The sequence below is a fragment of the Pantherophis guttatus genome, chromosome 2 (assembly GCF_059756535.1).
Source record: "Pantherophis guttatus breed Tessera chromosome 2, ASM5975653v1, whole genome shotgun sequence".
Lineage (NCBI taxonomy): Eukaryota > Metazoa > Chordata > Lepidosauria > Squamata > Colubridae > Pantherophis > Pantherophis guttatus.
In genome coordinates, this window is record NC_142064.1 from 25,080,519 (window position 1) to 25,224,697 (window position 144,179).

At 38.9% G+C, this 144,179-nt stretch overlaps 1 protein-coding gene across 1 annotated transcript; it reads right to left on the reverse strand.

Moving 5' to 3' along the window:
• Positions 1–7,786: 7,786 nt before the first annotated feature.
• Positions 7,787–92,851, reverse strand: FGF10 (fibroblast growth factor 10). Its single transcript, XM_087885653.1, has 3 exons — positions 91,849–92,851; positions 10,043–10,146; positions 7,787–8,503 (listed from the first exon to the last, which is right to left on the reverse strand). Exons 1-3 carry the CDS (start codon positions 92,264–92,266, stop codon positions 8,285–8,287), a joined length of 741 nt encoding a protein of 246 aa, XP_087741779.1. The 5' UTR covers positions 92,267–92,851; the 3' UTR covers positions 7,787–8,284.
• Positions 92,852–144,179: the final 51,328 nt, after the last annotated feature.

Consider the following 144,179-nt stretch of genomic DNA (forward strand, 5'->3'; position numbering starts at 1 on the left):
TTTATCTTTACTGTATACATTTAATTGTATAAATTCATAATGGAAATGCTTCCCCAAAGTACTGCATCGAGAAGAAAAATGCTATTGATCATTTCAAATCCTTTTAAAACTAGCAAATATATCTGCAGAACTTTATAGAACTTTATAGAAGTATTTTGATATCAAGTTGTATTACTCTTCTCATCCTTCCTATTACCTATCTCCTTTCTACTTATGACTATAACCTTGTTGCTTGTATCTTTGCAATTCATATTGTTTTATTTAGTTTCCTAGTATGATTTTGATTGCTTATTTAGTATCTTATGACTATCACTAAGTGTTGTATCTTATGATTTATGATGAATACGTATTTATAATGACTACAATCATGATTATCACTTATATCTTTTATGTACACTGAGAGCTTATGCACTGAAGACAATTTCCTTGTGTGTCCAATCACACTTGGCCAATAATTCTCTTCTCTTCTCCTCTCCTCTCCTCTCCTCTCCTCTCCTCTCCTCTCCTCTCTTTATACAATAATGCAGTGGTGTAAATGCATATGAAAAATGTAGATTACTCCAAAGGGCTGAAAAATTACCCAGTCTTTTTAAAGAAGAGGGACTGGAGAAAAAGGCAGAACAGATTCATATTTTCTGCCTCCTTCATGTCATCCTATGTTCAGGTCAAAATTGAAATGGAAAGAACTACTTTAAAACTGATTCTACAATGGTAGGTATAGGACACACAGAGCTCAATCATGCAGGGACTGATTATTCTAGTTTCTAATGAAGAAATGAAGTATTGAAACTTTTGTTTTTCTTCCAAACAGAATGCTTTGGGGAGAGAAGGCTGCCTGGGTGATTTTAGCTCAGAGGTTTTCAAATGGCTTTTCAGGCCATTTTGTTTTTTTTTAAAAGGGGGTGGGTGGAAATCTGCAACCTCTGATCAAAAGGCAAAGTTCTAGTGATAGAATAGATTTGAACTTTTTCCCTTGTGGTTTCTCATAAAACCCTATCAAATCCTCATTCTTGAAAACACTGCTTTAAACTGAAAGTGTGTCTGTCTTGTGATCATGATACAAAACTCTTCAGAAGAGAGCCTACGTGCCCAGAATCCTAGCTGATTCACATGTGAGAGCTGAACTGTATCATATGTGACCCAATTTGACTTCTTCTAGAACAGGGTGTCAAACTGGCGGCCCGCGGGCCAGATGTGTCCCACGCAGGCCACGGCCACTCCAGCTCCGCAAATGGGAAAAATGTCACGAAATGTCACGTGACGGCAACGCGATGTTGTGAGTTTGATGCTGTGTTCTAGAGATTCTTAACCTTGGCAACTTTGAGATGTGTGGGCTTGAAAAAGTGACTTACGACCATTTTTCACACCTATGACCATTGCAACATCACATGATTTACATTTGGATGCTTGATCATTGGTTCATCTTTGTGACCGTTGCAGTGTCCCAGGGTCATATGATGACCTTTTGAGAAGCAAGGTAAAATGGAAAAGCCAGATTCACTTAATAACGATGTTGCTAATTTAACAATTGCAGTGATTCACTTAACAAATGTGACAAGAAAAATGGGGCAAAACTCACTCAACAAAATCTCACACTTAGCAACATAAATTTTGGGCTCAGTTGTGATTGTAAGTCGAGGGCTACCTGTATGGTGAAAAAAAGCAGCCTTATTTATGTCCATCTGCCTGGTGAAGTGTAGAAAGTAGCTATAGACGGATACCATTTGTTGGTGGTAATAACAGAGCTAGGTTTTGTGATGATTTGATTTTTTTTTTAAGTTACATGGAAGCAGGGGTGCTATTCAGCAGGTCCTGACAGATTCTGGAGAACCGGTAGCAGAAATTTTCAGTAGTTCGGAGAACTGGCAACTACCACCTCTGGCTGGCCCCAGAGTGGGGTGGGAATGGGGATTTTGCAGTATCCTTCCCCTGGAGTGGGGTGGGAATGGAGATTTTGCAGTATTCTTCTCCTGCCATGCCCACCAAGCCATGCTCACAGAACTGGTAGTAAAAAAATTTGAATTCCACCACTGCATGGAAGCTATCGAATTTTTCTACACAATTTCAGTTTAATTTTTAAAGAATCATTTATCACTTCATATTTTGAGGATAATTGAACAAGGAAGAAATCAGTCTTTATTCTCAGAAGTGTAGTTATTTTTTAACTTTTATTATTTAAATATACTGTACATGTTCAACCTATTTTTTTTTTAAAAAAACAACAATAACCACAAAACACACATACCGTGCACATCCTTTTTTTTTTTAGAAATTATGATCAGATTGTCTCAGATTTATGATGAGTATAGAAAGACATTTTACATCTACCCATAAACTCTCTAGCACAAGTCCCTTTAAAATGAGTTATATCAGTGCTTGGATTTGTTTCAAACAATATTTCACATTGAGAAATTCCTTGTACATGCGCTCAATATTGGGACAATATTACTCTGGAAAACTGCAGCAAAGAACTGCTATAGTGGGCACATTAACTTTGCAGGATTTTTGAAATTATTTTAAAAACGCTCAAGCATCAGTGAAATAGCTACGAACGTCTGCTGAGAGGTCTTCAAAAACCCAAGGCAGACTCTGAATACATTTAGTCATTCCTTGTCAGTTTTTTTCCCTCCAAATTACCTTATTTTCAACCTTTTCAATTATTTTACCTGTTCGAAAGAAGGATGACCCCTAAGCTCTAAAAATCTGCTTTCATTAATGTACTGCATTTTCAGCACATGTAATTCTCATTTTAGAGGCAAATGATTTAAGAGAGAGAGAGACAGGGAAAAAAATTCTTTTCCTTTCAGGAAAATACATCAATAGCTCAATTTATTAGGGACTTTGTTACATTCTGCACAGTAAAAGCAAATTTAAACCAGAAAAAAAAATTGATTCTTTTTCCTTCTCTAATAAACATCAAAGACATTTGGAAAGAAAAGTATAGACATTTTTATAAGGAGAGCAACATTGTTAACCTCCCACTTTGTATATCTTTACATCTGTTCACCTTAATTTTTATGTTTTATTAATAAATATTTTTATACCCAATCTTTTTTTTCCCCACAAGAAGCTTTTCTACAAATTTTTGAAGTCCTGTAATTATGAATGTTTACACATCTTCCCTTCCCCCAAACCAATGCTTGTTTGTACCACATCGACTCTTCTGGAGAGTGGTCATCCAATCCTTCCTTTGTCAACCAAACATTTATTTTTTGTTGTGGGTGGTCCACCATGCCTTGTCAGTTGCAATTATCACTTTGAAAACAAAACAAAACAACAAAGGTAACACAAGGAAAGCTTTTCCCCCTAATAGGACAAGCCTTTCATTATGCAGCCATGATAGGGACCGTCATGATCTCCAAATCGAACTCTTGGTAGTTTTACAGAGAGTAAAGCATTTTTGTTCAACTGCAAGAAAAAATATTTTAGCCCAGCCTTTCCCAGTCTGGTGCAACTCTTGTTTTCTGGGAGCTGTATTTCACTGTATCAGGCAGGGAAAGGTGACTTCTGCCAAATACTGTTTTGCCCATGTGACTCGAAGCAGAAGTCAGTCGGCAACGTCTAGTGAAAGCGGGGGGGGGGGGTGGCGAGCTGCGCAAGACAATTATTCCACCATCTCATGTTTCTTGGGGCCGCTTGCATAAGGGAACACCCAGGCAAAGCATTTTGTATTTAAGGCTAAGCAACTGCAGTCTGAACATTTTGCAAGGCCAGATCCATCCTAGGATAGGTGTCAGGCAGTGGTGGTATTCAGCCGGTTCTATCCGGTTCGGGCTAATCGGTAGTGGCGGCTGCAGGAGGCTCCGCCCATCCACCTGGATGTCATCAAGCCCCGTTTTTGATGCACTGCGCAGGCACAGAAAGCCCTACACATGCGCGGAGGTGATATTTGTGAACTGGTAATGAAGGTAAGTGAATACTACCCCTGGTGTCAGGTCTAAATAAGGATGATTGGCATAAGGTAATCTCCCCCTCCCCTCCCCCCACACAATAATCTCTAGGTAGATTGATTTCAATTTTGAGACTTCCCAGCCACAAACAGGCTGGTGGAGAATCCTGGGATTTGAAATCCACCTTTCCAGAATGCACGTAGATTGAGGAAAGCTGGCAAATGGGCTGCACAGAACAATTTAAATATAATCCTTCGAATAATATTGAATCATAGATAAAAGATGAGGTTGAGATGAGAATATGATATAGTACAGACACTGCCATGCACATATGCAAGGAAGTTTAGTTGGACTGTGTTTTATCTTTATTACATTATATTTTATATTTATTACTCATCAAATTTCCTTGTTCTACAGGGAGTAGACTATTTGTAGACTTAGTGACTATTTGAAATTCTGACGCATCTAACTGGGAGTACTTATTGGATATGAAGTTCTGACAGTTGTCCCTTCACCCCGCCTGCCCCTGTCATGTGACCTCACTATGGGCATTTGCCAACCAGGCTGCATCTATGCACATCACTGCATTTTACAATGTTTTTGCAGAAATTAGCATTTACGTCCATTTTTTGGCAAAACCACGCCCATAGCAACTGCAGCGTTCACTTAACAACCACAGATTTGCTTATGCCATCCATAAGAAAGGTAATAAAATCAGGTCGGTCACATTTTACGGCCGTCACGAGTTACATTCATGATGGGCAAGCTCCATTATGGTCCTAAGTTAAGGACTACCTGTACAAACTTTATACCAATCTATATTACACTCTGGAATAATTTCCCCACTGGTCAGTTTTAGTTGATTTTTCAGGGAATTGGAGAATGGAAAAGAGTACAATAAAAATCACCAATATGATCAACACTGTACAATTATGCATTATTTCAAAAAGAACCCAATTTGTAAAGCATCTGTACCAAACTACTATTTCCAAACATTTTAAACCCATTCTTTTTGTGAGATAAAAAAAAAAAAACTAAAGAAAAATAACCTGCAGTATCAATATACTTAGCCCCTTAAAGTATTTTGAATATTAATATTCATTAAACAACAAACTACATTTGCTCTTCACTATAGACACTGCAAAGAAGACATAAGCATTTCTTCATTTATTTAGTGGGATACACTGTGAAGAGAGTGCTACGTGCTGGTTGGATGTACAGTTTCTACTTAACTTGCTCTAACAAAATGAATCTTGTTATGGTTATATTGATCCATAGTTCTCTAATGTTAAAGAGAAAAATAAAATAAAACAAACAAATAAAACTCATATAATTTTTTTTTCAGACTGAAAGAAGTTGATATGATGTTTAAGTGAAGACTGCATTATTCAGTGTAAGCTATGAAAAAAGAACCCTCCATTAAAATTATGCCCAATATTACACTTTAGGGCAGGGGTGTCAAACTCGATTTCATTGAGGGCTAACTCAGAGTTGTGTTTGACTTCAGGGGGCTGGCATGGATATGGCAGGGTGGGTGTGGCCAGCTCAATGTCACTCGTGTAGGGGGTGCCGATGGTGGCCAAAGTGCTTTGCCAGCGAAAACAGGCTCCCGAGCTCTGTTTTCGGCTGCGACGGCCTCCTGCAACCCTCTGCCCTCTGGCAGAGGCACTACAGGCTGGTCCTTCGCTGTTTCCAGGGCAGCCCTGTGGGCCAGAACTAAGCACCCTGTGGGCCGGATCCAGTCCCAGGCCTTGAGTTTGACACCCCTGCTTTAGAGCCATAGCTTATATTTGATAGACGAAGAAAGATGTTGCTTGTAGATCGGCTCTTAAGAGTTATATACACATAAGAAAAATAGTGGCTGCAATCCTCAAATAATTTATACCAGATCCATTCTCATCAATATAGTTATAGTAGACTATGCTAAAATGGCCAGGAATGGCTGTATGATCATCACAGTCCATTTCGGACCTTAAATATTCACCCCAAGATGACAAGGCATTTCTTTGGGACTCACACTGACAAGAGATCACATTGTGGAGCCTTTTCTAGATCATGCACCCTTAATCCACAGAAATCAAATAAGTAATCCTAGTTGGAGCTAGGATTACTTATTTGAATATATAATACACAAAAGCCTAGCCTCTAAACATTAAAGTAGGAATGATCGATTTCTCAGCCTAGGAAGCAATGTCTAATTTTTTTCCCTAGTGGCCAAGGGATGTAGTGGGTGGGCCAAGATTGAAATGATGTCACAGAAGAATTGGAGCAAGAGTTGGACTTCTCTTTTGTTTTTGAAATCTCTTCTCCCACTTTTATTGGTGGACCATGGCTGAGAGTTAATGTAGCAGGATTGTAATGGTAGCAAGTACATGCTGTTTGGTATTTTCTCCCTAAGAAGCTCCAGAAATTGTACAAAAGGAACATGGAGCATAGGAATATGTGATTCGTGGATTATCCACTCCTGTATTAAAAATTAACAGCAAGTAATGACCAAAATAAAAAGGGAACAGCCACTTGTTTTGAACAATACAATCCCAATATTCTTCTTTCAGGTTTTTTTTTTTTTTTTACATTTTGCATGGAAAGTTTTTCAGCACCATCAATTGAGAGGCTACTTCTCAAACTTTTTAATTCAAAGCTCCCGGGAATACAGCTGACAATCAGCACACCTAAGTAAAAGTGAATGCTCACATCTGATGTTCAGCCAATTCTTTATCTTCAATTAAAGTGTTATTCTCATTTGGTAAGATTTTAGTAGACCCAAGTACAGACATCTTAAACTGATATGCTCAAGAACATTGGACAGCCTTCAACACTACATAGGAGCAGCATGGATAGCACATGATTTCAGTCATAACAGGAAAATGTACATTTTCCTGCAAAGAGATAAAAGGGGTTTAGTCTTAATCTTCGGGGGTTTATGGAATAGGCTTTTGCATTGGGTTTGATAGCGTAACTAAAATGCAATTTCCGTTCCCTTCTGCAACTCCTATGCATTATTTGAAACTATCCTGAATTGAACTGTATTTACAGTAGATTAAGAATGCAATTTTCAACACCATGTATTTCAGGGCTGTTTTCTGAAACAGACTGCAGTTAAAGGAATGGCTTTTTCTATGTATTTTTTTGGGTGTGGTGATGTAAACAAATAGCTGCTCAGATGTTATCAGCTCAATATACTTAATTCAATGTCTTTCTGAAAAGAAATTGCATTAGTATAAACAGCTTTTCTCATCCTCAGCAATGTTAAGATTTGAATTCTGGGAATTAAAGTCCACACATTTTAAAGCAGCTGAAATAAAAAAAAAAACACTGGTATAACATGTGGCCATATATAGTTATGACTCATTTTTTTTTTTTAAAAAAAGAATAATTATGATTCAATTTCAATACCTTTGAGGTCAGGCATTAAATGATATTTGAATAGCCAAATAAATTCTGCCCACTTCAAAACAGCAGCAAAATTCTGTAGATGATGCTTTATAGGAAGTTTTGGATCTGTGAGGGAAGCAGTAATCAAAGATGTTGATAAAATGCACACAGATCCTGTTGATGAATTTCCATTCATTTCTGATCCTATCGATTTTAAGTGCAAATCTTAAAAGACAAGGTTTAAGGGGGGGGGACACAACTGAACACAATCTACAATCCTATATTTTTCCTTTGTGTTGTTCTTCCTGTATTTATGGAAATTTGGGCAAGGTTTCAAGGTTTGACTTTGTCAATCTTGCAAAGAATATAGATAGCAGGAAAAGAACCATTATGCAAGAGGAAGCAACTAAGAAAATCCTTCAAACAATCAAAAAAAAAAAAGAGAAGAAAGATATTTAACATCCTATTAAATAAATAACTTAGGGAGAAATACGAAGGCATGGCGTTAGCATACAAAGAGATGGGGAATCATACTATTTATTTTGTTAGAACAACTTTAATATGCTTATATTTCTTAATCCTATTCATCTCTTCCATATGAGACCGTTCCAAAAAATCTTTTCTTCTTTCTGCATATGACCCATGTGCTTACAGTAAATGCTTAACTGTTCATTGGATCATTAGGCTTGAATGAAGTTCTTTTGATTTGAGTTAGTATTCCATAAATAACTTTCCCCAACATCGCCCCATACATTGTCTCATATCCTTTCAGTTCTACCGGCAAGATAAAAAAATAATAATCATAATTTGCTTGCCCTGGAAAAAGCTCTGATTCCATTTGATCCAGCTTGTGTCTTGATTATAGGATATGACATGTAACTAATTAGAGGTACTTCATAATTCAACAGAGAGTAGAAAACCTTCCCCTTTTCCGTCAAACAGACGTCTGCTCTGTTTTTGCCTTTGCCTTCTGAGAGGAGTACAAGGTATTCCTGACAAAATCTTTGGTTCAGCTGCTATCAGTAGAAGAAGTCCTTCATCTGTGGGTCAACTAACATGGGAAGAAAATGAGCAGTAGTGTTTTTCCGCCTGGTTCTCTGTCCTTTCCTTGTCCCACCTTTTCCATTCAAAGCCACAAACATTTGCTTTCCATTATTTTTCCAGGAGAACGAGGCATACGTATTGTATCCATTTTCTTCTATCCTTTCCTTTAGTTTGCAATCGTTGTTAAACTCTTTCTGTATGAAAAGAAAAAAAAAACACAGAGAGAGATACAAACACAGACAATATCAGAAGGTGAGGAGGTGAAGACTGCTAAGTACAATAAAAAGAAAGAGATAATTCTGAGGTATGTTTAGAACTGATTTTTATACATATGCTGCAGTGGTGGGATTCAAAAATTTTTTACTACTGGTTCTGTGGGCATGGCTTGGTGGGCGTGGCAGGGGAAGGATACTGTAAAATCTCCATTCCCTCCCCACTCCTGGAGAACCGGTAGTGGAAATTTTGAGCAGTTTGGAGAACTGGTAGCGGAAAGTTTGAGTAGTTTGGAGAACTGGCAAATGCCATCTCTGGCTAGCCCCAGGAGTGGGGAGGGAATGGGGATTGTGCAGTAGCCTTCCCCTGCCATACCCACCAAGCCATGCCCACCAAGCCACAGCCACAGAACCGGTAGTAAAAAAAATTGGATTTCACCACTGCTTCAGACCCAATTGTCAAAGCTCACAATAAACCTTTCTTGGACATTTCCTCTTTTCCCTTGTTTGTATCATTCTTGCTTGATAAACAGATATGACAAATAAGCAGGGCACATGTTCAAATAAGGCAATTTGCCTAGCCACTGAGTTTCAAACATTAGTGGTTCAGCATACAGTCTCATTGTGCTGTGAAGCAGCAGCAACAGCAGTAACAGCAGCAACGTGTCGAAGAAGTTCGAAGTAAAATGTGTGCAAACTCATGGCACATCTGCCTGGAATGTACAGGCAGCATTTCATAGATCTAGCTTTTCTAAGTGACATTTAGCTTGCATGTTTTGCTTGATTTAAAGCAAGATCAGGCAACCCTAGATATCTGTTAATCACAATTAACATACAGTAGATAGGTGGACTAAGACCTGAGAAAGAGGAAGGGAGGGGTAGGGGTGGGGTAGGGGGAGAGAGAGAGGGAGAGGAAGGGAGGAGTAGGGGTGGGGTAGGGGGAGAGAGAGAGGGAGAGGAAGGGAGGGAGAGGGAGGGAGGGAGAGACATGCAAGGTGAATCCCAAGCTGTGGTCCTTGAATAACAAATATATGCTTTTATTTCTATAATGAAGAAACACCACTAATCTCTTTCTCTCTCTTCACATATTTTATGCTCACTTTTTAGCATGCACAATAAACATACTAAGCCCTGGAGTTTCTTAAGCCACCTTTAAAAGTAGACAAGTTAAAACTCTTCAAAAACAATGAAAAAAGCACAGGTATGATTGCTCTTCTCTAATCGTTACTCAACCTGAAGCTCACTTTTATCATAGGGTTTTATATCCATTTAGACTCTACAATCATTATAGTTATGCTTTATACTTTTTCAAATAATTGGGAACCTGAAGAGGATTGCCTGACAACGGAACTATAGTAACATAATCAGTGAGGTTTGCTCCCTGTTTATATATAATAACTTGCCTTGCAAGTCCTTTAGGTACAGAAACGAATGTATATGTATATATATAGTATGTATATGTATATACAATATATAGCACAAACAGAAGATGCTAGATACGAGAAAGTGAAATGTACTTACAGATCCATAGACTTTGCCATTCTTATTCATGGCAAGATAATAATTGCTGTTAATGGATTTAACAGCCACCACTCCAATTTCCACTGATGTTATTTCCAATATGCCTACAATACAAGAGCAGATAAAAAAAAAAATCAGACATACACAGATCAAGATCTAAGACTTTGGAGCTAACAAAGAAAAGATTGAGGGAAACCAAGATAAACTTTTTTTTTGTACAATAGGATCAAGAACTACTCAAATCCTTTTAATTTCCAAAACAAGCAGGCAATGAGCCCCAGAAACTATTATGGCATGGATTTACATGAACATTGTTTTAATTATCAACTTTCCTTTCCTTCTCTCTGCCTTTCAAACTCCTTAACTAGTGAAACAGCTCAACTCTTCTTAGTACAGATTTTCACTGAGATTTATCAAAAGAGACATCTAAACCACAATATTGAATTAAATTTATAGCATATGTCAATAGAATAACAGATTCATCGTGATAGGCAGAAACAGTGGTAAGCACTTTATTCCTTATAGGATATTTAGATAAAATTAAATGTCTTGGCTGCACCTTATGTTTTTTGCAAGTATATTTTAGAATATGGCTGAGCTAAATCTGATACTTCAATTGTCTTGTCCTCTTAAATACCATAAAACACCTGTTTCGTTTTCAGTAAAATATGTTCACCTCTTTTCTCTATAGAGTTTCTCCTCTGTGGACCATGGATGTCTTTGGCTCTTTCTCTATCCCCCCACGTCTCGCAAACTAGGTAAGCAATCTTATTTTTATTTTATGATAATATTAACAACAACTTAACTTCAAATCTTGGCCAGGTGACATATTTCAAATTGTTTATATACCCCCTACTTCTTCTAGTACAGTGATGGTTAACCTTTTTGGTGCCGAGTGTCCAAAGTGTACATGTGCCCGGACCCCCAAAATGCAATGTGAGCAGCCCCCCCCGTACATGCGCCCTTGGCCCCCCCGGACCCCAATCCAGGTTGGCGCATGAGGCCTTCCAGGCCCAAAACAGGGTATGTGGGGGCATGTGAACCTTCAAAATGCAATGCAAGCACCCCCCTGTGCTTGCGCCCCGCCCCCCACGCATGCGCAACAGAGACCCGAAGATCAGCTGGCTGGTGGGAGGCATGCATGCATGCGCGGTGGAGTTGGGCTGGGGCGACGGCTGGCGTGCCAGGCGACACGGCACCACATGCCACTTCGGGCACTTGTGCCATAGGTTTGCCATCATGGTTCTAGCATGACAGCATATTTTAATTTGTCATATAGTTTGTGTAATTTTGTTTTGTTATATTAGCCGGTCGTCGACTGCAATAAATGTTAAACTGAAAAGGCAGACTGAGTCTGCTTCCCTATCTACTGAATGCATCATTATAAGCAGATATCCTGGAAAATGATTGTCCCAGGAGTACATAATATATTTGGTAGTTGAGGCTTATACTCACCATTTCACTGGCATCTGCCAGTCATATTTTAAAAAGTAGGTGGAGAGAGCTCAGAGAAATGGACTTTTGAATAATTTTAATGGAACGTAAACCATATTAATTATATTCAATTAAATGAATTACTGGTACTCTCTATTCATGCTGAAAACTACAATTCAGTGCCAACTTTTGGAGAGATTCTTCAGGCCCCTCCCAAATTTACTGGGGGCCAAGTGTAGCAGAGTAACCTGTCCAAACTAAGCATCTATTTACAAGTACATCATTTATTTGGCTCATAAAGACTGTATCTATCAAGTGTGAGGGAAATCAGGAGATTCAGGCAGTTCAAATGAATATAATGATTTATTGCAAGCTTAAGGTCTCTACAAGAATCCGAACTATTAACAGTCAAGGGAAATTAGCGGGAGTTAAGAAGGAATTCAAGGTGGGATGGACTTAGATCTCTTGTGGGCGCACAGGAACTCATGACTGATAATGTGTTTAACTCCCTTCCTCAGGCTCAGCCTGGTCATCTCCTACAGGCTGTTTGAACTGTTGTGCATAATAGCTTAATATCCCAAACTAGGGTTTTAGCAATGTAGGGTTAATCTACATTGGTGATACAAGTAAAAAAAAAAAAAGCATATTGTGAGGACAGCTGAATGAATTGCTGTACAGTTGTATAAATGGAGCTGAAGCAAATAGCTGTTTAGGTGGTACAAGTAGGGCCATGGAAAATATATTAAACAAACAAACAAACACACACACAAATAAGTCATTATTGCTCTGGCCCCCACAACATGCTTAACTGGATCACTGGAAGGTTTACTGACACTGTTAAATTTAGCTCTAAACAGATCCAGTCTTGGGTAGGCAGAAATAATTTTCCTCTTACTTTTTCTTGAAAATTGTTCCTTCAGGGGTAACTATCATTGAACTCTATTGAGATTGAAATGAAGTGATGAGCAATGTTGGTTTGGTTTTTCACCCTTTCCCTGGCCGTACAGGGGGATGAAAAACGAGTACAACATACAACCACAACTGAGTCCAACATTTCCATTACTAAGCAAGACAGTTGTTGAGTGAATTTTGCTCCATTTTATGACCTTTCTTCATACAGTTGTTAAGAGAATCACTGCAGTTGTTAAGTTAGTAACACCCAGTTGTTAAGCGAATCTGACTTCCCAATTGATTTTATGTATCACTAAAGAGGATCATGTGACATGACCCTGAGAGACTGCAACTGTCATAAATACCTGTCAGTTGCCAAGCATCTGAATTTTGATCATGTGACCAAGAGGGATGCTGCAACGGTCGTAAATGTGAAAAAAAGCCTTAAGTCACTTTTTTCAGTGCAGTTGTAACTTCAAATTATCACTCAAAAAATGACTGTAAGTTATGGACTACTTGTAGAAATGAAAGGTAGGTGAGACCACACACAAATCTTTTAGCTGTGCTACAGATTAAAATTGCTCTACCTTGGATTTTGTTTTCTTAAATATTTTTAGTTCTGGTGCAGGAACAGAAAGGAAATGGAAAAGAAAGAGGAAGATATCAGAAAGACAAGCGGTTGGAGAAAAAAATGCCAAAAATGACCATTGCCACTCACACTCTTCTCTCTCTAACTGTGCATGCATGATAGGAAATGTAGTGATGGAAGAGAATATAGAGTATGTGATGGGAACATGTCTCTTTCACTTAGTAGCATTTGAGTAAAGTCATAATACAACAGTTATAATTGATAATTTTTAGAAAAATCCCGAGGTTCAGGATCGTCTATGTCTAATTTCAGAATATGTAAGTCAAAAGCAGTGCTTTGTCTGTTGTATAAATCTGGAAATATATTGGAGATATTATTATTGTGCAGCAGAGGTGTCAAACTCAAGGCCCATGGGCCAGATCTGGCCCTTGGGGTGCTTAGATCTGGCCCGTGGGGCCGTCCTGGAAACAGCAAAGGAGCAGACCGTGGTGCCTCTGCCAGTGAAAACGGAGCTGGAGAGGGCTGCATACGGCCCTCCCGATCTCCATTTTCATTGGCAGAAGGTTGCAGGAGGCCATCCCAGACGAAAACGGAGATTGGGAACCCGTTTTCGCTGGCAGAGCGCTTGGGCCACCACAGGCACCCCTGACACGAGTGATGTCAAGCTGGCCACACCCACCCTGGCCATGTCCACCCCAGCCCCCCAAGGTCAAACACAACCCTGTTGTGGCCCTCAATGAAATCGAGTTTGATACCCCTGTTGTACAGTATTAATTGTGTGCAATTCAGTCGTAGCAATTCATATAGGAATTAATTCTCATTTCACTTACTTCTTCAGTTGCATCCATTCAGGGCCCAATAATATATTACCCCAATATTGTAATACAATGAGAAGCAAAGGAAGTAAACAAAAATCAAACTGATTTTCAGTTTGATTTTTGTTTTCAGTAACATTTTGTGTAGCTTTCATAATGACAACAGATGTGGGACGCAGTTCTCTTCTTCAATAATAAATCATCCATTTTGTCAGACATAAGCAATTAATGCAATCCACATGAATAGGGTCAGGCAAAACAATTTTCTTTTCCCTTCTGCCACAAGATTTGTGAATTCTTTACCATGCCTAGCATCTGATTAGTCTACCATATTTAATAGGCTACAATATAAGCAATAAAATGCTCATAAATAACAATCCCTTTTGCTCCAAAACTTTACTGGTCATCTAATGTGACATTGCCATTCCCAGTCAACATTATGTTCCTTGTTCTCTGCACTGTTGGAACACTGTTGGAGTTTGGGACAATTCCCCCCACCCTTTTAAAAATATAATCAGTAATGATATAGTAGTACAAGCTTCTCCTATAACAGTTTCTATACCATCTTCCAACTTGATAACGGCAACAGATGTATCTGGCTCCTTTTTTTTCTAATCCCATAGTTGCCTTTCAGATGGAAAGAACTGAAAGCTGCTCATGCACATGTGATCTTTGACTGTTCTGTAGTAACTGATACTCAATGACAGATTGTCCCTGAATGTGACAGTCCCATAATCCACTTAAAGATGCATTGTGCATGAAATTTTCTTCTTTTAAGTCTATTTAAGCTAATGATCATTTCCACATCTGGTGATAGTGAACTCCAGGAAGTAATCATGTGCAATATTTTCTTTTGTCCAATAATTGTTGACCATTAAATTCTTGGAGAAAGGGCAAGATACGGAAGTGAGAACTAAATAAATACAATCTGCTCTGAGTTTTCTAGTTGGAATCAGTTGGAACTGTTTTTTCCAGGAAGGATCTCACGCAAAATCAACTGTAAAGCTAATGCTTTCTTCTCCTGGAAATGTCACATTTATGCCAGGGGTGGGCTTCAAAAATTTTAGCAAGGGGTTCTCTGCTCGGTTGCTGGATGGGTGTGGCCATGGTTGGGCATGGCCTAGTCAGCCTCCTGCACCATGGCCGGGGGGGTGGGGTTGCCTCCCTGGGCTCTGGAAGCTTTCCTTGACTTTCTGGGAGGGCAAAAACGGCCTCCCCAGGCTCTGGACGCCATCTGGAAGCCAGAAATGGGCCCATTTCTGGCCTTCTCAAACTTCTGGTAGGCCCATTTTTCACCCTCCCCAAGCCTCCGTGTGCACCCTGCACTTACCTGCATCCAAAACAGGCCGTGTGGGGACTTCTGGGAGGGGTGGGGTGGGGTGGTCAGCCGGGGTGGGATTTGGGGGGGGGGTTCTCTGAACTGCACAGAATCTTAGCTAGAGGTTCTCCCGAACCCCTGCAAACCCCCAGCAGCCCACCCCTGATTTATGCTGATACTTCAAGGTTCATGGATTGTAGAGTCCATCATATGTTAAAGTCTTACAGACAGTCTGGTGCTGTTTGATTTCTGACTCATAATGATTGTAGTAACTGTCATTCCAGCTTTAAAACAAGGAGGGAAAAATAATCCTGTCCACCTTAATCTATCTTTGTTTTTAGCAAGAGGGATAAAATGGCCAGTTTGATGATTTCCACAGAGAACCTCTTGTAATCCAAGCAATACAGTTTTCTTTTCATCAAAGAGTATTTATGTCTCACTGCAGCTTGAACTGGCTCATTTTCCTTTTTGTGATCAATATTCTACAGCTTGTCAGACAGCAATAGAGAACATAGGCAATTATTTCATAAGGATATTGTTTGTTTGCTGAGGCCTCTGTAGTGATGCCAGACTGAATTAATTCCTTGTTGCATTAACATTTTCATGGAATTGTATTAGTTTATGCGCCAATAGTCTAATTTTTTTTATCTTATTTTGCTTGTAAGGATTGCAACACTTTACAATAAACTGCAATTCTATTGACTAATAAGTATCAGTTTGCAGCCCTAGACATCTGTTCAACTTTTGAGCTGGATAACATGTTCAAGTATGAAGCTGGCAAGTGTAGCAGTTCAAATGGATCTAGCAACTTATTTTGTTTTGACCCAATATTTAACCAATGTAGAGCTCCTAATAGGGTGTATCAGAATAAAATAACGTCTAGTTGGATCAATTCATATATTCCTATTTAAGAAGTTCTGATCAAAATTTATGCTATGACCCTTTTGCTACATAGTGATAGAATGAAATTTGGATTTTTCTCCCTTGTATTTGTCTAAATCAAGCTAGATTTAATAATGAGAATTTTGATTTTAACTTGGCTGAATTCTGGATTTTGTTATGTAAAAGATGAATTGGAATTGATTTTCATATCCTCAGGTGATCTCAACCCCTAAAATCCAATTCTTGGAATCTGGTTTCCATTTGTTAATCTGTAATCCTGTAAATCTGTTATTCTGCAAAGGCAGCAAAGTGAGGGAGGAAAAAAAGCAACCCCCCCGGCCCCAAAACCTGGAAAAACTGGTGTTGGGTTATAATTCAGAGTTGCAAATTATGCAAATTCCATTGCTAGACTACATCTGATTTCTAGATGAACTGGTAAGAAAGGAATAAATCAGGAAAATTTATTGACACCATGTTTTTTGAAACCATCTGCTGACAATTTTTAACAGACACAAAGCTGGTTGTCACATTAAACATGTATGTTTGTCAGTAGTGGGTTGCAAATCTCATTGCTACTGGTTCACTCTCTCGCGCGCACGATGGTTCTGGGCATGCGCAGAAGCGCCCGGCCAGGTGGGCGAAGCCTCCTGCCGCCGCCACTACCAGTTCAACCTGCCACTGATATTGGTGCATAAACACACACACACACAGAGATACATACATACATACATACATACATACATACATACATATGTATACCCATTTAATGGCATGGTATTATTTTGTAAATAAGCAGAGTGGGTAGATTGGTGAAAATCTGATGTGTTTCTTCCTATCTTGAAATATTTCTCAAAACCTAGAAAATAAATCATATAAATCAAACCAATAAATAAATAAATAAATAAATAAATAAATAAATAAATAAATAAATAAATAAATAAATAAAAACACAGGGAATATTTAAAATATGTTCCCTCTCTTCAAGGGTAATAGCATAATCTAATATTCTACTATCATAAACTATCATCTCGTTTAGTGCAATTATCCTTATGAATATTTCCAGATGTACAATGGAACAAACAGAGAAATTTGAAAGAATCTTGAACTTGCTTAATTCAAATGATGAGATGTCTGAAATATTTTATGCTGTTTCTAGAAGGCTCTCAATCAGAATGACATGTGGGAAGACTATGAGATTAGCCACTCCTGGTTTCAAATCTCTTCACAGTTTTGAAGCAGACAAGAGCACTTCCTGCTAATCTAAAACCTTGACAGTTTTTTGTGCATAAAATGGATTTCCTCATTGTACCCTGTCATGAACTTCTTGGGATTTATCATAGTTGTGATAAACAAGCAAAATATTCTGATGAACAGCTAAAAAGTGGAAATGGGAGCATATATTTCCCTAATCCATTATGTGTCAATTTTACAAATGTGGACCAAACATAATCTTTACTGCTTACTCATGGATTAGCTGTTTTGAGTACTTGATAGTTTGGTGTCTTCTTGTTTGACTAAGTATGTAAATCAGCAAGGAAGAAAAACTTAGTGTAAGTTTTGACAGGAACAAGCATGGTTGCATTAAGATGGTGTTTTCCCTTTATTTTGTGAAGGAATGTTTCTATGGCTCAAGACTTATAAGATTGAATTAATTACAAAAAAACCCACCTTTAATGCTTCAAAGTATTTGTTTCTGAAAGATGTTACCAGATGACTTTACTGTTAACATCAAATCCAAAAGTGCTTTTTCAAAGGGCATCTGGACTTTGTTTTTTTTCCTTGAAAATGTTTCGCTTCTCATTGAGGAAGCTTCCTCAGCTCTGACCAAAAAGTGGAAGATGAAAAGATATACTGGTATATTCCTTGCAGTCATCTGCCCGTTAGCATTTTTTTGAAAAAGCAACCATGGTTGTTTTGGAACAACCATGACCTGAATGACTGAGAATCTTCATAAGACCAGGGGTCTCCAAACTTGGTAATTTTAAGACTTGTGGACTTCAACTCCCAGAATTCCTCAGCCAGCTTTGCTTAAAGTTGCCAAGGTTGGAGACCCCTGTCATAGACTGCTAACAGAAAGAAAGAAAAAAAAAAGCAAGAAAACAGCCTTGGTATTTCTCAGTAATAGTACATGCACAATTTAAGCTTGTACTATCTTGAAATACACATTTGCAGTCCACATATTAATTGTTTTAAGGCAAATACACTATTTTTTCTAAACTTTTTTTAACATTAAAAATGGCAACAATTATGGCTAATCCTACTTGCTCACATCCTCTATAAAAGCAGGTTTCTCAGTACTGGAACCATTTCCAACTTATGATAGTTAGAAATGTTTTAAATATCAATATGAGGTATGTCCTGTAGACAACGCAGGTGCTTACTTTATAGATCTATCACTCTGAACCATACTTTCCAGAACAACCAAATATGCTAGATAAAATCAACTGTTCCTTTGTAGTTAAAGCAAATTCTTTTTATGCAAAATGGCAAGACAACTGAAGAATAGTTGCCGCATATATTCTCTGATTTTATACATTATTTCCACACTTCTTTATATTCTTATTAAACAAAGTGAGAGAAACCAAACATACTTACAGAAAATCACAAGCTATGGTGAAGTCTGGTTAGCTCTTATTAAGACAAAATAGTCTTAATAAGTTAGATAGTACTTACGACTACCGTGTTTTCCTGAAAATAAGACCCTGTCTTATATTTTTTTGAACCCTGAAATAAGCGCTTAGCCTTATTGCCATGCACTCAAAAGCCCAGGGTTGGGCTTATTATCAGGGGATGTTTTATTTTGTGGGAAACAGGGTAGTAATAGTTAATTAGTACTAGTTCTTAAGATCAGTCACTTAGCACACTTAATTGTAACACTATTCATTATCGTCTAGTCTCTAAATTTATCTTTAAAAAGAAAATTAAACACTTGGAATGGACACAAGATTATTGAGTTTTGTGCATTTCACTAAATGTGCCAGGAATCTCATTGACTGACAGATAAGGTAAAGGTAAAGATTCCCCTTGGACATATGTGCTAGTCGTTCCCGACTCTAGGGGGTGGTGCTCATCTCCATTTCAAAGCCGAAGAGCCAGCACTGTCCGAAGACATCTCTGTGGTCATGTGGCTGGCATGACTAAATGCCAAAGGTGCACAGAATGCAGTTACCTTCCCACCAAAGGTGGTCCCTATTTTTCTACTTGCATCTTTGATGTTCTTTCGAACTGCTAGGTTGGTAGAAGCTGGGGCAAGTAACGGGAGCTCACCCCATTATGCGGCACTAGGGATTTGAACTGCTGAACTGCCGACCTTTTGATCAACAAGCTCAGCGTCTTAGCCACTGAACCACCACGTCCCACCTGACAGATACAAATGCTCAAATATCATATTAAATGAATATGAATAAACTTGGGGAAGGGGAAAGAATGCTTTGCTTTGATGACAGAATTGTTTGCTTAGAAAATATTCACAGGTTGTTGACTTCTGATGAGGATCTGTATGAGAGCTAGCTGTAGGCTTCAGATTTCCAAAAGTGCCCATGGAAAGCCATAACTAGAATACTCTATATGCATGTTCTCAGCCTCTGTGACCCAACAAATGTTCAACTTCATATAATATTGGCTGTCTCTACATGATATGCACTAACTAAATCTGTATAATATTCCTAACTGACCATTAATTTAAGCATAAGTATCAAATAATCTACCTTTGAAGTGGAATAAATATATTTCAACATGTCTAAAGTCTACAGTGTAGCAGATTGTGCTTTTGTGCACTGAAATTTGAAACTGCTGCTTGCTTATGGAACCTAGCCATAACACGTATGGATTTCCAAACAATTTTTCCCAATCTGATACTCAGGGGATGGGCTCAGTATCTGTAGTTTTTGTTTGTTGAAATCTCTTGATCGTCTTCCTTGGCTTCCCCTATTTGGAATGTGTGAATCTGTGTAAATCTGATTTTTTTTTACTTTTTGGCTTGAAGGACAAATTTTTTGCTTCAGAAGGAATATGTCCAGATTTTGACATATGTTTTCTGGTTTGTTTAGGGACAAAGAATTAAAAAAAACACACAAAAAACTCTTACCTTTGAAAATAAATGAGATGGCCAGCCCCTTGAGATTTTTTGTAATAAAAATAACAATATAGTGTTTTCTAAGCACGTATACTAACTGAGTTACATTCTACAATCTGTACTTTTTAAACTTTTGTTATAGAGTTCACATTTCACAATATTGTACAAAAGTTGTATTAAAATGAAGACAAATTTCCATGTATAGAAGAGATAGAATTTATGTGAGTTGCACCTGAGCTCCCTTGGCTGGGCTGCTAGGCTGGGGGAACAAGCTTTGGTAGATCAATCTGCTTTACCCTACAGCAGGGCTGTCAAATTCGTGGTCCGCGGGCCAGATGCGTCACATGCTGGCTACACCTGCGCCCGGTGAAGGGGAAAAAAAGTCATGATGCATCATGTGATGATGCTGTGATGATGCGAGTTTGATACCCCTGCCCTACAGTCATGTGTACTTGGATTAAAAAAGGAGTGAAAGCAGCATGGAGGAGGGGAGAATTTTTTGTTATGAATGGGAACTCAATGAAGGCCTTTAAGAAAACAGAATATGGCCTCATCTGGAGCATAGTGGGGCAAGGTAAGAGTTTCTATCAACGGGAACACAACAGAGCCACAAGCTCTGCAGAGCTTCATATTTTTCTTAACTTCAAACACGGATGACAGGGTGGCAATTCTCAGTTCTGGAATTGATTCTAGAGGGATATCTGGAAATGGTGCCATTCTAACCTGTTTACCCATTTGAGATTGCAAGGATGCTTCTCATTCTCTTGGAGAGTTAAATTGAAGCTTGCAGGGGACACTCTTCTGAAAACATTGTAATTTCTCATCTATCTCATTTATTGACTAAGGTGGAAATTCAGATCTGTTAGGTGTTAACCCTTTTAATTGTCAATAGGGGTCAAGGGACCTGGTGGTGCAACTGGCTAATAGCCTGTTATTAACATTCAGCTGCCTGCAATTACTGCAAGTTCGAATCTCACCAGGCTCAAGGTTGACTCAGCCTTCCATCCTTTCTAAGGTAGGTAAATTGAGGACCCAGTTTGTGGCGGCAATAAGCTGACTTTGTATAAATATACAAAAGTATGAAGGCTATTGCTTAATGCATTGTAAGCCGCCCTGAGTCTCTGGAGAAGGGCGGCATATAAATCAATTTTTTAAAAAAAAAATAGCTTTGCATCTTTTAAAATAAACGGTTAAGTTTTCAGAATGAGGCATGAGAAACAGAAGGCATAATCAAACTTAACTGGAGAATATATTTTCTTTTTTGTAGTAAAATAACCAAGCAGGGTCTATTAAGGCTTAAAACGAAATGAGCGTTGTGCAAGTTCTTCACAGTTGCTCTCATGGGTGGGCTTCTTTGAATATATGAGTGAATATTTTGTAAGGGATTTGGTCCAGTAACATTACTGGACCAAACATTCATCCCAACTGGAATGATTGTTGTAGAAAGATATCTGAATGTTATCTTCAGTTGGAACAGTGTTACAGGTTGAGAAGAACGTATTTTTGAACCAATTTTTCATTCTTTTTTGGGGTTTTTTTGGGGGGGGGTCTGGTTTGCTTTGTTTTCCTTTAGTTGGTAAGGAAAATATTATTGTGGTATATAACCAATGAAATCTGCTTTTGTTAAAAATAACAGTGTATGCCAGTGTCATCACATGAATAATTATATTCAACTCATGAATATTAGGACACGTCTGTACTGCAAACACAAATCACTTTGAAGCCTGTTTCAAACTGATTGATGTTTCCTTATAAAATATCTGGAAATTACAGTTTGCTTATGATGCTGTGAATTGTCTCTTAAAGTCCTCTAACTCCCACACAGAACTAGTTTCTCTGGTTTAGTCACCGTTTTTTAGTTTGTTTGTTTTTTTGCCACCAGTCCAGTCAAGAATATGAGAAAGTGCCACCTAGTGTACAATGCTGTATATGCTCAAACCAGTAATGTCTTAATGTGCTTTTCTTTCAATGCTTCTGAGTCAAGGGGCAACTTCAATTGGATTAGAAAGCAAGATACAGCAATGTGTCTTCTGTGCCCTATTAAGTTGTCCAATGTCTACTATCTTTTGTTTAGTATTTGTAAAACAATGTAGCACTGCCCTTGGAAAGAGGGAAGAGAGCAAGGAACCATTAAGGAAAGACGAAATAGCCATTCAAGTCCTGAAGAAGTAGAACGCATGAGAAAGAAACTCAAAATAATCCTGTCTTGATTTTGATTGGTATAAAATATGGCAGATTGAAACTTGGACAATTTTCAAGATTCCATTATTTCATGAGAAAGAAACTCAAAATAATCCTATCTTGATTTTGCTTGGTATAAAATATGGCAGATTGAAACTTGGACAATTTTCAAGATTCCATTATTCCACCCTACAACAATAAAGAACATTCCTGGAATTCTATTTCTTGATATTACCTAATGCAAAGGGCCCATAGGAGTAAAACACAGACCAGAAGAGAAAAACTTCTGTCTAAAATGTTAGTCAGCTACTTCCAGTCAGAAACAATAATAGAGTGTTAGACAAACTAATAACTTGATTGGGGCTACTTGTGTTTCAGCTGCAACTTCTATCCCTTGTTCCTTGGCTAGGCATAAAGGTAAAGGTAAAGGTTCTCCTTGCATATATGTGCTAGACATTCCCGACTCTAGGGGGTGGTGCTCATCTCTGTTTCAAAGCTGAAGAGCCAGTGCTGACCGAAGACGTCTCCGTGGTCATGTGGCCAGCATGAGTAAACGCCAAAGGCACACGGAATACTGTTATCTTCCCACCAAAGGTGGTCCCTATTTTTCTAATTGTATTTTTTACGTACTTTCGAACTGCTAGGTTGGCTGGGACAAGTAACGGGGGCTCACCCCATTACACGGCACTAGGGATTTGAACCGCTGAACTGCCGAGCTTTCGATCAACAAGCTCAGTGTCTTAGCCACTGAACCACCACATTCCTTTGGCTAAATATAATTTAGCTAATTTGACATAGGTTTATATATGTAGTAAAGGGATCTCCCATCTGTATCCATCCATGGCTACCACTAATGTTTCTAACTCTGAATTGTTTTCCTCCCTTCTCATCTTAATCCTGAAAGAATTGTAAACATAAGCAAGTTTAGCCCACCATTTATATTTTGGTCATTATACTGCTCATAAATTCCTGAAATCCTCCTTATAAGTCATTCATTTGGTGGTTAATGTAGCTAAATAGTAATTTGGTTAGAGTCGGACCAGAAACTTTCTTTTCCTCCTTTCTTTCAAAGCAACTGGGTGACAAGCACCATTGATAAAGCAGCTGTTGCATTAAGTCAAAAGACAGGCATAGATTTGAGAAGATACAGGTTTCCCTGTAGCGCAGCTACTTCAGGGAGGCCTTGTTATCAGCTCTCTTAGATCACTACATACAGTGCTTTGTCAAAACTCCTATTATCTCTCCAGATGGTCACCTACCATTAAATATCTTAGGAACTATGAAACATTGAGAATGGAGGCTCAATTTGCATTAACAATGCTTTGACTGTTTCTCACCAAAATGTTGGATGCTGCAAAAATCATTCTACACCTCTATCATTCTACAGGATGGAAATATCTTTGTCATTTCTGGATTGCTATAGCTAGAATGTATACTCTTTCCCCAATTTTAATGCCTTACAAAGACTAACAAAGACACTTTTGCTACCTTAAAAAAAAAATCAGTTCAGATGCCTAAAAGACTCTGTTACCAAAAGAATTATCAAAAATTGCTACCAGTCACCAAAATGATGAATATCAGATTCTGGAAATCTTTAATCAGTTCTGGCTACTGTTATCATATGCTGCTTGTCTAACTGAGCATGTGAGACACAGTAGGGAACTTTGAAATTTTCTATAAACTCAGCTAGCATATTCAATTATAAGGTATAGGAATGATTGGAGCAGGGGTGGGTTCTACTTACCTTTACTACCGGTTCGCACAGGGCCACGCTCGCTCGCTTCGCTTTCACGTGTGTATGCTCTTCTGTGCATGCGCAGAAGCGTTTTGGTGATGTTGGGGTCGGTGGGTGGGGCCTCCCGCCAGTTTTACTACCGGTTCTATAGAACCGGTGTGAACCAGGGGCAACCCACCAGTGGATTGGAGTGAAATACTCCAATATAGCCGTGGAAACATATTTTTCATTATTAGTTTACCGTATAATATTTGCATACAATGCTGGGAAATGCTTTAAATCTAAATAGGGATATGCAAGCATTAAGAATATCCTTCATAAATTTAACAGATCAGTAAATAAGAAACTTTCTCTAACTCCACAGCATTATAGTGTGAGAGAAGGTACAAGGACAAAATTGCACCTTGCTAAAAATGTCATTTGATTTTCAGCTCTGATATGTTATCTGTATCTTGATACCCTTATAGCAACTTTGAATGGTACTTTTTTGACCTACCTATGTAACAGCATTCAAAGCAACTCAAGGCTAGCTCTCCTGTCTACCTGTGTTAACAGTCGACCATAATTCAAGCATGCCTCATTTTATGCACTTTTTTACAAGACCCTCCACCAGCAAAAAGATTACAACTCACTGAAGGCTAAGATCATGACTAGCATTTGGTGCAATGAAGTATTTTTTTAATTAAGGTACGTATGTTGTTCATTTAGACAAAATGCTACTCCATACTTAATAGATCATGTATAGTGTAAATAATATAACTTTTATATGCACCGTGAAACTAAAAATAATTGTGTAATAAAATTTGCTTTATTGCAATATTTACTTTATTGCCGTGGTCTGAGACCATGCCTGCAATATCTCCCAGATCATAGGTGCATAGATCTGGCACATGTCTTTTACAGTGTTTTTATCTTTGAATACTCAATATTCTCTTTGTCTGGATTATGCTGCCTGTCTCTCTGGAGAAAGCACTTTAACATTTTCTCCATTGTAATAACAATAAGCACCATTTCCCTAAACATTCTTTCAACACTTCATTAAAAAAAAAATGAAAACCAGAAAGCAAGTCTTAGCTTTTCTGAGAACTCTGGAAGGCGAGCATGGGACGCCCAATAGTTTTATAGGTCTTCAGCTCACAATACACAAAAATTGGTCCTGAAAGTCTGATTCCACTGCCATTCCTTTCTGTAGAATTGGATGCAAGGATTTATGAATGTATTTTCAGATTTGGCCTGGGGGTTCGGGTGATCCTCTAGGCAAGGATCTCCGGGGTTCAGCAAACGCCGAATTGCCACCCCTGGCTGGCCACGCCCACCCCTCCCAGGAATCTCCACGCAGCCTGTTCATCATTCTGAGTAAGTGCAGGGGCCGCACAGTGGATCTGGGAAGGCAAAAACTGGGCCTACCGGAGGTTCCAGAAGTCCGGAAATGGGCCTCTTTCTGGCTTCTGGACGGCCTCCAGACCCCAGGGCAAGCTGTATTCGCCCTCCTGGAGGCTCAAGGAAAGCCTCCGGAACCTGGGGGGGGGGCAAAAAAACCCCCACACCGTGGTGCAGGTGGCCGACTAGGCCACACCCACCATGGCCATGTCCACCCAGCAACGGGGCAGCGAACCGATGCTAAAGGATTTAAAGCCAATAGTTCAAAGCCCTCTTGTGGATGACAGAACTTAAAATGTAAAGAAAAACTTCTCCATAAAATAATAAGAGGCAATTAACTCATAGATAATATAGAAACAACTACACCAGATAAAGCTCGTTATTTTAGCGAACAGCAGGAACTTAAAATGAAATTGAGGATAAAGATAGAGAAACCCTGGGAGAAGACAAATCCCCGATGCCCACCAGGGATGTCAAAGACCCTGCCCTTTTTCGCCATCTAGCTCCCTTTGCTTGATGGAGACATCTGAAACTGGCGCTCTAAAGATGACTAATGAGTTCAGACAGACACAACACAGAAGAGGCATTCTCATGTTTTGATAAAGCCTGTTATTTCTGTTCTCTCTGTTAAATGTACACTTTTCCCATACAGTCATAGGTTTTTTGGCACAGATCCCAAGAATTTAACACAGCCTAATTATCGCCTATTAAAGTTTGTTACTTTTCTGACCTCTAGGCTGAAATGAAAATGCATCTATAATAATGAAAAACCATGAAAACAATTATTATCGGTAATATAAATTTAACAAGTTTGAGCTAATCAGCCATTTTCTTTCATCGCTTTGTATTAGGCCATGGCAAATTCATTTTGTAGATTTCAATCAGCTCTGCAAGGTAGACCAGCCAAGGAAACTAAAATAATGTAGGCCGATAGTACTTTTATTGTAAAGAGATAGTAACAGAATCTTGCAAGTCTAGGTGCTTTTCTCTTTTCCCTTGCTTTGTCTTCATGAGAACAAGGGAATGTCTTTCTAAGATGTTTTCTCCGGTTACATTTCTGCCTCAGATTCAGGTTTCTTTTATCTAAGCATTGTCTTGGTAGTGGCTCTTCCCACTGTACCGCTCCTCCTTTCTTCCTTTTCCAATTTCTAATATGAAGTGGTGCATTGGATAATCCTAAAGCATCATTACACCTTGATGGGATGTTACAGGATTCTATTCAATTAAAATTCTGCTTCAAACCAAGAAAAAGGGAATGGATCAGCCCAGCTCAGATTCCTTACATCTCACAAAAACACAGTTGCTCTTTCAAAACAGAAAAGGCCCATGAAATGGATATTTTTAATAATCTAGTTCAAAATATAACTTATCCCAGCACTAAACAATAAGGTAGTCACTTTTCTTTGACATCCACCAGACTTTCTCCATAACTATTGCCTAAACATTATTTAAATTAAAAATAAATCAGTTGTATCATGCTAGGAAGCACAGTGCTAAACTCTCACATTACTATTATTTCCAAAAATGCTTCTATGCTCAGCAGGCATCCCCCCAAAAAGGTCTTGATTTTTATCTACTTCTCCATAAATAAAAAAAAAGGACAAAATTAATCTTTGTCTGGACGATTATAGTCCTACTGGAGACTGTCACCAGGAAGCCCTCATGAAAGCAAATTCTATGATGAAGTCACAAAAATGATTTCTAAATTCCAATTATATTCACCAATTCCAAATGTTTGCCTGCCCCTGGGATAATTTACATGCCAACATCTGCACACCCTAAAACACATTTCAGGAGTGATTTATTTATTTTTAACAGTAGTCATGAAGATCTTTAAGAATGATACTTTCTTTTAAAAGTTGGCAGTTGCCAATCTTAGTAGCTGCCAACACAGTCAGTCTTTATAAAACATCAGCCAAATGGCAGGATCCCTTCATATATTTGTCCTTTGAGGTATAAGGTCACTGAAATTGTTGGTAGTAGTAGCTACTACTGCTACTACTATTGGAGTATAGTATAGGAGAGCAGCCAGGGTCACATCTAGGTATTTCTTGAAAGAAACTGAAATGACTATAATTCAGAATTCCACAGATCACGGCAAACCATCAGAATTTTCAAGTCTTGTTTATGACAAGAAAGAAAGGTTCTGGAATTGAGAAGGTACAAGTACAATGAGTTTTTCCAAATTCATTTACTTTTGGCAGGAATACGACCACAGGGTCTCCATAAACCGTGCAGGACCAACAACTAATTCTTAAGTTTCTTTTTTCTTTTTTTTCACTGCCCAACATGTGGCTTATGTTACCATAAGGCATACAAGCTCCAACCTTTCATCTGAAGCCACACAAAGGTGAAAGCTTGTCAGGCTCATTCTTTAATTAAGCCTGACTTAAAATTTACCTAAGTTAGACCAACGCAGATAGAAAGTCAGGTTCTGTTAGGCGTGCCACCTTTCACTTTTCCACACATCTGGGAAATATTCAGTTCAAGATCATAACCTTGAGGTTTGGCATTAACTGCCTAGAGAGAACAAAACACTATGATATCGCCAACAACTTGCCTTTGACTGTGAAAATTGGAAGCATATTCCGGATGTAAACACCGGTGTGCCATTAATATTGCTGGTAATCATTAAAGGCTGTGATTTTTATTATAGGAGAATAAAGCAAAGTTGACATTCTTAGTTCATGTCTGGTTAAAGCAAGGTTTATTCGAAAGTGCATGTATGCATACAAAAGGGTGGGGACTGAAATACGACATTTCCAAACGGCGGGAGAAAGCAGCTGCTAGAATTTGGAAAACAAGGTCATTAAAAATGTAATCCTGAATATGAGAAAAGTGAAATGATATTAGAAGTGAGTGTTTACCGGAGGGAAAATCAGAACAAATACAAGAGAGCACATTGCAATGGAAAGCATTTTCCCAGATCCTCATTTTTAAAATTATTTTATGGGCTTTACAGATTGCTCCACTCAAAATGGACTCCGAACTGTGCACGATCCCCCCTTCACAGCAAAAAAATCACACAAATCAAATCAAAGCAGAACACATGAAATGGGGCAATGGGGCAACAGCACACCAGCACTCCCATGTTAGTTCCTTGAGTTCAGCTCCACAAGTACAGCCTCTCTTCCAGGGGTGAAATGCTCCCAGTTCGGACCGTATCGCCCGATCCGGTAGCGATGGCGGCGGGTGGTTCGGAGAACTGGTAGCAAAAATCCCTGCGTCCCCCCACCATGCCCAGCTGAGCCGCACGATCATCAGGCTTTTTTTTTTTTTTTTACTTTAAAAAGCATTTTTTCTACAACCTCTTCTGACGAAAAATGCTTTTAAAAGTAAAAAAAAAAAAGCCTCTGATGATCATGTGGCTCAGCTGGGATCGTCAGAGGCTTTTCAAAGCATTTTTTTCTGCAACGTCTTCGCCGAAGAGGTGGTAAAAAAAATGCTTTGAAAAGTCTCTGACGATCCCAGCTGAGTTGCCTGATCGGCAGAGAGGCTTTTCAAAGCATTTTTTAAAAAGCCTCTCTGACGATCCCAGGTGAGTTGCCTGATCATCAGAGGCTTTTCAAAGCATTAGAAAAAATGCTTTGAAAAGTTAAAAAAAAAAAGTTGGCCAGTCACATTACCTCCCCACCAAGCCACGCCCACAGAACCGGTAGTAACAAATTTTACATTTCACCCCTGCTCTCTTCCTTATAACAATCTGTAGAAAAGTATCTCTAGATGATGTAAAAGCTTCCTGGATGACAAATACCACCTCCGCTACTGAAAAAATAAGTGACAGAGAGAAGCAGAACAAAGGCTGGAAATATCACAGAGATCAGAGATCAACACCTCTTTGAGGATCTGATGTTAGGTAGCCCAGCTGAAGAGTAAATCAGATCATAACATCTCAATGATATATGAAACAACAGCAATCGGGATCACCAAAATAGCAATAGCAGTAGCACTTAGACTTACATACCGCTTCACAGTGCCCTCCAGCCCTCTCTAAGCGGTTTATGAAGTCAGCATCTTGCCCCCAACAATCTGGGTCCTCATTTTACCCACCTCGGAAGGATGGAAAACTGAGTCAACCTTGAGCCTGGTGAGATTTGAACTGCCAAACTGTAGGCAGCCGGCAGTCAGCAGAAGTAGCCTGCAGTACTGCATTCTAACCACTGTGCCACCACAGCTCTATTATGAAAATAGCTTCATTTTGCCAGGCCAAACATTTATTTATTGAAAGATGGTTATCAATCAGCAATTTTCTAAGTGAGGAAGTTCTCAAGTTGGGTGCCAATGCTGAAAAGGCTCTGCTAGAAACCCTTGCAGTTTTTAAAAGAATGGTAGCTAATTAGAGAATGACTGGTCCACAGTCACCCTGCTGGCTTCATGCCTCAGGAAAGGTTTTAATTTACGATCTCGGTTTCTAGTCCAGAACCTTTAATCACATCCTGGACATAAACTGTTTCAACTCCTACTCTCAAAACGATGCTATAGAGCACTGCACACCAGAACAACTAGACACAAGAACAGTTTTTTTCCCGAACACCATCACTCTGCTAAACAAATAATTCCCTCAACACTGTCAAACTATTTACTAAATCTGCACTACTTTTAATCTTCTCATTGTTCCCACCACCCATCTCCTTCCACTTATGACTGTATGACTGTAACTTTGTTGCTTGTATCCTTACGATTTATATTGATATTGTTTCCTGATTGCTTATTTGTACGCTATGACTATCATCAAGTGTTGTACTGTATGATTCTTGATGAATGTATCTTTTCTTTTATGTACACTGAGAGCCTATGCACCAAGACAAATTTCTTGTGTGTCCAATCACACTTGGCCAATATAAAAACCTATTCTATTCTATTCATCATGGGTAGTCCTCGACATATGACCATTCATTTAAAGATGGTTCAAAGTTATAACCATCTCAGAAAAAGCAATTTACAATCTGCCTTTGTACTTATATTGGTTGCCCTGTCTCCATAGTCATGGGATAGCAATTTGGGCACTTGGCAACCAGCTTGCATTTATAACCAGTTGCAACAGCTTGCGGTCACGTGATTGCAATTTGGCGACTTTCCCAGCCAGTTTCCAACAAAAAAACATTACAGGTAGTCCTCGATTTATGACCACAACTGAGTCCAAAATTTCTGTTGTTAAGTGAGACATTTGTTAAATGGGTTTTGCCCTATTTTATGACCTTTCTTGCCATGGTTATTAAGTGAATCACTGCAGTTGATAACTTAGAAACTTGGTTGTTAAGTGAATCTGGCTTCCCCCACTGACTTTGCTTGTCAGAAGATCGCAAAAGGGAATCACATGAGCCAGGGACACAGCAACGGTCATAAATACAAAAAACAGTTGCCCAGCATCTGAATTTTGATCATGTGATCATGGGGATGCGGCAAAGATTGTGACCGTGAAAAACAGTCATAAGTCACTTTTTTCAGTGCCGTTGTAACTTTGAACGGTCACTAAATGAAGCATTGTAAGTCGAAGACTACCTGTAATTGGGGAAGCAGTATTTGCTTAACAACCATGTGATTTGCTTAACAACACGTGATGGTTCACTTATGACAGAAATTCCAGACCTAATTGTGGTTGTAAATCGAGGACTACTCAAACACCAATCTGGGTCTCATTTCTCTGCTTCAGAAAGGGGGGGAAAAAAGGTTCTGTTCTTTCTCAGTGAACAGATTTTATGAGAGGAGATGGTCCTTTAGGACGGTGTTTGAGCACTCAGTCAAAAGGACATCTCTGCATTGGAGGAAGATTTTGTCTATTGGATAAGGACCAGTGGTGGGATTCAATTTTTTTTTACTACCAGTTCTGTGGGCGTGGCTTGGTGGGCGTGGCTTAGTGGGCGTGGCAGAGGAAGGATACTGTAAAATCTCCATTTCCTCCCAATCAGCTGGGACTCAGGAGACAGAGAATAGATGGGGCGGGGCCAGTCAGAGGTGGTGTTTACCGGTTCTCCAAACTACTCAAAATTTCCGCTACCGGTTCTCCAGAACTGGTCAGAACCTGCTGAATACCACCTCTGATAAGGACCCCTCTGTTCTAAGGTGAGCTAGAAGGTACAATGCACTTTTTTCACAATGCTTCATTGTACCTAACACTCTTCTGAGATATCAGGGGGGAATCAAAAAGAAGTTTTATCGTCCTGGTGAGCTGAGTTAATTGTTTAGCTGTTGGTCCCAAAATGGCACATGCTAACATTTCCATTGAAAAGCTGTAGTTTGTGTTGGGCTTGGACATGAACAGGAAATCAATGCAGCAGTTCTAACAAGAGTCAAACATTCCCAAGAGCATGGTACAGAGGGCAGGTTTAACTCAGATCAGAGGTCCACATATGGTTGACACATGGATATAGTCTATGTGGCCATGAAACAGTCTTGTTTTTTTGAGACTGGATGGCCTTAAGTATCCTGGTCTTGAAAATGGTCTGATTTGGAATGGAGACTCTTTATTTTTGATTTTTTACTGAATCTGCCAGCTCTGTCTTACCCCAAGAACACATGGATTTTAGACGATTTTCCACATAAAAATATTTCTTTTGGAACTTCAGTCCTTCTCCATTAAAAGAGGGCAATCTAGGCCCCATTGTGGAAAACAAGAGATATTTGGAAGCTATAATTTAAAAAGCAGTTATTTATGAACTGCTTGTGTGTAGAATTGTGTCCAAGAAAGACAGCAATATTGTATTTAACGGATTAGCATTTCTGAAATAGAAGATTTTTCTGCCTCCTCATCCTCCCACAAACAAACTCAGACAAATACTTTTATTAAAATGGCAACTGGCTTTCTAGAACAGACAACATGTGTAACATCAGAAGAAGAAAAAAAGACAAAGGGACACAAATTCATGTAACTTGTATATAATTTACAAAATAATTTAAAGTCTCACAGGATCACAAAGTATATGGAATATTTCAACCACTTTTAAAGCTATTTTAATTTGATTTTAGAGGCTTGAGAACTGAATTCTGGTGGTAACAGTTACCCTAGCATTTGCGAATGCCATACTGCTGACCTCTAGAATACACAATTTAGGGAAAAAAGACTTTAACTCAAGTAGAAATATGTTTCATTGTAGTGTAGAAAATTGTGACCAGGTGAGGTGTTCTGGATATTAAATATACTTAAAGCAGGATTTCTCAACCCTGGCAACTTTAAGACACACTCCCAATATTCCCCAGCCAGCATAAAGCATGGCTGGCTGAGAATTCTGGGAATTGAAATTACATGTTTTAAAGTTGCCAAGGTTTAAAAAACCTGCATTAAAGAAACAATTAAATGGTTGACCTACCAATTCAAAATCCCTTTTCTTTATTTTAGATTTTTTTAACCCGCTTTTATTATTTTTATAAAGAACTCAAGGCAGAAAACGTATCTAATATTTATTCCTCCTCCTATTTCCCCCACAACAATGGGGAAGTGAGTTGGGCTGAAAAAGAAACTGGTCCAAAGTCACCCAGCTGGCTTTCATGCCTAAGGCAGAATTAGAACTCACAGCTTCCTGGTTTCTAGCCTGAGGTCTTTTCCACTAGACCAAATTGGCTCTTTCCCACAGCTTACATTTTTAAATAGTTACTTGGGGTCAAGAAATGCTAGTTTCAAATAGGGCTTCATAAAAGTCATGCCAGCTTCTAGGAGCACAACACCTTAGATAATCACTTTCACTCTCTAAATTAAATCTCCGAAGCCTTCATGCCCGCACAGCTAACTGCAAACTCTCAAGCATGAAATGTTATTTGTTTGTGGTGGGGAGGATTATTTTACACATGGTTCAGAAAAATCACCATATTAACGAGGGAAAATGGCATCAAAAACAGGAGTACCAGGGTTGCTGTGCTCTAGGAAAATTGCCTGAGTCTATCAGGCACAATTCTACTGTTGCCTCTTCTTTTGAAATAAACTGAGCCATAGCAATAGCACTTAGACTTATATACACCGCTTCACAGTGCTTTTACAACCCTCTCTAAGTGGTTTACAGAGTCAGCCTATTGCCCCCAACAATCTGGGTCCTCATTTGACCCACCTTGGAAGGATGGAAGGCTGAGTCAACCTTAAGCCTGGTGAGATTCGAACTGCCAAATTGCAGGCAGTCGGCAGTCAGCAGAAGTAGCCTGCAGTACTGCATTCTAACCACTGCATCACCGCAGCTCTTACATAGCCCATAGCCCACTGCATAAAGTTTATTTCCATTTCCCCAATTCTATGGTTTTACTCTGGAACATGGCCAAGACAGAAGACACTCCCTCCTACAGGAAAGTTCTACCAGGACATGATGCTTCAACATAGCCTCACTAACAGGGTGGGTTCTACTTACCTTTACTACCAGTTCACAATGGGATTGCGCGCACGCGCTCGCCTTGCTTGTGCGCACGCCTTGCTTCTGTGCATGAGCAGAAGCTTCTGCCCATGCGCAGATCGCCGATGATGACATCTGGGGCGGTGGGCGGAGCCTCCCACCTGTTTTACTACTGATTCTTGCGAACCGGTCCGAACCGGGGGCAACCCACCACTGCTCACTAAGCACTGAATACATGGCATGACTTGAACTGGCAGATCCAGTGATTAGTCTTTGCCCAAATCCTCCATTATCTTCATGCTGTATAAGTCATCCTCCTCCTTTTATGAGAAGGTAGGAAGAGGAAATATACTTCAGGTTGACAAACGCATCTGCACGAAGTGTTTAGTTTCTTAAGTCTTTGATGTAGTTACCATTTCAGGAAAGCAGTTTCTCTTGTCTTTCTCCCTCACTGAGGCAGAAGTTCAAAGAATTATGAGGAGGCTAGTTGTAACCAACACTTCCTTATTGCTTTGAACTGTTGCAATAGAAAGTGTCAGGAATACCTTCACATCAAAGCCAAAGCAGTCTAATAAATTAATTTCAGCAGGGTAACGATTAGACTATTTTGTTTCATCTAGCTCATTCCTCCACCCCGCAGGGTGGGATGCGATGGATAATTATAAAAGTCTAATGTGCAGGTCTATGAGGATGTCTAAATCAATAATATATGTCCTTCTCCACTTAACTTTTGAATGTGGGAAGACATATTAAAACATTATAGCTGGAATTATAAGAACAAAAGAAATTACGATTCTATGGCTTCTACAGAATTAAAATATTAGGGGAGAAATAAAAAGCTAGATACTATCATTATCAAAACAGTAGCATATCTCTAGTGTTCAGGATTGATCAGAGATTGAGCAATAAAGTCCAGTTACTAATATGAAGAACTACTGTGAAAAAGTGCTTGAACTATGCAATATAGGCAATATTCTTTGTTTCAATGAGAGTGGTCTCTTTTAGAATAAGGCAGCAGTATTAATTTACAGGATGGATTTAAGGATTACTGATATAATGTCATATTTATGAGCAATTTTATTACTTGAAAGATCCAGGAAATTTTATTTGATACTACACAATCATTTACCACTTGGTTCCAAATATTTCAAATGTACTATCTTTATAAATACTGCCAAGAAGAAATTACAATGAAGATAAAAAGAAAGCCACCAGATTTAAATGGTACGAGCCATAGAATTTATCACTTTTTACAAGCAAGAAGGGAGCAGAAAACAATCTATTAAGTTTTCTGAAAATAATATAATTTTCTCTACCAATACCCAAGTGAAGAAATACATTTACTACTGGTTCTGTGGGTGTGGCTTGGTGGGCGTGGTATGGTTTGGTGGGCGTGGTTTGGTGGGCATTGCAGGGGAAGGATACTGTAAAATCTCCATTCCCACCCCAATCCAGGGGAAGGTTACTGCAAAATCCCCAATTCCTCCCAATCAGCTGGGACTTGGGAGGCAGAGAATAGATGGGGGCGGGGCCAGTCAGAAGTGGTATTTACTGGTTTTCTGAACTACTCAGAATTTCCGCTACCGGTTCTCCAGAACTGGTCAAAACCTGCTGAAATCCACCTCTGCATTATATCAAGTTGATTTAAACCAGTATTTTAGAAGTTCTACGAAACTAAAAAGGAAGACTAAACACTAAAAGGCATAAAGTTCAGTTGGTGATACTCTAGATTTGGGAGGAAACTATTAATGAACATCTAGTACATGGGGCATGCAAAATGGAGAAAGAAGGCTAATGTTACTTAAGTAGCTCCTGGAAGAACGAGACAAAGTGAAGGACTAGAACCTAAGTATTTGGGAATACATTAGGGATTCATATTAGAGAGCCAAATAAACTTCATCTAAATGTTTCAGAAAGTTAATCCAAGCAAGGAATGTAGTCATTAATGGAAGCATTGAGGGGAATGGTTTATTTATTTCCTCCTTCAGCTTGTATGGCTGTCCAAGTCGCAATGACTCCAGACAGCTTACAAACAAAAACAATCATAACAAACAATAAATATCAAGTCAAACCAAAGAAACCAAACTGACAACTAAAGAAGCTCTCTAGAAATGAACTCATTCAGCATTCTGGCCCAACACTCAAGGGTAGAGTCAAGTCTTCGGAGTCTTTTCGAAGGCTAGTTGGATTGAGGCCATCTGATTTTTTTCAGATGGTGGTGGTGGGGCAAGCAATTCCACATTATAGGCACAGAAACAGAGCATTATTCGCAATGCTATTGTCCTTGTCTTACAACAGTTCATTTAGTGACTGTTCAAAATTACAACGGCACTGAAAAAGTGACTTATGACCAATTTTCACAGTTATGATTTTTGTAGCTTCCTCATGATCATGTGATCAAAATTCAGATGCTTGGCAACTGGTTCATACTTATGACTGTTGCTGTGTCCCTGGGTCATGTGATCACCTTTTACAACCTTTTGACAAGCAAAGTCAATGGGGAAGCCAATTCACTTAACAGCCGAGTTACTAATTTATCAGTTGCAGTGATTCATTTAACAATGAACCACTTGTGCACAGTCACTCACGCCCTCATCACCTCTCGCCTTGACTACTGCAACGCTCTCTACATGGGGCTCCCCTTGAAGAGCACCCGGAGGCTCAACTGGTCCAGAATGCAGCAGCGCGGGTAGTGATGGGAGCAACATGGCGCTCCCATGTAACACCGCTCCTGCGCGAGCTGCACTGGCTCCCAGTGGTCTTCTGGGTGCACTTCAAGGTGTTGGTCATCACCTTTAAAGCGCTCAATGGCATAGGGCCTAGCTATCTGCGAGACCGCCTGCTGCTACCGACGACCTCCCATCGACCCGTGCGCTCCCACAGAGAGGCCTCCTCAGGGTGCCATCAGCCAAACAATGTAGGCTGGTGACCCCCAGGGGGAGGGCCTTCTCTGTGGGGGCTCCTACCCTCTGGAATCAGTTGCCCCCTGAGATAAGGAGAATCCATGACCTCAGTGCCTTCCGTCGTGCCCTTAAAACCCATCTTTTCCAGCAAGCCGGGCTGGCTTAAGAAGAAATTTTTAAAATTCTTTTAATCGGTTTGTGATTTCTTAAATTCTGGGCCAAATTTATATATATTTTTAACTGTTTTTTAATATTTGTATTCTATGTTCTTATTTTGGCTGTACACCGCCCTGAGTCCTCAGGGAGAAGGGCGGTATATAAATTGGAAATTAAATTAAATTAAATTAAACAACCATGGCATGAAAGGTTGTAAAATCGGGCAAAACTCACTTTAACCAATGTCTCATTTAACCAATGAATTTTTGGGCTCATTTTTGGTTGTAGGTTGAGGACTAACTGTAGTTGTTTTTATTGAATACGATTATAAACTGAAACACATGAGAAAAGCAGTAGTAAAATCCAGAAAAGTTTTCAACTGAGATTTTTTTTTTTAAAAAAATTAAAACTCAAAGTATGTCATAAAAATGAAGTATTGTCCAAATGGAATCACATCCACGCACACACAATATTTCTAATTTGGAAAGGTTGCTCTAAATCCTGTTTAAAAACAAAAAAAAGGAAAAATCTCTTGAAAGGAAAGAGGTTCAGCTGCTGCTTCCTATTCTAAGTCCTGTCAATGGCAAAGTGGCTTGAAAGACTAAATATAAGCCAGAAGCTCAACTCAGCTCCAGTCATAACAAATCTTCCCACTTGCAATGAATAATTTTAGCTCCCAAGGGAAGGTTTTCAGCAAAGCACCGGTGATCAAAAATAAATACATACATAAATAAATAATAATAATAAAAAAAATCAGCTCTAAGTCCTGTACCTACGTAGCTCTAAGCCTCCGGTTGGCTCAATTCAACAATATCTGATTTGCAACTCTGCAAGCAAATTATACATAGTTGACCGCAGGCCAAAGAGTCAGCTCTAAAGCAAGAACTGTGATCACAAGTATGCCACACACCATAAGCCAAATGATCATGCGCTGACAGATTAAAGTGCCTCTGCTCTCAAGTGCTTTGGAGCTTTTGACACCTTCTTTATCTGTCAAGGTTATGTGGCCTGCCAGGTACTACATCAACTCCAAAGGGTAACTCAAATGCAATGGACTTCTGGTGTCAAGAGATAAAATGAAGAAATGTATGAGGCACAGTGTGTGCAGCTGCAATGCACAGTACAAGGTTATGAGGGACAATTTCTTCTTTATTTATTTATTTATTTTGTCAAGCATATATAAGAATACAGATATAAGTATAAACATGATTATGAATACATGAAATGGATACGAATAAATGGGGGACAGTAGGACAGGGACGGTAGGCACGTTGGTGGGCTTATGCATGCCCCCTTTAAGGACCTCTTAGGAATGGGGTGAGGTCAACAGTAAACAGTCTAAGGTTAATTTCTTCTTCAGAAGAGAGAGCCAGACAAAATAGCTACTATAGTGTTACCCAACTCAGTAGGGATCTAGAAGATGGGATTTGTTTTTTTTTCCTAGAAGACATGTCTACTTGACATCTAATGGCTTAGTCTATTTCTAAACATTTTCCTATATATGGAGCCAGAAGTCTCATCTTCATCACACACTGAACTAGGTTGGACTAGATGATCTCCAAGATCCTTTCCATCTCTTATCAGTCTGTGTTCTGTATGCACTATAAATCTGAAAGCTAAAGAATGCACAACATTTTTTTTACAATCCATACGTATTCTTATTACATTTGCTTTTTTCGGTTTCTAATTCTCTAGTCTTAAGAATGGATTTTTATCTATTCCACAACAATTTGTGAGTACTTTTTAAATGTGCGTTTGTGTCCCTCTGTCCAAATGTGTATGTATCCCTTTATGATTTCATCCTAACCAGATACATTTTTGTAAGTATTTTGGCATAATGTTTTTACTTTACAATGCATACTTTGTATACATGTTTTGACTACAGAACTGCATCACAACATTTGGAGCAAATTTCAAAGGTTTTCCAAGTTTCGCTTCATGCTTTAGTTTGAAATGGCAAAATTAGGAAAGTTCACACTAAAATGTAAAGCAAATTTCTCATCTCTTTTGGGCTGAGTTTATTTGAACCAGTGGTGGGTTGCTCCCAGTTCTGTCCGGTTCTTGCGAACCGGTAGTAAAAGTGGTGGGAGGCTCCACCCACCCACCCGGACATCACAATGGAGGATCTGCGCATGCACAGAAGCTTCTGCACATGTGTAGAAGTGCGAATGTGCAGAAGTGCTTATGCGCGTTCCTGTTGTGAACCAGTAGTAAAGGTAAGTAGAACCCATCCCTAATTTGAACTCATAACCCCTCAATCAACTTCTGAAATCAAAAATGGTGGAAGAAAAATGTCCTGCTCTGCCAAGTGTCTCGGATGCTAGTTCCAATCTTGTAGTCCTATAACTGCTCATTATATGCAGGTGCCAGATTCACTCTCTGTCTTGAATAATTACAAGTTAGAGAAATCGGAAAGCACCCCTGCTTATTAAAGTGTACAATATTATTTGAAAAGTTGATTACCATAAAAGGATGGCACTTTTGTCTCCATATTAGTCTGTGTATATATGAAGCCTTGGAGAATTGATGTTCCGTACTTTTCAGTTACTAGGTTGTCAGGAAGGTACTGGATATTGTTGATAGGTTGCCAACTATCAAAGAAAAAGCAATTTCTAATGTAAGCAAATATAATTCTATTCCTAAGGAACAGGAGCAGGCAACCCTGTGCTTTCCAGATGTTTTATTTAATGTAACAAGTCCCATAAACCCTTGCCACTGGCCAATTTGAATAGAAGAGCAATGTATAAATTGAATAAATAAGTAAATAAGTAATGCTTGAACATTTCCAACAATAGGTTGCCTGCCCTATTACACATGAAAAATAATGAAGTTCTTGTGTCTGCATTAAAATAGTCATAGGTACTATAGTTCTGGTACAGTAAAGGTTTTGCTCATGTACAGATGATAAGGAGATGATTACATATCTAGTAAAAGAAAAAAAATGTTAGATATGCTTCTCTAAAAAAACATTCAGACTACTCTGTTTATGTAATACGTTGAAATTATTTTGTTTCTCTCAACAGTTGGCACATAGTTAAATAAAGCATGCGGTATGGCGTTTTCATGAACACCAAGAATATTGAGATATGTTACCAGGAAAAGTCATCTACATTGTTTCTTATCTTTTAAAGACCAGCAGACATTTTTTTTTAGTCATTCAAGTTTTGGTATATTTTAAATGTGATTAATTCTGGTTTTAGTTTGTCTTGCTGCTCTGTCTGATTAGTTTTATTGATGACTGCTCTTAAGTAAACAATTCTGTGAGAAAATAGAATAGAATAGAATAGAATAGAATAGAATAGAATAGAATAGAATAGAATAGAATAGAATAGAATAGAATAGAATTCTTTATTGGCCAAGTGTGATTCGACATACAAGGAATTTGTCTTTGGTGCATATACTTTCAGTGTACATAAAGATAATATATAATAATGCTCCATACATAAATATATAGAGATTTTTTTGAGATTTTTTTCATAAACCATAAATTGCCTTTATACAATATAATCTCTCTTAAGTTTGAATGCATGAATCAACAAAGAAACCCTATTATTGTTGGCAGATTTGCAATTGAGACCTACATGTCATAGCATTTATCTTCATGGAATTTGTTTAAATAATGGAAAGATCGAGACCCAGATAGAGAGCCAATTTGATCTAGCACTAAGGAACAAGACTAGAAAATAGGAGGCTGTGAGTTCTAGCCCTGCTTTAGGCATGAAAGCTGGTTGGGTGACTTTGGACTAGTCATTCTCTCTCAGCCCATAATGCCAGGCTCAGGCAACAAGCTGGGTCAGTCAATTCTAGTTGCAACCAAATGGATCAATACTTCATTGATCTGAAAAAAGTAGACTCTGTAGTTGCAGGAAAAGACTAGAAAGGGGAAAAAAAATTAAGTCCCAGATAACCTATTCTGTTCTATCATCTTCAGACACAATTCATTACATATAGAGAAAGAACTAGAAACTGTGGATGAAGGGGTTAAAGAAGGGTCTTTTCACTGACCTGACCTTAAATTATCAGTAAAACCTTAATAGCTAAAACCTTAATAGCTAGATCTAAGCGGGCTTTTGTCGAGATAAAGATGTGCTCAAAGAAACAAACCTTCTGAATTGTCAATGGCAAGTTCAGGGTCATGTTAAACATGAGACAAAATGAATCTAAGAGTTACATTTTATAGGCCTATATTATTTTGTGACCCAGTAAATCAGGAGGTATAAACCACAACATTTGGACCTAATACAGGCCCTAACTCCATTTCTGTAGCCTTCAATGCATTCTCAGATGATTTTACTAGATTTTGATGTTCAACACATCTATTTTTGGCAACACAATGGCATCATGGTTTTTCCCAATTTTTTTTTTCTTTTAGTGAAATAATATCCCAAAGTCAAACAAAAGCTATTTTGCACCCTATCACTCTTGAGTTCTGCAAAAACAAAACAAGGCAAAAACAAATAACTGGGCCAAATATTTTAAACCTTGCCAACCCTGCATTCTTCCACATCTCTTGAGGCCCTCACTGGCCCCACTTTTTAAACAAAGCAAGATCCATGGCAAAAAAGGCAAAAAAGGATTGGTTTTTCTGCCTACAAAAGACATAAATGACCATGAACAGGGCCTCTTGATCCAGGAACTTGATCCAGGTGACACACAATACAAAGTTGTGGCAAGGAGTCTTCTAGCTATGCTTGCACCCTGGTCCTTGAACAGGATTCATGAGTCTAGGATGGCCTCCAAATTTTTCACAGGCTCTGTTAGCCCAATCCAGTTCAGCACCAGATATCGTACAGTCCTAGAGTCAGTGGGCTCCAAAATCCAATGTCATTTAGTTTTGTGTCATCCGCTTCCTCCCCCCCCCAGGTCAGCCCCAATTTGGCTGGCCTTTCACAAAGCATTAAAAGTTTAATTTTGCCATCTATCCAGGGGTGCTGACTGTATTGATGAGCCTGTTTCATAGTTGATTTGAATGTGAGATGTTGAATGTCCTTTCTCAGCTATGATATGATACCAGCAAAGTACCATTGCACTAGTTTGTTTCGTCTGCCTCCCCCCACCACTCCACCTGTTAAGAAGCTAAGAAAGTAAAACGTTTTCTTGACCTATATGGTTGGATGGTCATCCATGACTCACATGCTATTTTCAAATTGAAGGGGTCGCATCCTCGACAAACTTAGCAGGATCAAAAAGCCAAAACAGCCTCATCCTAAGTGAATCCATGAATACATAAAAATCAGATTGTAACAATTAAAGACAGCTGCAGATGCTTTCATGAATAAAAGGAATATGGGAGGGAAATTTGTTCGCTTCACTTCTCAAAATGTTTATCGACCTGGTGTGTGTGTGTGTGTGTGTGTGTGTGTGTGTGTGTGAGAGAGAGAGAGAGAGAGAGAGAGAGACAGACAGACAGACAGACAGACAGACAGACAGACTAAAATTAACTATGTTTCAAAAAAAGGGGCTGAATTTTACAGATTCATATATTCCTAGTTCTCGAATGCAAAATTGTGGCTTTTGCAAATTTAAGAACCTGTATTTTCCTTATGTTAAGTCCCTTTTTCACAAAGATCCCCAATTTATGTTCCTCTGAATTTATGTTCTCTGCTTTAATAAAATAAATTAATGTTGCAATTCTGAGTATCTTTTAAGTTATTGCCTGAGATACATATTAATTCTTTACTCTGGGAATCAATTAGTTTGGTTGATTCTGAAGAATATAAGGCAGGGGTGGGTTCTAAATTTTTTTTACTACCGGTTCTGTGGGCATGGCTTATTTTGTGGGCGTAGCTTGATGGTCATGTGACTGGGTAGGCGTGGCCAACTCAATGTCACTCACCTCAAGGGGTGCCTCGCCTGGTCCCTCCCCTCCCAGCCATTCCTTGTCACACCAGACTCAAGGAATCTATAGTTCTGTAAAAATGTTGTTCATCTTTTTTCAACTTTATTATCTACATACTATAGATGCACTTTCATGGACCACTGAAAGGAGGAAATGGCTCACGTGCTTTGCCCAAGAATGTGATAGGCAACAGGCTTTTAAGGGGCTGTCAGAAAGAAGGGGGGGGTAATGTATTTTCCAAAGCGCCAGAAGGCAAAACGAGAAGCAATGGATGGAAACTGAACGAAGAGAGAAGCAACCTAAAACTAAGGAGAAACTTCCTGACAGTGTGAACCAATATAGGTGCAGAAATATTTCAGTCATAATTTCACATATAAAATAGCCATTCGTGTAATACAACCTGCATATTGTTCAAAACAGTCATTAGTATTATGGCTGATGTTTGACAGCAAGCCTAAAAGTCAAAGATTACAAGAGTGCTTCTTTCTCTCTATGTATACAAAACATCACATACCAGGAATAGCATATTAAGATGGACTTACAAGGCACACCAGAATATGTGTGTGCCTTGTAAGTTTTTCTTCAATGCCTTTCTCCTTATACTTTGAGGTTGATATGAAATATATTGCTATTACTAATTTTTTTTAAAGTAACATACATTTATGTTTTGGCTTTTATATGACTCCCCTCCTCCCCTTTAAACATTTACTGCCACTATCACTGAGCAAACTGTTCAGACAAGGTTTCACAGCATTTTTTGCTTCAATTTTAAAAGCCAATGAATATCATACCAGGGCATTCAGTTAAGCCAATTTTCCACTTAGCTAAATAGACTGATTAAAGTTGCACTGCTCCGTTCCATACTAAACCTCTGTTAAAGGTTTATAGCTTCCTGTGCCCCTGCAACATTAATTAGTTTATGTTTTAAAAGCTTTTATAAATGTAAAGTGTAAATGCTTGATATAATTAGCCTGATGAGCGGCTAGGCCTTGCCAGAAAATCATACAATCTTAAAAGCTTATTAGATAAAGTGTTACATGATGCTTAAATATCAATATATTTAAATGTGACATTCAGAAGGGGTGTAAGGCTATCTTTAAATATATTAAGTACTGTATTATAATTAAAATGTCTTGCACAAACAAATGCTGTGACTCTTTGAATTTTTGTATTGCTAATATTTTTATTAATCTACTAATGGGCCAGTATCTAACACAGAATCTGAAAATTCAAGATTTCTTTTCGTCACACAGCTATTTTGGCCTCCTAGATCCATTCTTATAATATGAAAAACTGAACCAAACAGTACAGCAGTGGGAAGGAAGAAATATAGTTTTTGTTTCATTTTTATTACATTCTTAGATTTCGACGAAGTCTCATTCGTCATCTTCAGGCTGGTGTTCTCGGCTTCGTGCTTTTGCTCCTGGAAGCACGAAGCCGAGAACACCAGCCTGAAGATGACGAATGAGACTTCGTCGAAACGTCGCCAAGACACTTCCAATTTTACGTGGGAGAAGATCCGAATAACCAAAGACCTACATACAAACACCCGCGAAAACCTGAGAAAACATATATATATATATATATATATTTGTTTTTATAAAAACTACACTTTATATTATCTCATGCAAATATATTTACTTCATTGTGGCTAAAAGTACTGACCTACAAACAGATTCAAAGGAAGAAGTAGGGTATCCTAGAAGCAGGATACAATAGTTAAGTGGGATACTCCCACAAATAAATAGTTTGAGTCCTTAATAGACTGCAGTAAACTGCTTTTAGTCCCACACAGGGGTGGGCTGCTGGGGGTTCACAGGGGTTTGGGAGAACCTCTAGCTAAGATTCTGTGCAGTTTGGAGAACCCTCAAATCCCACTCTTGGCTGGCCCTGCCTACCCCAACCCACCCCTCCCAGGAGTCCCCACGCCAGGGGTGAAATGCTCCCAGCTCGGACGAGTAGGTAGTGATGGCGGCGGGCAGTTCGGAGAACCGGTAGCAAAAATCCCGGCCCCCACCCTCCATGCCCAGCTGAGCCGTGCGATCATCAGAGCCTTTTTTTTTCTTTTAAATGGCTGTGACGAGCCAAGCTCTGATGATCCCAGCTGAGTTGCCTGCTGATCAAGCAACTCAGCTGGGATCGTCAGAGCCTTTTGAAAGCATTTTTACATGGTTTTACATGTAAAAAATGGTTTTAAAAGTAAAAAAAAAATTGGCCACGCTCACCCAGTCACATTACCCCCCCAAGCCACGCCCACAGAACCGGTAGTAACAAATTTTAGATTTCACCCCTGCCCCACGCAGCCCATTTTGGATGCAGGGAAGTGCAGGGCACGCTCAGAGGCTCGGGGAGGGTGAAAAACGGGCCTACCGGAAGTTTGGGAAGGCCGGAAATGGCCGTTTCTAACCTCTAGAGGACCTCCGGAGCCTGGGGAGGCCGTTTTCGCCCTCCTGGAGGCTCGAAGAACGCCTCTGGAGCCTGGGGAGGGCAAAAACACCTCCCCCGCCATGGTGCAGGAGGCTGACTAGGCCATGCCCACCATGGCCATGCTCACCCAGCAACTGGGCAGAGAACCCCTTGCTAAACTTTTTGAAGACCACCTCTGGTCCCACACACTATTTTTTTTTCCAGTCCGAGGTTATCTCCATAACCCTTTTTGCTAAGAATATTTAGGAATAGCAGAATCAAGCCCTCAAAGTTATTTGGACATTGTCAAGTTGTCATTTTATAGTCTTCTTAAGATCACTCTGTTCCCCAAACCCCTTAGCTAAAGGCATCAATAATTATATCCATATGAAGTGGATATCTGGCAACAAGACCTTTACTTCTTCTTCTCTACTTCTTACTGGAATTACAGGTAGAGCTCGATTTACAACCATTCATTTAGTGACCATTCAAAGTTACAATGTCACTGAGAAAAGTGCACTATGACTGCATTTTCATACTTACAACTGTTGCACCATCTGCATGATCATGTGATGAAAATTCAGACACTTGGCAACTGGCATGTGTTTATAACACTTGCAGTGTCTGGGGTCATGTGATCACCATTTGCAACCTTCCCAACTGGCTTTTGACAACCAAAGTCACTGAGAGGAGCTAGTCACTAAATTTGACATAAACTGGAACTTCAGCGCAAAGTTAGGTAATCTGCTCTGAAAAGTTTTCAAGGCCTTTTGAATGGCATAAAAATATTTCTGAGAGCACTAACAACATGTCTCAGGCAGCGGGAAGGTGACCTAAATGTTTTTAAAAAGACATTTTTCAATTCATTAGACAATAACTTCAATAAATTAGACAACTTCAATAATTAGTAATATTTAAGCAATATATACTAGTATTTAAGAAACATGAAAACATTAAAAGGTTATCCTTTTTTCTAAGATCATCAAATTGATGTCTAAGCATTTCTTATGATTCTGCAAACATGGAGCAAAAGAATGAATATGATAGTCACTTGATTAAAAATAGTTTTTCTATAAGATGAAAAGCAACTAAAATTCAATTCCGAATTTATAATAGATAAACAATGGATATTCTAATGCTTTATCTTAGTTATGTTATATACAGTAATATCCATTCAAAAGACTCCAATCCAATAATTAGCTCACTTTTTAATCTGCTGTTAAGGTCACTTTCAGATACTACTTACATCATAGTTAAATTCTCTTCCAACTAAACTCACTACCTTGGCTGGGTCTCCATATTTTGTATCAATTCACATGAAACTCTTTGTGCAAATGTTGTGCATTTTCCAGTTTGAATATGATGAATTTCAGTCCATGTTGGAGATGCATAGTTGATGCAAGGACAAAAACAGTCTTCATGATACAATCTTTATAATTGTAAAGTTTGACAAATGGATAAATTACTATAATGTACCACTTGAGGGCTGCATGCAGATGTACACATGCATCTTGAACCTAGAAAACTAAGAAGAAATGTTTTGGAATTTTTTTTCCTGATATAATATGCAGAGCTGCTCAAGTTAAGGGCCTGGTGGCTCAGCAGACTGATAGCATTGTGATTAACACCAGCTGTCTGCAATTACTGTAAGTTCGAATCTCACCAGGCTCAAGGTTGACTCAGCCTTCCATCCTTTCTAAGGTAGGTAAATTGAGGAGCCAGTTTGTGGGGGCAATAAGCTGACTTTGTATAAAGTATACAAAAGTATGAAGGCTATTGCTTAACGCATTGTAAGTCGCCCTGAGTCTCCGGAGAAGGGCGGCATATAAATCAAATTAAAAAAAAAAAGTTCCCCCACTCACCCGAATTGTGAGGCATCTGAGTTTGAATAGTAGAGTTGTAGTATTCAAAACTTTTCTCATTTAATACAAACATTAAAAAAACGTAAACTCAACTTACATTATAAAATGAGATTCACTCCCCTCACTCAGCTCAATTCCTAATGGGCTGAAGCTGCCATCCCCTTTTGAGACTGACCTTCAAAGTGCTTTTCATTTCATCAATAGCCAAGACTGTTTGCTACTTTGACATTAAACCATTTCTACAAATAGTAGAAGATATAAGCTACACTTTACATGCCAAAGTGAAAGATTAATCATTTTGATTAGTTGAATGACCCAACTCTCGTCTTACACATCACATTAAAATGTTGTATACAGTACATGATTTTTGGCGTGGGAGATTTCAGTACAAGGACCAAGTTGCACAGCACAGCATAGCCATGTTAGATTTTGAATGCAGAATTAATACATAAACAAATATAAAACAAACACTAATCGGTCAAAAGATTTGTACCTTCCTTTTAGATAACATAAGCATTTGCTGTACTTTCTAAGCACATTGGGAGGTGTTGCATAGTCTTCTTAATATACTGTAATTATCACTGCTAGCTGTATTTTTAGTTGTTAACATACATATATACTTGTATGAAAGAAAGTTTTAAAAAACATGTTCCTTGGCATGTTTAGCCCTATTATTTAAAATGCCACTTTTTTAAAGCATTAAGGCAGTATAATTCTACTCCAGAATTACAGTCTCAAAATTTAGTACTTCTGGGAAGATCCTAGAACAGATAACCAAGCAACAGATCTATGAACACCTAAAATCAAGCACAGCTTGGTCAAATCTCAAGTCAAAATGGGTTTCTCAAAACAGATCATGCCAAACAAATCTTATTGCATTCTTTGACAAAGTGACTAAATTAGTTGACCAGGGAAACGGGGTGGACATAATATATTAGGGCTTTGGTAAGGCACTTAACAAAGTAGACCACAACTTACTTCTTGTAAGATAAAACAATGTGGGATACATAGCATCATCACCAGATGGATTCATAACTGACTGAAAAACTGCAGCCAAAATGTAGTCCTCAATGGAACTACATCTACATGGAGAGAAGAATGCAATGGGCACTCCAAGGTTACGTTTAGGCTCAGTACTCTTTAACATCTTCACATGTGATTTCTTTAAATTTAGATCATAAATTTGCAGATGTCACCAAGCTAGGAGGAATAGCCAACACTTTAGAAGATAAGGTCAAGATCCAGAAGGATCTAGACAGATTTGAACACTGGGCCCTATCCAGTGGTGGGATTCAAGTAATTTAACAACAGGTTCTCTGCCCTAATGATTTCTTCCAACAACCAGTTTGCCAAACTTAGAAAGTTAACAACCGGTTCTCCCGAAGTGGTGCGAACTGACTGAATCCCACCACTGGCCCTATCCAAAAAAATCCAATTCAGTGGTGAGAAAAGTAAGGTTTTACACTTAGGCAAGAAAAACCAAATGCACAGGTATAGAATATGGCTCAAAAGCAGCAACTCCTTGAGAGGGCTCAAGGAGTTTTAATGGTCAATCACTTAAGTATTAGCCAGCAGGGTGCTACAGCTGCCAAAGAAGCCAATGCAGTCCTAGTCTGCATTAACAGAGGAATAGTATCAAGATCATATAAAGTTTAGTACCGCTATGTACTACTTAAATAAGGCAACACTTGGAATATTGCATCCAATTTTGGTCACTGTGATGGAAAGAGTGCAGAAAAGAACAACATACATGATTGGAGGCTGGAGGTTAAAACATATGATGAACAGTTGCAGGAACTAGGTATGTCTGATGTTATTCTTTATAACAGCTTTTAATACAATGTCTACCCTATTGTATGGCCTATGCAATTGGTTCTTTTAAATAGAGAAATTATCCTGGCCCTTGAAACATAAAATAAAGGTTCAAAAGCAGGAAGCCATATTGGGGATTGAACACTGCGGCTCTTCTTGTTAGGGTTTAACACTGCAGTTCTTCTTGATAGGCAGCTCTTCTTGATATTGTTATTTCATTGGGGATTATGCAGTCATTGTGTTTATTTTCAACTCATTATATTTTGTACCCATTTAAATATCACTAATTCAAAAAAAGAATTACATCAGTTTTTCAGGAGACAGTTGGGTGGTACTACTGTTCGCATATAAAAGGTTATTATAGTTCCAATATTATGTTGTATAGATAGTCTTTAATTTACTCATTTCCTTTTTTTTTATTCATTTATAATATAAAATACAAAAATACAAAAGAAAGAGGAGGGAAAAGGGAAGGGAAAAATGTAAGAAAGAGGGGGGAAATGAAGAAGTGTCACTGACTTCTGACTGGTGCAATAGAATAAGATAATAATATCAAACCTCAACTTTTTATTTTTATAACTAACCATTTCTATAACAACAAACCTATTAATTGGTAATACACAAAATCAAAATTTCATTTTTTTCCCACCTCAAGCACAAAGTCCAGAAGTGGTTTCCAAGCAGGAACAAAAGTCATTGTGGTTTTTTTCTTTCCTTTAATCAAAGCAGTCTGTTTAACCATCTCTGCTAATGCCATCAACTTTTTCAGCCGTTCATCCATTTTGGGAATCAAAGAGACTTCCATTTTTGTGCATAAAGGAATTTTGCTGCTGTCAATATAAAAGTTCCAAATTGCTTTTTCCCCAAATCTTTTTCCATTAAACCCAAAAGAAAAGTTTCTGGTTTTATCTTTATATTCGCTTTTGAGAATCTTCTGTATTCTACTCCATGTGAATCCTACTCCAATATTTCTTTGCTTTGTCACATGTCCACCATAAGTGATAAAAGATCCCTTCTTTACTTTTCAAACATTCATTTGAAATACCTTTATACATTTTTGACAGCTTGTCTGGTGTTAAATACCAACAATACATCATCTCATAGAAGTTTTCTTTTCAATTATAATTTAGTGCAAATTTTAAAGCTTTTGCCCACATATTCTCCCATTGTTCAAGCATTACATTATATCCGAAGTTCCTTGCCCACTGAATCTTCAGTGCTTTACATATTCAGTTTCCAAATTCAAATTCAATTTATAAACCTTAGCAATAATATGTTCATCACTACTACAGGTAGTCCTCAATTTTACAAGCATTTGTTTTAGTGAATGATGGATAATCTTTTGTTGCCTTAATTGCCCTCTGAGCGGAAAAATGGAATAGTAAGAATAAGAATTTTGTTCAAGAGCCAAGATAGCCTTTACATTGTTTAGTACACTGTACTAAAGTACAGAGCCCAGGGCATCACATATTTTGACTTCTATGAAAAGTGGGTTATAGAGTTACTTGGCTTTACAGAAACAGAGGACCATGAATTCTCATGGGAAAGCAGACACTTCTCTTTACTGCATTCCACAAATAATATTTTTCTTTTTTCTTTTCACAGAGTCTATGCTTTAAGAACCATTAGTGAAGAGATTAGGTTGGATTAGTGGCTGTCTTGGATGCAGGCCTACGTAAGAAGAACATTATATTCATGCTGGATTAGACCAAAGGGTTTTCCATTTTATTTCCTCTGAAGGCTGCTGGAAGAGAGTTTTGGAACCTGTAATCTTAACACGTCTGGGGACACTAGTTTTTGGCAAGATCTATTAGATAAAGTTCTATTAAATGGGGGAGCATATATTGAGGGGTCTCTATAATGGATTAAGTGCAAAAGCCTGGAGAGTGAGGTTTTAATAATTCAATGGCAGGGTAACTTTTCAAGCATATTTCAGACTAGAGAAAAAAAGCTAATTTCTTACAGTATAATAATGGTCACTAGGTTGCTTCTATAGTTTTCTGAGAGTGTCAGCTGAAGCAGATGGCCCTGGAAACCTTCAGGCATAATTAACTTCTGTAGCCTGTTTATGCAGTTCACCTATAATCCACCGTTATATTCTACAGAAGAGTGTAATGGCTCCTCCAATTCAAGATTGCAACATTTCATGGATTAGTCAATGATTAAAGCCAGACACAAAGATGGAATTATGTCCATGTGGTGTACATTATCTGTATACATTGCTTGTAATGGTGAACACTCTACTCATGACATATTTTAAAAGCCAGTTTGCTGAGAATATTCCCTGTTGATATATCTGTCAGGAAAAGTGATGAACAGATAAAATTGCACAGACTGGCCCCAGGAAATATTATATTAGAAAGATCTGTCACAATAGGAAAATACATCTATCAACTTCCCCCCCCCTTTACTTCTGTAATAGAAATTTAGGTGGTTATAGATAGAAGGTGAAATGCCAGTGCAGTTTTTATTCACTGGCAAACTTATTTCTCTCAGCAGAATCAGATTGACTGAAAGGTAATTCTTCCTCCCTTTGTAAACTCTTTCCCCCATGTGCCTTCAAAATACGTTCTAGATTTGGGGAGACCTTCAGAATCAGATCTTGTAAGTGAGGGGAAAAGGGATGGAAAAAGTCCATTTTCATGTCTAGAAGTCTGCTCATATAAGATTCAGTTTCAACTTAATTGCTCGGGGTGTGGCCTGATTCCTTTCGTTTTATAGACTGTAAGAATTACACAACTTGGTAACATGAAGATGTAGTTTTGCTATGGTGTATTATTGGTTTATTTACTTACCATAATTTCAACTTTAATCCAAATTAGATTACATGTCATATATTTCAAATTATCCATAAAATCTTATAATGCAAACAAGATACTAAGCAAGGGAATATTATGGAACTTTCGTATAGCCATTTGTAAAAGTGCAATTCTCTCAAGTGCTTTTTTTTTTTTTTTTAGGCAACTGAACTTTGGGACAACAATGACCTGCATGACTGAGAATCTCCATTGACTAAAAGTGCAACTCTTCACCTAGCATCGGTAACTCAATGCAAATATCAAAGATACAAATATATAATTTATATTTTAATTGGATTGACTTAACAGTGCAGAACACATTGGTAACTGAGAACATTCCAGATATTGCTGAATTCCAGCATTTTTACTACTTTATCTAGAGACAAGATGGTCTCTTAGGCATGGTAGGAAAGACATAGTACCATTAGATAAAGTGAGTAATTGCCGCAGCAGCTATAGGGGTTAACAATGGCAGCAAAGTTTCTTAGTCACTCCTCATTATCTGCTTAGATGTAATCAAACTAATTCAAACTAATAAATATTCAGGAGACTGTTAAATAAACAGCTGGCTGTGATCTCCTCCATTATTAGCAAATTGCTAGGTCACAGACAACTGTTAGGAAGAAAATCAGAAAGTATACATGATTTTAAGTTCAGTTGCTGGAATTCCTGTAACCCCATCTCTTTCATCCCGTTAAATCTTTCTAATGAGAACTCTGAGTCTTATGTTTGGAAAAGAATAACTTTTGGCAGCTGCCAAAGAGTCTTCCTTCTTCTAGAGACAAAACTTTCCTTAGCCTGAATTTGTTGCCTTTGACCATAAAGTTTCTGTCTGTTAAGCAAACAGAGGAGGAGGGGAAGGAAGAAGCATCTTCATTTTCGATTGTCAGTAAAATAGCTCGTACCATGTTTTCCCGAAAATAAGACCCTGTCTTATATTTTTTTGAACCCCAAAATAAGTGCTTGGTCTTATTTTCGAGGAGGTCTTATTATTTTGGGGTGTGTGGAGCAAGACGGGGCTCTTCTTGCTGTTTTGCCTGATTTCCAGCTCTGTCTCCCTAACCCTAATCAGAAGAAATGGCGGGGACTGGCTGCGCATGGGTTTAAATATTTTTGGGGAGGGCTTATTTTTTTTGGGGGGGGAGTTATTTTAGCGCATATGCTCAAAAGCCCAATTGGGCTTATTATCAGGGGATGTCTTATTTTCAGGGAAACAGGGTACATTTGCAAATTTGCAATGTCAGGGCATTGTAATCAGGGTTGGTATTCACTTACTTTCCCAACCGGTTCGCAAATGTGAGTGCACGCCAGTGGTGGGTTGCCCCCCGGTTCGCACTGGTTCTATAGAACCGGCAGTAAAACTGGCAGGAGGCTCCACCCACCAACTTTGATGTCACCAAAATGCTTCTGCGCATGCCCAGAAGAGCACAAGCATGTGTGAGCGAAGCAATCGTGCACGCACGGCCCCGCTGCAAACCGGTAGTAAAGGTAAGTAGAGTGGAGTGGAGTGGAGTGGAGTGGAGTGGACTGGAGTGGAGTGGAATGGAATGGAATAGAATAGAATTCTTTTATTGGCCAAGTGTGATTGGACACACAAGGAATTTGTCTTTGGTGCATATGCACTCAGTGTACATAAAGAAAAAATAAAATATATTCGTCAAGAATCATAAGATATAACATTTAGTGATAATCATAGAGCTAAATTCTTCAATAGGAACCTTAATGTATGTCATGCTTCTCAGGTGTAACTTAAAACTTCATCTAGATATTACAATACGCCTATTATGCAACAAGGTTCACCCATCAGACAAGGCCAAAATATAAATCCAGCCATGGTTTTTGGCTTTAAGAGTGGTGTGAAATTAGCCATTTATACAATAAGAATGGTATGTGATGGAAATAAAGCATGCCCAAGAATAAATGGAATGCTTACAATAGTTTCAACACTGAACCAGGGAGTAAGACAAACATGTGTGGTGTCCCCTAGGTTGTTTAATTTACTTAGGGATAAAGGCATATGGAATGCTTATAGTATTGTTAGAGAAATGTAGGCTAGCGACATCGATGTAGGAAGTCTTTTACACAGATCACCGAATCCTAGAGTTGAAAGAGACATTGGACTGTCTTCTAGTTCAATTCCCTGCTGTGGATTGGAATCCTCAGATTAACCCAGACATATGAGACTATGTTTCTGGCTGAGAATGAAATGAATCTTTTTCATATTTTGCCTGTGGAAGTACATGGGCTCATCTTAACCACGTGTTCTATAATATGAAGTCGGATACTGTAAGAGGATTGAAGATCCTAGAAGCTATTTCAAGGACCTAGGATAGGCAGATGTGTTTGTTTAATAATGTTAAAGGTATTGTCGCAGGATGTAAGCTGTCCCAAGTAAAGCTGCCTTTAACAATTGACTGATGGTGATTTTGTCAATGCTGATCGCATTTGAGTGGCACTTGAGATGTTCTGGAATTGCACCCAGGGTGCCTATTACAATAATTGGTTTTATTATTTACAGATGGCTAGATCTGTAAGGACTATCAGCAGTTCACAGATAGATTACATATGAAGCAATACAAGCAAAATGTATACAGCTAAAAGGTCAACAAACTAATGAAAAATACAGAATAAAGTTAATTTAACCAAACCAAAATATAACAAAAGCAAGATGGAGTCAAGGCCCAAATGCCCTCCGAAAGAGCAGTATTTTGACCAGCTTCTGGAAAGCAGTTAGGATAAGAGCCAATCAGATGTCTACTGGAAGACCACTCCAAAGAACTGGCATTGCTACCCTGTTTCCCCAAAAATAAGGCATCCCCTGATAATAAGCCCAATCAGGCTTTTGAGTGCATGCGCTAAAATAAACCCCCCCCTGAAAATAAGCCCTCCATGAAAATATTTAAATGCATGCACAGCCGGTCCCTGCAATTTCCTCTGGTTTCCTTCACGCACCCCAAAATAATAAGACCTCCCTGAAAATAAGGCCAAGCGCTTATTTCGGGGTTCAAAAAAAATATAAGACAGGGTCTTACTTTCAGGAAAACATAGTATTGAAAAGCAACCATTTCACTTAAGAAAGACACTGCTACCATAATAATTTCCCCCAAGTAGATCAAATTGGCCTGGCTGTTTTCCCATGAAAATAAGTAGTTTTGGAAGAATTTCTTTCTTTCTAATTACTCCTGTCTAGATACCTCATATAATTCCAAGCATTATCCATACATTCTCATATTTATGCATATCAAGTACTCTAGAACATTTGTAACATTATGGGATATAAGTATGAGACAATCATTATGATCTGGAAAGCCACATGAGGTGCTTTCAAATCAGAATATGAATTCTCACACTGTTCCCCTGCTATCAACAATATTTGATCCACCAATAGTATTGGTCTCCGGGCACAATTCAAGGTGTTGGTTATTACCTTTAAAGCCCTACATGGCTCAGGGCCAGATTATCTTCGAGACCGCCTTCTACCACATAGCTCCCAGCGACCGGTAAGATCCCACAGAGTTGGTCTCCTCCGGGTCCCGGCAGCTAAACAATACTGGCTGGCGGGCCCGCGGGGGAGGGCCTTCTCTGTGGCTGCCCCAGCTCTCTGGAACCAGTTACCTCCTGAGGTCCGGACCACCCCCACCCTATTGGCCTTCCGAAATGCGGTGAAGACCTGGCTATTCCGGCAGGCCTGGGGCCGTTGATCTCGCTGTTGTGATCGTATGAGATCTGGCCATGAATGGTGTGAATGGGTTTTAATGTTTTAATTTTTAAATGTTTTTATAATGGTTTTTTAAATGTATTGTAAGCCGCCCTGAGTCTTCGGAGAAAGGTGGCATATAAATTGAATTAATTAAATTAAATTAAATTATTTTAATCTGACTTTAATCGTATAAATATAAATCCATTAAGAGAAGAACAGGTAGACCATTCGTTTTGATCAGTAGCAACAGAAATTTTCCATGCAGAGATTCATTTCACCCCCATATTATTTTTATTTATAAAACTGCAGTGGCTTATTCATAAAGGGCAGCAGGTATTTTAAAAATGATCAGGCTTTACATCAGAACTAAGAAAATCATTTACCAAGATTTTTCCAGCTTCAAAAAATTTTACCTAAACTGCAAAAATGCACACTCTTCATATTTTATCTTTTGTCACTTTACTTATAGTACTCTAACTATAAGTTATAAGTTCTCTAACTTGTCTAGGTTACTTAAGCCTCACAGTGCTAGATTTGCACTTGCATAAAAACATGGAAATGGGGATAAGAAAAATATGGGGAAAAGGAATCTTATAAATTAATAAGTAGCCCTTTTGCTGCCTCCTCCTCCTCCTCTTCCTCCTCCTCCTCGAAAAGGAGTAGAAAGCAAAGAAAGAATTTTTTAAGCTTGGAATTTGCATGCACACTGCCAGATATTGACCATTCCTATGTATTTTTGGCAAATATAGAGTGAATTCTGAATAATAATCTACTCCAAAGCAGTGGATTCAAATTCTCCTTTGTCCTTCATCCCATGTGGTGCTGAAATAGCGTTTCCCAATTTGCTGCCCTTTGGACTCAAATTACCATCCGTATCAATATGCATGACCAACAGCTATGTTGGAAGGAATCTGGAAGGAATCAGATTTGGGAAAGCTCTCTTACAGTCTATAGCTTATCCTCCTGTAGCTAGCAATTTTACTCTTATATTGTAATATGCCATGGTCTCCCAATTTCTGTCAAATTGGCAAAATTTATCAGTATCCTTTCCCCCCCCTTCCGATGAAAATATGTGGGGTAGATACAAAACTCACAGCATGAACACTTTAATTCTTACAGTTTGCCAAGTTTAAAGTACAAAGGAAGAATTAAAAAAAACAAACGAGAATTTGGCTTGCAAGTTTAAAATCAAAGGCCAAGCCCACCCTCTCAGTTCAAAGCTGGATACTATTTTGGATTTGTTAACCTGTGTATGCCACACAATGAAGTCCCCCCCACACACTTTTCTACCCCTGGGATCCAATTTATACCTGTTTTATCCATTACTGGAGAAAAACAGGAAATGCCGAAAAGAATCATCAGACTACTTACTACAACGTTAATACTAGTGTCAGTATTATAGCCTAAGGAACTGCAATTCAGTGTCCATAACCAAATAAGTAGAAAGCTATGCAATGTCTGTATACATGGAAAATCCCCCCCAACCCTTTATTTTGGAGTCATTTTTGAGTCTCGGCATGCAAAGTTTAATTCCTTCCAAATGTTTGATTTTAAAGTAACCCGAGCAATTGTATCTTAGAAAGTGCAGTATGGAATGAATGCGCCGCCCTTACTCGTGAAACACCCGCATGAAATCTGCTGGTCCGAGATATCATGGTTGCTAATTTAAAGAGCTTTTAAAAAGAAAGAGGCAGTCTGTCAAAGTTTGCTAGTCCCAATATGATTTCCAGCCTCAGAGTCAATTACTGTTAGAGACTGTTCATTCTAATAGTGGGTTTTTATCAGTGGTGGGTTGCACCCAGTTCCCACCAGTTCTATAGAACCGGTAGTAAAACCGGCAGGAGGCTCCACCCACCGACCCCGACGTCATCAGAACACTTCTGCGCATGCACGGCCCCGATGTGAACCGGTAGTAAAGGTAAGTAGAACCCACCCCTGGTTTTTATATATGGATTTCTGATCCAGCCAATTCTGGACTTTTATTCAAACAATAAAAATCCAATGAATTTATTCAATTTAATGTGAGAGCAAATAAGGTGGCACTTTATAAGGTAGATGAAATATTTTTTTTAAAGCGTTTAACCACCTGGCAAACTAAAGTAAGTGCAAATCCCCAAGATTTATTTATTTTTTTGAATAGGATAGACACGAGCGATAATTCATCATGGTTTCTGTCCACCCCTCACAGAATTTTCTAGAAGAGAAATCCAGCATTCAGTATTCACGTTTGTTCTCAATTATAAACAGAGGGAGCTATTTCTTGTGGCTTCTTCAGAGCCTGCAGTTGATCATCATAGAAAACAGGATACAAATAGTCCTTGGTTTATGACCACAATTGAGTCTGTAACACTCGATCTAGCTGAATACACTAAAACTGAAATACCCAGAATCATGGACCTCACCAACATCTGACTCACTACCTACTGTCACCATGATGACAAATATACCAACAAGTCAAAGGATTACCATGCTGCATGAAATCACCACTCTCAGGACTCATAGCCAGGACTATAATGCAGCATCTAGAAATTATAGCACTCCCACATATATAAAAAAAAGTATGGATCCAGCAGGTAGATGAGTCCATCATAATAAAAAAGAACTAGACGGGACACATAAAACTATCAACAGCTCCTTCAAACTAATAAAATTATAAGGGAAGAAGAAAACAACACCCAACCCTTCCTGGATATCTTCATTAGTAGGGGAAACAATGGCAAATTAGGAATATAAATCAATTGAAAAACAATCCACACTAACCATGTTCTGCATTACCAAAGTACCAATTTTCCAAAGGAGCTATGTAAGAACATTATTCAGAGGAATAGAAATGTATTGCAACAATCCAGAATGCCAGAAAATGGAAATTGACTGCCTAAACATCTCACAACAAAATGGATACCCATGCAACTTGGTAAAAAAGCGCCTGTTCATTCAATCCACTATAGCACAACCAATGCAAGCTGTGGAAAGAGTTAACACTACTATACATCAAAGGCATCTCAGAAACAATCACGAGACAATTATAATTACAAGTCATCAGAGACCGACTCAACCATAGTTTCAACTGGGAAATTGTGAATATTCTAGACCAAGCAAATTAAAAAATGTGGTAGGGTTCTAGGATTCCTGAAAACTTGGAATTCAGATACATCAACCATGAATGGACAGATGGAGATGAACTACATTTATATACCATTTAAAAGAGATAATTAAAAAAACCTAAAAAGAAATCAAAAAGACCAGAATACGTTCTCTCCAACAACCAATATTCAGATAAGCAGGGATCAATACCAGAAAACAATACCTACTCAAGGACCTACCAAGAGAAAATCACACTCCCACCAATACTGGCAGGGAAAGCTAATGTATATAAACAAGGAGCAAACTCACACTCACTAGCACTGATGATGTAACCTCCTTGGATAATGAAATGTCTGCAAGCAAACATCCAAGTTAGGGAATACCAAGAACTCCAAGTTCAACCTTGAGCTACTATGCATACATGTTTTTTATTGGAACAAATATAATAGCTCTGGGGCTGTTATGGATTCCAAAGAGTTTTGAAATGATTTTTATTTCAGCTGCCAAGTAGATACAGACAACTTAAGGGCAGGTATTACCTGATGCTGCCAGCAGCTAACTACCAGTATTTGTCTTTTAAAAATATAATTTAGTGATAAAGGGCTGTACATATACAGTATTTGAAAACCAGATTTGCAGATGCTCTGTGAATCTGCATTCAGCTCCACAACCTGTCTTTAGCACATGCTTCTGTGGGTTTGTAAGCATGCATGTCATTCAAACAATACTCTGAGTACTTATTTCATATTTGAATTATTACTTTTTTTCTTCCCCTGAAGACTGGTCCTAAAAGATCCTCTCTCCATCCACCCCACGCAATTACTGCCCATTGTGTGACTTGATATAGTACAAAAATATATGAAGGCTGTAGATATTCCGTATAGTTGTGGTGTGGTGGTGGTACATAGAATTCTTCTTCTTCTTCTTCTTCTTCTTCTTCTTCTTCTTCTTCTTCTTCTTCTTCTTCTTCTTCTTCTTCTTCTTCTTCTTCTTCTTCTTCTTCTTCTTCTTCTTCTTCTTCTTCTTCTTCTCCTCCTCCTCCTCCTCCTCCTCCTCCTCCTTCTCCATCTCCATCTCCATCGTCCATCCATCGCAAGATGAAGGCCTCTTCTGTATGTTTCCAACCTATACAGTCCTGAGCTTTCTTTTGCCAATTGGGCCCACAATATTTGCTGGTGTCATTGATCAATCTTGTTTTAGGTCTCTTACAGACAGAATTAAAGTGTTGCAAGTTTATATTAACAAAACTTACAATATCTTTCTTAACATGATGGGATATTATTATTCATATCAGTTGTTCCCTCAGGCTGCTATTTTATTGCTATGTTCTGGGAAATATTTGGACAGAGGTATGAGAATGGTATCAGGCCGTCTCTGTTTGTAAACTTAATGGGCAATGCCTTTATTTTATATACTGTAACATCTGTCAGTCAAATTACTTATATCATTTTTGTAACTCTTAGTTTTTTCCTTGCTGCTAGTTATTTTAAGTTGTTATTTGGAACAATTTTGGGGTTGACTTAATGGAAGCTGAATCAAATGACGAGGGCAAAAGGTTAGGAATACATCTGGTCTTTCCATTTAACATTTTGGCTGATCCATTTTACACTGTGCAGACAATCATTCTGAGGGAAAGAAGAGAACAATAACGGAGTGAAATGGAAAAAAAAAACCGTAAATGTATATATTTTCCCCTGCTGCAATAATGACAAATTCTTCTTCTTCTTTTTTTTACATCTGTGACATTTGAAAGACCACAGACATAAAAACATCACAGATTTTGTTTAAGGGCTGAAGCCAAAAAAGGAGGTGAAGAAAGAAGGCTGGGCTTATTTGGGGCTAACACGGTTTTGAGGCTTCACCCAAACGGGCATGGCTTTCATTACAGCTAAATGAATTAGGCTGCTTCCTTGACAGAGAAAATATTAACAAGCCACCAAAGGCCCGCTGTGGGATTCTGACACTTTTAGTGGCTTCTGACATACGATTTGTGAACAGCAGCTCTTTTTTTTCTTAGTACACCACAGAAAACAAATTATCATTTGTACATGGAATGTGAATTCTTCCCCCCACCCCCACTCCCTTCACTTATGTCCCCAAGATAAACTCATATACGGAAAGACTATTTGCTGGAGTAGGAAGAGCCTTACCCAATCAAATTTAGGGTTCTTTTACATATTCTTCAAGTCTTTCAAATATTAGTATCACCTCACATAATACACAAATATTAGTATCAGCTCACATCATATACGGTGTAATTTTACCAGGATGGAGGAACATGAGTCTGTCAATGTTCCTCATGTCATTTGCTTTAGTATCTTTTAGAGACGGCAGTTCAGTTACCCTCTACTTCTGCTTGAGTCTTTGATAGTTTTATATCAGACCATATTTACAAATGTGGTGTGGAAACAATAAGTATGGAATTAAATTCACTATAAGACTAGTACCTAAAGAGCTTTTGTTCTGAGGGTGGGAAATGTTTGTCAGGTTTGAAACTCTTCCTGACCAGGCTTGCAATTCAGTGAAATGTTGGAGTCAGGCCCTACCCTTAGAAAGAGTGACCTATCTGCCCCAAGCTACACAGGCTGACTGGAAATTGTTTCCCCATCTTTCTCCTTTACTTAACCAAACTGCTCTAATCACCCCAGCCAAAACAAGTCATCCAACACAACTAAGGGCTGATATCCAGTTTGCTTAAGATGTTGGTTGAGGAGCACTCATTCACAGGCATGGAAGTTCATTGAATGACTAGCTACTTTCTTTCAGCCTAACCTATTCAAATGGTTCTTCTTTTGTGGGGAAAACAGGAGAAGGAACAATCTATACACTTGCAATGATTTTCTGAAAGGTGAGATATAAGTGAAGAAATTCAATGCATTTGAAGGTTATAAAAGGCTGCTAATGGATAAGTAATAAATGGGGCAGCAGAAAAACCTTCTGGATGCATGAATGTTGCCTTGTTATCATTTTAGAGCTACCTGTTTAGATTGAAGTATCAGCAGAAATTCCACATCCCAGGGTTTTGCATACACATGCAAATTGCCCTTGTGGGAAAGGAATGGCTGTGGAGGGGGGGGGGAAATCCCATTTGTTTTAAATTGTGTAAACTGGATGTCAGAAGTAAAACAAAATGGCATCATAGAGAGGCACTAGGCCAATTATAGCATTAGATGTAACTTAGCAGGATATAACAAATCGTCTTCTCAAGCTCCATAACTCTCCTCAATAATCCTCCCAGAAAAGGAGAGAAGAGTTTATTCATGCGTCCAGTCACATTTAGTTCATTAGTCTGATCAGCTCTCCACATCCCTTAATAGTCTACAGATTGTAGTTAATAGCAAGTGCGGTAAACAGCCAAGACCCTTAAGCACATCTGATGAATTCTGTTGCGCAACTGGAGCTGTACAAAATAATATTTGTTGGGGTGGGGTGGGGGAAGCACTTCCCTTAAAATTGAAATGATACTGAATCCCTTTCTGAAATATATGTGCTATCATTGCCGTGTCTCACTCTTCATGTTAAAATAAACAATGGAGAGTAATCAATCCAGACATGAAAATCGAGGAGGGGGAAGTCCACCCCTGCTTGATGACACCTCCATGTGACCTCAAATCATGTGAGTGTGCTTGCTATACAGAACAGACACACACACAAAAAAAACGCCTATGGTTTTCCAGATGCTTTGAATTTCAATACACATTAGCCCAGGCAGTGCCTTTGTTTAAATAGATCTATCATCTATCTATCTATCTATCTATCTATCTATCTATCTATCTATCTATCTATCTATCTATCTATCTATCTATCTATCTATCTATCTATCATCTATCTATCAGCAATCATCTATATCTACCATCTAATTTATTGGTTACCCATATTATCTCAAGGTAACTCAAGTTATAGGCTAAGGAAGAGACCATTTTTTTTCCTGTTTTATAAACAGAAAAATACCAGCGATGTTTTAATTCATGGCAGCATTGGATGAAATTTGTAGACAAAATTGAACCTTCTCAGGGAATCAAGCCTGCCAAATTTCTATGAATAGGATCATGGATATTTTTTTTGTGCATGAATTGTTTTCCTTCTGGGGAGTTCTAGAGGAGGATATGCTTATTCTCTTATAACTGTTCTTTTTGTACATTCCTCTACTAAAGAAATCTGCAAATCTTAAAACAAGATAGTAGCAATTAACATATACTTTTTAACATATACTCCATTTCCTTTCCTTTTCTGGCAAGTTGTATGAAAGTGGCAGATAACAATATAAGCAACAACAATTCATTAAAACTATATGCAGACTGAGCCTCATAGATTCTAGGCAACCAAAGAGCCTTGGTAGTACAGTGGTCTAAGGCACCCTGTTATTAAGACCAGCTGCCTACAATTACTGCAGGTTCGAATCTCGCCAAGGCTCAAGGTTGACTCAGCCTTCCATCCTTTCTAAGGTAGGTAAATTGAGGACCCAGTTGTGGGGGGCAATAAGCTGACTTTGTATAAATATACAAAAGAATGAAGGCTATTGCTTAGCGCATTGTAAGCTGCCCTGAGTCTCCGGAGAAGGGCGGCATATAAATCAAATTAAAAAAAACAAAAACAAAACTCACAACACTTAAACCAAGAAATTACAATAAAATCCATAAAAGGTGTCATAAAATTGTCCCTGGCCAAGAAACTCACAAAATTCAGAATGGCAGAGGTATTGAAGAAGAAAAACCATATTGCCTGCAGGACTTCAGATAAAGTTTATTGGGTGCTTCATCACTGGAGGATTTTTAAAGAAAACACTGGACAGCCACCTATCTGAAATGGTATTTGTCCTGCTTGAGCAGGGGGTTGGACTAGAAGTCCTCCAAGGTCCCTTTTAGGTCTATTCTGATTCATTCATTCCAAAGACTCCTTAAGAATATTTGTAATTAAAATCGATAGGATTACAAGAGATTTGGCATTCTTACAAAATTTCAAGCACAATGCCACAACCACAGCAGTACTTTTAATACCATCAAATTGCATCTGTCTCTCCCAGGTCCTTAGGAAGGACTCAATAAGTGGTTAAAATGCCAAATCCAGTCTAAACATCTGGTTGTGTGATGAAATGTAAAAGAAATAGTTTGACTTCTTCATTATTTTGTACTGTAGAATTGCACATCACGTTGTCCATATCTGGAAAAAAAAAAACGCTAACCTGTTCTTTAATATTTTTTCTTCTGCAAGCTAGACTAGAAACCTGAAAAAGCATCTCAGAAAAAGCAGTGTGAAACATTTAAAAAACTAGATGGCTCTATCTATGAATCTAACAAGAGTTGAGCTTAACCAAGTTTTAGATAGAGTAGATAGTAAATATAGCTTATGTAACAGGAAATTTTGCAAGCATGGATGCAATTTTTATAAATTCTTTTTAAACTTTTAAAACTATTTTTAAAAAGTCTCTTTTTAAACTGCTTCTTGTGAAGAAAACTACTGACTTCAGGAACAATCAAACATTATCCAACAATATTATAATCCACCAACTATGGCTGGAGAGCTCAAATTACTCACCATGACAAAGAAGAGCTGTCAATCATAAAGCTATGTTTTCCTTCTTCTCTCTCCTTTCCCCACTATATTTTTCTTACATTACTATGAAAAAGTATAATTTTGAAAATCTAAATCCGTAACTAATTTCAGCATGCTTCAATTTTAGTGCTGGACTTCTCGGAGAGACTTCTTCATGATGGACATCCATCATAAAGGCCTAAGTTGGGTTTATTCAGAACTGATGCCACACCACAATATTTTGTAGTACAAAACCTTGTTCAGATATTCTTATAACTTTTAAAGAAAATATTGATCTAAAAACACTCGTACTTATGATGAGGTAGATAGATAGTGAATACCGCTAACCGATTGAATATTACAAATTGCAGAAATGCAAGACAATGAAAACTGAATATGATGACTTGTATCAGATATATCACTAAGAATAAAACTGGTAGAGTTAGATGTCTGTTGTATTTTCTCTTAAAGTATGCTTAAATGTGATTTTTCTCTCATTGTGGGGGGGGGAATCTGAATTCTAGTAAGTCTTTATTCAAAACCTAACTGAATAACAAATCACAAATCTCTAAAATAAAAGTATGGTAGAAGTAGTTAGAACATACATTCAAGCTCCTGAGATCTTTCCTTCTGGACAACAAATAAACATATATCTTCTTTTATTATACTGTACATAGAATGTTATAGGACAGCTCTCCAAATATTATATAAGTCAAATTGGCACATGCTGCATTAATGAAAAGACTATTTTCATTTGTCTTCTACTTCCTCTTTTGCAAAAACTCTGTTACTACAGTTCCCTTTATGAACCTTACACCATTGCAAAACACTTCCTGCTCCATAAGCTGAATCAGCTGTGGGCTCTGTCTGCCAATATGAATGTGGCAGAAGTGAGAAGCAAAGCCAGCATGGTAAATTTTGTACAAAATCTGGATGCTACTCTGTGTGCTGTTTGGTGTGTGGTCTGAGGCATAAAGTCATAGATTTTCCCCCCCTGGTTGAAATGGATTTTGCATATTCCCGTTTAGTCTGCAGACTAAACCAGGGTCATGGAGAAGTGACTGAATAGGAAAGGAAGGAAGGGGGCAGTATAACTTTAATATCAGGGTCCACCAATCCCTTCCCCATTTTTGAATGTCTTTATCAACAGGTCTTTATCAACATGCAAATATACATGGAATAACCCAGCATCTTGAGAGTTGGAGAGAACCTGAGTTGATAAATATATAACAGGGAATATATCAAAATGTAACTTTGTTTTATTTCTGCATGAAATAACATGGATTTGTGCAATACATAGCAAAAGATGCAGAGATAAAGAGACCCAAAAATTATGCATAATCCATCAAAGTGCATTGTAGTCTGCTGGGAATGTCATGAATATCCTCTATCTTTTCTTTTTTCTAGAAAGTAATCTCTACTAATATCTGTATTGTAAGAGTTGTTCAGGATCAAAATCTGAACTTTTTGGAAAGGACAGAATAAGTCAGAGACAATCTGAGAAATTTGTTTTAACTCCTTTCAGAATGGATAAAAGTTTGGTAAACAAATGGATAAAAGTTTGGTAAAAGTTTGTTATTATTCCTTCATATTTCAATAGATGGCAGCATTTCAAAGAAAGGGATGCTTCCTTTAGAGTTTAAAGCTCTAAAGCAGTATTTCTCATCCTTGGCAACATTAAGATATGTAGAGTTCAACTCCCAGAATTCCCTAGCCAGCAAGGCTGCCTGGGGAATTCTGGGAGTAGAAGTCCACACATCTTAAAATTGCCAATGATAAGAAACATTACTCTAAAGCCATGAAAAAACTGACTACTTTTCACCTCAAGCCATTACTTGATGGAGCAATATTTTAGAGCTGGTTAATGGAAGATCATATGGATTTATAAGTTGTAGATGACTTCAAGGATCTCCCATAATATAATGAAGATGATTGCAAAATAAGCATTTTTTGGATTGGTCCATGCAAAATGGTCTTTTGCTCCTTTTTTATTGGTGTTTTATTGGATTAATTTACCTCAAAATACTTTCTTATTGAAGTGAGCAGTCTGTGGAATGTCCAAAAGTCACTAGTAAGCAAATATAGTAGCATTCCTGGTTGCTTATTTAGCTTTCCCTTTATTATTTTTGCTTTATTTTGAACACTTTCTATGGTCACAGAGTGAACAATTCTGGTGTATCTCTGTTTGGCACATAATTGATCTTCAAAAAAGTTTTATGGCATTCAGTTCTTAAACTAATGAGGTTATTTGGTTTGCGAGGCTATTCCAAGCAAATGATTTCATTTTTATTTGATTTCTAACTTAGATTTATTAATGAACCTTATTTAACCTTACTACAGGGCCTCTGTGCTGAGTGAAATTTCCCTACTATATTTTATTGTATTCCTTAAGGTAATTATCCAATCAAGATTACATCTCCACCCTTTGCTCTCAGAGGTCTCTCGTTTTTCCATTCCTCTCTGCTGAACAATATTTAGTGCGTTCCTGGGATATTTTGCAGCAAAAACAAATTGCAGGACTGAGGGAAAAATCAAAACCAGATCTATTATTTCTCTTATTAATAAAGTGGGTCAGTGTGATGGAGTGTTTTATATTTCAGACTGGAATTGATGCGATGTAGTCCAAATGTTCACTTAGACAAGATATTTTCTTCAATCACTACATTTAAGTTTAATTTAAGTCAAAAGTTTACGGTATTGCAACAGTAAAATTGGCGTGGACGTCCTTAGTGCTTGTAGCTCCTTGTAGCTCCAAGGAGGGATAAAATTGTATTATTATACATTAAGAAATGCTGAGTGATAAAATGCTGGAGAGGAGGTAGGAGAAAAATAAGCAAACAAAGAAAACATTGAAAAACAAAAGCTATTAGAAATGTATTTGTGAGGCTAGTGGTAATAAAATGAGTTAGAAATTTGCTATTGTTCTGCCTATATGGTACAGTTGGAATTTGGGCAAGATCTGATTCAGGCTAGGTTGAAATCTCAACCTTGCTATTAAATTTATTTTCTCAGCTGAAGGGGGAAATTATGGTCCTTGTTGGAAGAAAAATGGGTTCTAAATAAGCAAGCATGCAAACCAACAAACAAATAATAACTGATATTTATTTGGGCATGAAGAAAAAGGAGAGAAGCAGGTTTTAAGCAATAAAATAAAATAATAAAATAAAATAAACATTTGGAAAAGGTGCAAGAAAGCTTGTGGTAGCATGGGGAGATTTATTATGATGAACATAGGCAACTGGGTTGTAACACTCCATCCTAAATTTCAATAATTTTTATAGGTTACTAAATATAAAATGGCCCTGCGTCAAAACATAACAGGTAGCCAGGAACATATATCTATTACCTTATTACCAAAACTCTGATTGCAATTTTGTCATAGTGTACCATTCTGGAAGACAAACTTGTAATTCAGAAAATATCTAAGAAGCGTAAATGTAGATAATCAGAGCTTCTAAGATTGTCTCATTGGTCAGTGATTGCGTGATGTGACTCTTCACCCTGGAACTCAAACAAGATTTTCTGTAAATAAATATTTAGAATTGAGGCAGCATTTCACAATCATTAAAATGATGCTTTCAAAAAAAGTAAACAATGGCAGACTTGAACTGTACTATTTCAGGCAAGAACCAAGAACGGCAACTCTCACTTCTATCATATACTCTGTCATAAACTCAGAGGTTTATGATTTTGTACTTATATTGGTTTCCTTAAGCTTTAAGCAAACCAGTATTCTCTTAGTCTTTCCCTGCCCTATCAGCAGTAAGGGAATAAGGTGGATATTATAATTAAATAATATAATTTAGACTGTATATAAACTACTTTGATCATTTAAATGATTGGACACCAATGCTTTGTTTATAAATACTTATAAATAAATATTCTGATATCCCTGAATATATTTCACTAACAATCCCCGCAAATCAAACTTGATTTCCAACTATTTCATAGATATTTGAACAATACAGAAGTGGTTCATCATTACCTTCTTCTGACCTTTTTAAAAACTTCTCAATCTAATATATAGAATTAAGATTTCCTGGTGATCTATCATCAAAACATTAGGCATCCTCAACCCTGACAGGGTTGGCTTAGGGTTGCCACCTATCTAGATTCAATGCAGAAACTTACAGTCATCCACTCCAGATTTATGTTCTTGAATTCTTCATTATGAACATTAAAGAAGCAGAATAGAAAAACTGTTGATGCCTTTGAACTTTACTGTTGAAGAAAACTCCCAAGAATCTTCTATGGATAACTAAGAAACCAAAACTGAACATGGAACAACTCAAGCCAGTGTATTCACTTGAGGCACAAATGACCAAACTCAAATGACCATATATTGTACATATTATATGAAAACCCAGCTCTCTGGAGAAATACTGATTGGTGGAAGAAAAGAGACAAGGACAACCAGCAACAAGATGAATAGATTCAGTTATACTGGTGACAGGTGCACTATGGAGAGACTTGAAAGGACACACTGAGAACAGAGTTTTGTTGAGAAAAATCTATCAATGTGGCCATTAAGAGTCAACATCAACTTCATGGCACATAAATCAATCTGTTCCAAATTGAGCAAAGGTTAGGACTATGTGGCTTTCAAAATCATTTCAGTCTATAATCCTATAATTATTCTATATCTTTGTAGCAAAAATTATGAAGCTCATCATCGAACACTAATAAGAAACCCGTCATGTTTACAATACCTGAGCAGTACCAGTTTTCTTACACAAAAGACATTATTAGCAAAACACACCGAAGCAGTTTGTTCACAACAAAAGCATGTTTCTTTCAAGGCAACATTGTTCAAGTTAATTGTTCATCTTGAGTTTTAATAACTATCTGATTGTTGTGTGATCCTATACTAATGGGACTTGATTTGAATGGAATTTTCCCCCCACTGCCCTTCAGATGTGAGAATTTTAGGAGATGTCAACCCTGACTGCTCTTTAGAAGGCCAGATCCTGAAGATGAAACTCAAATACATTGACCACCTAATGAGAAGGAAGGACTGACTAGAGAAGAGTCTAATGCTGGGAAAGACTGAGGGCAAAAGAAGAAAGGGACGACAGAGAATGAGGTGGCTGGATGGAGTCACTGAAGCAGTCAGCGTGAGTTTAAATGGACTCCAGAGGATGGTAGAGAACAGGAAGGCCTGGAGGAACATTGTCCACGGGGTTGCGATGGTTGGACACGACTTTGCAACTAACAACAAAAAATAAGTTATTCAGGCAGTTAATTACCAGATACTGTGTCCATAGAACAATTCTTTAGAAAAAAATTACAAACATATGAGAATGTTACAATCCTAAATCAAATTTTGAGACACACATTTGCAACGGGGAGAGAGAAGAAGCAGGAGAAGTCTTTCTCTGAATCTGCAAGACTCCCCAACCTGGAATACTTTAGATATGTTGGGTATGAACTCTCAGAACTTCCCAGCCAGCATAGGTCTTTTACCCATTCTATCTACTACTTTCTCTGGGAAGAGTACCTTGGGAGACATTGAAGAATCCTTGCTGCTCTCGGAGCTTGTTTCTTTTCTTGCAGACATTTCATTACCCAAACTAGGTAACACAATCACTGTGGAAACATTTCCTGAAGAACAAAAAATGTCTGGAGAAGCTGTGCTAAACTGCTTTATCCCAACCATCTGCCTCTACAATTGCCACCTCCAGATTGGCTCTGTTGTACCACACATGTATTATATTTAATTAGACCACACTTTTCTCAGTTAATACAAATTCTGGATTTGTACAGTGTGTTCCTCTCTATTAAGCTAACAATAGGGATGGGATTTGCACAACATGCTAAATCATAAAGTAGCTAATCACATTTTAGTGTAATGAAGAGTGAGAAACCAGACACAATTTCAACACATAGCTTTAGGAACATGTTTGGCTCAGATAAGAGAGGTTCAACATGTGGTTTTGGGTTAAACCTCTTAAAAACAATGCAAAACCTATGATCAAAAATCATACTGGGACAGAAAAAGAGTTAGTTTGTATACTGTACATTCTTACTTTACCAAGTCTGTTTGAGGTTTTGGGGTCTGGATAGGATTAGGATTAATACAAAAGTCATTAACTCCACCCTGGTATTGCAACTCAACGGAATAAATTTTAATGAGCCGCTATTTGAGCTTTAGTAGGTTGATAGATTCACTTACTAAATATGCGTATTGATAAAAGATTTATTGAGAAAGAAGCCTATTTTCACTGTTACTTTTTTCAATGTGATTCCTTCCAGATGAATTGGACTGAAAGTCCCAGCAGGCCATGTTTCCCAACACAGATGGTAGGCACCCAGTCAAGAAAAGCTGTTCTTTATTATCAAATGTTTAAATGAAGTATTTCCTCCTATTTTGGTGAGAGATTAATTACATGGATGCATATGCAATGACATATTCATACTTGTAAATAGTCAGAAACTTTTAAATCAATTAAAAATTCATTTGATCAATTGTATTACTAATTGTTTAAATATTTAAATCCTAATATTAATTTTAAGGGACTAACTCTTCTCCCGAAATGAAACCTAACTTGTGATGATAACAAGTACTCTGGGAAAGTTCACCACAGAAGAGCTACAGTGGCGCAGTGGTTAGAATGCAGTACTGCAGGTTACTTCTGTTGCCTGCTGGCTGCCTGCAGTTTGACAGTTCGATTCTCACTAGCTCAAGGTTGACTCAGCCTTGCATCCTTCTGAGGTCAGTAAAATGTGGACTCAGATTGTTGGGGGAAATATGACTCTGTAAACTGCTTAGAGAGGGCTGTAAAACACTGTCAAACAGTATATAAGTCTAAGTCCTATTGCTATTTCATTGTTGGATTTAACTGGCCAAACTCCAAACCAAATATATGTCAGGATTCCTTTGGTAAAAGGGCATTTTTTTGACTGGTCACACCTGTTGGGGCAACCATTTTGTGAACAGGCAAATTCCCCATAGCAGCCATTTTCTCTGAGCACTCACAACACATTCTCAATGGTTAGATAGGCCCCCAAAGATTAGGTGATCCCTAGCTTATACTATGCTAAATATATTAATATTTAGTTCTTACCTAAAGATTGTGCATTGTCTACAGTACACGTTACAACTTATCCACAATATCTTGAATATCATCCATGACTTGCATTTAAATTGTTGTAAGATGAAACTATATAGTAAACTTTCAGGCAATGTACCTTCCCATAATAAACAGCCTAAGGAAACATTTGAGGCTGTAGGATGCCCAGTTTTCAAGCAATCCCAACCAGGCCATGCTAGAATTTCATTACCTAGTTCCAGAACTGGATAGGACTATGTCAAACATAGTTACTTTGGCATCTTACAGGGTTCTGTGCTTGGCAGGATAAACTGTAGTTTTCTCTTTCAACTTGCCTTTCTTTTTAAATGCAACACAATTCAGAATGCACAAAGAACTAGATGTAACCTTCTGATATTAATGAAAAGATATAGTATTCCATCTCAGTGTTTTGAATATCTGAGTTTAATTATCGAAAAGCTCAAGCAAATTTTTTACTTGTTGAATTATTTACTTTTTTGTTTCTTTTTTTTCTTTCCTTAATTAAAATGCAGTAAAATGGCTACCTCTTCATTTAGAGTTACTGTAAAACATGTGCTGGTTTTCCTTATTTTCAAATGTTATGAATTATACAGTTTTTCATGCATTTCTCTGTGTCATATAATATATGTGGGTATATGCATAATTTTGTATGTATGTATCAGTAGTGGTTTTCACTTATCTTCGCTACAGCTACAGGTTCGGAACTTCACTCGTGCGTGGCGCTTCTGCGCATGTGCAGAACCTTCTGCGCATGGGCAGAGCGTCCATGATGATGTCCGGATGGGTGGGCGGAGCCTCCCGCTGCTGCCACTACCGGTTTGCCTGAACTGGAGCGAACTGGTAGAAACCCCACACTGGTATGTATGTATGTATGTATGTTGGATGTATTAATTATTTATTTATTGTGTCTTGGTTAGGTAGTGTATACTGGAGAACTATATACAACTAAATTTTATTTTAAGGTATACCAATTAGTACCGTGTTTTCCCGAAAATAAGACCCTGTCTTATATTTTTATTGAACCCCAAAATAAATGCTTGGCCTTATTTTCGGGGAGGTCTTATTATTTTGGGGCACGTGGAGGAAACCAGAGGAAATGGCGGGGACTGGCTGCGCATGCATTTAAATATTTTCGGGAAGGGCTTATTTTCAAAGGGGGGGGCTTATTTTAGTGCATGCACTCAAAAGCCCAATTGGGATTATTATCAGGGGATGTCTTATTTTAGGGGAAACAGTTCAAAGCAGTGGTGGGTTTCAAAATTTTTTACTACCGATTCTGTAGGTGTGGCTTGGTGGGCGTGGCTTGGTAGGCATAGCAGGGGAAGGATACTGTAAAATCTCCATTCCCACCCAACTCCGGGGGAAGGATACTGCAAAATCCCCATTTCCTCCTGATCAGCTGGGACTTGGGATGGAGAGAATAGATAGGGCCAGTCAGAATTTTTACTACCGGTTCTCCGAACTACTCAAAATTTCCGCTACCGGTTCTCCAGAACTGGTCAGAACCTGCTGAAACCCATCTCTGATTCAAAGTATCAATAAAGGTATTCTATTCTATTGTAATTTAAATATACATTTAACATTTTAACATATGAACGTGTCCAACTAGCACTGAAAAGGTATCTTAAGGTATATATATTTCAGTCTAAGAATTATCTCTAGCTATTTTGCAGAGACCAACTCTTCCCTAATGCACACTAACTAATATTATTAGTTAGCATTCCATGAACTGTCAGGTAGAAAATAGCAATTACTATGCGCAAGAATAAGCTGTGACCAAGAATATGCTTGTTAGACACAAAAAGCCAGCTGGGTGATTTGGGTTAGTCACTCTATCTCAGCCTAACCCACCACACAGAATGGTTGTAGTGGGGAAAACAGGAGGAGGAAGGAATATTAGATATGTTTGCCACTTGAGTTATTTATAAAAAATAATAAAGGCGGAATAATAAACACCAGAAACAGAGAAAGCATTTTAGGGGACAATAAAATAGGGGTTCTTGCCTGTGATACTATTAGTAGACAAAGCATAAATTCAACAGACAGATCTGTTCGAGCAATATTTCCCATTGGGAAATATTGACTGTTTCATTTTCAGAACATATACATACATTCCACACAATCTTTTAAATACTACTTCTCCCAAGAATCATTTTTTCCTTATTGCTTTTACTGACAGTTCTCCAGGATGCTTGTAATTTTTATGTACCTACAGGTACAATTTGTTCCAAAGCACTAGTTGTACTGGTAGAATACTACTAGAAAGAATTTGTGGATTTACTCATCTAAACAGGAAAAAGTGAGCAATATAGTTTTCTCTCAGTATTGGGAAATTGGACACATTTGTAAACTGTATAGATAGCCCGGTATGTTATTGCCTCTTTGTGAGAAGCAATGCCATGCAAAGCAGCAAAGATTGAGAAATAGTAAGAGAAGAAACCAAAGGAAGGAGATAGAGAAAAGGAAGGCAAATTTAATTAAATCTGGTTTACATCAACATCCTTTCCTGTATCTCCCCATACTGTTCTATCTTTGTAAACTTTATTTATTTATTTATTTATTTATTTATTTATTTATTTATTTATTTATTTACTTACTTACTTACTTACTTACTTACTTACTTACTTACTTACTTACTTACTTATTTACTTATTTATTTATTTATGGCTGTAGTATTATTTATCCTTTTATTATCTCTTATACTGGTTGTACACATTTAGTATATTATTTTTTCTGTTGTCCCAAAGGTACTTTTTCGAGAGGCAACTGGACTTTCTGGTTTTTCTTTGAAGACATTTCACTTCTCATCACCGAAACATCTTCAAAAAAAGTCCAGTTGCCTCTAGAAAAAGCACTTTTGGGACAACAATGAACTGGATGACTGAGAATCTCCACAGATATTATTTCTGTTGTTTTTCAAGTACACTGAATCCTTCTGTACCAGAGACAAATTCCTTGTGTATCTAACCACATTTGGCCAAATAAAGTATTCTGTTCTATTCTATTCTATTCTGTTCTGTTCTGTTGTACTCTAGTCTACTCTACTCTACTCTACTCTACTCTACTCTACTCTACTCTACTCTACCCTACTCTACTCTACTGTTCTAGAGTCTGTTTTATTAGAACGTCTAAACATAGATTAGAGCAGGGGTGAAATCCAGCAGGTTCTGACAGGTTTTGAAGAACCAGTAGCAGAAATTTTGAGTAGTTCGGATAACCGGCAAATACCACCTCTGGCTGGCCCCAGAGTGCGGTAGGAATGGGGATTAAACAGTATCCTTCCCCTGGAGTGGGGTGGGAATGGAGATTTTACAGTATCCTTCTCCTGCCATGCCCACCAAGCCACGCCCACCAAACCACGCCCACAGAACTGGTAGTAAAAAAATTGGATTTCATCACTGGATTAGAGATGTTGTAGTAATGTACATTCTGCATTATGGATGAATTACATAGCTATACACCTATGTCGTCTATATCCACTAGGCTTGTGCAAGGCAGCTATGCTTTGCCCTGAGAAGGCCCATCATTCCATAAAAGTGAGGCAGCTTGCCTTGTCCAGGTTCTCTAGTATTGAGCTCAGGTCTTTGCTATCCGTTCCAATAGCTGTTAGAAGCTCCTCTGCATTGTGAGAAGCTTTTCAGTCAAGGTCTGAAATGAAACAACGTGGCCACTTTGCTTTTACAAGGCAGAATGTGCTGCTTTAGGAAGCAGCTTCAAAGGAATGATTTGTCTGAAGCGCTGTCAAAGCAAAACACCCCTGCAAAGTTCACTAAAACCTTTAAATCTAGACTCTGCAGCTGGGAGATGTAACCTGGTCTCAGCACTAAACAGGCTTAGCCGCTATCATGAAAACGCCCGAGACAAAATATGAAAACACCTTCTACACCTCCACCTCTAAAGATGGCTTATCAGGCACCACCAGAACAGTTCCTGGCTACTAGTCACTTCCTGGCCATAGGCCAGATCATTGTTTCATGAATCAGCTTGTTTCCTCCACTGATTGCAACACAATCATGGCCAAATAGTATTGGGAAAATCCTATCTATCTGCCACTTAAATCACTTTTGCAAATATGTAGCATTTTTACATCAGCACACACAAACACTGTCAGTACAGCATAAAAATTGTCCACGATTGTCCAGTGAATTTATCATATTTCAATTCCCACTGGCATAATTAGATTCATTTCAATGTGTTCACACGTGCTAGAAACATGTAGACATGACTTATAAAACCAGCAGCAGTTAAATATGTCCAATGAGTTCTCAAAGATCTGGTAAGAACGATAGACTAAAATTTTAATATAAGGTGTGCTAAAGTATAGGTAGTCCTCAACTTACAACCACAATTGAGCCAAAACTTTCTGTCACTAAGCGAGACAGTGGTTAAGTGAGTTTTGCCCCATTTTATAGAATAGACCTTTCTTGCCATGGTTAAGTAAATCACTCTTGATAAGTTAGTAACACAATTGTAAAGTGAATCTGGCTTTCCCATTGACTTGATGATCATATATGACCCCAAGACACTGCAACCGTCATAAATATGAGCCAGTTGCTAAGCTTTTGAATTTTGATTTTAAGTGTGAAAACTGGTCATAAGCCACTTTTTTTCCAGTACTGTTGTAACTTCAAAGGTCCCTAAACGAATGGACTACAAGGACTACACTTATGCCATTGGTAGCAGCAGTAGATAATGAATTCTATGTGATTTCTAGCTTGGGCATGTAACTGCAATAATCTCCCTGTATTTAAGCAGTTTTTGAATTAGATTATTTTATAAAGTCCTACTTTTCCCAGTTATAGTCACTCTAGATAGCAGTTGAAGAGTATAAAATAAAACTAGACAAATGAACAGTTTAACTCAATGCATTATTTACTCAGGTGTATCTCAGATTATTTTCAGAGGGATCTACTCCCATGTTAATGGGCATATGGTTGGAACAAAGTCATGTAAAGGGCATTTGTATGATCTCATGAAATGGAGTAATGGGATGGGATAGGATGGACAATCATGCTGAAGAATGGAAGGAGAAATGACAGAAGAGCAAAGATCTGAAATGTCTAATTGACTAGACAGGAGGCTGCTATTTTCCACTAATATATGCTTGCAAAGCAAACATAGTTGTTGAATGCATTCAGCCTTGGCTGGAATCCAAGGCTCTGAGACACGTACATATTAGGCTTAGAGGTGTAAAATTTCTGGAAATCTGCTGTGTATTGGGGTCAATTAAACAGAACCTTTTTCCTCTTTGCGGACACCACTGGAGAATAAAATGCAGACGTTGTGAGAATCCTCATTCTATATGCAGTACATACATGCTTGTCAAATTATATTTCATTTATAAAGCTAAGACCAAGTTCCTTATCCATTTAAAACAAGTGGGGGGAAGGCTATTTATGTCTGGAGGCTGTATTCCCTTGAGGGCACTTGGCTGCTAATGAAAAGAATAGAAAAAAAGTGCATTTCTCTCTCTCTCTCTCTCTCTCCCTCTCTCCCTCCCTCCCTCTGTGTGTGTGTGTGTCTCTCTCTCTCTCTTTCTCTCCTCTCTCTCTCTCTCTCCCTCTCTCTCCCCCTCCCTCCCTCCTCCCCTCACCCTCTCTCTCTTTGTCTCTAACCCTTTTTTCCCCCTGTCTCTTCTCTCATTCATTTCTTTCTCATGTTGCCAATTGGATCCGGGATGGGGAAAGTCAAAAAAGCAAAATGGTAGCTGCAGCTCTTTGTAAATATTGTTTATTTTGAAGCCCTTACAACAGGGAAGGGTCCTGAATCACAAAATGGTTGCCATCTTGCCTATTTTGAACCTGACCCTTTGTAATGCTATTGGATAATGCTACTTGTACACATCTCTTTGTTTGCTGGTTGGACAAATTGCGCTTGCTAAAAAAAACTAGAGCCCGATATGAACCACATTTGAAAATTCTTCATTGGGTTAGAGCAGAGAAATTGGGTAGACAATTTCACTGAATTTCTCTAGGGAAAGAAGACCTTTTCACTGTTACTAAAAAGCAACAGGTGGCAGTGACAATACTAGGAAAACCCAGGGAAGGAATTTCCTTGGGATTTTAAGAGAAATGTAGGAAGCTAGGGAGTCTGCTAGAGAAATGTTTATATAATGAAATTGTAGACATTCACAACTGGATCTCTACGCTACAATGAAATAAGTGCAAGAACTCCATATCATTAGAATCTATCTAAAGTTCTCAACTCTTTTGCAAGGAATTTTTTTTTTCATCAAAAAAAAAAAAAAAAAGAAAACTGCAAACGCAGTTGTCTACTTGGCACTCATCTGAAATGACTGCTACAGGGTTTTTGAAATTAAGCCAAGGGTTAATGAATTAATTAATCACTTTACCTCCCCAATAAAATCTACAGAACATGTATTATTTGTACTGTATTATTTGTACTGTATGTATTATTACATATTATATGCTAGTGTGAACAAATGCCCATTTTGTAAATTATATCACGGTGTCAATTAAAGTGTTATATTTTTTCAGTGCTGTAGGCATTTGAATACATACTTACTTCCCTCTCCTTATATATACTCTGGAATAACTAGTCACATGTAAACCATCTTTTAAAGCTCATTCAAGTCCAGCAGAGTCTGATAGTTACATGAGACATTAAAGGGGAATTAAAAATAGTTTACTGCAAGGCAGCTAGTTTTTTATCAGTAAAGTTTTGCCTCTTGATCAGAGGTCTTAGGGTTTTTTTTTTAAAAAAACTACTAGGTTCGATGCAGGTTTGGATTTCAAAATTTTTTACTACCAGTTCTGTGGGTGTGGCTCGGTGGGCATGGCATGGTGGGCATGGCTTACTGGGCATGGCAGGGGAAGGATACTGTAAAATCTCCATTTCCTCCCGATCAGCTGGGACTTGGGAGGCAGAGAATAGATGGGGGCAGGGCCAATCAAAGGTGGTATTTACCGGTTCTCCAAACTACCCAAAATTTCCGCTACCGGTTCTCCAGAACTGGTCAGAACCTGCTGAAACCCACCTCTGGTTCAATGGCCTGAATACGTTAAAAAAAAACTGAAATACAGATTAATCCTTGATTTACAACAGTTTGTTTAACAACCATCTGAAGTTACAATGGCATTGAAAAAAGTGATTGGGTCTCAGACTGTCGCAATATCGGCACATGATCCAAATTTGGGGTCTTGGCAACCTTCATGTATTTATGATGGTTGCACTCTCCTGGGGTCAGGTAACTGCCATTTGCAATCTTCCCAGAAAGCTTCCAACAAACAAAGTCAGTGGGGAAAGCTGGATTCATTTAACAACCATGTGATTCATTTAACAAATGCAGTCTTTCACTTAGCAACCATGGCAAAAAAAGGTTATAAAATTGGGTGCAAAAGGTTGTAAAATTGGGTGCAATTCAATCATTTAGTGACAGAAATTCTCCGCTGTGGTCATAATTGAAGATTATCGGTAGAACCTCAATGATATTGTGACTAAAGCTATACTTCTGTAACTGTTGCATTCTAACAGACCTAAATCCATCACTTTGGCACTTATGAATAAGAAAAAAAAAAAACAAATAAAGAAAACATTATCAATTCAGGAAAGTAAAATCCCTAATGATACTTTTGTTACATTAGTTTTGAAAAACCCAGAGAAAATTTATAGGCTGGATAAATAATCCTTAAAAAAAATTCTTAAACTAGAATCAGCCTACAGGTCTTTCTTTGTACAACCTTCTCTTCCTCTCTCCTCTTCATTTTTTTCCACTTTGGACTCAAAAAAATAAAATCCTCCCCTCCCTTTCCTAATTTGGAATGTTTCCAGGCCTCCACTTCCCCATCCAGATAAGGAGCAGAAACCTGTGGGTACATGACACGAAAGTTGAAGATCAGAAATCAATGACATAAGGGGAATTCTTTGCAAGCATTTGTTGGATGAGTGGGTCATGACCTATGAATGCATGAGGGAGACCATTACTCTCTTCCAGATAGGTTTTCTTTAAATGCTACCTGAATGTACATCTTAGTTCCCCTCCGAGTCTAATTCAATCAACTCATGGACATAAAGCTGTTATTGCAGCAGATTCTTTACATACGGTTATGCCTCTATTCATTTGTTATAAAACCATGAATGAGAGAGATAACTTCTGAACGATGACCAAATAAAGAAAAGGCAATGCTTTCTTACTGACACCATGTCTCTTAGCAGGCAATAACAGAATTTGCAGCACATGTCTGGAGCAGCAAAAGGCACTGTCCAGTTGTCCACCTTACAAGGGAAACTACTCTGTATCTTCAGTGATTTATAGCTCCAATTAGAACAGACTGTTCAAAAGAAGAATGCTGGTGACCCAATTGAAAAGTGAAAAATGTCCATAAAGCCACTCTTTAAATAAGTGACACATGACACATTATAAATGTTCCCACACTTCCTCAATCACATCTCAGTAAAAATCAGGGCCATGTGGAATGAACCAAGCTAGTCCATCATAGCAGAAGGATCTGGTTTATGAGAAATGGTTTATATTCTCCACTCACCTATTCTTCAAATTCCATTTAATATGGAATAGAGTTCTTCAAAAAAAGACTTGTGGTAGACTTAAATAGAAATGAAATGAACAAATAATTGCAGAATAACTACAAATGCCCTAGTAAAAACCATTCTGACTTTATTAGATTAAAAAATGGGTCATACAAGGTTAGTTGTAACTTTGAACAAAGAACAGAAAGGTGGAGAATATTTTTGCCACTAAATAGGAATCAAATTACTGAGATCTATGAATCACATTTTTGGGTAAACAATACAGAACATGATCCTATCTAGGCATGCTGAAGTTTGGAAGCTAATATTAGGTATAGACTGAGACTGTACAATCATTTATGCTTCTCACCTTGTCTACAAAAGGAACTTTAGTTATTTTTGGGTAATATTCACAAAAAAACTGCAGCTTTCACGTTGACACAAATGCTGTAAAAACAATGTAAAAATGCATCAAAGGAGAACAGACAGGAGACAAACAAGGATATCAACGGACTGTATCAAATGACACCTTTAACAAATGCAGTATTGATTGAAGCATTTATTTGAACTCCATGAAATCTAACCCAATGTTAATTCTCGTATTTCTAGGTAGCAGCTGAGAGCAATTCATTAAATTGATTGCTTCAAAGGTATTACTACTTATAGATAGTCCCCCAGCAAATAAACTTTAGGAACACCCAAAGGTTGTTTTAGATTATTCATATAAAATATTTATTTGTAAGCTTTAAAGAACATATTAGGGCAGGCTCATATATGTGTGGACCCTACATTTCTCACTTGCACTTTAGATATTTACATCTAAACAGGTGACTTAAAGCCAGAAAGAAAGTTTTATATTTGGAGACATAAATGTCTTAATAATAGCAATAGCACTTAGACTTATATACCGCTTCATAGTGATTTACAGTACGCTCAGGGCAGTTTATAATGTCAGCATATTGTTCCCAACAATCTGGGTCCTCATTTTACTGACCTTTGTAGGATGAAAGGGTGAGTCAATCTTGAGTCCGTCAGGACTGAATGGGATCAAGGCAATGGGCAGACTTAGCCTGAAATACTGCATTCTAACCATTGCACCACATAGTTGATCTGGTTCATTAACTATTGAGATATGAAGATCATTATTAGGTTTAGGTAATTAATATGCTTGAGATAGCCAACCCTCTTGAAATAATCAAATATAGCAGTCCTGGTTAAATCGATATTTTGCAAAACCAGCCACAAAATTGGAAGAAGACCAAGGATTGAACCTTAAATTAAACCATGCAAAGGGACAACTTTCAAATAGCATCTCTACATCTATTCAACTTTTGTTTCCTCCAACTTTCCTATTCATCCCTGTCAGCTTACATTTCCTTCAGACAAAAATAAGTATTCACTTACTTTTAAAAATGTGTACACATTGAAATGTAGAAAATTACAGCAAACCAGCATTGGAAAAACACATATAGTATCATCCAGATGCAACTGGCAATTTTAGAAATAATGTGAAACTTCCTTTAGGCCACTGTAAATTTGTTCTTGATGTTTGCATTTGTTTCATGTCTGTTCTTCATGAAAAACGTTGCTCAACTCCTTTAAGAGATCTGTAGAAGTATTTGGCAAATGCTGGTCTATTTTGCTTCCCCAAAGATGCTGCTTGAATCTATGCATTTTACCTCAGGAGAAAGTTCCACATCATTGAATGGGACTAAACTTTCAAAAAAAATGTATGAAAAATAGCTGTTTTTCTCTAGGCCAAGCATATCTTTTGGAATTTCTTGGTTGGGGCCAAATTCCCATCAAAGATGAATTTATAATACATGTAAGGGGCCATAAGCTTAAATCTGTTGAAATACTGTAGGAAAACTGAGCTTCTTTGGCTGTTGTGTCATATTCTTTTTAGGTTGCCAAGGTAATTTTTACCAAATGTTTTCATAGCCATCTTTAGCAGGTGGCTATAAATCAAATTTATGAAGACAAAGGCTCCTTACAATTGTATATTTTAATAGATTTATAATAATTTTAGTGATGTGTGTGGAGCATCTATCCTATGGGAATGTAACAGAAAATAACAGGAGAGTGTCATGTAGCTATGACACAGTGCAATCCTTTCTGCATTCATACTGTAAATCCCAAATATCCATAGTCAAAAAATGCTGGTTATAAATCCAGGAACAATCCAGATTTAAATGAGAATGCATTTGATATAACAAAAATCTTACACCTTCTATACTGAGGAAACTAAATTGTAAGATCTATTTCTAAATTGATGGGTAGTATCCAGTTTTAGTTTTAATAGACACTTATAGAAGCCAGTGACTCTTTCATCATCAGTAACTTTTCCATTGATTTTATTTATTTACTTATTCTATTGATTTCAGATGACATTCCCTAAATAAGAATTAGCCATCATCCAAACCAACAGATTGCCTTTATATATGAATAAACATGACTGTATATAAATCATTTAATCTGAAGGCATACTGTAATAATAAGATGCTGTTTTGAAGAGATGTTGAGATAAACAGTGCTTTTATTGCTCTTGGGTTGCATTTAAATTTATCCATCGGACAGTATTAATTTAGCCAACTTTAAGTGATATACTTCTGGGTCATTGAAGTGTATAATATTGGCACTGAGCCCAAGGAATAGAATACAACTCTCATATAGAAACTCAACTGGGCTTCTTATACCAGTATTTTAAGCAAGCAAATTACAGATCAATTTGTAATTCAATTCTTTAAATCCCCAAGAACCAGTATCAAAATCAGCCTTGCTAATTACAGCTCTCTTTAGATGTTTCTTAAAGATAATACAATAAGTAAAGCAAAGAATCAAGAGAAAATGTCTCACAATCGGATTCTATGATACAATTGAACAGACACATCTTAGTTATATATCATTATTTGATGGATTTCAACCCAGAAACTGGAGATTCTATGAAATCTTATTATTTCTTTCATAACAGCTATCTCAACTGTATCAAAAAAGCTATTAAAAATTTCTAGCATGGCCAAGAACTTCCTTGAAAAATATTTTTATTATTGAATAAAGATATTAAATTGTGCAGCGACAGGGAAGTATTTGTCTGAAGCAGTAGTAAAGGCAGAATATAAAACAACATGCTATAACATATCATGCTAACTTATGATTCCTTGAATTAATCGAACTGTTGGGGGGGGGGGTTTCAACACACTGAATCATCACCACATTGGCTGGGTTCACCCTTGCTCTATACTACAAACTAGCCAACCACATTTCAGCTTAGTGGACGCTATCCAAATTCTTTGGAAATGAATGTGTCATGGTAAACAGGAAGAGGCACTTCAACAAAGAAGTTGAAGAAGAAAGAATGGTATTCTGGGAAAAAATGGAGAAAGCTCTGAACTATAACCATTCTACCTCTGGCTAAGAAGTTGCTTTCAGATGTAAAGAAATTAAACTCACAAATTTGAACTCAATGTAAACAAATTAAAATACAAATTAAATATGACTAAATTAAACCTCTCTCTCTCTCTCTCTCTCTCTCCCTCCCTCCCTTCATCCATCACCTATTATCTATCTATCTATATCATTTATCTATCTATCCATCCATCCATCCACCCACCCATCCACCCATCCATCCATCCATCCATCCATCCATCCATCCATCTATCTGGAATGATTTGAATCACTAAAGTACCAAGCAACTGTTTGGCTTAAAGATGGATAATGTATATGCCATAGAGGAGAAGAAATAGATTAGGTACTTCACTCTTTGTTTCTCTGTTCCAAATTGTTCTCCCCCAATGTGGTAGCTGTTAAGACTTTTCACTTACATATATTCTATATTAATCTCTTTTCTTGAGCATCTTTTTGTTAGCCAAACATTGCAGTCTTAATAATTGTGTTGGAACCAAGTTGTTAATTAACTTACAGTAGCAATTAGAGGGGGCTACAGGGGCAAAGGATGTTGCAAAGGGAGGGCTATTGAGCCCCTTGAGGTGCCTCTCACCTGAAAGATCCCAATGGATGCCCAAAGTTTCAACTTTCTCCTTTTGTAAATCCACACAAGGAGATCAGTTGGCAATTATTTATAAATTGATTTGAAAGTACAGAACAAACATGAGTAGAAACATACTGAAAACTTCCCAGAATCTGAATATCCATGCTCCTTCTCCTTCTCCTTCTCCTTCTCCTTCTAGGCAATCTTTAGATATTCCTTGAACAGACCCTATGGTGAAGCTGTAGTGCTTACTCTTGACTATTTACTTTGCATATGTTAGCAGTCTTCAAGACAGAGACTTACAGCTGCTTTATTCCCTAGAAATCCATTTCTCAAGAGCAGGAAGACTTTTGCAGCTGCACCTCTGAGGTAAAAAGGAGAGCCAAGTGGTCAAGTTTCAGGGTAAAGCTTTAGTGGTAAAGAAAATAAAACAAAACTCAAGCCATCCTACACATTTCAAGTGACAGATATACTCCAGCAACACTAAATTATGCAAGCCGTCCCAGACTTTTGACAGTACCACCATAATTCATCCCACTTTCCCATTATCCTAAAGGTAGGGAAAAGGCTGAGGTAATAGCTCTGTGCAATCACGTTGGAAAACATCTGCCAAAGTAAACCTTTATTCAGGGCTTCATGTAAAGTATATATTAAACCTGTTCTGAAAATGAATCTTGTTGAAGCTACTTTAATCAGTAGGGTCTGGGTTATATTTCCCATTGATCCTAAGTCTTTTTTCCCCCCTCTCTCTTTCTCTGTAGTCTTTCTCCCTCTTGTATCTTGCTGGCTGGGAGTAATGAGAACTGTACCAATGAAGGAGAATATTTGTAGCTCAGGGTTGAAATGAGTACACAGGGTGCTCTCTGAGCTTGGTTGTTTGTTGCATCCCAAAGGTGCTTTTTCAGGAGGCAACTGGACTTTCTTGTTTTTTCTTTAAAGACGTTTTGCTTCTTTGAAGTTTCACTGGACAACCATGACCTGGATGACTGAGAATCTCTACAGACTTTTAGCTATATAATTTGGGATGAACATCCTTTCAGTGCTGTGGGAGTAGGAATTTTTTCCAGAGAAAAAAAATGCAGACTACAGGAACCAGGAGCACTACTCAGGTCACCCTGAGGACACAGATAAACCTCCAAGTGCTTCAAGGACTCTCTGAAAGGATGCAAATTACCAGCTGTCTGCAAGGAGTATAAATCCTTCTATTCCCCACTATCCTGTCAGAGCTAAAAAAGCTTCTTGGATGAGAAGTGAAACATTTTTAAAGAAAAAACAAGAAAGTCCAGTTGCCTCTTGAAAAACCACCTGTGGGACAACCATGACCTGGGTGACTGAGAATCTCTACAGATTTTTCTTGCAGATGTTTCATTACCCAAACTAGGTAATATCATCAGTGCTAGTGACGTTCAGTGCTAACATCAGGATGATCAGGACTAGCAGTGATAATGTTACCTAGTTTGGGTAATGAAGCACCTGCAAGAAAACAACCAAGCTCAGTGAGACCTGTGGTCCAATACCACTGTTGTCATAAGCCTGAGTGGCAGAAACCCAATGGAACTGGGCGGATTTTTTTCTGACACTAAATAGAAACAACACGTCTACTAATCTTGCATTGAGTATTCCCTCCCCCCAACTTCAATTTTATTAGCACTTATATAGTCATTGTCTTTAAAGCTATCAGTCTTTTAACTTGCAGGGCTTACAACTCTATGAAGTGGTCCAGACTATATAATCATTGATACAAAGTCATCCAGTGAGTTCAGCAGCTGAATAGGGACTTGAAGTGATTCAAGTTGCACATCTTAACACAGTCTGCACCTCTGACAACTTGTTGTACTTGAGATTGATTTATCAACAGGGAAACACAATTTAAATAGATACTAGACAGTACAGTTTCTTGTCATCAAAATTAACTTGCTTCTGGGTAAATATGCCCAAGTACATTAATCCATAACATTATCTCAAGATACTTAGCTGCCTAGAGCAAGAAGATAGAAGTAACTTTTTAATTTGAAAAGTCTTAATCAACTAAAAAGGACTTTTCTGTAACAATGTTTAGTATCATACTGAATGAATGATGATTATGACTGGTCCTTGGAGTTATAGTGATCACATGATTGCAATCTTAGTGCTTGGCATCCAGTTTGCACTTACAACCTGTTGAAGCTCCCTGCAATCACGTAATTGCCATTTTCAATCTTCCCTGATGACTTCCCCAGAAAGTCAATGCAGAAGCCAGCAGGGAACGTTGCAAGTTGCTATGATAAGTCTCTCCTGGCTCCATGATGTTCACACTGCACTAGCCAAACAGGCACCCTCACTAACCCTTGCTGTGCCTCCCTTGTCCTTAGTATCTTTCCCTTTATTCAAGGGAATATTTTGTTCATTTTTTTCACTGTCTATGTAAACTTTACTCCTATGAAATGGTAAGCTTCATAGTGTTCTTGGGGACATATTGGGATCCAGATCCAAATGATGAGTTATGGTGTGGAGAGTCAGTTTGCAAGGTGTTGTGTTAGGATTAGGGACAACAGGCTATAGTCTACCCTCAGTCACAGGTATTGATAGGTTGACTTTGGTCATCTCTCTCAGCATAGCCCATAAAATGAAGAGAGAATCCCAAATAAATCTCCTTAGCAATAGCAATAGCACTTAGACTTATATACCGCTTCACAGTGCTTTACAGCCCTCTCTAAGTGGTTTGCAGAGTCAGCCTATTGCCCCCAACAATCTGGGTCCTCATTTTATCGACCTCGGAAGGATGGAAGGCTGAGTCAACTTTGAATCAGTGAGACCCGAACTGCCAAACTGCTGGCAGCCTGTGATCAGCAGAAGTAGCCTGCAGTACTGCATTCTAACCATTGTGCCACTGCGGCTCCTTAAATTCTTGGAAAAAAGGATTATAAATACCAGTAATAATTATTATAATGGTTCCTGAAATAAATAGTAACACTGTGCCTTGTCACAGTATATATGCTCAAATTAATGGCATAGTTCTCCAATGATAATGTTTTTAAGTAAGTTGGATCAATGAGTACGTCTCACCCTAATTTATTTCACTGACAAGTTTGTAGTTAATCCCAGGCTTCCAAGAATTTGCTCCTTAAGGCAGCTGCCTCATTCAGGGTTGATCTGGAAACCATTAATTCATTGCATCTTATTAGATAAAGGCCAAGCTGAGGTCATATCTTCAGCATCTTCAACAGATGCTAAGATTTCTATCTTGTACTCTGATATTGCAAAATAATTTCAAGATGGCCTTGAAGTTGAGGGCCAGGTAATTTTCTGATTAGGTGGACATATATGGCATCTTAAGAGCATGTTGTGGACATTCTTATAAAAACCGTCTCACCAGAAGACAAACTGGCGAGGTTGCTCTGTGTTATCTTCCCAGGACTCTCTAATGACTAGTTTATTTCAGTATTCAGGGCAGGAAAGAATATAAGAGCCACAGTGATGCAGTGGTTAGAGTGCAGTACTGCAGGCTACTTCTGGCTGCCTGCAATTTGGCAGATCGAATCTCACCAGGCTCACGGTTGACTCAGCCTTTCATCCTTCCGAGTTGGGTAAAATGAGGACCCAGATTGTTGGGGGGCAATATGCTGACTCTGTAAACTGCTTAGAGAGGGCTGTAAAGCACTATGAAACGGTATATAAGTCTAAGTGCTATTGCTATTTCCAAGCAAACCTTAGCCTATACCATTTAAAAAAAAATTTCTAAGAAAGTATACAGATCTATTCTGGAGTCTGATGTACTATATTCTTGGAATCAAAGATGCAGTATGCCATCTTCTGTTTAATCACTTTAATTAAAAGAACCACCTCCAAATTAAAGTCGTGTGGAGCAAGAAAAGGTGGCAGGCAAAATATCTATCAGCATATTGGTTCCCTGGGTAGATCATAATGTGCATTATATTATCTTGTGGTGCATCAAAAAATTTGACACAGTATAAATTCCATAATAGGGCTGTGCAGTGCTTTAGATTTGAAGGGGAAAAGATGTCCTGCAGTATGTCTGGGTGGACACATGGCACCTGTCATCAATTCCTTAAACCCAAGGTGCTTTTTTGGAATTATGCTGCAGCTAAATCATCTCTAGAAAGCATACAACAATTTAAAGGGCTTCAAATAGGTGCTATATGAACATATACACATCCATATGCTATGAAGCATCTTCTCCTTTTCAAATCTAAAGGACTGCAGAGCCCTAAGAAGCAATCCTTTTTTGAAGATGAAGTGGGGTTACGATTGCTTCCTACTACAGTCTTTTCATAAAGTGTGAAATAATGCCTTTGGCATAGACCAATTCTCCAGAAGAATAAGCATTCCCTCGTGCCCATAGTAAACGACTAAAGCCAATAGTAGATGACACAGAATGTCCAGTAGAGCATAAAGAGCACATAAAGAAATTAAAAATTAGATTCTTTTAAGCAAGTCAACACAAATAAAGGGGTGGATATTATACAGGTCCAGTAATAAATGTCATTCAAATTTGCATCATGCCTGCTGTCTCAAGTTAGTATGGAATGGAATTGAAGGAGCTGGGTATGTTTAGCTTTGAAATAGAAAGAGTACCAGAGTAACTAAATAACAGAGTTGGAAGGGTCCTTGGAAGTCTTCTAATCCAAACTTCTGCTCAAGGTGTAGGGCCTATACCATTTCAGACAAGTGGCTGTTCAGTCTATTAGATAGAGAGCCGAGGTGGCGCAGTGGTTAGAGTGCAGTACTGCAGCTACTTCAGCTGACTGCTAGTTCAGCAGATCAGCGGATCAAATCTCACTGGCTCAAGGTTGACTCAGCCTTCCATCCTTCCGAGGTGGGTAAAATGAGGACCCAAATTGGTAGGGGGCAATATGCTATTTAGTATACTGTCTTTGGTGTAAGCTACCCAGAGTCCTCGGAGAGTGGGCGGCATAGAAATATGAAAAACAAACAAACAAACAAATAAACAAACAAATTAAAAAAAAAAACCCAGAACAATGGATCTGAGTTTCCAGAAGCCACTTTTAATTGAATGAAAACTTCCTACCAGTAAGTATAACTTGACAGTGGAACCAGCTTCCGAGATAAGTGTTTATGGTCTCCTTCACTGGATATGTTCAGATAAATGTCAGACAGTCACCTGTTGGGCCTGTTTTAATTTGGATCCTTAAACTGAGCAGGTAGTTGGGCTTATTGGCCTGAATGGCCTTTTCCAAAACTGTGTTTTGAAGATTCTGCTTTCATCTTGGAGAAAGTCTGTCACTAAGAGTTGACACCAATGTGGTGGCAAATCATCAGTCAATCAATCAAAATGATTCTGTCTCCATTTCATTGCACTTCTTGTTTGGGTTCCACTCATGTAGTTTTGTCCAGCTAGAATCGCCTCAGAGTGTAATTGCCATGGTACTTTCTTTAGGTGATTCTATCGGAAGGAGTTTAGAAACAAAGCTATCTAATGCAGGGCTTTGGAATGTGAGAAAACACAGCATTTGTATCTCGGGATCTTTCCTCACAGACGAGTTGAAGTTCTATCCACTACTGCAGCATAAAATATGCTGTTCCGTCGCTACCTCCTATCCCGCCTCTACTCCGTTCCCAATCTCTGCCACTCCTCTGATTTCTTTCCAAGGTAAGAAGTAACAACGCCTACGAGATTTTATATACTCTTGGAGGCAGCCTTTGGACGGTGTCATAATAAGAGTGGAGAATGTAACTTTAATATAGGTAAAAGTAAAGTAGTAACAGTTGGTAACAGTACCAACAGTAATTGAACTCACAGGCTGGAGAAGAGATAGAGGTGACAGAAGAAAATATTGCCTAGGAAGTTTAGTAGCAAGGTTGCTGGCAAATGGGGAAATATCCTCTGTCTTGAAATAAACAGGATGCCAAGGCCAACCCAAGGAATCTATCATCCTTCTCATTCTGAGTACAGAAGACTCCTGGATGGCCACTGACTCATTTTGACAGAGCAGAGCAGAGCTGTGTTAGTCAATGGCAAAAAATCAGGAGAAGTACGGTAGCACCTTCTCCAACTAGCACATTTATTGAAAAGCTTACATCATCTACAGCTCATTTCATCCTAGATTGATGTAGGATTTAAACTGGGTTGAGAAGGGAGGGCGGAAGCTAGGTTGGTTATGCCAAGTGACATATGAGAGGGGTTCCAAGTATTTTACCCATTAACAAGTGTAATGCGTTAACAACTTTTTGCATATGCTTTTAATAAAATTAAAAAGTGCTACCAGACTCCTAACCCATGAGACTGAATAGTGGCATCTAAGACCTCTGAGCCAGCATGCCTGGCCCAGGAAAAGTTTTAAGGCCACACAATTTTGACATCTAATAAAGGAGACATCCCAATAGTGTCAATCACAGGGCAACAGTGCCAACTCTCTCAGACTGTTGTCTGAGACTGCCAACTCTAAAGCCAGCCCTGCCCTCTGCTGCTGTCCCCAGTTTACCTCACTGGGTTACTGGAAGAATAAAAAAAGGAAAACCCCAAGGTTGTCAACTGGAAATTCTTGAGAAAAGGCAGGGCCTGGGTAGGAATAAGCAGGAATCCAAGGCATCAGAAGGGGAAACACCAGCTGCCCTTCCCAACATCCAGAGGCAATAAAGAAGCTTATTCAAACATTTGTCTAGCAGAGGCTATCTTTCCCAACATGCTATTTATTTATTTAATTTCAGCAGCATGGAGTCACTTAAAAGTATAACGAAACAGGCTGTGATTTACAACAGTTGTTTCCGCTGAGATTGTGCAGGCAAGTGGAGGGAAGTTTCTCCAGGGCCAAGACAGTTCTACTTGACTTTAAATCTGAATAGATATGAATAAGAAGAGATGTATGTGTGAGATCCCTTACAGCATCAGAGGTTTAAAAGGTTCTCTGAGTTGCAGCCTGAGATCCTTAAACAGGAACAAGGGGCAGTGTAATAAAACCTGATGGAAGGGACAAAACTCCAGGTCAGATGCTTCCATCCAAGCCACACAAACAATGTCCTGTTTAGCCCAGGCAAAAACTGATGCCAAATGCCTCCAAGCCACCTTGCTCCCAAAACATACCTTCTAAAAAAAAGAAGAAGAAGAAAGAAACACTCCAGGAAAAAAAGAGAACTGTGCTGTCCAGCTAGCTAACGGTAAAAGAAAGGACCATTTAAACCCGCTGTTTTAACAAAGGAACAAAAAAATTACACCGAGAACATTCCCACCTTCCCATTCTTCTTCAAGAGGTTATCTTAAATCGAAAACCGGCCACCTAAGTCTCCCAAAAGATTCGGTTATTCAAAGAACAGCGCCGAGCTCCCTAATCGTCAGCTTCTGCGCCTTTAACCTGCTGAAGATCAGGCTACCTCCCTCTGCTTTGTGATTTGTGGAAGGAAAACTTTTCGGTCAACTTTTGCACAAGTTGCACAACAACAAGCGGGCATTTCACAGCTTCGAAGCGGGCATTCCCGCCTGTTCCCGAGCTAGGAAAATGCACTAAGCAGGAGCACACAGGGCGGACAGGTACCAACCAGACGGAGCAGCGAGAAAGGGGTTTGCCCCTTCTCTCTCTCTCTCTCTCTCTCTCTCTCTCTCTCTCTCTCTCTCTCTCTCTCTCCCATGCCCCTCACCTCAACCCCGCTAAGCAGGGAGAAACGGAGGAACAAGAGTGGGGATAATGGTTTCCAGGTAATTAAAACCTGAAACCTTCCAGGGTTGTGGATCCCAGCAACCCCCGACAGCAGCGAGGTGATCAAAACTGCCCAGGGAAGTGGCAAACTCCAAGTGGACGGTGACAAGTAACAAGAGTTGGAAGGGACCTTGGAGGTCATCTAGCCCAACCCCCTGCTCACGCAGGAGACCTGCGCTAGGGATTCGAACCGCCGACCTTTCCGATCGACAAGCTCAGCGTCTTAGCCACTGAGCCACCTAGTCAGACTGACGGTCAAACAGGCAGATGCGAGCTAGGGTACGCCAAGTTTAGCCAACTAACCTAGAATAGAATCTGCCGGCTCCCTTCGGTTCAACAACCCAATTTACTTCTCCCACGGAGGTTAAGTTCCTGCGCGTGAATCCACCGCAGACGAAAAATCAAGAAAATCCGAGATCCAAGGGTGTCAGCCCGAAAGTAAGGAGAAAAAGTCTAGATCGGGGGAAGAATAAGCAAGGAGGGAGGGGGAGGAGGAGGAAAAGAAGGGGGCAACCCAGCACCCTTAACAGGACCAAACTACCTTTATTCGCACCAATAAGATGCGCCAGCCTTCAACTCGCCCAGAATCCATCCGATGAAACAATAATGAATACACCCGAGAGAGACGCACAAGGTGCAGAGCTTTTTGAGCATGTGCAAAGAGCCTCCCCCACCCACACCATCCTTCTACCACAAGCGGCTCCTTCAGGTGCCCCGCGGGCGGGTGGGGTGGGGGAGACCAGAACTGCCCCGCCGAGCAGGGAGAAGGTTCCGAGATCCTCGGAGTGGCCTTCACGGCCCTCTTCCCGCGAATGACCCGAAGGAGCCGCTTCATAACGGGATTTAACTCGGGAGGAGGGTTGAAGACCCGAGGGTCAAAAGGCAAAAGAAGCGCCCGCACTTACTGAAGGGGCAGTTGTCCCTCTTGGTGCCGCTCACGTTCCCGTTCTTCTCAATCCGGAGGAAGAACTTGTTGAAGCAATAGAGTTTCCTCCGCCTCACGTCTCCTCGGAGGTGATCGTAGCTCCGCACGTGTCTCCCCGCGCTGGCGGCCGAGGCCGAGGAGGAGGAAGAAGGCGAGGAAGAAGAAGAAGAAGAAGAGGCGGACGAGGCGTTGGCGGCCTTGAGGAGCAGCATGCCGCGCCCGGGCTCAGGGCTGGAGGCGCTCAGCGAAGACATCAGGCAGAGCAGCAGCAAGAAGCCGCAGCCGCCGCGGCCGGCGGAGGAGGAGGAGGAAGAAGAGGAGGAGGAGGAGGAGGAGGAGGAGGAAGGCAGGTGGGCAGAGGCGGAGGAGGCACCCTGTATCAGTCTCCATCTGCACATTGTACTGAAGCTCTGGGCGCTGGGAGAGGCCTCATGGAAAGAAACATGCTGGGAGGGTGAGCTCCCGGGCGAGGCGAGCGGACAGCTGGTGGGGAGCCCCTTCGCTCAGAGCCTCCGGCGCGCTGATCTGGCCTGAAGGGAGGGCGCCGACATCCATGCCTCAGGGGGCGAGCTCTCCGGGGGGGAAAAAACGGCCGCCTTTCCCCCCCTCCTCCTCCTCCTCTCCCCTTTGCCTCGGGGGCGCTCTTTTTCGCCTCAGGGGGTGGGGTGTGTGTGTGTGTGTGTGTGTGTGTGTGGAAGGGCGGCTCAGGGAAGGCGGCTCGCCGGGTTGCCTCACGGACGGTCCCTCTCGGCGAAAAGCGGAGGCGAAGACCCGCCGTGCGGAGATAGCAAAGTTCGCGGGTGGGAGTGTTTGGGGCGTGGGAGGGGTGGTGGTGGTGAGAGGCGGGAGCCAAAGGAAACCACGCGGGCGCACCAGGCGGAGGCCACGATCCGGACGCCGCGCCAAAGCCGGGGCTTTTTTTTTAACGGGGTTCGGTCTTCGGGGGTCCCTGCCCCATCTTCCCAGGGGAGGCAGGCGAAGCTCTGAAAAAGAGAGAGAGAAGAGAGAGAGAAAGAGAGATGACAGGCGAGTCAGCGACCAGAGGCAAAGAATTCGAATCCTTCAAAATAATAATATATAATAATAATAACAACAATAATAACAACAACAACAACTAACAGTTCCTAGGTCCTTGGTTAGGACTCGAGCTGCTGAGCTATTAACCAACCTCAAAGGCTGTGAATCTCACTAAAGATTAAATAATAATAATAATAATAATAATAATAATAATAATAATAATAATAATAATAATAATAATCCAAGTGAAACGGCCTTAAGCAAATCCGAATCCACACTCCCGCCAACCCCCCCAACCCCCCCACCCCTTCTCCCCGCCCCGGCTGGCTTCTGCACCTTCTTCTCACCCAGAAATCTTCGCTCGAGCGCAGGTCTCCTTAAATTAAAAAAAACAAAACAAAAACGGAGCCGGATAGGAATCGCCTTTTGCTGGTTTTGCGTTTTCCGTTCTTTTTTTTCTTTTCTTTCCCTCTCTGCAATCCTCCCGAGGGCGGAGATGCGAACCTATACGACGAACGCCGCGCTCTATTTCTCTAATAGGGAAATAGGGACGGGTCGAACCAGGCTTTGGACGAGGCTGCTCGCCTTGCTCTCTCTCCCGCTCTCTCTCTCTCTCTCTCTCCTTGGCTTGCCGGCTATACAGGTTGGAGGCTGTATCCTAAACGCGAAAGCTTACAAAGCGGAGAGGTGAGACCTGCCTCTGGTGGTCAAGTTTTATGTGCGGGGGGGGGGGGAAGAGACTGTCAAGCGGTGGTGCTGGGACATCTGAAACCCTTTCGCAAAGCGCCTGCTGAAGGAGGGAGAGAGAGACCCACACACAGAGAGAAAAACGACTCCCCAAGATCTGTCCCTTTTCTCTTTCTCTTTCTCTCTCTCTCTCTCTCTTCCTTCCTTCTTTGTAGGAGCCACCGCAGCCGCCGTCTTCTGCTAATTGCTCCTCAAACCGTTCTGGCCACCAGCAGGGCTGAGAGACTCATGCCTTCCTAATTTCCCTGTCTTCCAGGCTCAGCCAATCCCCTCTAGGGAGCCCTCCTCCTTTAAAAAAAAAACAAAAAACTTGTTTTCTAGAAAAGGATTTTTATTTTCATTTTTTTTGGCAGGCAGCAGTTGAGAGCCACCTGGTGCATGTTGCTTGCTGACTCCCCCTCCTGCCTTCTCCCCTTAAAGAAAGAGAGGGGGGAAAAAGGGGGGGAGTTAAGAATGGGGAAAGAACAATATAGTGCAGGACTGGGGGGGGTTGCGCATGGGGGGGGAGTGGTTGTCCGTCTAGCAAGAATCGAGGTAGCTGGATGGGAGAAAATGTGGAGAGAAGAAAAAGGAAAGATGGGGAGGGGGGCCGCTCACTTTGCCTCCAAGGAGTTCTTTTGCCTGCCCTGCCCTGGCCTCCCTCCCTCCCCCCCACTTTTGCTTTAATTAATCACGATTTCTGGCTTCTGTTGCTGAAATTAAAAGCAAAAAACTCAGAGGGGAAATCACACTTTTTCTCTTTCTTTGGAGTTTTCAAGATTTATCACCCTCCAACTCTGCAGAATAAGGTCCCTGCCATGGCCAAATTTCTAATTGCTAACATGGCTCAACTTACTGAATCTCGCCTGTGACTTCAAAAGAAGGAGGGGAGCGGGAGAGTTAGGAGAAGGGAGCTTTATTGGCGTGGCAAAGTTTTGGCCCATAAAAATCTGCGTGTTTTTTTTTTCCCTTTTCTTTTCCTTTTTTTATTAATGCGGTTTCCTTTACCAGAAAGGGACACATTTTTTTTTGTTTTGATTTTTCTTCCTTCATTCTGCCTTTTGCTTTTGGCTTATTGTTGTTTTTGGTTTGCACATCTAACGTCTATTGTTTTTGAAGGGTGGGTAGTGATTTATTTTCCACAAAAGGTGCTGCTGTTATTCACCCTTCCTAGCAAGTTTGTCATGTTCCTCATGACAGATATACTATGTTTTTCCTGTGATGGCCCCAACACTTAATACTCTTCCAGAATGGAGCCTGCCAGCTTTGTATACCTACCACTTGGTTAAAGGAAAAGACTAGAGACGGTGAGGCTGTCCTTTTCCAATGATGATTAAAATACCTTGCAGTAGGTAATTAGGGCCTTTTAACATTTGTACCCTTTCTGAGGAGCAGTGTTTTCTGTTATGTCCCCATGATGCTTTCATCTCATCTTCATTCCACAAGAAAAACTGGTTTAAGCCAATGGTAGACGTGTTAAGGTAGTATTTCCCCTTTATTCTGATACCATTTAAGCCCAGTCTCAAGGTGTGTAAAAATCTCTTGAGTTCTTCATCCATTACCTTGGAAGGAAGCAGTGATGGGTTGCTCCCGGTTCAGTCCGGTTCTTTAGAACCGGTAGTAAAAGCGGTGGGAGGCTCCGCCCACCCGCCCAGATGTCATAATTGACTATCTGCGCATGCGCAGAAGCGTGCATGCTCCTGTTGCGAACCGGTAGTAAAGGTAAGTAGAACCCACCCCTGGAAGGGAGCCAGGTGTCCACATAGGTTTGAACCAGGTAGAGGAGGCAAGATAGGAAATGGGAATGAGAACAACATATTTTATGCAAGATAGTTTTCTCCAGGTTAAGGATAGGTGCGAGCACTCTAAATCAGAGATGGGAGGAAAAAAGGCCTTTGGTTGCAGCAGCAGGCCATAAAAATGTGGGTTGGCATTCATCAGCCTAAAATAAATATTGCAAAATGTAAAATGTGGACTTCTTTTTCATGTTCTATGGAAATGCTGCAGAGAGGAAAGAAATAGCTTGTAAATAAAACAAAATTAAAAAACACACAACACAATTGGATTCTATCGTATATAAACAGAGAGCTTCTTGGAATAAAATGCAAGTTAAAGAAAATGCTGATCAATGGAATGCAATGGAAAAACAGCCAGGGCATAATATTGTCTGCATTTGGAATCAATCTTTCCTTGACTAGCAGAACATACACACAGAACAAATAGTTCTCAGATTGGATTGATTCATTAGCTTGGGCTTTTGAGTATATTGGTAATGCAGTAGAAAATTAGAAATGATTTTCTCCAATTACAATGTGGACTTGATTACCGAAGATTCATTTCTAAAATTTATGGACTTCAATTCAAAAGGAAACATTTATATAGCCCTCAGAACGAAGAAGAGAAAAGAAAAAAGAAAAAAAAAGACTGCTTTGGAATCCATGGGCTTTATTACATTGTTTACGCTCCTTTGAAATAGTTGGTCTTCATATTTGAAGCGTGTGTCCTTTGTCAAGTACCAAGATTGCATCTGATTTGAAGGATTTTTTGACATGCAGAAAATGCATTTGTTGCATATGCTCATGTGTTAATATATCATCATTTGTTATATATATGCAATTTCTGTATGGGTTCATTTATCAACAACTTTATCTTTATGTTAGCTTTAAGACCACTTCTGTGTCTGGTGAGATTTAAGTTACATATCTAGAGATTCTCTGCTAATCTGTCTAATTTAAATGTAACCTGGTAGACATGACTTGAACATCAGTAGATTTTGCCTCTCCTTTCTCCTTCTCTCTTCTAACCATGGGATCAATAAATAATTCTGTGTCTTCAGTTATCTAATAAAGGTATTAGCATGGATTTGGAATTAGGCAATTAATTAGGCAGTTATTTGTGAGACACCAATGGTATTCACAAAATATCTACTTCCAGCAATAATTGCATTTTTTCAGTTTGATGCACTTCCCCAAAAATACTGGAATTGTAATTCCCAAAATTCCCAGGCAGAATGGCCAAAGCAAAGGATGGGAAGACATTAGGTTGGCTGGGGTCCTACAATATGTTTTCACCACATTTTAATCCAAAGGAAAAAATTGTCATCCAAGACAAAGAAGTTTTTGGGATAGATAATCTAACCAGATGAAGTTCTTTATTGCAGTGTTCACCCACTCCATTAAGATAGTTAGATCTGGCAAAGAAAGATCATGTAAGAGCAATGGATACAGTATTTCCAAAGTTCTTTAGAAACAATTCTTTCAGTACAAAAAACTCCAAGCAAAAAGCTTCCATTGCCTCCAGGCTGGCCTGGAAAAATTTCTGCCTAAAAACTTGAAAAGTTGCTTCAAGTCAAGTCCTGATAACATTGCCTAGGTAGATTCATGATTCTCATGAATCATGAGAAGACAACATCTTGGTGATATTCTGTTGCATGTCATTTACCGCAAATGAGTAAATCTTCTTGTGGCCTTCATTTAAATGACAGAATATGCAAGTAGAAAACATCATAAAGAAACACGTCCATGTATTCCCGACACTTAATTTGCAAGCATTACATTTTATTTTGAGTTCTTTCTCCAAACTACTGTAGCATTCCTGCTGCATATTGCTTTAGACACGGTCTTTAAATGTGTTTGTGCGAGGGGAGAGATAGTTATATTATTTTTCTTTTAAAAAGGAACCACTGATGTTATTCTTCGCGTAAAAGAATATAAGCAGAACCAAACAATCAGTTTGAACTGTTGCCCCAGACAAAGCAAAGATTCAAGGTGTTATTTATCACCTTCAAAGCGCTCCATGGCTTAGGACCTGGGTACCTACGAGACCGTCTTTTGCCACCAATAGCCTCCCACCGACCAGTTCGTTCTCACAGGGAGGGACTACTCAGGGTACCGTCAGTCAAATTATGTCGACTGGCGACTCCCAGAGGGAGGGCCTTCTCTGTGAGGGCTCCAACCCTTTGGAATAAACTGCCCCTGGAGATACGGAATAACCCTGATCTCCGTGCTTTCCGCTGTGCCCTCAAGACCCTGATGTTCCAACAGGCAGGGCTAAACATATGAACATGTGAATGATTTTTTAAATGTGATCTAATTCTGGGTTTTATTTAATTGACCAAACTAAGTAATAATTTTAATTAGCAATTTTATGATGTTTGTGTGTCTATATTTTTCTTGACTGTACACCGCCTTGAGTCCTACGGGAGAAAGGCGGTATAGAAATATAATAAATAAATAAATAAATAAATAAAATCATTTTCCTTTAAAACAAGGTAAATGCTGTCATATAAAATTCAGTTCGAGCAGGTGAAGAAACATTCATAGACCTCTTTTTTCTCTCTACTGAGCGATGACAAGATGGGCACTTACAAAACAGGCCCAATGAAAAGCTGACGTAGCTTTTTAGATTCTATCTCATTCCTTTTTTCTGCTCTCTGTATAGTCTTTTCTTTTAAAGCACAGTTGAAGCGCTAAGTACCGTACTATTTTGTATTGTTAGGTTCCCTCTTAGCTTAGTCTGAAAAGGCCTGAGAAAAGTTCCAGAGGAAAGATGCACTATTTAACGGAATTCAATCTGTCCCAATAGATCTGAATCACTAACATAAATGTATGAATGTAGATTATATCTCTGTAATGAGGCCTGAATCATTCTCAGTTACTTCAAAGGACTGAAATTCAACCTTCCTTTTTAGCAGCAACAATCAGACCTTAATGGGTTCCTTTATTAATTGTTCCCCTGCTAGATTTGAAAGAAATCTATCTTCAGACTAAGGCCTAGGCTAGAAGAATACATCGACACTGTGTGTCTTTCTCTCTCCCTTTCTCCTTGTCCAAGAACTTTGAAAATCTGCATGCCGTGCATTTTACAAACATTTTAAAGGCCTGCTTATTGCAATGAGCTAATAATATAATCTCAAAAAAAAAAAAAAAAAAAAAAGAAAGGAATGGCTATTTTAGATAATCAGCTTTTCTATTATTTGAAAGCAAATAATGCTAAGCCTAATGAATCTACCTAATAAGTCATTCCCACCATAACAGCTATATTGGCAAATACCTGAAGAGTGTGTTTGTGTGTGTGTGTGTGTGTGTCGGGGGGGGGGATGTGCATGTGCATGTTCAAATGAGAATCCTCACATTTGTACAATACTAATTTCACTGAGAGTATCATCTTTGTACTTCCAATGAAGTTTGAGGTTCAGAGAATTTATATCTGTCTCACGAAATTTTAGCAATTGGAAACACGTTGGCCATTTTATTCAATATTGTATCTATTGACTGTTAACATTTCCAAAATTTTAAATAAGAGTTTTATCTCTGTGTTAAAGCATAGATCTTTTAAGCACAATGTAGGTATTGTGCCGAGGTGGCGCAGTGGTTAGAGTGCAGTACTGCAGCTACTTCAGCTGACTGCTAGTTCAGCAAATCAGCAGATCAAATCTCACCGGCTCAAGGTTGACTCAGCCTTCCATCCTTCTGAGGTGGGTAAAATGAGGACCCAGATTGTTTGGGGCAATATGCTAATATGCAATATGCTATATGCTAACTTTCTAAACCGCTTAGAGAGGGCTGTAAAGCACTATGAAGCGGTATAGAAGTCTAAACAATAATAATAATACTACTGAGCTGGCTTTCTCAATCAATCAAAGTAAGAGGTGGAAGGGACCTTGGAGGTCTTCTAGTCCAACTCCCTGCTCAAGCAGGAGACCCTATTCCATTTCAGACAGGTGGCTGTCCAACCTTTTCTTAAAAACCTCCAGTGATGAAGCACCTACAATTTCTGATGGCAAGCTGTTCCACTGATTAATTGTCCACACTGTTAGGAAGTTTCTCCTTAATTCCAGGTTGCTTCTCTCCTTGATTAGTTTCCATCCATTTTGTTCCTTGTCTTGCCTTCTGGTGCTTTGGAAAATAGGTTGACCTCTGTCTTCTTTGCTGCTATAAATCGTTACCTCTCTTCTCAAAAGCACTGTAACCCATTCTGAGTTGAAACTGGCACTTTTGGCACTTTTATGACTACTTTGGATTCATTTGTGCTTAATACCTTTGTTTGGACAGCAACTGTATTATTTATGTGTATGTCTATTTTACAATTGTCATTTTTATGTGTGCTACAAGCATCCTGTAGTTCTTAAGTAGATTTAATGGAGTTTAAATATCATAAGGTAAGTTGTCATAATATAATATTTATAATATAATTTCAAATGAAACACAATGCTAAGGCAGTATAATATATTCCAATACAATGCAATACAATTCAGTACAGTGTTCCATGTATGGTATAGGATGAAGCTGTATTGGGAAGAGAAAGGAAAGACATGTCTATGGAGATTCTCAGTCATCCAAGTTGTCTCAAAGGGGCTTTCTCAAGAGGCAACTGGACTTTCTGTTTTTTCTTTGAAGATGTTTTGCTTCTCATCCAAGAAGCTTCTTCAGCTCTGACTAGAAGGTGAGTAATGGAAGGATTTATACTCCTTGCAGACACCTGGTCATTTGCATTCTTTTAGAGCAGGAATGTCAAACTCATGGTGTCATGGCAGAATCACGTGACGTATCATGACTTTTTCCCCCTTCACTAAACCAGGCGTCAGTATGGGAGGCACATGATGCATCTGGCCCGTGGGCCGTGAGTTTGACAGCCCTGTTTTAGAGGTCCATGTCAAAATTGAACAGCCACACTCAACAGAGGGGGAGGGATATGACATCATTTAGTCTACAACACAGCCCTTTCAATGGTTCCAAGAAAGCTCCACACCCATTTGCACTACTCAGGTGGCCCTGACATCACAGATAAACCTCCAGGAGGCCTCAACGACTCCCTAAAAGATTGCAAATGACAAGCTGTCTGCAAGAAGTATAAATCCTTCCATTCTCCACCACCCAGCCAGAGCTGAAGAAGCTTCTTGGATGAGAAGCGAAACGTCTTCAAAGAAAAAACAGAAAGTCCAGTTGCCTCTTGAAAAAGCACCTTTGGGACGACAGGTACTTATGTAGCAATTGCTTTGTTCAACATTCTTTCTTCTCTTCACCTGACTCAAGGCCATATCTGGATCAGGTAGTACTCCCCCCAAATCCCATGTTATTATAAATCATAATCATGCTACCTTGAATCCTTGACTGAGCCCGTGGAATAGTAGTACTTGGAAACTGGTAAGAGGTATCTGGTTGCTGATTTGAAAACAGATTGATGAAATAAAGGACCTTGATTTCTCAGAAACTGTTGGTGGGCAGTTGGCCATCAGGGTAGGTCCTTGATTTCTGGATGGTTGAACCACCTGTAATTTGGAGAATGCTGGGATACATATAAAAGCCACTGCTCACCTCCCAGCACGGATATCCTTATTCTTTGTAGCTATGTGAAGCTTAATTATCCACCACTGCTGTAGGCCATATGGCTTGGGATGGACCATAATTTTAGAAGTTTGCTCTGTCTATAATCTAATTAAATTGTGGGAAATGTCGAGTTGAATCAAAACCTCCAAATACTGAAATGAGTCAGGATTTAGAGTTATTAGCAAATTGCTCAGGCCTTTGCAAACATCAGAGTGCATGAGCAAAGCTTAATAATACAGTATCTTCTTTCGAGTATTATTTCAAATTCATCCAGCATGTTAAAGATTTAACAAAACCTTCTGAAGTCTAGGCTTTCCATTTTGGAAATCTTTGATAAATTGGCTACACAGATCCCAAACTTCTGCAGCCTCATGGGGAGATCTGAAATCTAGGTCTTGCCTGAATGGGTCCTTAGGTTTCATGTGCAGCTTGCCCCACTGCGAACTACACCATTGTGCATCCTTAAGTTGCTGTTTGCATTCTAAAAAGTGACAAAACACCTCCTCCCCATAACCAAACCAATTACTTTTTGAATAAGATCCCACCTATTAGAAAACCACAAGGGGCTCTTTTTTAGGGTCTACAAAACAGAATTGTCAACAGACTGTCATAGTCAAGTCACCCTGCCAAGCAGATGAGGCCCTTTCCCCTTTAGTGAATGTTTAGGATACTGCTTACGAAAGTGGGCTCATTCTCACCATTTTTCCCGAAATGGGGTCAAACATATCACATTGAAATTGGTTGGGCTCAGGAAAAAATAATAAAGGAAATACCTCTGTTTCCTTTTCTTTGCTAGAACATGTACACTCCTCTGCTTTGCCCTTTATTTTTTTTGCATGCCATCACTTTTATTTTGGGTTTATAAAAGGTATTTGACCCCTTGTGTTATTGGAATCTCATGTATTTTACTAGGCTCTTAGATTAGCTTGTCTCCCAGAAGCCAGAACCTTTCTCTTGGTTCCTGAAAAAGAGACTTATTGCTTGATTCCGAATATCCACTTATCCACTTATATATATATATATGACATACTGTCTGTCTGTCTGCCTGTCTGTCTGCCTGTCTGTCTATCATCTATCTATCTATCTATCTATCTATCTATCTATCTATCTATCTATCTATCTATCTATCTATCTATCAAAACAGTGGTCTGTCAAACTTCTGTCTTATTTTCACAATTCTCATTCAGTTTGGTGGAAGATATTATGGTCCCCTCCCACAAGAAACTTCTTTGAAGTTCAGACAATTCATGCAATTATTTAAAAATGTCTTGAGGAAATTCCCTAAATATTCACACTGATGCAGCTTCGGGACTTATTTGTTTAACCGTATTTATACAGTCCACACTAATAGGGTCTTTGGTGCTGCCTAAAATCCAAAGTGATACTTTCTAAGGTTGATTCTCACTGAGTTGACTTCAGCAAGATTTATTGAGAAGTATAAAGCTGGGCTTCCAATAACTGCCATTCCAATAACTAAACCACTTCCCATTTAGAACCAATTTGTCCCAATTGATAGGGCAGGTACAACTTGATTTTCTTTAAGGCAGCTTTCCTATGATCTAGTAAGGAGCTGGCTCTTTTTATTGATCCCAAAGAAGCTTGCAAGTGCTTGTTTACAAAATGGTCTGCGGCATTTTTACCTATTTGGAACTAACCATTATGGAAGAGACCACCAGAATCATGGAGGTTTACCAAAAGTTCTCGTGCCCCCACTAAACTTATTCTTTTGAACATTTCTTTCAAATTTCTTTAGGGTGCTTTAGGATTTTTTTTTTTAATCAACCGAGAGGACAATGGACATTATAGTTAATTTTCTTTTTTACATTATAAGGAGGCTGCAGACTACTAAAGGGAGGACTGTACAATTAAAAATAGATATTTACACATCCTGCAAGTCCATTGCATAAAACAAGAGCTTCATAGTGCACTTGTGAAGTGTTCACTGTTTTTTTTAATGTTTCAAAAATGTTTCAAAAGGCAAATTGGGTTTTTTTTTCAGTGAATTAAATGAAAAATGGTAGGAAAAATGTCGGAAATGGTACAAACAATGTAGAGAAAATGTTCTTCATGGCACCAGTTCTAATTCTGTTACTTATTCAATAATTTCTCCAGGAGTTGGCAGCCTTTCTAGCTTCTTCAAGAAAATTTCATGAATTCTATCTGTACAACTTTTTTTTAAAGTGGCTCCAGAGCAATGAGCAACAGTGTAAGTGAAAAAGGAAGAACACTCACAAGCCACATGAAACAATAATGGAAGTAAAACAATAATGGGAGTCAAAAACTCCACTAAGTGAGATCCAAAAGAAAATCAAAAGTACCATGAGAAAGAAAAAGAAAAGCAGACACTTTTTTTAATAGTGGAAGAACATTTTTAGTATTTGTAGGAAAGATTTTGCCACAGTATTACTTTTAAAAGAGATTCTCTATTTTGCTTATCTAGAAATAATTACAGATAGCCCTCGACTTACAACCATTCATTTAGTCACCATTCAATATTAGCTCTCAAAAAGTGACTTATGACAGGTCCACACACTTACAACTGTTGCAGCATCCCCGTAGTCACATGATCAAAATACGGGCATTTGATGGGCCTTGGTGGCACAGTGGTTAGAGTGCAGTACTGCAGGCTACTTCTGCTGACTGCCGGCTACCTGCAATTTGGCAGATCAAATCTTGCCAGGCTCAAGGGTGACTCAGCCTTCCATCCTTCTGGGGTGGGTAAAATAAGAACACAGATTGTTGGGGGCAATATGCTGACTCTGTAAACCACTTAGGGCTGTAAAGCACTGTAAAGTAGTGGCCAAATTTTGGGAAAAATGTATTTTTGAGGTTTGATGGCTAATAACACCCCCTTTTTTTTGGAGTAGTACCATAAAGTTATATATCAATGGAAAGATAATTTAATCAAGAATGTAATCAAGAACAAATTTGTTCAATTATCTGTATTCTATGAAAAGGTATAGACAAATAACCAGAAAAAGGAAGCACAACTTGCTTGGGTTGATATCAGGTAGCTTTCCTTCATCTGGTTGTAGCTAGTGAGCAGGATTGTTTAGAGAGCCAATCAGGTGTCATCTTGTTTTGGCAATGAGCCAATCAGATCACAGTAGGATTCAGTTATTGATATCATATATTGAAGCTGAGAAGAGAACATTTGTCAGTGTGTTATGTGATTGCTATCAAGTTGGTTGGGTTTTTTTGTGTTCTTTCATTTAGTGAGCTTGTAAAACATAATAAAATTAAAGTAATGGTGCAAAGAGTTGACTGGTCGCCCAGAAAGCAATGTAAAATAGTATTATTAAGTGAAGAAGGCTATAGTTATAAAGAAATTAGAAGTAAAATTGGTGGAAACTTAACCAAAGGTGGCATTTCTAAATTTTTGAAGAGATATAAGAAGGTATAAGTCACTACAAAACCACACTGGTAAAGGCAGGAAAAGGTGCACAACAGAAGCGATGACAGAAGAATTAAGAGACTGTGCCTCCATGACAGAAGAAAATCATCTGGGTGTTTACAAGATGAAATGGCACAATGCAATGTGAAGTTGAGTGCAAGGACTGTTTGGCGCAGACTGCAGGAATTTGGCCAAAAAATTTAGAATTCCATGAAAAAAGTCACTTTTATCTCTCAAACAAAGGTTGAAAAGCATTACATTCTTGATTAAATTATCTTTCCATTGATATATAATTTTATGGTACTACTCCCCCCCAAAAAAGTGGTGTTATTAGCCATCAAAAATACACTTTTCCCCAAAAGGTTTCCACAATTTTGGTCACTACAGTATATACATCTAAGGGCTATTGCTATTACTATTTGGCAATGGCATATATTTGCAGCATCCCAGGGTCATGCGACTGCCATTTGCAACCATCCCAATTGGCTTCCAAAAGCCACCCTTGATTAACAACTTGATTAATTAAACTTAACAACTGTGACATTTTTTTTTGTAAAATAGGGTGTGATTCACTTAACAAGCTCCCTTGCTTAGCAATGAAAATTCTGATCCTCATAAATTGGGGATTGCCTGTTCAGATATTCTGCCTTACCTTGCAATGATTAAGAAACAAAACAGAGAAGACCTATGCAGGATCTAATTTACTGTTTAATATCAATGTGACTGTACAAGAAATGTAGGTACTGTATCATGTGTTCCTCTATGTCAAGGATGTCAAGGCCCATGGGCCGGATCTGGCAGAGTGCTGCAGGAAGCTGTCTGTTAGGATATGGTGTATGCCTAACAGGTTGTCCAGGCAATATATGGACAATATATGTGTTCTATGACTTTAACATGAATATGTATTCTATGACTTTAAGAAGTACTGCTGAGTCATAGTAATGCTGAGTCACTGTATCCTGATTGGATAAACTCTGTTGTAACTGTATTTAAGAAGGGAGCTGAAATGTAGTCATTGATGATATGCTACTATCGTGTGTTGAGATGTTATCATCGTGGGTGGATATGCTACCATCGTGATCTGTTACCAGCGTGTATGTGCTGCTAGCAGGTTTTGTATGGTAAGAAAACTTTTGTATCACTGGACTGATTTGACTGGCAAAGACTTGGATTGATTAAAGACTATGAGATTGTTTTTCACTACAAAGTAAAAACTTTGATAAACCAGTTTGTATGTATTTTATTCATCGCTCTCAGCACCGTTTCTCTGTGCTCTACGCTCTGCTGGTTGATTAACACAACAATATCCTTAACACTGTCCAAGCCAAAAAAACCTAGCTGCCCCCATGCCCCATTTTGGCCAGCAGTGTGCTGCAGGAGGTGTCCATCCTACGTCCCACGTGCAGGAGGCATCCATTCCATCTCTTCTCCCAACCCAGCCAGCCCATGGAAGCGAACTACAATGCTGAACTGGCCCTTGAAGAAATCCAGTTTGACACCTCTGCTCTATATATTATGAATTGGGGTGTGTGGGGTGGGGGTGGGAAATGCTTATAAAATGCTCTAGTGGGGATTCTCACTTACACTGCATATCTCAGCCTTGGCTAAGCTCAGGCAAGTTTTGGAAACAATGTACATGCTTCAGGCCAGAAAAATTATGAGATAGTCATGCTTTTGAGAGGAAAAAAAAGACTCTTACCAGTGTTCAAAGGCGAAGGATAGGGCTGCAGTTCATTGACTGTGTTTTTCAAACAGAAGATCTCTGGTTAAATCATTGGTTGCTTCACACTGGGACGGGAAAGTGTTCAGCATGAAACCCTAAAAGGTAAAGATTCCCCCGCACATGCGTGCTAGTCGTTTCCGGCTCTAGGGGCAGTGCTCATTCCATTTCTAAGCCGAAGAGCCAGCGCTGTCCAAAGACGTCTCCGTTGTCATGTGACCAGCATAACTCAACGCCGAAGACACACCGAGCACTGTTACCTTCCCACCAAAGTGGTCCCTATTTTTCTACTTGCATTTTTTACATGCTTTCGAACTGCTAGGTTGGCAGAAGCTGGGACAAGTAACGGGAGTTCACCCCATTACGCGGCACTAGGGATTCGAACCGCTGAACTGCCGACCTTCTGATCGACAAGCTCAGCATCTTACCCACTGAGCCGCCACGTCCCAATGAAACCCTAGAGAGCTTTTAAATAAAGCAATGTGCCATTAGATGAATTTGCTGTAACACAGCTTCTTATGCTGCTTCCGACAGATCAAGTGGCCATTATTGTGATAAAACTGCTTCAAGTTAAAAATCTAGTATGTTCACAAATTATGTATATGTTTTAATATTGTGATTTGACACAAACCTATAGAAAAGATATGCTGTACTGGAAGGTGTCATTTGCTTTTATTCACAGTCACAACTTTGCTTCTCCCTGCTACCAGAACAATTCTTGAAAATGACCAGGGCCAAGGGGCAGCTTGATGTACTAAGTCAAAAAACAAGTAGTCTTGACTTACAACGGTTCATTTAATGATCATTCAAAGTTACAACATCACTGATATAAGTGATTTATGGCCGTTTTTCACACTTACAACCATGGCACCATCCATGTGGTCACATGATCAAAAGTCAGATGCTTGGCTACTGATTCATATTTGTGTCATTTGCAGTGTCCTGGGGTCACATGATGACTTTTTGCAACCTTCTGACAAGCAAAGTCAATGGGGGAGCCAGATTCACTTAACAACCGTGTTGCTAATTTAACAACTGCAGTGATTCACTTAACAACTGTGGCAAAAATGGTCAAAAAATGGGGCAAAATTCACTGAATAACTGTCTCATTAGCAACAAAAATTTTGGGCTCAATTGTGATCATAAGTCGAGGACTATCTGGAATAATACTAAGAGAAGTATTAAAATTTCCCGTTCCAGAAAATACATAATTATTCTTATCTAAAACTAGCTGAATAACCGTGCTCCGCTACGAAACTATGTGATTGGGCTTGATAAATCGACACTTAGAGTTTGAAAATGAGTAGTTACAATCGACCTCTCCTCTCCCCTTCTCTCCCTCAGGCTTGCCCCATAGATCATCTCCTATCCCCTTCTCTCCTCAGGCTTGCCCCATAACTTATTAGCATCAGAGCATGTTATAATAATATAGGAAATACTAATGCTCTGATGGTCATTTCGAAAAATCCTTTCTTAGTGAGCACCTAGAAGCCAAGAGGAACATACGTGGCAAATTTTAAGTTTGTAGGCTTTACGGTTCTGGAGATTTTGTGATTAATGTGTGAGTGGTTTTCACTTTTATATATAAGAAGGAAATCTTATCATATTTCCTAAGACTGGGAACCTATTATAGCTGAGCCAGTAAACCTGGCTCAGCTATATATAAATTGTGAAAAACGTCATCAAAGATAAAACTATCAAAAAACACATAAGGCGAAGGCCTGGCACCTTCTGCAAAATAAGTGTTGTCTCACCAAAATCAAGTGGGTAAGAATGATTCAGAAAGCACTGATTACCTGGATTTTCAAAAGATTTGTAAGCAAATCTTGTGTTTCTGTTATGTATTAAAGAGCTTGATACCCAGAGACTGTTTCCAGGCAATTTTCTTGGCAGCGTTATAGGAGTAGTTTACCACTCAGAATGGGTCTTTTAGTCTCCTACCCTTGGCCGCGCCTCCTTCTCCCCTCAGCTTTACTCCTCAGGTGATTCTCCTCTGACGTTTCTTCTTAGCTGATATGCCCCTAGCTGTTCACCCTGGCCAATGGGCCACAGCCCCTCCTTCCCACACGCTTTGGTGTGGCCAATTCGCAGAAGGAGTGTTCGTCCTGGGTTTTTCGCAAGCTCGCCACTTCCTTCCTTCCTTCCTTCCTTCCTTCCTTCCTTCCTTCCTTCCTTCCTTCCTTCCTTCCTTCCTTTTCTTTCTTTTTCTTTCTTTTTTTCTTTCCTTCCTTCCTTCCTTCCTTCCTTTCCTTCCTTCCTTCCTTCCTTCCTTCCTTCCTTCCTTCCTTCCTTCCTTCCTTCCTTCCTTCCTTCCTTTTTCTTTCTTTTCTTTCTTGTCTCCCTTCTTGTCTCCCTTCCCTTCAGATTAAGTTGGGTACTTACTGCCCCTCCCCCCCGCTCTTCCCTTCCTGTTCTTTGTTACTTTCCACCCCTCCCATTCCTTTTCCTAACAAGCGTTTGGCTTATAGCTACTGGTGGCTAACTGTCCCAGGTGGCGAAAAACCCAGGATGAACCCTCCTTCTGCGAATCGGTTGTGCCGAATCATGTGGGATGGAGGGGTCATGGTCCATTGGCCAGGGCGAACAGCTAGGGGCATGACAGCCGAGGGGAAACGTCAGAGGAGAATCACCCGAGGAGTAAAGCTGGGGAGAAGGAGGCATGGCCATGGGTAGGAGACTAAAAGTCCTAGACCCTTACCACTCTGTTCTTCTGGGTGACTTTTCCACTTCCCAGGCCAGTGAAAAGATACAAAACAGAGAACAGCAATACTCAGGGTTAGGCTACTCTGCTACTACTGGAATACCCAGAGATGTCCCTCCAGACATTATATCTGTCCTAAGATATAACTTATTAGTAAGTTCTTGTAAAATAACTAGCATTCTATACTACAAAGCATACCACCAGTCTCAAACCACATATTTATTTCAAAGTAAGCTACTTAGCTTCACATAAGAGAGCCCTTGGAACTTTTCTTAGAAAATAAACAAATTAGCCTGAATGGTATTATATATAGGCTATAGGTAGTTGCTGTAAGAAATAACCAGGATCTTGAATTGCACTGGAAGCAAGTTGACAGCCAGTGCAACTTGTGCATCAGGCATGACACGTAAGCATCTTGTGACAGGTGTCACTACCCATGTTGCCACATTCTGAACCAGCTGTGTTCTTCAAGGACAGCTCCATGTAGAGATCACTGCAATAATTCATGAAGCAACTAGAGCATGAGTGACTAACTGGAGGGCCAATCTAGGAACAGATACAACTGGTTCCTTCTGGCCACAGTAGCCATCTATTTCTCAAACAGGACTTGTGAGTCCAGGATGATTGTCAGATTGGTCTTGAATGGGGAAGTGCAGCCCCATCCTAGACTAAAGATGGGCATCCCCAGATCTGGGGTCGGTGTCCAAATATCCATAGCCACTTCGTTTTATCACGATTGAACTTAATCTGGATTTAGAAGTAAGGAGTGAGTTGTCTAGAGCTGTTGACAATACTTAGGTTAAAACAACAACAAAAAAATAATAATCTGGAGTTCAGAAAATGGATTTTATACTGATACTACAGTAGAGATTGCAATTCGATGTAAGCATATATAAGAGTACCCTGGTTGTTATGAACAAGGAAACCATCCAAATGTTATGTAACATTTCCCCTGAGTTCCTAGTAAGTCCATCTTACTCAGGGGCATGACCCTGGGCTAAATGGTCATCTGACCTGATGGTAGCAGCAGCTTCCTGAACCCAACTAGTGGAATGTTCTTATTCTCCTTTGAATAGATTCCGGAAATGCCACTCTTCTAATTTCATATCACAAACTGATTTTGACATTTCCTTCCATTTGAAAAAGCAGTGTGCCATAATGGCACAAAGGCAATCATTTATGAGAAAATGAAACCTGATGTCAGGACCTCTTCAGCTCCAAAAATTAGTCGGATAGTTTTTTTGGATCTTGGCCAGCATGAGAGAGCACGGGCTTGTGATAGATAATGTCTTCCTGATCACAGGGGAAAACAGGGCCCTCCTGACCTCTATGGTCTTGTTATGCACAACACCTTCGTATTTAGTTTGCCAAAATACCCTGGCCAGGAAGACAATATACTCCACCTACATTTATTTCTCCTTTTGATACTGTTTTTGAGTGGGCAGGTATTGGCTTCTGGTCCTTATTCAAAGTTTATTGGAAAATAAGATTGATATAATAATTAATTATGAGCTAATATCTGATTGTACATTCTCAAAAGTGTTCTGCAGTGAAACTCCACTCTTCCCACCCACCCCCCAAGACACAGACTTTAATATTTCTCAGGGTGCTTAAGAATGAATGTCTTTCAACTTTTTGTTGATGGTGCTTTTGAGCTTTCTTTATTATTGAAGGTGGTGGAGGGGTGTGATTACTTTCTATTATATATGTATATAATACAATTACATAATTATAATTGCATCATTCTTTATGTGATTCTGAAGCCTCCTTATCAACAATTCCCCACCTGAAAAAGCCCACTGGGAGGAATTCCTTCCATGCTCATCTTTATTGGAGAACAAGTGATGGGATTTGCATCATCACATCCATGTCATAAATACCATGCCTATGAGCGTGTGTCAGACTTCAGGTTCACAAAGGTGGGACTTGGGTCATGATGTCATTGTAAGCATATTGTCATTTTGATAGAAAGGCCAGCCCTGGTCCACTCATGATGTCTCCCTTTCAGACTGCACAGAAGTGTGGAAAGCCATCGAGGCAATAGACCAGATGATCCAGTGAAAGGCAAAGCACCAGCATTAAGATCTGTTCAAGAGTATCACGTTGCATGCAGGAAAAGTTTTCTCAGTACTCTTTCCCTTTGAAATGAAGTATAAAAGTATATTCCCTTTCATCTTTTTGAATGAAAATGAGTAGAAAGGAAGGAAGCAGAATTTTTCTACATGGCTCTAATCATAATTCTGTACACCTAATGTACAAAGGGAATTATTAAGCCTAGACTTTGAAACAGCCCTCTGTATCCTTTTAGGTTGATTCTAGGAGTTGAGAGACACCATGAACCAGAGGTGGGTTTCAGCAAGTTCTGACCAGTTCTGGAGAACCGGTAGCAGAGATTTTGAGTAGTTTGGAGAACCGGTAGTAAAAATTCTGATTTGTCCTGCCCCCCCTCTATTCTCTGCCTCCCAAGTCCCAGCTGATTGGGAGGAAATGGGGATTTTGCAGTAACCTTCCCCCAGAGTGGGGTGGGAATGGAGATTTGACAGTATCCTTCCCCTGCCACACCCACCAAGCCACGCCATGCCCACCAAGCCACACCCACAGAACCGATAGTAAAAGTTTTTGAAACCCACCACTGCCATGAACCAACAATTCTTCCTTCCCTTCTTAGAAAATGGTATTATGGGATCTCTGCTTGATTCTGTTGCAGTTTTCCCATGGAGATTTCATCAGGGTCCCACTATTTGGTGTCCCCCAATTTAATTTCCTATATGGAGTTGCTGGGTTGATTTCTTGACCAAGAGTTACCATTTGGAGACAGATACAGCCTAATAAACTTAGATGTAATACCAATGAGACAGAAACACAGGGATCAAGTGGTTCTCGAGGAGCTCATTTTTGTTTGTTTTTTTAATAATGTTTTATAGTGAACAAAAGATTATGTGGAAAATCAAAAGACTTAAAAGAGCGAGAGGATTTCTTAAGATATTGGTTTTACTACCTTGAATTTAAAAAAATGATTCAGCTGATTATTTCAAACATATATTTTCCCATGAGATATCCAGGCATTTAATCTATTGTACCCTTCCTCCCAAAAGGGTTCTTAATGAAGTATGTGGAAACCAGGGGTGAAATGCTACCAGTTTGCTCCGGTTCAGGCAAACTGGTAGTGATAAAAACTATCGGTTTGGGCGAAACAGTAGTTTAAAAAAGCTACCGGTTCCTCCGAACTGGTATTTCTGATGATCAGCTGTGACACGGGGTTTAGCTTTGCTAGAAAGCAGAATTTCCTGCTTTCTAGCAAAGCTAAATCGCACGCCACAGCTGATCCCCCCCTCGTTGCCCTACTTACCATCCCACGCGTTTGTTGTACATTTGTCGTGCAGCGCACATTTTGTCACGCAGCGCGCATGTATGGCCAGCGAACCGGTAGCAAACCGGTTCGGATTTCACCACTGGTGGAAACCAATAACTAGATTGATACATGCAATTTGAAAGGAGTTAACAGAGTAATAGAATTGGAAGGGATCTTGGAGGTCATTTAGGCCAACCCTCTGTTCAAGCAGGAAACCCTATTATATTATATTCAGATAAATGGTTGTCCAGTCTCTTCTTAAAAACCTCTAGCGTTGGAGCACCCACAACTTCTGGAGGCAAGTGGTTCTACTAATCGATTGTTCTCACTGTCAGGAAATTTCTCCTTAGTTCTAGGTTGGTTCTCTCCTTGCTTGGTGTCCCTCTGTTGCTTCTTAAGGTGCTTTGGAGAATAGGTTGCCACATAGCTTCCTTATGGCAGCTCCTTAGACATTGGAACACTGCTATCAGTGTTATATCTGTTTACATCCTTTGCTTACAAACAGACTGGTTGACCCACTCTCTTGGTTAATTCTTTGATAGAAGGCAACTTGGAAATTCTAGGGGTATAGAATTCCAAACAACTTGAGAAAAGACAAGGACAAACCACTTCTGTATTAGAGTCTAGCCAAGAAAATTACTGTGACTACCACATAGTCAGTAAGCATCAAACGTATCTCAAGGGCAGGGCTGAAATGTGAAGTTTGTTACTACCGGTTTTGTGGGCGTGGCTTGGTGGGGGGTGGGGGTAATATGACTGGGTGGGTATGGCCAACTTTTTTTTTTTTAATTTTTGAAAGCGTTTTTTCTAATGCTTTGAAAAGCCTCTCTGCCGATCAGGCAACTCAGCTGGGATGGTCAGAGAGGCTTTTTAAAAAATACCTTTCTGCCAATCAGGCAACTCAGCTGTGATCGTCAGAGACTTTTCAAAGCATTTTTTTTACCACCTCTTCGGCCAAGAGGTTGCAGAAAAAAATGCTTTGAAAAGCCTCTGATGATCCCAGCTGAGCCGCGCTATCATCAGAGGCTTTTTTTTTACTTTTAAAAGCATTTTTTCGTCAGAAGAGGTTGTAGAAAAAATGCTTTTAAAAGTAAAAAAAGAAAAAGCCTCTGATAATCATGTGGCTCAGCTGGGCATGGTGGGGAGGGGAGGTGCAGGGATTTTTGCTACCGGTTCTCCGAAACACCCGCTGCCATCGCTACCGGATCGGGCGATCTGGTCCGAACCGGGAGCATTTCACCCCTGCTCAAGGGTATCTTTATCTTGCATATTAACAGTTATGCATTGTGCCACCTAGATGTCTTTCCCACATTGATTAAGGAAAAATAGCGAGAAGCATTTTAGTTTGTAAATATATTTGTAGTGCAACAAAAACTAAAACTGAAATCTGCTCTCTATTGTTTTTTTTAAAAAATGATATAGTGAGAAAAAGGTTGGAAAGAGCAAAGCAATCTTGGCTGGCTCATGCTATCCAAAAGAACTGTTTCTTGTCACTTTATGGCACAGCAAATTAAAATTGGGCAACAGGGACCAATCCAAGACAGAAAAATTTGGAGAAATGTGCAAAAGAATCCTAACCCTAACCCTAACCATCTGCAGCTGTTGGCAGGAAGGACGTGTGATTGTTTTAATTCATTTCTATTAAGGATAGAATTTTAAAATGTCTGAATTCTGAACAGAATTGGAGTTAGGAGAAATGGGACTGGGTTATTGGGATAACTTTTTCTTTTATTTTATGATTAAAGGAACTGTATGCATCACTAGAATGGAAGGTGGTAAAAGTTGACCCAATTTTGCTTCCACTCTACATATGTTAATTAATACACATAGATGGAAAGTTAGGAGATATAAAGAATATAGTGTGTCATCAATTCCATGAACATGATTTTGGGCAAACTCTGGAGGACAGTGGAGGATGGGGGTGCTGGAGTGCTGTGGTCTATGGGTTGCAAAGAATCGGACACTACTTAAGCGACTGAACAACAATAAAATATAATGAAAAATACAGTACATCTCATCATAACTGGAAGATTTGAACTATTCATTCATCACATTCATCTGTTCACTTTGTTGTCCAGGTATAAGTCAGCATCTTTGATATTCTTGGTCACCACGATGTAAAAAAGATGTAGAAGGAGTGCAGAGTGCAGAGAAGAGCAACAAAGATGATTAGGGGAGTGGAGGCTAAAACATATAAAGGATGGTTGCAGGAACTGGGTATGTCTAGTTTGATGAAAATAAGAAGTAGGGGTGACATGTTAGCAGTATTCCAATATCTCAGGGGCTACCACAAAGAAGAGGGAGTCAAGCTATTCTCCAAAGTACCCGATGGCAGGACAAGAAGCAATGGGTGGAAACTAATGAAGGAGAGAATCAACCTAGAACTAAGGAGAAATTTTCTGAGAGTTAGAACAATTAATCAGTGAAACAACTTGCCTCCAGATGTTGTGAATGCTCAATCACTGGAAGTTTTTAAGAAGAGATTGGACAACCATTTGCCTGAAATGGTATAGGGTTTCCTGCCTGAGCAGTGGATTGTACTAGAAGACCTCCAAGGTCCCTTCCAATTCTGTTAGTCTTGTTGTCCTTTCTGCCTTTCTGTTTCTCTCTCTGTTTAAAGATAAATTGCATTAGGACCAAACATTTCTTTAAATATTGTTTCTTTCTAATAGCCCTAGGAAATGGAAGAGTGTGCTGGATGTCTCATTGTTCATGCAAAGCCAATTGTTTTTTTCATTAAGTTTAGTAGCTCCTGGTTGGAAGAGTTGCAAAGCAAAGCTTCATTTTTATTAATTTAAAGCAGAGGTGTCAAACTTGAGTTTATTGAGGGCTGCATAACGGTTGTGTTCAGGGGTGAAATGTAAAATTTGTTACTACCAGTTCTGTGGGCGTCGCTTGGGGGGGGTGTAATGTGATTGGGTGGGAATGGCCAAGTTTTTTTTTTTACTTTTCAAAGCATTTTTTCTAATGCTTTGAAAAGCCTCTGCCGATGAGGCAACTCAGCTGGGATCATCAGAGATTTTTCAAAGCATTTTATTTACCACCTCTTCGGCCAAGAGGTTGCAGAAAAAAATGCTTTGAAAAGCCTCTGATGATCCCAGCTGAGCTGCGCGATCATCAGAGGCTTTTTTTCTTTACTTTTAAAAGCATTTTTTCATCAGAAGAGATTGTAGAAAAAATGCTTTTAAAAGTAAAAAAAAAAAAGCCTCTGATGATCGTGCGGCTCAGCTGGGGGGGGGGAGGAGCAGGGATTTTTGCTACCGGTTCTCCGAACCACCCGCCACCATTGCTACCGGATCGGGCAATCCGGTCCGAACTGGGAGCATTTCACCCCTGGTTGTGTTTGACCTCAGGGGGCCAGTGTGGGCATGGCCATCTCAACATCACTGGTGTTCAGGGTGTCTGTGGTGGCCTGAATACTCTGCCAGCGAAAACGGGTTCCCGGGCTCCGTTTTTGGCTGCAACAGCCTCTTGCAACCCTCTGCCAATGAAAATACCATTTTTGCTGGCAAAGGCATCTGGGCCGGTCCTTCGCTGTTTCCAGGGTGGCCCCCTGGGCCAAATCTAAGCATCCTGTGGGCCGGCTCTGGCTCCCTGGCCTTGAGTTTGACACCCTTGGTTTAAAGAATTCTATTTCCATTAATTTTCCATGTTTTGGATGTATCTGGCTAATCTATAAACAGTACCTTATATTTTCTCAGTCATCCCAATCTACTGTAATATTAATTGACATTTCATGCTGCTAAATAAAAACAAACAAAAAGTGGCTTGACATTTTATACTACTGATATGTCCATTTTATTACAGCTAAACGATTTTGCAATGTTATGTTTATTTAATTGGGTTTGGAGCAGCGGTGAAATCCACTTACCTTCGCTACTGGTTCGGGAATGGGAGTGTGTGCACTTCTTCTGCACATGCGCAGAGCCTTCTGCGTATGCGCAGAGAGTCAAAATCGGGATGTAATGGCATCCCAGAGGGTGAGCGGAGCCTCCCGCCACCGGTGCTACCGGTTTGCACAATCCGGATCGTTCCGGCTAGATTTCACCACTGGTTTGGAGGTTTTAACTGTGCCTTTTTATTGTGAATTTTATCTTGGTGAAACACATTTAGGATTAATATGATTAAAAATAAATAATGTTTTTGCTTTTACTAATCATGTACAAAAAAGAAAGTTTAAGAAAAACAAACAAGCAATTAAGACTAAGGTTAGAATCCTGCCTTAAATTCTGGGCAGCTGCTTAGGACTATCAAATTTAAATCCGTGATTTTCAGTTTTTTTCAGCCTGCAGATATATCTAAGTTAAAAAAGACAACAACTCTGGAGCTCTTATGAAGAGGGAAAGCCGTAATAACAGCAAGTTCACAATAAAATGAAACCTGTCTTTCTTATAATTTATTTAGGCAAAATTATATATTAAAAGTTATTTGCATGTCACAAACATGGATGCCCCAATTACTGGGCTAGAAATTTCTTCCAATAATTCTGTGCATAAAATGTAAATTGATCACTGTAAATGTAAAATTAATATTTCCAGTGTCCAAAAATTAAAACTTGAATTCCACAATTAGATGGGAGGTTCATAGTTTAACCTAATATTTTTCAACATTAGCAACTTTATATATACATACATGCAATCACACACACACACACACACTTTCAGAATTTCCTAGTCAACACACTTACTGTGGAATTCCAGGTGTTGAAACCAGGAGTGAAATCCAGCAGGTTCTAACAGGTTCTGGAGAACCGGTAGCGGAAATTTTGAGTAGTTCGGAGAACTGGCAAATACCACCTCTGGCTGGCCCCAGAGTGGGGTGGGAATGGAGATTTTGCAATATGCTTCCCCCAGGAAGGGAGGGAATGGAGATTTTGCAGTATCCTTCCCCTAGAGTGGGGTGGGAATGGAGATTTTGCAATATCCTTCCCCTGCCACACCCACCAAGCCATGCCCACAGAACCGGTAGAGAAAAATTTTGGATTTCACCCCTGGTTGAAACCCACACATCTTAAAGTTAAAGAAACACATCTTAAAGAAACACTAGGTTAACCAAACAAATTGATGCTCGATGCTTGTAAACTACTTTTCCTATAAAAAATGTTATGGATGCTCCTGGATGCATCAGAATAAATTTATGTGGCTTTTGCCCTGAGTCTTTTACATAAAGTTATTGTGGAACTCTAGGATTCTGTAAAACCAAGTTTGAACAACCTTGATCTAGATGACCACTTAGACAACACTATAACTGCTTCCTGCTGTCTAGTGTCTGGCTGTGTTTTTGAACCATACAAGCCCTGAATCTAATGGACCAATAATAGGATTCACTGTAAATTAGTTTCCTAGATTCTTAAATATTCTCATCCTGATGATTTTCATAATATCTGGATTTCAACATTAAAAACAGGCCTGGAAAAAAATTAAGCTTTAAAATTGCAGACTCCATAGTTGCTACTTTTTCCCGCAACAGGAAATAGTTTTCATCTACCTGGCATTAGCACTGATACTTCCTCAAATGGAGAATGGTCACTCTTCCTGCTTCTGCAGAAAAGGGGTTTTCAGCTAGGAAGACAAGGAAACATCTTTTGTTTATTCAGTGGCACGAAGGTCTTGCTTTTATTTTTTTGGGGGAAAAAAAAACTTCTTCCATTACAGCTACAGTGGAAACACTGAATACCACACTTATCACTATTAGAGTTCCAAAAAAATTTCAAAGTTGTATGGGTGTAGAGTGAAATTTCCCAGTTAGGCATTCAATTAGTCAGCATATATTCCTTTTACTGTGCACTCAAGGAGACAAGTAAAAGTAGTGTGGTGATGCTATTTACATTTCTGAATTCTGACAGTTGATTTTGATTATAAAAGAAATAGGAGATGCCTCCACACATTGTCCATGCTGGAACTCAAAGCCTAAAAGCGTAATATAACATATTGCTTTTGAAAGATATTCTTTCCCACAAAGGAAAGAAGCCAGAACAAAAATATGCTAATTACCCATTCTTATGGTATATTATGTAAAGCTAACAGCATTGAGTTCAAGGACTGATACTTAACTACAAGCTGCACTGTATCATAAAATTAGCACTTGGAAAAGTGGCAAAATCATATTGCGATGGAAGAGAGTTATTGTCCTCCTTCTTCATCATTATGTGACACAAAGTATGTAGATTGGATGAGTTCAGATCTTCTGACTTAGGTGAAGTTCAAGACTAGTTTCTGCAGCTTTCTACACCAATGCTTGTTTCTCACTTCATCCCAACTAGTATATTGTAATTGTAATTACAATTACTGCTAATCTTACAAGGACTGCCAATCTTTGTTAGGAAAAATGTTGCTTCTCTGGATAGGAATGAAATCTGTTCTAGACTGATTCTGATGTTATGGAATCTGTTAGTTTATTAAGAACAGAAAAATGTTCTCATCTTTTGTTTCTGTTCTTAATAAACCAATAGATTCCATAACATCAGAATTGGTCTAGAACAGATTTCATTCCTATCCAGAGAAGCAACATTTTCCTAATCAAATATTGGCAGTCTTTGTACTATAGCAACTTAGTTGTTACATACCTATATGGTCATATAACTTTTGGCATCAGACTATAACGTATCTCTACAGTCCCATTATAGTATGATGCCAAATGTTAGTATTAAATAAATACCTACCAAATCTCCTGTAGGTGATTCGGTTTGTTGGCTTTGATGATGTGAAGATTGATGATCAAATGTTTTTTAAAGCTCAGTTTTCCTCAAGAAGTCAAGGATGTCATATGTAATGTTCTATTATTACAATTACAATATAATAGTCAGGATGAACTTAGAAACAAGCATTGATGTAGAAAGCTGCAGAAACTAGTCTTGAACTTCATTTAAGTCAAAAGAATTCCAGCAAGGAAGGTATTTTATGAAATTATTCATTATTCTACCCACAACCCCATTAGATACAAGTGAGAAACCTGTCGCTATCCAAATGTTGCTGAACTACAACTTCCAGATGCCTCAGCCCACATGTCCAATGGAGAATGTCATCTCCTTCTGTTACGGAGCTTCAATCCTATTCTCTCTTTTTAAATGAAACTGTCAGGAGCTATTGTGATCTGTGGATAGTTACCCCATGTAAGAACTCACAAAATTTATTTATTGATTGAATTTCAGGATTTGATTTTTTCTGCTCCAGTGGAGGTAATCTTCAGAATGACAACTTCTGAGTTCCAATATGTTAATTTATTTAACAGTTCCTGATCTTGCTTTTCAATCCTGACATCTAATTTCTTGGTTCTTGACTAGGTTCTTAAACGTCTATTAATTTAGCTTAGAATTCCCAAAATCTGGATCTTGATTTACTTCAGAATGAAACTGACGGTTTTGTGAGTTCATGTCACTTATGTTAGCTTTCAGGACTCAAATAACAAGTTTCTGACAAAGCAACCTTATCCAGAGAAAGAAAACTTATGCTCAACCCAACCTGCTGATATGAGAACAATTCTAGCAACAGTCATGCTTTTGTGGGACTCCTTGATTCACAGAGTCCAGCAAAGATACCATCTGTTTTTGTTTTAATTATTCATTGCAACAGCCTTACAACATCCAAGAATCAATTTCCTCTTTAAAAAGTAAATGGTCAGCCCTATTTTCTGCCTCCCCTTAAAGAAACACCCTGCTATTGTATTGTGTTTCAGGGTCTCTGACTTAAAAAACAACTCCACCAGAGACAACTGTCAATGTGACGGTTTCCTCCTCACTCTGTGGTTACGTGTTTCAAATCAAAAGTATTTGCTTTCCACAATTGATATAAAAGCACGGCTTTTGGCAAATGGGTAGACTTCCAATCCTGTATGCTGTGTTCACAGGACATTTGTTGGTCTGGAGTTTTTTCTATTTTTTTGTGGGGGGGAAGGGATACTCCGAACATTTCTTTTCTTTTCTGTCTATTTCCAAAGGAGCCTTGGTGGTGCAGTGGACTAAACTGCTGTTAAGTAGCACTTAGCTGCCAGCTGCCTGCAATTACTGCAAGTTCAAATCTCACCAGGCTCAAGGTTGACTCAGCCTTCCATCCTTCCGAGGTAGGTAAAATGAGGACCCGGATTGTGGGGGCAATAAGCTGACTTTGTATAAAAAAGAACACCGCTTGGGGGGGGGGCCAAAAGCCCTACTAAGCAGGTATATACAAAAGCATGAAGGCTATTGCTTAACGCATTGTAAGCCACCCTGAGTCTTCGGAGAAGTGTGGCATATAAATCGAACCAATAAATAAATATTTCTCAAGGGAGGTAATGAGATTAGATTTATAATGGAGGCACTCTGATATGGATTGGGACCATGCATTCCAAGTAAAAACACTCTTCTGCATTATGAGCCATGGTGGCGCAGTGATTAGAGTGCAGTACTGCAGGCTACTTTGGCTGACTGCCAGCTGACTGCAATTTGGCAGTTCGATTCTCACCAGGCTCAAGGTTGACTCAGCCTTCCATCCTTCCGAGGTGGGTAAAATGAGGACCCAAATTGTTAGGGGCAATACGCTGACTCTGTAAACTGCTTAGAGAGGGCTGTAAAGCACTGTAAAGTGGTATATACATCTAAAGTGCAATTGTTATTGCTATGAGCCTATCTCCATGAAGATGACTGTAGGACAATGCCTAACAGAATACTGATGGAGTTGTTATTATATGATTCCTCCTGCCATGTGAAATCCACTCTTATATCAGTATATATATATACTGATATATATTCAATACTACTACTACAGTCATATTGGGAGTGCCAAACTGTTCCGGGTTGAAAGGATTAGCTGGTGACATCACCTTGCCTGGGGGATCCCTACTTGGGAGTTCTTTTCATGTCCCCATTAAGCTGTCCACTGAATCAGTATCCATCTATCTACTCACAGCCACCTACTTTTGAACTGCTGGGTTCGAAGCTGGAGCTGGAGTGATGGGAGTTCACTCCATCCTACAGCAGCAATTGGTCTCAGCCAGTGGTGAAATTCAGATTTTTTTTACTACCGGTTCTGTGGGCATGGCTTGGTGGGCGTGGTGTGGCTTGATGGGTGTGGCAGGGGAAGGATACTGCAAAATCTCCATTCCCACCCCACTCTGGGGCCAGCCAGAGATGATATTTGCTAGTTCTCCGAACTAGTCAAAATGTCCGCTACCAGTTCTCCAGAACCAGTCAGAACCTGCTGAATTTCACCCCTGGTCTCAGCCCAGTGTCCTAACCTTGTGTGCCACCACAGTCATGTATGAGTTTTTTGCAGGTTCATAAGAAAATTACACCATGGGGCCTTACCAACAGAAGAAGCATTCCAATATTTGTTTACCTGAATTCTGTATTTTAAGGTAATTTTAAGGGAAAAAATTGGCCTAGTGGCCACATTCTGAATTTTGAGGTTGTGTCGTGTTTTGTCTGACAAATAACCATCATGGAAATTTGCTTATTTACAAAACACCTTGTGTGACAGACATCACCCATAACAAAACATTTAGTAGAAGACAAACTAGGGTGGTTGTTTCCTATTACCATATCAAGATCCTAAAAATAATTTTGAGTATTCTCTTTATCTTTGACTCCAAAAGATATAACTTTATATTTTATTTTCTTACATTTCCGGAAAAAAAAACCTATCGTTTTTATTTTGAAAAAAAGCAAGCAATGAGGATTTCCAATTAAAATAGGGGTAGATGTTTTACTTTGTTATAGCATGCTAACTTACCCCTCCTCCATTAAAAAAAAAAGAATTAATTGTGAATTTAGATAGCAGATTGTCTGCCTCTACTCTGAGGGGAAGTAAAGGGAAATTACACTCAACTGTGCAATATAACATTGGTAAGTCTGTCAAAGTCCAATTGTCCCAAGGGGCCATTCAAGTTTCTGACTTCAAACTATTTAAAGGGCTTTCAGGACTAGTAACTGCACGTTGAACTTCACCTATGCATAATTTGGCAACCAAGGAAGATATTTTAATGGGAGTAAATGTTTGGGTATAAAGCAAAACACTCTAAAAACTCACAACTTTAAACTGCTTTATGTTAGCAGTTGCACACTTCAAAGAATTGGAGATTTGGATCAATAACAAGTATTTCAAATGAATCTCTTAAGCTCTTTAACATTAGGCACATCTACTGGAGCTTCAAAAAATCACTGTTTTTATTCTATCACCCTTTTTGCCTTCTAGAACTTGTTGTGAGTTTCCACTGCTGTTATCCACAGAGGAGAACTTCCTTAGATTATTTAAGTTCAAAGAGGTGTTTGAACATATCTTTTCTTACCACACAATGTCTAGTTTCCACTATACCTATTGCAGCTGTTATGATTTTTTAAAAAATTATTCCTAACATTTTTTTTTTAATTTGATTTATATGCCGCCCTTCTCCGGAGACTCAGGGCGGCTTACAATGTGCTATTACAGAATTATTGTATTTTTGTCTATCATTTATTTTTATTTTATTTTATTATTCATATTTCTATGCCACGCACTCTCTGAGGACTCTGGGCGGCTTACACCAAAGACAGTATACTAAATAGCATATTGCCCCCAACAATCTGGGTCCTCATTTTACCCACCTCGGAAGGATGGAAGGCTGAGTCAACCTTGAGCCGGTGAAATTTGATCCGCTGATCTGCTGAACTAGCAGTCAGCTGAAGTAGCTGTAGTACTGCACCCTAACCACTGCGCCACCTCGGCTCTTATTCATAAACTAAAGGTGCTTTTCCAAGCCCTGCACGTTCTCCAGATGTCCTGGATTGCAATTCTCATCTTCCCCACCGCATGAGGGAATACATGCCAGTTGCCAAGCACCTGCTGCAGTGGTCATAAGTGTGAGGACTTATTGCAAGTCACTTTTTCAGTGCTGTTATAACTTTGAACAGTCACTAAATGAGTGGTTGTAAATTGAGGACTACCTGTGTAGAAAATCTGTTGTTCCTTTCAATCAAGAAGCTACAAGAAAACACTTAAAACATGATCAGATACATTAAACTGGTTGCAGTACTCTTCACTCCCGATACAGAAAGGAATTAATGAAAGACACAATCAACCATATTTCAATAGCTTTAAAATCATTGTGTAGGAAGTTAGCACCCACCCCTCTCCTAGGAAATGAGATATTTTAGGAAATATTAAAAGGGCAGAATATTTCCCCTAAAACATCGTCTTCCAGGGCTCTGTTTCCAGCCGCGGATTATATACGAGACCGTCTGATGCCAGCAACAGCCTCCCACCGGCCAATACGCTCCCACAGAGAGGGGCTCCTCAGGGTGCCATCGGCCAGACAATGCCAACTGGCGACACCCAGGGGGAGAGCCTTCCCTGTGGGGGCACCAGCCCTCTGGAATGAGCTGCCTCTTGAGATTTGTCTCATCCCCGACCTGCGTACCTTTCGCCGTGCCTTGAAGACCCTACTGTTCCAGCAAGCCGGCCTGGCCTAATACGAATTTTAGAATGGGGTATGTGTGTTTTAATCTATGGGCCAAATTTTTATATATTCAATTTTAAATTGTTTTAAATTTTGTATATTTATATATGGCTGTACACCACCCTGAGTCCTTCGGGAGAAGGGCGGTATAGAAATCTAATAAATCAAATCAAATCAAATCAAAAGGGAGGCAGAAACTCAGCCCCCCGCCTTTGTCAATGGGCCATTAAGGCCCGGGCCAGTCTATTCTACATAACAAAGATCTACCTCCTTCAAGCAGAGCCATAGCAGGAATTGCCCAAAACTCTTTCATTACATCATCACCCAGCAAGGCTCAACCAAGCCTGAGACACAGACAACCTACAAAGTTACCCCTCCATGGCCCCATGGGAGTCTGACAACCAATCAGAATACAAGCTCAAATTCAAAAGCCCAGAGAGGGTATAAAACTCAGGCACTCTCAGCATCTCTTGCCTTTTTTTCCTCACCCAAGATCTTCAAGGCATATGATCCTGTCCACCATTAAAACCATCTTTCTGAGCAGCCACCATGTTTCCAGTGTCTTTCTCCCCACTTGGAACTGAACCCCGAAGGACATTTCTTCCAACATTTGGGGTGCAGATTGACACATATCTTTGCAGTACCCTGTTGTTATTTATCAAATGTAATATTTAGTTTAGTGCAGGTAGGGTCATAGTAAAGTCCAGATGAGCCATAGTTTGAATTATCAGTATAATTTCACCATTTCCTCTCATATTTGTTGTCTCTGTTTCTATATAACAAGTTTCATTCTCTTCCTGTGGAAATATTTAGGCATAGATTTCCATTGCTGTGATTTTTCAACTCAATTTTTTTAAAAAAAATTGGGGAGGGGATGGTGAGAATCGAGAGATGTTTTAAACAGTGTGGTGGGAAACAGACCCTAAGCTTGTTTGAAAGATTTTTTAAAATTCCTGTAAATTTTTTAAAAAGCCACAACTGAGACAATTGAAAAATAAAAGAAGGGTGTAAGTAGAATGAAGTGGATGTTTGTAAAAGTACAAGAGAAAGAGAGAGAGAGAGAGAGAGAGAGAGAGAGAGAGAGAGGGAGGGAGGGAGAGAGGGAGGGAGGGAGGGAGGGAGAGAGAGAGAGAGAGAGATTTATTGTAGCAGATATTAAAAGCTGAACCAAGAAAATGAGTTACAAAACATTATTCTCTTGCATTTCACCAAATACCTGAGACTGATTTTGATGGGCAGCACAAAACTGATTGACATGCATTTGCTGCAGGTAAGTCAAGATAGAATCTAATATGTGAAAGTGTATTTTAATATGTTAGAATTATTATAATAAAGGGTATCAATTCCTATTGGAGACAGAAATAGCCCAGAGTACATTATATGTAATTAACTGTATTGTAAAGTCAAATCAAATCATGTCTCTATTATCTAATTTGGCAGAAGTCTTCCCAATTTACTAGTCAATGATTTTAAAAATGGAATTACATGCTTTCTGGTCATACTCTCTTTTATGTAAGCAAAAGAAAATGTAAAATGGACATAAAACAATAAATTAGCGCAATATTTCCTAATTTGTTACATTTTAGGATGACTAACCACCAAGCTAACTTGAAATTCTAGGAGATGTAATTCCAATCCCTCTGGTCAGACCCAGATTAGGGAAGACTAGCTAGGATACTGAATGAGTATAATAGCAATAGCAATACCAATAGCACTTAGACTTATATACTGCTTCACAGTGCTTTACAGCCCTCTCTAAGTAGTCAGCATATTGCCCCCAACAATCTGGGTCCTCATTTTACCCACCTCAGAAGGATGGGAGTCTGAGTCAACCTTGAGCCAGTGAGAATCGAACTAATACTAAATAGCAAAGTAAGGTTGCAGAATGACCAGAAAATTACAGCTTTCAAACATACATGCTCTTAGAATATGTCTTACTATATTGTCTCTTAGTCTAAATACAGGACTTTTATTTCTTTCCTCATCTTGGATTGATTGATTGATTGATTGATTGATTGATTGATTGATTGATTCATTCATTCATTCATTCAACCAACCAACCAACCAACCAACCAACCAACCAACCAACCAACCAATCAATAATTATCTCTTTCAACTGTCATCATAACCACCACCCTGTGATATAATTTGTGTTAGAAAATAATACAGTAGCGGCCAGAATTGTGGAAACCTTTTGGGAAAAGTGTATTTTTGAGGTTTGATGGCTAACAACACCACTTTTTTTGGAGTTTCAAGATAATCATATTCCACAGCTGGAATGTCCTGGGAATAGCCCAGACCTTAACCCAATTGAAAATCTATGGAGCCGACTAAAGAAACTGATTAGTCAGAAGTGACCCAGCAATAACCCAGTTAACAGAAGCAATAATCCAATCTTGGTTTCACATTATAACAGCTGCAGAACTAAAAAACTTGGTTCACTCCATGGGAAGACCTTGTAAGGCCGTAATTCATCCTAAAGGTTACCCAACTAAGTATTAACTGACGTGCTAATTTTTGTATATCTCATTTTTTCTACGTGTTTTACTTTTCTTCTTTATTCTGTATCTGCTATTCTAGTAGCAAATCCTTCATAAAAGTTATTGCATTACATTCTTGATTAAATTATCTTTCCATTGATATATAATTTTATGGTACTACTCCAAAAAAAAAGTGGTGCTATTAGCTAGTTTTAGAAAATACACTTTCCCCAAAAGGTTTCCACAATTTTGGCCACTACTGTATGTCACTCAGAGTTACCCAGTGAATAAGTGGCAGCATTTCAAGAGAGAGACAGTTGAAACTGTTGTGATTAGGAAGAACTACAGTGGTAAAAATGAACACTTTGCTAAGGTTCAACTTTTTGCTGTAGAGAAAAGAACAAAATCCACTAAGAATTGAAGATAAGCCACTAAATGAATGGCAGAGACAAACAACTAGCTTTATATGGTCTAATAAAATTTTAGGATAAAGCTTAAAAACTTACGAAAGGACAAGGTGGACTGGCAGTACCAAATGTTAAATTGTATCACAAAGCTAGTTGTTTAACTTGGATTATGGACTGGATTATCCCATGGTTGGAAGGAACAGGATCTTCAAATAGTTTGTACAAATATTTTGGCCAGATAGTAAAAGGAGAAATACAAACTATATGTCAGGCCTGGAAACCATCTTTTGCATTGGACCTTTAGGCCTGTCACATTTAGTGCTGTGGAAAACTGGGAGGGGGGTTGTATGAAGCTGGGGAGATATATAGTCAAAATAACATTCCTTTCTCTGGGAGTCAAGGACATCCTACCCTACACCTGGAGGGGTGTGACTGGGAGGCATCTCCAGTTGGGACGGTGCATTGATTGGGCCATGTGATGGACATGTGGGTATTGGGTAGGAACTTGGACTTTACTATGGGTGGGGAAAACCTGGAAGCTCTCAGATTTAGGTTTTTCCAGATGTGCCAATATGATAATATCTTTATGATTTCTTATCTTTGTCAAATCACTTACATCAAACAAAAAATTATTTATCTTTTACAATGTATACAGTGATTTTGACAATAAAACGGAACTTTGAGGAATTTCTAGCCTCAGAGTCTTCTTTCATTGGGGGTGTTACTTGGAACCCTGACACTATATAGGATCATTCAACAAGAAGCATTGTTGTAAAACTTTGGAATAAATACTGTACATGAAAACAGTCTAGATTTATCCCCTCTTGCTTCTATGTTAAATATTTATTTTCATGAAGGAAAATATAGAAAGTATTGGGATAATAATGTTTGTAGACTAAAATTTTAGTTTTTATTGAAACTAAATCCTTTGATATCCTTATTCAGAATCATTATATTGGTTCTATTTAAAAATTATTTTTTTATTTAATGACTATAATTCTATTTACAGTTGAAAGGCCTGAGTAAAATACCAGCAAGTAGCATAATTCTAAATGAATTACAAAAGCAGAATCTTATAAGTGAGTTTGGTTTTATCCCAATGAAAGACTACAATATATAATATCTTTATGATTTCTTATCTTTGTCAAATCACTTACATCACTTACATCAAACAAAAAATTATTTATCTTTTACAATGTATACAGTGATTTGAACAATACAGGTTTCAGTTCTTATTAGTGCATAATAACAAATTTTAAATCGATAAACCATTAAATCGATATAAGATATTCTACTGTGGCATTATATCAATGTCATTTCCATTAGGGTTGGGATCAGAATTAATTATTTTCCAGTGCTGGTAAATCTTCTTTCTATATCTATTCCTTTTAATTTCTTCTTCTTTTTGTTTTGAATATCCCTGTGAATATAATACAGTAATAAAAGGTTTATCAATGATTTAGCACCGGACATTCATTTTTATTGGCTTTGACCATTGTTTTAAATCCTTAAAAATCATGGCAATTTGGCTGTCATCAGCTCAGGCTCACTTAAATATATTTTATGAGCAGAGAACAAATACATGTAATAAACTCAGAATAAATTCGTATCTTTCTGTGAATTAGCTGGTCCGCTGTCCCTAATTCTGCATAATTTAACTGCTGTGAAGTGCAGAGGCATTCATTCTTGTTAAATAATGAATACATGGATTAATTTCACAGAAGTGTGAATTGAGTAAATGGATCAACTTAAAAGTAAGTGATGCATTATTTATTTGGCTGAACAAATAATTATAATGAAGATATGCAATAAAATGTTTCAAAAACTGAGGATCCTAGAAAAAATAAGTCAAATACTGAAGGTACTTAAAGGTGGCATTTTCATAAACTTGTTTTGTTATGAAAATGCCACCTTTTGGTACTCTTAGCTGTTTGAATTATTTTTCTAGGATCCTTGGCTTTCTGTTTAGAGAATGGTTTCATATCCCTTCCCCCCTTCAGAAAGTTAAGAAGTTGGAGGTCAGAGGAAAAGTTTGGTTTAGTGATTAAGGCACCAGACTAGAAAGTGGGAAATTGTGAGTTCAAGTCCTGCTATGAAAGCAAGTTTTCAATTGTACATAGATAAAAAAAAAAAGGGGGGGGGGAATTGCATCTGATATTTGTTTTTTCTTTTTTTAAAAAAAACCATTAAAGTTTATTTTTTTTAAAAAAACTAAGTTAATTATGACCAAGTAAGCATGATTCTTCTATTTTCCTTTAACACTGTCACTGCAGAGTGATATTTGCCTGGGGTTAAAGTGTTTTTGATTAATGCTCCATGCTAATGAAAACCAGGAGAATGACTTTATGCAGGAGTTTCTCTTTCTCGATGTTATATGTAAAACAATGGAGGTTTTCCAATATATAACATGGCAGCCTTCCCTCTTCAAAAACACACATTCTCCTTCCTCCAAGGCACTTTTTCAAAATGGGAACCTGAGCTGATTATGAAAGCCTTAGGAACAATTTTATCCAATGTTCCTATGTATGTTGTGCTGAAGCAAAGAGGTCAGTCATAGTGTTAGAGCTAACAATCTCAATTGATATCATGAGGTAAAGATTTCTCTATATGGTACTCATTTATTCATTTGATTTATATACTACCCATTTCACTCTGCAAAGTGACTCTAGGAAGCTTTCAATTAAATAATAAATAAGATATTTCACGAGAAAAGTCCTCCACTCCTTTGCTCGCAACAGAATACCTTATGCCACAGGCTTGAAATTTTGGGCTTAGACAACTTAGAACTATGCCACCTTCAGTCTGAACTAGGCATTGTACATAAAATTATCTGCTACAACATCCTACCTGTCAATGATTACTTCAGCTTCAACCACAACAATACACGAGCACACAATAGATACAAACTTAAGGTAAACCGTTCCAAACTCAATTGCAGAAAATACAACTTCAGCAACAGAGTGGTCAATGCCTGGAATGCACTACCTGACTGTATTTCTTCCCTAAACACCAAAAACTTTAACCTTAGACTGTCTACTGTTGACCTCACCCCATTCCTAAGAGGTCTGTAAGGGGCGTGCATAAGTGCACCAACGTGCCTACCGTCCCTGTCCTAATGTTTTCTTTCATTCGTATCCTTTTCATGTATTCATAATCATGTTTATACTTATATCTGTTATCTTATACATGCTTGACAAAATAAATACATTAAAAATAAAAAAATAAATAAAAAAATAATTTAAAAAATCGTAAATATAGAAATATTAACATTAGATACAGAAATTAAAAAAAAAACAAAGGCAAGATCAATACAGTGGTGGCATATAGTACTGTGCTAAATTTCAAGATCAAGACTGACAACCTGAGTAAAATTGCTCAGAACGAATCAAAAGGAGAACAGGAACACTTTATGGACTAACAGAACAAACCTAAACTAATTATTTATTTAGTGTCATCTTGCAGTGAATTGAGCGGCAAACAAATTGAATAAATAAATAAATGTATTTGTATAAATTTCCCTTTTGCTACTTATAAGTGAAAATAAATAGAAAGACTAAAAGGCTGAAGTACCTAAATTGGAGTTTCAGGAGAGAATGTCAAATTATTCCTTATAAAAGATTATTGAGTGTATGTATTTATTTACATCTTATATTTACTTAGAAAAGTGGCTTATTGAGTTCTCCATCTTCTATTTTTTTCTAAAATGGCAACCATAAAGGAGAGTTGGCCTGAGGGACCTTGACTGGTTCAGGGTCATACAGTAAGATTTAGAAAAAGACAAGGAACACAAGACATTATTGCTGATCTGCATTGGATAACTGAAAAAGCCAAAGCATACAAAGAAATCAGCATGTACTTCATTGATTATGGTTGGTTATGTTTATCATGTCAAGCTGTGGAATGTGCCTAAAAAAATTGGGACTGTGTCAAAATCAGATGGCTCCAGATTAGCAAAACTTGAAAGCAGGCAATATACTTTCCCCTTATTTATTTCATCATTCATCATTCTAATCTATCCATTGCAGGATGAAGGCATCTTCTGCATGTTTCCAACCAATATGGTCTTGAGCTTCCCTTTGCCAGCTGGGCCCACAATAGTTGCTGATGTCATCACTCCATCTTGTTTTAGGTCTCTTTTGTGAACACTTTTTATCAAGTGGGATCCATTCTATGACTGCCTTGATCCATATTTAATCAATGTGCTGTATGGAACCTGGATTGGAAGAAGATGAGCATGGGTTTGAAGCAGTGGTGAAATTCAATTTTTTTACTACTGGTTCTGTGGGTGTGGCTTGGTGGGCGTGGCAGGGGAAGGATACTGCAAAATCCCCATTCCCTCCCCATTCCTGGGGAAGGATATTGCAAAATCTCCATTCCCATCCCACTCTGCCAGAGGTGGTATTTGCTGGTTCTCTGAACTACTCAAAATTTCTGCTACCGGTTCTCCAGAACCTGTCAGAACCTGCTGGATTTCACCCCTGGTTTGGAGTAAGAACATCAAACAATGAAGCTACTGTACTAAAAATGCAAAGGATTCCAATTCTAGTTGACTGACTGGTAATGAAAGTCAAGAAGTTCAGTGAAAAATTGGTACTAAGATTAAATATGGACATGGCCAAATTAATGACAACAATCAGAAAAAAACAGGATTAGAATTGGCAGTGAAGATACTGGGGTGGCAGATAGCTTCTAGCTTTTAGAATTATCCACTAGTAGTAAAAGAAGAAACAGTCACGAAATATATTATAGAAGGCCTTGGAAAAGATGTTTATATGCCCGGATGTGTCTGGAGTATAAAGATCAGAATTGCACAAGCAATGGTATTATTACGTGTGAGGATTATGGGAGTGAAAGTTGGACTTTGAAGAAACAGGATAGAAAGAGGGCTCAGCTTTAGAGATGGGGCACATTCTTTGAATAGCAGACCACAACAAAGATTCACGAGGTACAAAAGACTTTAAAAACCACAGACCCCAAAGAGACAGGTGTGGTGGAATCACTCTTCAAATGCCAACATTAAGAGCACAAACCAATAAGGTTTGTGCAGCTGACAAATTAAGGGGGGGGGGAAGAGTAGGCTATCTTAAAAGTAATCCATTCTGGCTCATTGAAGTTTAACATCTGAAACACCTGAGCTTTTTGTTGTGTCAGGCTGCTTTGCTACAAAAGAGTTAAATTACAGGGATCAGTTTATTCTATGTTCAGATGATGATTTTTTTTTCTCTCCCAGAAGGTAACACCTTCATGTTCAAAGCGAGCATGTATACTTTGAAAAAAAGTGTTTGAGGTCACCCTGTAACTTTTTAATGGTACTGATAGTAAATAGACACATTGGATATATATTAGGTTATAATGGCTGCATGTTGGCTGATGCTCTATATTGCTGTTTTCGTAGTTGTCTACTGTGTCTAAATTTGATTGCACATAATCTTGATGAGATGAGAGGAAGAAAAAAATCCATTATTCGACTCCATCACAGGCTGCCAAGGAATAAGGGTGTCCAGCAAAATGGTCAAGAAAATTTTAGCTTTCCCAATCCAAGCTATCTTTTAGAGGAGGGATGGAAAAGAGATTAATTCAGGGATCTTTTTTTTTTTTTAATTTGATTTATATGCCGCCCTTCTCCGGAGACTCAGGGTGGCTTACAATGCGCTAAGCAATCTTGATTGTCCCAAGTCAATTAGTAAGCTTTTGAAAAGACTGAGGAACACAAAACAATATTCCTGATCACACTGTATAAAAAAAATACAAAAATAAAATATGCGGTTAAAAGATTTCACCCTTAATTTGATGCACAAAGATCAAGTCAGTCTTTGCATTCCTTCAAATGCTGATCTCTATTTTCCATTAAAAACAAGACATATTGCACTGATAAGGTAGTTTATTGTGAGAACATTGGATTGCTTTTATAATACTTTTTATATTATATTATATTATATTATATTATATTATATTATATTATATTATATTATAGTATAGTATAGTATAGTATAGTATAGTATAGTATAGTATAGTATAGTATAGTATAGTATAGTATAGTATAGTATATTATTATATTTCTTTTGATAAAAGTTTATTAAAAAAATATAGACAAGCGTATTTTTCAAGATTCTGAATGATTTTTTAAATCCAGTTTTATTGCCAGATCAATATTAAGTAACATTTTAAAATTAATTTAAAAAATGAAGGGATCAGTTAGAAATGGCTCTAACACTGTGATAAGTTTAGATAGCTATAATATTTTTTGTCCCCCCCCTTTTTTTTTACTTTTTTCTTGCTGTCTCAGGATTTATATCCAGTTCTCTTTCAAATATCCTATCCTTTCCATTTTATAGTGTTAATTTCCCCCCCCGGAAAAAACTGTTAAATTCCATGTATCTATGATGATGCTGTTATCCATTCTGAGTCCTATTTGACTCTTGGCGATTCTTTGGGCCAGATCTCTCCACATCTTCCTATCTCGCACTACTTCTTTGTCTAGGTATCTATACAATCTTTTAAGTGTGTCAAATATTGTGGTATAAAGGTTGCCGAGGATATATGCTTGGGTTTAATTATGTTAAAAGGAAGTTAACAGTTGAACTATATGGGGTATTGAGGAAAATTAGAAGAACTTGTATTGCATAAATGTGTCATCTAAGAAAAGGTATTTTCTATGCTGAGACTCGAAACAACTGTGGCAGGGGTGGGTTTGCTACCAGTTCGCTTGCGCATGCGCGCTTGCTTCACTTGCGTGTGCACAGATCATAATTGATGACATCTGGGGAGGTGGGTGGAGCCTCCCACCACCGCTGCTTCCAGTTCACCTGAACCGGGGTGAACTGGTAGCAACCCACCACTGAACTGTGGCTGTTTTGATATGGTCTCTGCCTGAAAATATTAATATCTGGTAGCATGGAAATAACAAGGGATTGTAGTATATACTGTTTTAATTCAAAATACTGATAATTTGCAAACAATGTGATTGGAAGCAGGGGTGAAATGTTCCCAGTTCAGACTGGATCAGGCAATCTGGTAGCGATTGTGGCCGGTGGTTCGGAGAACCGGTAGCGATGCCAGCATGAGGCTCCGCCCACCCACCCGGGTGTTGTTACTTCCTGGTTTTAACCAGGAAGTAATGTGCTTTTTACCCTCTGAGCATGCACAGAAGGTTTTGCGCATGGGCATGCCCTTCCAAACCGATAAGGAAGGTAAGTAGATTTCACCCCTGCTTGGAAGGCTCCTCACTGTCAAGATATTAGTATTTCTAAGAGTTCAACAGAATCAAAATCACCATGTTGGAAAATATTCAATGAAATGAATATTTCTCACGAAAGTCAACCCTCAAAAGGCATATATCAGATATAAATTATTTGATGCAAAGCACATTTCCCTTCCTCAGCAACAAGTCTCAACAGGAGGCAATGCTTATGTGATGATATCTGAGCTCAGAAGCTAAGTGGGGTTGAATTTAGATGGGGGATACTCAAGGCCAATTGTTAGACAGAGGAATACCTAGTAAGGAATCCTTGAAGATAACTATATTAAACTATTCCATATTGTTACCAAGATGACTGCATAGATCGGTGATGGCGAACCATGGCATGTGTGCCTAAAGTGGCACGCGAAGCCATGTCGCCTGGCACGCACGGCCTTGCCTATTTGTCTTCCGGGTTTCTGGCGTGCATGAACACGCGACAATCAACTGTCTTTTGTGTACAGTGCTGAAAACCGGTGTGCGCATGCGTGCCAACCAGCTTGTTGTTGGGTGTGCATGCATGCCAGAACCTAGAAGTTTGTCTTTTCCTGAGCGCAATCCCTTCACGTGCACAGCAGTGCTAAAAACCAGCCTGTGCATGGATGCCGGCCAGCTGATTGTCAGACACGCATGTTCACTAGAAGCCGGAAGTTCGGCTTTTCTGGAGCATGACGCCAAAAGCACACACACAACATTTCTGTGTGACTTTTTCAGCACTTGGTACCGAAAAGGTTCACCATCACTGGCATAGATGATCTTTGAAATTAACACAAAAGCTTCTTCTGCCAAGAAGTTCAACCAATTATTACTACTACTCCTTGCAAGAGTTAATCTGAGAGTCTATGGATATTCTCAGTTATTCAGGTCATGGTTGTCCCAAAGATGCTTTTTCAAGAGGCAACTGGACTTTCTGATTTTTCTTTGAAGATGTTTCACTTCTCACCCAAGAAGATTTTTCAGCAGAGATGAAAAAATCCAGTTGCAAGTCCAGTTGCCTCTTGAAAAAGCACCTTTGGGACAGTTAATCTGAGAAACACTAATTGGTTGAAGATCTTATATTCAGCTTCACAGGTAATAGGGAACTGAACATGGCAGTTGTTGATATCTATGACACTAGTCATTAAATTAATATCTATTAATTTAATTAGTTAAAATAACTAAAGTATTTATTTTCTTTAGCAAAGTTGTACATACATGATCCAAGTAAATCAATCTGCTATTATTATGTCAATATGGAATGAGATTAGGTCAGATAAACCATTCATTAGACGGTACATAAGAATATGCCAAATATTGTGTTTGCATACATGTATATGTCGGGGTGGGTTCTACTTACCTTTGCTACCGGTTCACAACGGGATCGCACACGCCCACTCGGTTTGCTTGCGCACATGCCTTGCTTCTGCACATGCGCAGAAGCTTCTGCGCATGCGCAAATTGCCAATTATGACATCCGGGATGGTCAGTGGGGCCTCCCATCAGTTTTACTACTGGTTCTTGTGAACCGGTCTGAATCGGGGGCAACCCCCACTGGTATATGTGTACTTTATCATACATTAATGAAATCATCAGTTCGATCATTAATTACTGACATTTATCTCTATGGACATTTTGTTAAATTAGGAAAGGTATTTCCTAAACTGGTTAGATCTTTTATCAATCCAGAGGAATTATTCTGTATATATTTAACTTTCTGATAAAGCTACAGTATATCCATTCACCAACTACACAATAAAAAACATCTGTAATTCTTACACTTTATGCCTACTCTGTATTCCAAATCTTTATAACTTAACCTGCTGCTTGCTTTCATAGTATCCATTTTTATCCAAATAGGAAATAAAATAATATTTAAAAAAAAAACTTTAAAAAGATCAACCAAAGAGCCAAATCCTTCACCCTTTCTTCAGTGGGCTACAATTCTCAAACCTAATTAAAAGTATTGCAATTAGTTTAAAGTTCCATATAAGAAAGAAATGTGGGATATGGTTATAACAGAAGAGAAAATAAACACTGGTGGAAAATTACTGCTAAAGGGTTTATCCAGGCAATCAATCAAGATTGTTAAACAGAACTCATGGTGGAAAAGTGTTTCATGGTGTGTCATTCATGAAACATTTTACAATTGCGGACACCGACTGATATGTTAGCAAATTCACTGGTGAAAATTGCTGTCCTTCACATGGCTCAATTCATGTTTAATCTGCAACCATTCTGTAGGTACTTTGCATTTTCCAAACCCATTTTTCATTTTTGTAGTGTAATTGTAATTGTAGTGTAATTGCAAAATAATAGATGCATGAAATCCCCCCATCACCAATGATTATCTGTGAACTGATGGGATTATCTGTGAATTGATCTGTGAGTTATGAGAAGGCTAAAAAAAAAAAAGTAAATGAAAACAACAGAATTAACAAGAGGAGCAAATGACCATAAACAATGCTAATGAAAAGGAACTATTGCCTCCTTGTTTGGGAAAGTCTGCTTCTTTGATAAATTTAATTAAAAACAACCCAAACATTCCATTTTGCTGTTTTATCTTCTCTAATTACCTCTTCATTTAGTTTTTTCTCCAAACAACGTTGTCCCCAACTTTCTCTTTCCTTTGCTTCACAGTTTTATTTTCTCTTTCCTCCTGATATACAGTCTGTATATCTGTGTATGTTTTTCTGTTGGAAGGAAATGAATGTTTGTATTTCCTTTTCAGTTTGTATATGAGGAAACCTAGAATAGTCTCTTCATACAGATGAGGATATCTGTTTTAGAATTGCAATAACTTATTATATAGGTAACTATTTTCATCAAACACTATGAATTCATCTAATGTATTTTGCTTACATTCATAGAGGATATCAGCTTTGCAGTTGGATGCATTTAACAAAGACCTGAAAAAATGGTTACACACACACACACACACACACACACACACACACAGAGAGAGAGAGAGAGAGAGACAAGTGTGTCAGGTGCTTGCAGTTTTGGGCTAGAGGAGAATATCCAGATTTGGAGATTTGGCAAATTTGTGTTGAAAACATGGGGAAGTGATGTATTGCAGAAAATTTTTGTCTAAGTATATATTTCTTTGGATATACCCTTTTTTCAGTCTCTCTCTCTCTCTCTCTCTCTCTCTCTCTCTCTCTCTCTCCTCCTTCCCTCTCTCCCTCCCTTCCTCTCCCCCATCTCTCTTAAATTCAAGACTATATTAATAGGAGTGTTGATGTTTATGAAAGCCACAAAGACCTGGCTGTTTTAATAAGCATTTTGAAGACTAAGAAATATCTGATAAGCAGTCTGTTTATAATTATAATATCTTATTTAAAGGCATATATAAGTCAATAGAGTAGATGAACCAATTTTTTTTAAAAAAACGATTAGCTGAAAGTAAGGTGATAATATGATGGAGAGTAAACCATATTCAATATTACTGAACTGATCATATTTGTTTGAAATGTTACTACAGAATTTGGACATCAAATATAAAATCCATTAAAATCCTAATTAAAAAACTACTGCAGCAGGTGCAGCCATTTAAGAAATATACAAAAGGATATAATGTTAAAGGAGATGAAAGGTAAAAGCCTTTTGATAATAATAAATAAAGTTCAAAAGAACTCTCTTTGACATTTCTGATGTGGTCTCGAGTGTCTGAGATGTTTAAGAATAAACATCTGTTGTCTCCAATGATTTTATCTCCATGATGGATGTGAAACATTCAAATCAAGACACAATCTGGAGAACGTTGACTCAGATAAGAAAAATTATAGGACTGTTTTATTCATAATAGCTTGTTAGTTAGGATCTCCCATGGGCAGAAACTGTGTCCAAAATCTGATAAATTTTAACTTGGTGAAAATTTATGGATACCCCCAATTTGATTGTTTCTCCACTTTTGAACCATATGCAATAAATGCTGATAATCACATATAAATAACTATCAGTGGTCTTTAATATATTCTTTATTTTTTGAATGTTCAAAATATTTTCTAAATTATTTACCAAATATGGACTTTTTCTCTGATGTACATTTTCTTCCAGGGTTCTGGCCACACTGAAATGATTCATTAACTTGCATGTGTTTAAAATTAAAAGAACTTGTGAAATAGTTATTTTGTTAAATTGGAAGTAAACATTTTCAGGAAGAAAAATTAATCCAGGATTATTTTCTCATTAAGGGAAGGGAATGGAGGCGGGTGGGCTAGTCTTATATAATCATCATTTTGTGTCTTTTTAACCTCTTTTATTTCAAAAGGAAGGAAAGAAAAGAGAAAAATATCCTTCCTAATATGTTATTTATTGAGAAAATTGCAACTGTATTTCATATCAGATACAGCCAGATTTGAGGAAAAAAAACACCACAAGGCCTTCAAAGATAGCATTGCTGAATATAGAGGACTTTTATATTTTACATTTTCTGTTTTTATTTAATAATTCACTATATTCCCAATATGTTCACATATTTTTTCACCCTCCGACTTCAGTGGTTAATATCTAGTTTCCCTCTTGGTGAGATTACAGTTTTGATGTACTTTCATCACCCTTCTCTGTCAGCTTAAGAAATTAAACAGTTTCATTCAACAAACAAATAACTGCTTTCCTCAGGGCTCCTGCTATGCAGCAATTTCCCATTCCCTTATATTCAGGCTGGAATAAAGAAAAAAAAAAGTCAAGGAACTCTGTAAAAAGGATGAGAATTTTAAAATATACTCACCCTGCAGGCAGAAAATAAAGACAATCACAGCTGCCCTGCTCTTAGTTCTGGATTTTATTAATGTCATGGAACACTGACTTCTCTGGAGCTGTAAACTGGATTTTCCCTGCCTTCGGTAGGCCTCTGAGTGAACTGAAGTTCACCACACTTTCTGCCGCTAAATAAACTTGCTATTACTCGGGGGTTTCCTCCAGAGTATAAAAGTACAACAAATGGGATGTTGTTAGTACAATGACCGCATGGAACCATTTGATGTCTGCAAATTGACTCCTCTGCTGTTAAAGTATATCGTGGAAAGAAGGGGAGAACTGCTACTCCTCGTGGCTATAACCTGTTCTTAACACAGTGGAAATCACTGCAGTTGTGGGGAGGCACAGCTATATCGTCTCCCCCTAATCCTTTTTTGCCATCAGAACCTCAGTTAAATCAGCCACTGCTTCGGCAACCTCATTCGATTTCCAGAAGAAAGCAGAGATGCTGTTTAAGAGGCGTGTTAAATACCATACCTGCAGGGTATAACTCGTACATGAAGCAAGTGTTTGAACCTTCCCCCACCTCTCTCTCTTTTTATGATACATTACAGATATGATTACATTTTATAGAAAAAAATCCCACCACCTTCGTTTTGAGGGTGTCATTAGCTTTGTGGATACCTTTCTGTTATCCCACTGTTAACAAATTTAAGACTGCTTTGAAAAGATCCCAGGAAGCTGGGATGCCTTTTATCAACACAGATCATGTTATATTTGTGTCTTATAGACTGAATCTAACCAGGGTTGGGGAGGGGGAGGTGTTGAAAATATAGCTGTTAACATGACCATGGGTGCCTTAACCTATATGTGGTTTTCTCTGCTTGCAACCAGTTTTTGGTCTTAAAAAAAGAGTCCTGTATTTATACAGTAAAAACAGCCCCATTTATCAGGGGAGTCGCTCTACTCACGTCCTACAATGTGTTTGCAAGAAGCTTGACTTATGGCAAGTAATAAAAGTAAAATGATTTCCCTTCTACTGGGAATTGTCTGCCTCCAGTTTCTCCAACTTCATTCTCTTCCGCCCACCACTGGAGTCTATTTAAAAGCTACAGAGAAAGGAATATGCACACTTCAGAAGAATTATGGGGAAGTGTGATGAAGCATGCTGGCATACGAAAAGCAAGCTCACTTCTGATGCAGGGATCACCCAGGAAGAATGGTATATCTTCTCCCTCACAGGGCATAGGTGGGGGCCTGCAGAAACAGGAGCATGCAATACTTGACAGCCTCAGAAGGCAGGTGATTGATAAGCCTTCCATCAAGCAGGAGTGATGGATCCCAAGATGTTAGGGTGCCATGAATCACAAGAGGTCTGCATGATTAGATAAATGGGCACCGTCTCATTTGTTGTCTGTTCCACTAGGTCAGGGGTCAGCAACCCACGGCTCTGGAGCCGCATGTGGCTCTTTCATCCCTCTGCTGTAGCTCCCAGTCACCGGTCAGCTCCACAATTGATAGGGCTTTCAGTTAGGACAGGTAGAGGAAAAAGGAAGCCAAGCTAGGAAGAGACTCTATGGTGGGGGAACCGGACTTCCAGTCGGCTCCAGAATTGAATGGGAGGCTTCCGGTTAGGACCTTTGTGGCAGTGATGAAATGTAAATTTTGTTACTACCGGTTCTATGGCGTGGCTTGGTGGGGGGTGGATGGGTGTGTAATATGACTGAGTGGGCGTGGCCAACTTTTTTTTTTCTTACTTTTAAAATCATTTTTCTACAACCTCTTCTGCTGAAAACCTCTTCTGTTAAAAAAAAAAAGCTTTTAAAGCCTCTGATGATCCCAGCTGACTGGCCTGATCGGCAGAGGCTTTGTTTTTACTTTTAAAAGCATTTTTTCTATAACCTCTTCGGCCAAAGAGGTTGTAGAAAAAATGCTTTTAAAAATTAAAAAAAAGCCTCTGATGATTGCGCAGCTCAGCTGGGCAATGGAGGGGGGGGCAGGAAATTTTGCTACTGGTTCTCCGAATCACCCACCTCCATCGCTACCAGATCGGGCAATCCAGTCTGAACTGGGAGCATTTCACCCCTCCTTTGTGGTTCTTTGAGTGTTTAAGGTTGCTGACCCCTGCACTAGGTAGATCAAACCAGGAAATTAACTCAATTGGGAAGCTATTTATTTATTTATTTTTATATCAAATTTATATACCACTCTTCTCCCTGAGGACTCAGGGCGGTGTACAGCCAAATAAAAACATAGACTACAAACATTAAAATACTATTAAAAAGATATATATAAATTTGGCCCTGTAATTAAAAAACAATGACAAACCAATTAAAAACATTTAAAAGTGTTAAGCCAGCCTGGCTTGCTGAAAAAAGAAAGTTTTAAGGGCACTGCGGAAGGCACCAAGGTCTTGGATTCTCCTTATCTCTGGGGGCAGCTGGTTCCAGAGGGTGGGTGCCCCCACAGAGAAGGCCCTCCCCCTGGGGGTCACCAGCCGACATTGTTTGGCTGATGGCACCCCGAGGAAGCCCCCTCTGTGGGAGCGCATAGGTTGATGGGAGGCCATCGGTAGCAGCAGGCGGTCTCGAAGATATCTAGGTCCTATGCCATGGAGCGTTTTAAAGGTGATAACCAACTAAAGCTAAAACTACTTTTATTGAGATTGGCTCTAATAACAGAATCTTACAAGTCTGATTGTGCTGTTCCTCCTCCTCCTTCTCCTCCTCCTCCAAATTAGGGAGATGTTTGCCTAAGACACTTTTAATTGCTCTCACATTGTTTTGGATTTAAACATATTTTAGCCCTTTCACTTAGGCAACAGTTGCTGCATATCTCTGTCAAGTTCATCTTATTTGCTTTCTGCAGGTGTGCTGCACAGTGGCAGCCTCAAAGCTGTCTGTGATGTTGCTTTGTGAGCATCTGTTTCAGTGCCCACACATTGTGTTTCATAAAAGAGATGTCATTTTTTTGAGAAGATGCTTCCACTCACCCACCTTTTCAGCTAATCAGGGTTATCTTCAGTGATTCTTTTTTTTTTCTGTGTCTAAATGAAAGTGTTTTCATTTAGTGTTTAAACTGCCAGAACCGTCTTGGTTTTGTCATTGGCCAAAAATAAGTCATTATCGGTACATATTTCAGGTAGTAGCTGACATGAGTACCAAGAGATGGGCTGGGCTCCGTGATCTCTCTCCAGATTCACATAGGGTGTTGATATCTGCTTAGAGCCTCCACTTCAGCATATTGATTTTACATTTAGGCACTCCAACTCTCAACTCAGGGTCCTCCAAGTAGTATAAGGGAGGTCAGATGGGTGTACATTGTTATAATTTTAAATTGTTTTAATTGGGTTGTTGATTTTAATTTTATTGTGATTTGTATTGGATATTGTTTTTGTAAGCCGCCCTGAGTCCCTCGGGAGAATGGTGGCATATAAATCGCAATAATACATAAATAAATAAATAAATAATGTTATTACTTGCTCAATGATCTCCCTCCTTCATCTTTTAATTTGATTTAATTAATTTAATTTATTCTGGCCTTGTTCCCAATTTGCTAGCTGGGTCCATGAATTATCATACTGCCTATAGCAAGTCATAATTACTTATCATTAACAGATTAACAGAGTTGGAAAGGACCTTGTAGGTCATCTAGTCCAACCTACTGCCCAAGCAGGAGACCCTACACCATTTCTGACAGATGGCAGTCCAGTCTCTTCCTGAAAGCCTCCAGTGATGAAGCTCCTACAACTTCTGAAGCTGTTCCATTGATTGATGGCTCTCACTGTCAGAAAATTTATCCTTATTTCTAGGTTAAACCTCTCCTTCTTCAGTTTCCATCCATTACTTCTTGTCTGGCCTTCACATGCTTTGGAAAATAGCTTGACCCCCTCCTCTCTATGGTAGCCCCTCAAATATTGGAACACTGCTATCATGTCTCCCCTGGTCCTTCTCTTCACTAGACTAGCCATGCCCAATTCCTGCAACCGTTCATCATATGTTTTAGCCTCCAATCCCCCAATCATCCTGGTTGCTCTTCTCAACACTTTTTCTAGAGTCTCAACATCTTTTTTATGAATTCTAGATGTGGTCTTACTAAGGCTTTATGGTGTGGTATTAATACCTCACTTGAACTTGATTGTATCCCTCTGTTAATGCAATTTAGGATTGCATTGGCTTTTTTTGGCTGCCACTACACACTGCTGGGGCATATTAAATTGGTTGTCCAATTAAAGACTCCAAGATCCCTCTCACAGTTGCTGCTATTAAGCCTGGTTTCACCCATTCTATATGTGTACTTTTGGTTTTTCTTGCCTAAGTATAAGACTTTACTTTTCTCTATTATGGTTACTTATTTTGATTGTGAATTCAACCTCAACTTGACTTCTTCCTGATCTTGTTCCTTGATTAGTACAATAATTAGGAGCCTGTAGTACAGTGGACTAAAGCACTGTTATTAACATCTGCTGCTTGCAATTACTGCAAGTTCAAATCTCACCAGGCTCAAGGTTGACTCAGCCTTCCATCCTTTCTAAGGTAGGTGAAATGAGAACCCAGATTGTGGGGGCAATAAGCTGACTTTGTATAAATATACAAAAGTATGAAGGCTATTGCTTAACACATTGTAAGCCGCCCTGAGTCTCCGGAGAAGGGCGGCATATAAATTAAAGTTAAAAAACAAAACAAAAACTCAAGTCTGAACTTTAAACATTATTTCTCCAAACAAGGAGTTCCTATCCTAATCCATTTGGCAAGTGGTTTCCAATTAGTTGCCCCTGCCAGCATATTTTTTCTGTGGGGCTCTGTTCTATTCATGCAATACTTTAACTTTCGATTTGAAAACTCTTTCAAATTGCCTGGTTTGTGACTAAGATGTTTCTTTTCCCCTCCCAATTTGCTTGTTTTTGACTGCCATAATGAGCATTAGTAGTGAACGAGTGGCTTTAAAATGTCAATGTCTTCTGGTTTCTGCATGATTTTTCTGCCCCCTTAATCAATATTTCAGTGCACTACAATAATTTCAGATTGAAGGACTTAATGTTGGCTTTACTGCTTCTTCAAAAATCTTTAATGTAGCCAATATACTTCAGGCAACAGCATGTTCATTTGCAAAGTAGTCCATAAATAAGGGATTCTAGCTTGCATGGAATAAGAAGACACAATTGAAATAAAGTTGGTCTTTAATTATATCTGTGGCATACTAGCCAAAAACAGCAATAGCACTTAGACTTATATACCGTTTTATAGTGCTTTACAGGACTGTCTAAGTCAGAGGTGTCAAACTCAAGGCCCACAGGCCAGATTTGGCCCACGGGGTGCTTAGATCTGCCTTGCAGTGCTGCCCTGGAAACAGTGAAGGACCGGTCTGCGGTGCAGTGGTGGGTTGCCCCCGGTTCGGACCAGTTCACAAGAACCGGTAGTAAAACTGGCGGGAGGCTCCACCCACCACCCCGGATGTTGTCATCAGTGATCTGTGCATGTGCAGAAGCAAGGCACGTGCCGAGCAAAGCATGCATGCGCGATCCTATTGTGAACCGGTAGTAAAGGTAAGTAGAACCCATCCCTACTGCAGTGCCTCTGCCAGCAAAATAGGAGCTCAGGGGGGCAGCACATGTTCCCCCCTGGCTGCATTTTTGGCCTCTTGCAGCCCTCTGCCAGAAAAATGGAGCTTGGGGGGCGCTGCACCCTTTTTTGCTGGCAGAGCACTGGAGGCCATACCAGCTGAAAATGGAGTATGGGGGGCAGCCGCCCAGGCCACCACAGGTGCCCCAGACATGAGTGACATTGAGCTGGTCATGCCCGCCTGGAAATACCCCTTCCCGGCTCCCAAAGGTCAAACACAACCCTAATTCAGCCCTCAATGAAAT

Coding starts and splice junctions, on each gene's coding strand:
- FGF10 (XM_087885653.1), bottom strand. CDS start 92,266: ATGTGCAGATGGAGACTGATACAGGGTGCCTCCTCCGCCTCTGCCCAC. Junction 10,147..91,848: donor GAGGGACAACTGCCCCTTCA/GTAAGTGCGGGC, acceptor CTTGTATTGTAG/GCATATTGGAAATAACATCA. Junction 8,504..10,042: donor ATGGCAAAGTCTATGGATCT/GTAAGTACATTT, acceptor CTTTTCATACAG/AAAGAGTTTAACAACGATTG.